Source organism: Aethalodelphis obliquidens, unplaced genomic scaffold, assembly GCF_003676395.1.
Source record: "Aethalodelphis obliquidens isolate GAN/ISIS:26980383/991018 unplaced genomic scaffold, ASM367639v1 scaffold31, whole genome shotgun sequence".
NCBI lineage: Eukaryota > Metazoa > Chordata > Mammalia > Artiodactyla > Delphinidae > Aethalodelphis > Aethalodelphis obliquidens.
In genome coordinates this window covers 11101903-11241636 of record NW_020837975.1, presented here as the reverse complement: position 1 = coordinate 11241636, position 139734 = coordinate 11101903, and the positions used below count along the sequence as shown (strand labels likewise).

At 52.9% G+C, this 139734-nt stretch overlaps 4 protein-coding genes and 2 long non-coding RNA genes across 9 annotated transcripts in view; all 6 read left to right on the top strand.

Moving 5' to 3' along the window:
• The window catches only part of KIF6 (kinesin family member 6), a 387990-nt gene extending 373366 nt beyond the window's left edge, over positions 1-14624 (top strand). Inside the window, exons 21-24 of the mRNA XM_027127150.1 lie at positions 6163-6189; positions 6543-6651; positions 8268-8374; positions 13705-14624. Of these exons, the coding sequence (XP_026982951.1) occupies positions 6163-6189; positions 6543-6651; positions 8268-8374; positions 13705-13715 (254 nt within the window). The 3' untranslated portion in view covers positions 13716-14624. The remainder of the gene's footprint in view (positions 1-6162; positions 6190-6542; positions 6652-8267; positions 8375-13704) is intronic.
• Positions 14625-22788: 8164 nt separating this feature from the next.
• On the top strand, positions 22789-29213 carry KCNK16 (potassium two pore domain channel subfamily K member 16). Its single transcript, XM_027126800.1, has 5 exons — positions 22789-23045; positions 26355-26469; positions 27490-27656; positions 28478-28643; positions 28955-29213. The coding sequence occupies exons 1-5, from the start codon at positions 22833-22835 to the stop codon at positions 29170-29172; spliced, it is 879 nt and encodes a 292-aa protein (XP_026982601.1). The 5' UTR covers positions 22789-22832; the 3' UTR covers positions 29173-29213.
• A 1783-nt stretch (positions 29214-30996) lies between these two features.
• Positions 30997-42900, top strand: KCNK17 (potassium two pore domain channel subfamily K member 17). Of its 2 annotated transcripts, XM_027127149.1 has the most exons (5): positions 30997-31273; positions 34179-34293; positions 36850-37010; positions 37480-37654; positions 42180-42900. In XM_027127149.1, exons 1-5 carry the CDS (start codon positions 31001-31003, stop codon positions 42485-42487), a joined length of 1032 nt encoding a protein of 343 aa, XP_026982950.1. In that variant the 5' UTR covers positions 30997-31000; the 3' UTR covers positions 42488-42900. The 2 variants fall into 2 exon arrangements, 1 of the variants encoding a protein (XP_026982950.1); XR_003437175.1 differs by lacking the exons at positions 30997-31273; positions 36850-37010; positions 37480-37654; positions 42180-42900 and adding an exon at positions 31968-33932 and having other exon boundaries at positions 34179-34297.
• A 21317-nt stretch (positions 42901-64217) lies between these two features.
• LOC113631071 (uncharacterized) lies at positions 64218-84363 on the top strand. The gene is made up of 3 exons (XR_003437173.1): positions 64218-64228; positions 69616-69621; positions 84240-84363. It is a non-coding gene; the product is annotated as an uncharacterized LOC113631071 (long non-coding RNA).
• Positions 78985-84189, top strand: LOC113631072 (uncharacterized). The gene is made up of 3 exons (XR_003437174.1): positions 78985-79446; positions 82414-82545; positions 83353-84189. It is a non-coding gene; the product is annotated as an uncharacterized LOC113631072 (long non-coding RNA).
• An 8438-nt stretch (positions 84364-92801) lies between the features above and the next one.
• Positions 92802-129317, top strand: KCNK5 (potassium two pore domain channel subfamily K member 5). 3 transcript variants are annotated; one of them, XM_027127147.1, is made up of 6 exons: positions 93208-93316; positions 122192-122364; positions 122618-122729; positions 123913-124079; positions 124391-124559; positions 126747-129317. In XM_027127147.1, the coding sequence occupies exons 3-6, from the start codon at positions 122696-122698 to the stop codon at positions 127610-127612; spliced, it is 1236 nt and encodes a 411-aa protein (XP_026982948.1). In that variant the 5' UTR covers positions 93208-93316; positions 122192-122364; positions 122618-122695; the 3' UTR covers positions 127613-129317. The 3 variants fall into 3 exon arrangements, with proteins under 3 accessions (XP_026982947.1, XP_026982948.1, XP_026982949.1); XM_027127146.1 differs by lacking the exon at positions 122192-122364 and having other exon boundaries at positions 92802-93316; XM_027127148.1 differs by lacking the exons at positions 93208-93316; positions 122192-122364 and adding an exon at positions 102424-119937.
• Positions 129318-139734: the final 10417 nt, after the last annotated feature.

The following is a 139734-nucleotide window of genomic DNA, read 5'->3' as shown; positions in this document are numbered from 1 at the left end:
AGGAGGGTCTTTGGGGAGTGGACTCTCAGGCAGGCTCGGGGCACTGTTCAGTCTCTGTCATCTGTGGTGGCAGCCGGTGCTCGGGTGGGATCTCTAACCTTCGGCAGAGATAACCAAGTGTCCTGAGAAGTGTCTGTTAAGATGTCTCGGCTATGAGAGGTCGGCACCCCTAAATTCCTTCGCACAGAGTAGTTCAGATACCGTTCATTGTGGGCGGAAAGGTTACAGTGGACAGGTGAGAGGAGAAGGGTCCTGCTAGAGACTGGCAAGGGCAAGGTCTTGGGCTCCTCCTCTGATAAAGAAGTCACCTGCCACTGCTTTAAAAAGCTGGCAGAGAAGAGCTCACAGAGCTCTACCAGGGGTGAGGCAGGGAGGAGACCCTGCCCCTGGTCATTGTGGCTTCGCAGACATTCTCTGTGAACAGCCAACTGTGGAGGATTAGTTGTTGGCGTCCATAAATTCTCCAAGGAGGCTTCTCCAAGGCTCTCCTCTCTTACGGTAATCACATCTCCTGTGAGGGCTCTAAGGGCCAGGAACTGAACACGTGTGTGACGTATGTGCTATCATTGCGCCCATTTTACAGATGCGAACACTCTGGCTCCGAGAGATCAACTAACTTGCTAGGGTCACCCAGCTAATGAGAGGTGAGACCAGGGCTGGAACCCAGGCCTGTCAGCATCCGGCCCCCCCTCTCCCCTCACTCCTCACATCAGTTTCCTTTAACCTTAATGACCATGACCATCCTTTAGGGACACGTGCGTATCCTGTTGTTTAGTAGAAGGTGACATTTTCCCACTCATATTCTGCACTATTTTGTACAAATGTGTTTTCCTCATATTCATCCAAGCACCAGGTCCTCCTGCTTGGGGTCCCCACTCTTTCCATGTGTCCACGATCTGATTTTCCCAAGAGACCAAGATTTTCAAAGAGCAAAATTATGGCTCCTAAGAAGGCCAACCTCTGACTGGAAAACCAGAGCTCCCTTGGATCGGGAACTCCAATCCAAGGATGGGATGATTGGCCCCATCGTTTCAGTTGAGAAACCCTGAAATCAATCCTATTTCACTAATGAGAAAACTGAGGCCCAGGAAGGGAACGTGATGCTCTGAACTCTGTGGTTAACAATGGGACGAGCTGCAGCTTCAGCCTGAACTCCAGGCTCCATGTCGAGCCACGGTTTTTCCTTCCTTCCTTGCCCCCCGGCCCCCCATGCTCCCCTGCCTCCCCTCTCTCCCCCTCTCTCCTCCTCACTCCTTCATGCCCTTCTTCCCCTCCCTTTCCCCCACTTTCTTTCTTTTTTTTTTTTTTCGGTACACGGGCCTCTCACTGTTGTGGCCTCTCCTGTTGCGGAGCACAGGCTCCGGACGTGCAGGCTCAGGGGCCATGGCTCACAGGCCCAGCCGCTCCACAGCATGTGGGATCTTCCTGGAGCGGGGCACAAACCCGTGTCCCCTGCATCGGCAGGCGGACTCTCAACCACTGCACAACCAGGGAAGCCCTCCCCCACTTTCTTGCTCTACCTAACCCTTCCCACCCTACATTCTTTCTCCCCCTTTTCTCCTCCTCCTCCCGATGCTTCTCCCCCCTCCTCCCACGCTCCCTCTAGGCCAAGGCCACTCTCTATTGTTTGTCCATTTGTCCATCCCTCTGCCAGCTTCTCTGAGAGAGTGTCCACCCTGGAATGGGTCTAAGAACTGGCAACTGGGCAGGCCTCCTAGGATCTCCTCGGGAAACACCGTTAGAATCCTCCCCCAGCATCTACCTTGTCTGAGAGGCAGGGCCTATCCTGGCCTGGCCTTCCTAGATATTCCTTAGGTATCCCAAGTTAAGGTGATCCCTGGATGTGCTTGCCAAGAGATCCTTAACCTTGACGTTCAGAACCTTGGATCTCAAAGGTGCCCATCAGCTCACCATGGGTTACCTGCAAGGAGTCCCCTCAGTTTAGACTTTCACAAAGGGTGCTCTTCTGGGTGCTGGCCCTCGGGCAAGCCAGCTCCCCCTTTGGGATCTCCTCGTCTCATCTGTAAGATGCGTCGAGGTCCCTCTGACACTATTCTTCCACGAGCAGGCGAGTGTCCCGGGGCCACTGCAGAGCTGCTGGAACAGGAGAGTGAGAGTCCAGCTGCCTGTCTCCCCTGAGCTCCAGAGACGCTGCTCCTGATGGGACCACTGCAGCCCGGGGGCTGGTCCTCTTGCTCCTCGGGTTCTGACAGAAACCTGATTTCATCCCTTCCCCAGGGATGCTCTGGGCCTGTGGGCTGATCACACTAAATTCACAACACTCTGATGGGCAACCATCATTAGGAGGCCTAATTACTATTAATATTACTTACTAATCCTTGTGAAGGAAGAGATGATTAATTCTAATGGCCGTTGTGCGCTCTCTCCAGAAGGAATGCCAGCGTGAGAAGTGAATTCACCGTCAAAGGCTCGTGGGTCAGGAGAGAGGACAAAAGTCATGGTATGACCCTGAGGGTTCAGAGGCCGAGCTATGGCATCCAGGGATGCTCCTGCGGCCTCGGGGCTGGAGGAGCCCCAAGCCATCACACTGCGCCATCCTCCTGCGGGAGCTGCTCAAGGCAACGGGATGGGCAGCTGGGCCTCTGCACAGGGTGCTGGATGCCCCCATCTGTCCTGTCACCTCCATCTCTGCCCTTTTCCACCCACTCCCAGCCCTCAACAGTTAGCACCTGCGAGCACTCCCTGGAATCTTAGAAAAGGCTCGGCCGGGAAACCATTGAGTTCATGAGCCATTTGTGTGCCAGTGGCTTGATCTTGTGAGACTTGCTGCAGCTTCCAAACTGACCGTGACCTGGTGTCATTGCAGCACCTGCGGAATGGAAAGCCCTTTCTCCTTCCCTAGTTGAGGCCTGCACCAGGAACCATTCGGAAGGAACCCTAGGAACTTGCCTCTGTTCTCCAAAGAAAGGCATGCAGAGCCTGCCACCTTGTGACTGCCTCTGGTCCTACAGTGACCCTCAGCACAGATGCTCAGCTCACCCGAAGACTCAGTGCAGAGTCTCTGGGATACTGGGAAATAGACATCTGAGGGGGGAAAAAAAAAAATCCCAGGCTCTGATTTCCTTTCCCGTTTGTAGGACCCACATTCCTGAGACGGTGGAGGCAGGCCCAGGGTAAGAGGCCCTGCCCTGGCTGAGACAGGAGAGGGCAGCAGACAGGAGCTGGAGAGGAAGCAGTGCTCACGGCTGGTTATTGGGCCTGTGGAGAGCCTGGGGCTGCTGACGCGTGCTGAGCAAAGCCAGAGCACCTGTCTCTAACCCTGCCTGCCAGTCACCCCCAGAGTCCCCACCTGTGAAATGAGGGCTCTTAGGTGACTTCGGAGGCCTCTTTCTGCTCCAATATTGTGTCTAGGCAGGACATTGCAAAGCAAGGGAGTGGATCCCTTCATGGCACTGACATCCCAGGATAGCTTGCCTCTCCACCTCCCAAGGGGTGCTGTTGGGCTCCACCGTTTCCCAACTGAGAATCCAAGGCAAGGAGCGCACATCAATTAAATGGGCAAAACTGCATCTGCATGAGCTGTTGGGTCTAACTCCTCACTCAGGGAGCACAGAGCCGGTCAGCCAGGGCCACCCAGGCTCAGTCCATGTGGCCAGGGATAAGCCATGTGTCTCCAGCATGTGTTTCCTCAGAATGCCAGAGCTGAGTCCGGTTAATAAAGCACAAGTTCTGAAGCCTCACAGAGCTGTGATTAGATCCAGATACTGCCACTTACGACTGGGCAACTTGTAGAATTTCTTTAACCTCTCTAAGCCTCTGCTTTCTCGTCCATATAACGGGGATGGTGAGGCTATTGAGAGGATTAAATAGCGTAATGTTTGCAGAGCACCCTCCCAGGACCTGGTGTGCAGAGAGTGTCTATAAAGGACGGTTGTGATCATTGTTGTTTTTGTTCCACGACCACAGCTGGTACATGCAATGCTCTAGCAATGAAAATTAGTGTATAAACCATCTGTTATAGACTGAATGTGTCCCCAAAATTCATATGTTGAACTCTAATCCCCAGTGTGAGGGTATTAAGAGAAGGGGCCTTTGGGACCTAATTTGGTCATGAGGGTGGGGCCCTCGAGAATGGAAATAGTGACCTTATAAAAAGAGGCCAGAGTCCTAGCTTACTCTACCATGTGAGAACACAGCAAGAAGTCGGCAGTCTGCAACCCAGAAGAAGGCTCTCACCAGAACACAACCACGCTAGCACCCTGATCTCAGACTTGCAGCCTCCAGAACTGTGAGAAATGAATTTCCATTGTTTATACGCCACTCAGCCTGCGGTATTTCGTTATAGCAGCCCAAAGAGACTCAGTCAGAAATTAGTACCAGAAGTGGGGTGTTACTATAACAGATACTTAAAAATGTAGGAGCAGTTTTGGAACCAGGTAATGGGTAGAGGCTGTCAGAGTTTTGAAGCACGTGCTAGAAGATGCTGAGGTTGTCACGAATGGACTTTTAAAGGCAGTTCTGGTGAGGGCTCAGAAAGGAAAGAGGAGAGCTGTAGAGAAAGCTGCTATCTTCTTAGAGAATACGGAAATAATCACGTAGAGAATGTTGGTAGAAATATGGATGGTAAAGGCCATTCTGGTGAGGTCTCAGACAGAAATGAGGAACATGTTATTGGACAGTGAAGAAAAGGTGATCTTGTTATAAAGTGGCAAAGAACTTGGCTGAATTGTGTTCATGTTCTAGTGTTTTGTGGAAAGAAGAACTTGCGAGGGATACAATGGACATTTAGCTGAGGAGATTTCTAAGCAAAGTGCTGAGGGAGAGGCTTGGCTCCTCCTGACTGCTTACAGCAAAATACAAGAAGAGAGGAAAGATTTGAAGATGGAATTATTAAGCAAAAAGGAACTAGAACTTAAAGATTTGGAAAACTCTCAGCCTATCCATACAGCAAAAAATGAGAAAACATCTTCAGAAGAGAACGCTAGGAGATTAGTGTGGGTGTGAATCCCAGACTTCATCAGCCTCCCAGCAGAAAAACTGCCAGACTGAACTGAAGCAGAAGGAGATGGGAGGAAGAAAGGAAGGCTGGTGGACTTCTCGGACCTCACGGGACAGGACCATAGAACTATTCTGTTGTGAATGGGCACTATCCTTCAAGACAAGGGAAGAATTACCCCAAAGGCAATTCAGAGATCATCACAGCTGCCTCCTCCATTTCAAAAAGGGAGACGATAGCCTTGCTTTCAACAATCCAGACAGCCTCTGCCCAAGGCTGTGGGGGTGGAGCCGATCAGCAGAACTATGAGGGCACGACCCCTGCCCAGCAGAGCTCAGCAGCAACTCCACCCATGGGTCCAGAAGACAGGACCCTCACCCCAGTGGGTCCGGAGGGTAGAGTGTCAAGCCAAAGAGGATTGTTCTCAAGCCCTAGGAGCTCATGAAGTTTGCATTGCTAAGTTTTGGACCTGCTTGGGACCTGTCACTCCCTCCTTCTTTCCTGTTTCTCCCTTTTGGAATGGAAATGTCTATCCTATGCTTGTCCCATCATTGCATTTTGGAAGCACATAACTTGTCTGGTTTTACAGGTCCACAGCTGGCAAGGCATTTTTGCCTTAGGATGAAGCATACCTTGAGTGTCACCCATATCTAATTTAGATGATATTTCAATGGATGAGATTTTGGACTTTAGAGTTGATGCTGGCATAAGTCGGGGGCTGGTGGAATGGAATGAATGTATTTTACATGAGAAGGACTTGAATGGGGGGAGGGGCAGGGGCAGAATGTTATAAACTGAACGTGTCCTCCAAAAATTCATATGTTGAAGTCTAACCTCCAAAGTGATAGTCTTTGGAGGTGGGCATTTAGGTCATGAGGGTGGGGCCCTCGTGAATGGGATTAGTGCCCTGATGAGAAGAGGCCAGAGACCTAGCTCACTCTCTTTCTACCATGTGAGAACACAACGAGAAGTCGTCAGTCTTGACCATGCTGACACCCTGATCTCAGACTTGCAGCCTCCAGAGAGAAATAAATTCATGTTGTTTAAGCCATCCAGTCTGTGGTGTTCTGGTATAACTGACTAATCATCATCCACAACAGAGGATTCTTGGCTTCTGCCATAGTCTGCTTGGGCTGCCGTAGCAGAATGCCATAGACTAAGCAGCTTAAACAACAGGGACTTATTTATTTCTCACAATTCTGGAGGCTGGGAAGTCCCAGATCAAAGTCCACAGGATCCACTTCTGGTAAGAACCCTCTCCCTGGTTTGCAGATGACGGCCTCCTCCCTGTGCCCTCACCTGGTAGAGAGACGGCTCTGATCTCTCCTCCTCTTCTTATAAGGGCATCGATCCTATAATGGGGGCTCCACCCTCATGACCTCATCCAAACTAATTACCTTCCCTCCAATTACCTTCCCTCCAGATACCTTCCCTCCAGATACCATTACCACCTCCAGATACCATCACACTGGGGATTCGATTTCAACGTATGAATTTTGGGGAGACAAACTTTCAGTCCATACAGCTCCTAGATATAAACTCTAAATTTCTCTTCTGTAAACCTCCTCCCATACCTTTTTCTTTTGTCGATTTGTCTCTTGCAGTGACTTATATGCCAGGAAAATCCTGCCCTCGCCTGGCTCCCTCCTGCACAGCCAGGAGCAGAGCAGCCCCAGCAGCCCCCTGGAGGACAGGTCTGTGGTCTTCCCACTCTGACACCTGTGACAGCCACTGCTGTGGGTGCAGCAGGCTGAAATCGCCAATCTGCTTCCCTCACAACCCAAGGAGCCCCTTGTGCAGTGGCTTCACAGACAGAGCCCAGGGCAGGCCTCCGCCGTGGTACCCCAGGAATTCCCTGGGATCTCTCACAGATGCCAACTCCCAGAGCCAAGGAATTTTCCCCAGGGTCGCTGGGGCCCCATGCAGGCAGAGTGGCTTCATGTATCCTTGTAAATGATGTACCTGGGGCCATTCAAGGAACAGGAGCCAGCCTAGGGGCAGTTCCACGTGGCCCACCAGCCCTGTGCAGAGTCCCCAGGCAGGGAAGGGCATGGAGTTGAGAAGCCTGGCCTCAGGCCTGTGAGCCATTCACTCCAGGATGAATAAAGCCGGCGAGGCCCCTCCCCAGCACGTGTCTCCACGCCCTGTGACTAGAATACCTGCATGCCCTTCTTCCCGTGGCAGGCAGGCCGTCCAAGGGTGAACTCCACCCACCGTCCCTCCCAGCCCTGGACAGAGCACACAGCTCCAGAGCTGTCCCAGTCTCCCTGCCGCAACTCTGCTTTAGCACTTCTCACTGACTTGCAGCTGGAACGCCAAAAATTACATGTGATAACGAGCAACCCTTTGCTCTGTATAATCCTCGCTGCCTTCTAAGAGAGTGGATACTGTCACCTGCTGTGTGGAGTGACAGGTGTGAGGATGGACGCTTGGCAGAGCCGGGAGAGTACCTTGCTTTGAATTTTCTCAAGGGGGATTTTATGTATAGGAGGTGGATGGAAAAGGAGGAGGGAAAAGGTGACATGCATCCCTCCCTTTTTAAGGGGATTTCACTTCTTACAAATCTCATTGGCCAGAACCCGGTCACCTGACCACACATAGCTGCAAAGAAGGCTGGGAAATGCCGTTTTTTAATGCGGCAACTTGCTGGGCTAAATATTATGGTTCTGTTTTTAAGGAGAGAAGGGAGAAGACTTATCTCTGTCTCAGGAGCAACTAGCTAAGCCATGGTAGGGGATGGGGATGCAGTGGGGACACATCCTAAAGGATACGACATCTAAGTTGGGTGCTAAAGGGATCTGGCCCCAGGTAGAATGGGCTTGGTTTGGGTAAGTTAGGGGCAGGGTGGGGGGAGGGTGTGGGTGCAGGGAGAGGAAGGTGGGGTGAGGGGGATGGAGAAGATGCTGAGAGAAAGTCTGTGCTGCTGTGTAAGGCTCTGAGGGGAGAGCAGCCCAGGAAGAGGAGACAGCGAGGCAAAGGGCCTGAGGCCAGAAGGAACATGGTGTAACAGAGTAGCAGGGTGGCCGGAGCACAGTGAATGGGCCCACATCACACAGAGATGGAGTTTGAATTTCATTCCAAGAGTGATGAGAAGCCACTAAGGGTTTGAGCCAAAGGGCTGGGGGACACGTGCCTCGTCTGGGTGCAGAAGGATTGCTGTGGGGGCTGCAGAGAAGGAGGGGGGCGAGGAGGCAGGAGCCCGCAGCCCCTGGGTGAGATCCAGTCAGGGAACGTGGGAAAGCACTATGGAAAGGTGAGCACTGGGGCCAAACATAAGGCGTGGTAAAGCGTGACCTGTGCTCGTCCCTAGGATCCCGGAGAGGCCAGTGTCGTCGGTCCCGCTCACGGGGGACAGCCAGACAGATTCCGACATCCTGGCGTTCGTCAAGGCCAGACAGAGCATCCTGCAGAGGACAGGTCAGTGCACCTTCCCTGGCAGCTCCTCCAGGGCCATGGTCAAGGGGCGGCGAGGGGGGGAGGCTAGAGCCGAGGAAGCTGGAAGCTTCCCGAATGTTCCTAAAGCCTCGGGCCTGGCCTTGCAGTCACTTCACGTGTGCCTGCCTCGGCCTCCCCCTGGAGAAAGCCCCAGAAGGCAGCACTGGACACACCGAGACAGGCCAAGGGGGTGGCTGGCCCAGGTGCCCCGGCCCTGCTTGGCAAAGCTGCTCTCCCTCCTCCAGATCTTCAGCGTCTCTTGTTGCCTGTCCCCAGAGCCCACTGCCCTCTGCACAGCCCTCTCCAAACAGGAAGGGCTGAGTGATGGTTTGGTAACTTGTTTAACCCCTGGCTCCAAATTTCACTCTCCTTTTGGAGCGTGGTCCTTGCCAGCGAGTTGGAGATGTAAACACCACTTAAAAGCTCAGGCCTGAGGACATGGTAACAGTTACAGAAGAAATATGTGGTGTGTCAGAAACAGGATGAGAAAGAGAAGACCCTTCCTGGCCTCCATCACTGACCTCTCCCCTTCGTCTTGGCACCGGCCCAGCCACCGTGGACAGGCCTTCTCTTCTCCTTCCTTCTCCCTGGAGACCCACAGGGACTAGACTCCATCCGGGGCCCCCTACCCCAGCCCCGCTTTTAGTTTTAGCCTCATCCCAGCACTGTAATCCAAAGGCTACTCGTCAGGCTTGGCATTGCTTTCACATGGCAGCAAGGCACCCTGATGGGTGAAACGGCCGACCTGGATCCTATGATGTCCGACTCCTGCCCCGAGAGGCCTACACGCAGCTTCACCGCCAACTCCCTGCAGTTTAGATAGTAGGAGGTTTGCACGTGGACAGAGCACCGCCAGGAAAGGGTGGCCTTTGTCATATCGTCCTCACCCTCGCTGGGATGCCGGCCCGCTGACTGTTCTTTCTTCTTCACCACTAGCACCAGCAGCATCAGCGCCATTGTCAGGTCTTTTCTGAGACCTGGGACCCGCCATCTCTGCCACCAACCTGCCGTGACGCCCTGACCACATGACTTGCCTTCTCTCATCCTCAGGTTCCTTGTCTAAAAAAGAAAAACAATTGAATTCAGATTCAGTGCTCTCCAAGGCCCCATCTCTCCCCCAAATACTCTAATGATATGTATCAGACACAGAACGATACTGAACAGCCAATCAGTGAATGAACACTGCATTTATTAGGCACCATCTGTATGTCAGGCCCTGTACCAGTGCTGGGGCCATATCAGTGAACAGGACAGACTCAAGCCCTTTACATTCTGGAAGGAAGAAAACAGACAATGACCACATCGACAAAGACATAAGGTCATCCGAGGTGCCAACGAGTGCTTTAAAGTAGCTGCAATATGTAATGTGTAGAGATCCCCAGGGACACGGCGGTGGGGGGAGAGCTTGAAACTGATGGCTGAAGAGTGAGGATGGCGTAGCCATGCGGTTCTGGAAGGGAACCTTCCACTCAGTCTGGGAAGAGCAGAACGTGACCAGCCCTGGAGGGGAAGGAGCTTGGCCTGGTTACAGGCGGGGGGAGCCGAGCCAGGGAGCAGGGCCAGATCACATGGACCTTGTAGGTGAGGGTAAGGGCCTTGGCTTCCATTCCAGGAGTGGTGGGAGCTCTGTGAAGAATTTGAACCATAGCGTGATGTGATCTGATCAGTGCTTTCGAAAGCTCGCTCTGGCTGCTGTATGTAGTGTAGGCTGTGGAGGGCCGGAAGTGGCTCACTTCTCAGGAAAGCACCTTCCCAGGAAGGTCCAGGGGGAGGGTGGCCGGGACTTACCCACCGCCTGAATGGGACACGTGAGGGTCATGAAGACTCACTTATATACTGAAAGGGAAGGCCCAGTACTGGGTGTGGGGCGGGGGGAGGGAATTTATGATTTGGGAAAGAGGACCAAAACTGCAGGAGAAAGTTCTTTGAGGAATTGGAGGGGATGATGTCCAGGACATAAGTGGAGGGAGGGTTGGCTTTTGGGGCTGGGAGACACACCCCTCCGTGAACAAATTCATAAAAACCAACCGTTATTTGTCCTGTCAAGAAGTCTACAAATAAGCAATACTTTAACGTTATGTTTACTTAGCTTTTGTACACATAATAGAGATGAGATCATCCAACCTTCTCTGAAGAGAAGAGGCAGACACCCAAGGTCTATGTCAGGATGGCGTCTTCCTGCTGACACCAGGCCCAGCTGGTGCAGAAAGCTGGGCCGAAGACTGGGGCGCTTCTACCACAATGCGTATGGCAGGTTACCAGTTATGCGTTTCTTTCGCATATATCACTCCCTCAACACTCCTGTAAATTACCCAGAGCCAAGAGTGCGATCCCCCTTTTGACAGGAGAGGAAACTGCTCACAAACGGCAGAGCCAGGAGGACCCTGGCCTCCCGTGCTCGCTCCACCAGGCCGTGCTGTCTGGAAAGCCACCCTGCTGGCGGGGGTTTTCTCTTGGCCTCCACCCTCCCTGCAGCTGGAGAGCTTTGTTCTCCAAACAAACAGCAGCCTGGAAGTAATTCATCAAAACAAACAGAAGTTCGAGGGTTCCATTTTTATTCTCAAGGGAAGGAAAATAATTCCAGGTTCTTAGTGACCATGGGGCCACAAGGAAGCTGAAAACAGGGTGACAAAGGGTCCCTCTCCGGCCAGGTCGGGGCTGAGAGGCAGCAGGTGCAGCCTCTCCCGATGCACAGATGGCCCAGGTCCCACCGCGCAGCGCTTTCTACGCAGCCCACTTATCAGGCCTCCCTGGCAGGCAAACACACAGGCCGGGGCCCAGGCACTTCCCCAGCCAAAGCAAACACTCCCTCTCCCCCGGCCTGGGCCCCTCTGCTCTTAATTTAGCGGCGCTGTCTGCCTGGGCTCCTTCAGAAGTGCTCATTACGGGGAATTTGTGACCGTCAGCCTGGGAGCAGCAGCCCAGGAAGAGTGATTTAACACAAGCCTTGCCCGACTTGTCCAGCTCTTGGACTTCACCAAGGGCCAGCATGAATCTACTTGACTTAGGATGCGTGGGAAAGCTGTGGAGCGTTTAAATCCCTGCCAGGGGCGCACGTGGACAGGTGTATCTCCCCCCGTAAGGGGCGTTAGTCATCCATGGTTTCAAATGTGCTGTTTCTAACTGCCAAGGATGGCTTTAAGAGATTAACCCCTTTCTAGAGTGCCTTCTGTTTTGTTTTGTTTTTAATCTTCCTTAATCCCTGAGTTTGGAAGTATTTCTGTCTGGACGGGAACCTTGGTGTGACCCCAGTGACCACGACGCCCTCTTCCCCAGCTGGTGCCAGGAGGAGGCTCCAAAGCCCCCCGAGCTCCCAACCCCACCACCTGTGTTCTGAAAAAACCCCGGCTCTCCTTCAGTCAGGAGCCCTCCCAGCGAAGCGGAAAGAACACAGATCCGAGAGGGAAGAGACCCAAACACAAGGGCTGTCTCCGCCATGGGAGACCGTGGGCAGGTCACCTCCTCCAGCCTCCCTGTCACATCTGTCGAGTTCAGATTCCACCTTTGCCTGGGTGGTCAGCCTCTCCTGAGATAATGTCCATAAAAGTCCCCTGTAAACTGCTGAGCGCCAGGGAGCCATCATCGGGGAAGCTGGCCTCTGTGCTGAGGACTGGTCCAACACAGACCAGTGATTGTTTTGTAAAGGGTGCAGCAGTACCCTCCATTCTGGGAATCTACAGGCACAAAATCCCAATATAGACTGAGAGCTCCAGCAATTAAATAAGGTTCATAAAGAAAAGAGTGCACTGGAAATGGCACATCTGTCGTGGGCTGAGGTCCGTCTGTGTGAGGAGCTGTGTCCTGGTGACGTGCGCACTCTGAGCCCAGCCCAGCGCCCCAGCCCTGCCCCCAGTCATCACCGCGGGCAACTGTCTGCGGGGAAGGTGACAGTCCGGGGGTGGGGGCTGGCTCAGACTCCTTCCCACTCCTTCCCACTCATCCTGGCCCTGGGTGCTTGTCCGTGGGGCAGAGGAAGCATCAGAGCCGTGACTTACTCAGCAGCCACATGCCTGCTGGTCCCCGGTACCTGCCCTCGCCAGTCCTTGGAACAGAGAGATGCAAGCAATGGGTTTCAGCCTGGCTGTTCCTCAGAATCGCCCGGACCCACCCCAGAGATTCTGATTTAACCCATCCTGGGAGTGGCCTGGGTAGGAGGATTCCAAAGGGCTCCCCGGGGGTTTCCAGTCTGTAGCAGAGCTGGGAACCATGGGTCCGGGGTGACTAGAGCACATTACCTTCCCACGGTCTGGTGTGTCTGACATTCTCCCTTCCTGTCCTGGGATTCAATCAGGACAGCTAAGAACATCTTAAAACTAAGGACCATCTCCATTTAATTAAACAGTGAGGCCTGCCTGGGGTCTTGCACACAGAACTAGGTCTGCAGGACCAATGGCTCACAGCCTTGAATTGTTTTCACTCTCTTCCTCCCCATTATCTCCCACATTCGATGTGTCGCAGAGATTCTCCCCCAGCAACAGCAAGCGGACCACGCCCACACTCTCCCACTGCCGGGTCCCCACGGCCACACCCAGCTGCCCGTGCTGCCTCACCCCTCAACCTCTCTGCCTGCTGCAATTTTTTTTTAACACTGTGTTCTTTACCTGAGAATCTTCAGAAATTCCCTTTTGCTCTTACTAGGACAGCCAAACTTTAAGCAAATTAACTGCACGTCACTCACACTAGCTCTCACACTTTTCTGGTCTGGTGAGTCTGGGTGGGCCCAAGATTCTGCATTTCTTAACAAGCTCCTGGAGATGCCAAGGCTGCTGGTCCGTGGACCACTCTTTGTGAAGCAAGGAGCTATGCTAGCTACGTTGCTTTTGCCAGGTACCTTGTCTGCTCCAGCGATTTGGAAATGAGGAAGTGAGGCCCAGAGAACAAACACGTTTTGCCCAAAGTCACACCACAGGTTGGGGACCATCCTGGCTAGAACTCAGGGGTCCTGCTTCTTAGTCCAGAGAACCCGTCTCCATATCCGGCTATGGGAGGCTACAGGATGGAGCCACGTGGTCAGGAGGGGCCATCGTGCAATACAATGAACATCTGGGGCAAAAAGCAAGGACAGAATCTCTGCGAGAATTAAGTAGGAGGGTCAGTGAAAATCGTGGGATAGGAGAAGGAGGGTGGATGCTGACTCAGAGAGATGAAACCTTTGCAAAGGGGAGTAAATGCAGCCCTGAGAGGTTAGGCCCTGAGAGGTGCCTTGCCCGACACCCAGAGTGGTGACCTGCAGCCTCCTCCCCTTGCCTTTCCATCCAGGAGGGGTCCGTGCTCCACGCACAGCCTAACCAAGAACATTTGTCTCCTTTCAGGTTTCCAATAAGCGTCCACCATGCATTGCGGCAGCAAGAACGGAGTACAGATGAAGGCCCTGTCTTCAGCAGTGATCTGTGGGCTGCTGGGGGCAACCGGTGACTTTGATTCTGGTGGAAGGGCTACTTCTTTAAGGATGATATCTTGGAGGCTGCCAGTGAGGCTGGGGCCAGGCTTACGGTGCCATCCTTGCTGTGGGTGCTGGAGCTGCTGGCAGTCAGGCAATGCCAGGGTGCTGGGGTGGGATGAGGGCTTTAGCTCACTCTTGTGGTGGTGTTTCACGCAGACGATCAGAAACTTTGAGATTATGAAATAGTACCATCCTAGTGTAGTGGCAGGGGAAGCTCATACTGGTAGAATGAGGGGGAAACAATAATGGGTTATTTTTAGCTACGTACCCACCCGCTCCCCTGCCCCAGCCCCTGGTTGAGAAGCCCAGGAATGGCTGGGGCAGGCTACACAGCAGGTCAGAGCCAAAGACAAGGCAGTGGAATCCAGGGCATCTGGATGGCCAGTCCTGACCTCCCAGGCCGGACCCTCCGCCATGGCCTGGACGACCCAGGCCGAAATCAGCTGTATCTCCAGGGAGCCACCCCCGCTGCCCCACTGCAAGGTCTAAGGACATGGCAGCACCCAGAGAGCAGCGGATGGCTCCAGGAGCTCTGCAGAGAGCTGAGAGGGGCAGTGTGGGTGCCCTGGGCCTCGCCTTCACCCCGCCTCTTAGGGCTCTGCAGGATTTGGGCCGATTCTCCCCGCTCCCACGGGGGGAGCGTCTGGAGGGGGGGGGGGAGCCTCGTCTCAGGAGCCCTTTCAGCATTCCAGACACAGAGCCAGCGGCCCGGTGGGTGGGCCGCCCCATGCCCACCCCGGAGCCCCTAGGGGAACTGCTGCCTACCTCAGGGTCCTGGCAGCAGGGGTCCAAGCCGGCTGCAGTGGGGGAGAGGAGTAGAGGAGGGAGAGGGATGGCACCTGGAGATGAAGCCAACTGAATAAAAGTTCTTGTCCACTGCTCCCATCATTTCTGTCCCCTAAGTGCAGGCCTTCGCCACCCCAGAGAGAGAGCAGAGAGAGAACACGGCATAATCGGCTTCCCCCACCCCTTTTCAGGTCTGGGTAAAAGGATCATACAGGAGAAGCTAGATCATGACATTTCATGTCATGAAATATCATTAGAAAACTCATTTATATCATTAGAAAACTAATGCGAACGGGAGGACCTAGTTGTTGATATATAGCCAGTTAGTGGCAAATGTCCTCTCCTTGGGGGGCTTTCCCTGATCACCCCAACTAGAGTGACCCCCTGGTCCTCACTCTGTTATATTTTCATCATTACTACCTGACATCTTTCTTTATTTGCTTTTTTTTTTCCTCTTGTGGCCGTGCTGCGTGGCTTGTGGGATCTTAGTTCCCCAACCAGGGATTGAACCTGGGTCCATGGCAGCAAAAATGAGGAGTCCTAACCACTGGACCGCCAGGGAATTCCCTATTTGCTTATTTTTTAATGGTCCGCAAACCCCACCACCACCGCCAAGACTAAAAGCTCCATGACAACAGGGACCTGTCTGTCCTGCTCATCACTGTGTCCCCTGCACGAGCGGGTACTCAATTCATAAGTATCAGAGTCAGAACCAGCTCTCCTGTTTCTCAGGCCCCCACGACCTCCCTCGGGCTCTGTGACTGAGGCCCACTGGGCATTGTGGCCCTCACAGTTCTCTGGCACGTGATAAGTCCTCAGGAAAGTCCATAGAACCGGGGGAGGCCAAACAGCCCTTACAGCCTGATTCGAAAAACCTCCCCAGAAGTCCACAGGGCACACACATAAATACACGCACACTCTTTCTCTCTCAAGAGCCCTGAGGATGGTGTGGAGTGGGCCAGAGTCCGTCAGAAACAGCCTCAGTGTACCTGGCACACCTTAGTGCCCCAGCCTCTGGAACTGCTTACAGTGTGTGGACCGTAGCTCCCCTGCCAAGAAGTTATCTCCTGGATCCAAAGGCCTTATTGACAGGGACATGTGGTGTGGCCCCACGCAGGGTGCAGATCCACCTCCTAGAACAATCACTAAGGCAGGAGAGGAAATGAAGAAGAGAGGAACACAGATAGCTCCCAAAGTCCCTCCCAAGGGAAGCTGGCCTCTGACGTGGACACCTGCTCCACCACGGTGCATCTGCCCCAAAGCTCTTTGGCCCCTGCAAACGGGAGAAATGGATGAAATGTTCTGAATAGACTCTCCAGCAATGCACCCAGGCTCAGTGGAGCCATGAAGAGGTCCAGAGTATCTGAGTTCACTCCAGGCCGAAATGTGGAGCTTTCCAAAATGTCTTCCAGAAAGCGGCCTGGCCAGTGACCCAGCCCAGTTCCTACTAGAACGGAACTGGCTCTGCCATTCCCTTGGCAGGAAGTGTTAGGAAGAGGGAGGTGTGGAATGTGACTTTCTCGGACCTTGAAAAGAGGGAGTTTCAGAAAGCAGATAGAGAAACTGTGGTAGATTGAATACCTAGCCTTAATTCTTCACCCCCTGTAATAATAGAATAATAATATACATCCAAAGCTTTGCCATGGCCTCATGGGAGCAAAGTACACTTCCCTACCCCTTAAATTTGGGCTTGGCCCTGTGACTTGCTTTGGTCAGTGGGATATTGGCAGATATGATACAAGCAGAGGCGTGAAATGTGCTTGCATGGTTGGGCCTGCCTCTTGCACGCCAGTGATCTGCTTGGGAAGATCATGGTCTGGGCAGGTGCCGCCCCCTGAGCCTACATCCCAGAACATGCAGTGAGCAGACCTGAGCCCAGCCTGCGGCGCTGGAGCCTGGAGCAGAGTTTCCCCATCAAGCCCAGCCCAGGTCAGCTGCGCCCTGGCTGACCCAAAGACCCATTCTCCTGAAAGTAAATGGCTGGTTATCATTAGACACTGAGACTTGGGGTGGTTAGTTATGAAGCATTAATTGTAAGAACAGCTACAGAAATTGAAACCCAGAGACAGTCCCTGACTAGACCCGGAATTTCTCAGAGTTCATTCCGTCCCTCCGTGCTGCCTATCGAAAGGCACTTGAGAGCACGCTGTACATGAAAAAGTGGGACTGCCACTTATGGCCATGATAGAGCAACAGGGACCTGAGTTAGCCTCCTTCTTTAAGCAACTGAAGACCAGACAAAACTGTAAAACAATGGTTTTCAGACATGGGAGCAAAGGCAGTACAGGACATTGATCCCCAAGAGAAGAGAAACAGGTGAGGTGAGCCTTCCGATCACCTGTGTGCAGGGCAAAACGGCAGTGCAGGAGGTAACCTGCCCTGGAGCAATCCTCAACTGACAGGGACAGGAGCTGGCGGATAAACACCCCAGCCTCCTTCCGCCCTGGGGGACAACTCTGAAGTGAGCCCTCCACGGTGTCCCCGAGAGCCCAGCAAGGTGGAGCCCCCCGATGCCCACAGGAGTCACCTGCTCCGTCACACACGCTGCGTTGGCCGCCTTCCTCCCTGTCTCTCTTGCCCTCTTTCTTGGGATCATTCCCTGGGATCACTTCCCACATGAACTACTGACACCCACATTCGGCCTCAGAGTCTGCTCCGAGGACAGTCCAGCTCAGGCAAGGACATCTATTTCAGCATCATGGGGTGGGGAGGGGGCTCTTGCATCCAGCTCTCTGGGCTCCAACTTCAACCAGAGCCCCGCTCTCCACTGCGCTACACCCCGAGGCTCAGGAAAAGACTTCTCGTGAGAAAGGGATCCTGCTGCTCCAATACACACTTGAAATTTCTGAACAAGGTCAATAACCGGTATGTTTGTTTGATTGTGTGTTGGTCTTGAGCCTTTCCCTCGAATCTCCCCTCCGCTTTCCCCTCCCTCTGTTGGTCACCCCGTCCGGCTGGACCTCCCCTGACGTCTTACTCTCTGGCCAGGAGGGCCGACAAAGCCCCACACACACCTGCGCCCCCTGCCTCCACACAGGAGGCTCGCCCACACCCTTCACTGCGGGGACACCGCCAGGAGCCCAGACAACCACACACAGAGCTTGTTACTCTGGCCCCGTGTGCCACCAGCAGGGTCTGACACCAGAGCTCCTTCTCTCCACCTGCCCTTTCCCCTGCAGGGGATGTCCCTGGGCCAGGGGGGCCTTAGCCCCTCCCCTTACTTCCGGTCCAGAACGTGCCTTTTTCACTTGTGCGGATACGTGCCTATTAAGTGGCTCCTCGAGAGAATACCGATGTCGGACGGCGTGTGGGCGGGCTGGCCTTCCCCCCATCTCCAGGCTCATTCAGACGGAAAGAGGCCCATGTCCAGCTGCTCTGTTTGCTCTGCATCCTCTGCCCACTGTACGTGAAATTGATCTGGGGGGGGGGGGCGGTGTTTTTCTTCTTTTTCCTCCAATCTCCCTTATCACTGCCGGATGTCAGGCCGCACTCTGCCATCAGGCCTGGCCATGTTCGACTCTCCATTAATTGATTTTGCCCTCCCCGCTTGGGAAGCGCAAATTGGCTCAGCCCATTAGCAGCAGTCATTCCCTGAGAGGGATTATAAATCATGCCCTACGGCCGCCCGCTGCTCACGGCGGAGTGGTGCCCACGTGGGGAGGTGTCGGGCGCGGAGGTGCAACGTCTGATGAGCAGCAGAGGTCCCTGCAGGCCTGCGGGTTCCCTCCTAAACCTACCCAAGCCAGGCCACAGCCAGGCAGGGGAGTAGCCAAAGCAGGTGGCAGCACACAGAGGGCAGCGACTAGCGTGTACTGAACGAGTGAAGGGAGGGAGGGGCGGGGGCTCGCTCTGGGGCGCGGAGGGCTCTGAGGACCTCTCGAGCTGACCTCCCATCAAGTCCACCACTATGGCTCCATTCTTTAGCTCTGTGGCCCCCTTAAGCCAGAAGAGCTCCTGGGAAAGACTGTCTTAAACTCCAGTCAGGTAATGCCCTGCTGGAAGGGAAGCAGCAGCGGCAGGGGACAGGTGGGAGGAGGCCCTCGACAGGGGGTCCATAGAGGAGTGGAGGGCTTGGCCCACAGTCACCCTGGCACCCCTTCCTGCCCAGGCCCTCAGGGAGGGAGGGCTCCACGCCGGCTGTGCCAGCCCCCCTACCCTACCTGTCACAGACAGCCCTCCCCCGCTGCACTCGCCCCTCTCTCCCTCCCTTTCCTTCCACCTGACAACAGCCACCACCTACCTGTGGACCATGTCCAGACCCAGCGAGGATACTCGGGCTAAAGAGGTTGCTAAGACGTAGAGAATGGACGTGAGGACACGGGGAGGGGGAAGGGTAAGCTGGGACGAATTGAGAGAGTGGCATGGACATATATACACTACCAAACGTAAAATAGATAGCTAGTGGGAAGCAGCCACATAGCACAGGGAGATCAGCTCAGTGCTTTGTGACCACCTAGAGGCGTGGGATAGGGAGGGTGGGAGGGAGACGCAAGAGGGAGGGGACATGGGGATATATGTATATGTATATGTATAGCTGATTCACTTTGTTATACAGCAGAAACTAACACAACATTGTAAAGCAATTATACTCCAATAAAGATGTTTAAAAATAAATAAATAAAGAGGTTATTAAGACCTGCCCAAGTCCTCCAGACAGCAGCTGATAGCTTTCCATACAGTAAAGAGAGAACTCTTCACATATGGAACTTCTCCAGGGCAATAAAATGGGACCTGATTGTCACACGGCCTGGCAGGTATAAGTACAACCCTAGCTTAGAGCCAGGACGTAGCGAGTTTGCAGTGACGAGATGACGGCCAGCTCTCTCTCCCAGTCTCTCCAAAACACGAGGAGGAAACAGTCAAGGGGGAGATTTGTGACTCCAGACGCTTCCTTCTGCCCCAAGACAAGCCCGCTTCCCAGTGTGGTGCTGTCTGGGAAAGCTCTGGGTTCAACGAAGGCCTTCCGGAAGATGGTTCTAGACCCCCAGGTGGCTTCAGGGACCCAGAACCAGCAGGACTACAGAGAAGGCGCCCGCAATCCCCAGACAGGGCCCCACCTAAACCGCAGGAGGATGAGGTGCTGCAGGGACACCTGGGCCTGCCTTCCACACACTTACAGCGTCGGGATGTTCCTATAACATGCAGCCTCCACGTCGCCGCTTGCACCTCCACCCACTGTGTGTGTGTTGTGTTTTGGCCTTAGAGCAGATGAGGACCCCCGTGTCCTCACTACCACTCCCTTGATCATTCATACACTTGAAAATAGTAACATTCTCCCCCTTGCTTTCGTTTCCTACGAGACTTCTCTCCCTCCCCGCCCGCCCCCCATCTCTCATTACACAAACCATGGTTGCTTGCCCTGGACATAACGCCCGTGGTGTCTGCCTCTGCACCGTCCCTTCCAAGTGACACCTGTACGTGTGACGCCGCCACCCCTGGCTGGGGCCCATCAGCTGAGGGTCGTGCATGACCCAAGGACGGCCAGACACCTGTGAAGTGGCTCACATGCAAAGGTGCTCTTGGACCCCCAGCCTTTGAGAGGATTTGAACCAAGCAATACCAAAAGAGAGAAGCATGGGGCAACGGGAGCTGGTGCCGACCGGATGCCGGGGTCAGCCTGGAGCGGAACTCAGCAGAGGGAGGGAATCACTGCTGGGACAGGATGAGGGGAGGGGGCACCCCGAGGGGGTGGGCAGGGCACGTTAATGGGGGAGAGTTCGGAGTGAGGTCATGGCCCAGTTCTTCCAGAACCCTGGCTGCTCCCGGCTTCCTACCACGAATTATTTCAATTACTTGAGATAACCAGAGTGTGTTCCTATTCCTTCCAACTCAAATAAGCCTTGAACAATTAAAAGAAAAGAAAACTTATGTAACCATTGGGAAGTAACACTGGCTTAAACAAATAGGACTTATGTGTCAAACTTTCTTAAATCTCAAGGGACTTCCCTGGTGGTGCAGTGGTTAAGACTCTGCACTCCCAATGCAGGGGGCCTGGGTTTGATCCCTGGGCAGGACACTAGAACCCACACACTGCAACTAAGAGTTTGCATGCCGCAACTAAGGAGCCCGCCTGCCACAACTAAGATCCAGCACAAATAAGTAAATAAAATATTCTTTTAAAAAAAGACTTTTTAAAATCTTGAGGTAGGCGAGGAAACCAGCGGAGCGTCTTTGCGACGCTCTTGACCTTCCCTCAAGGACACGAGGTGGCTGAACAGGTGCCGTCATCTGTGCACTCAGGGCAGATGGGCAGAAGGTGGGGCCGGCTGCAGCCAAACCCTTGGTCTGGATGGAACACCTTTGCCCCGCACCTCCGCAGCTGCCTCTGCCCACATCTAATTGGCCAGAACTGGCTCACAGGTGGCCCCAGCTGCAAGGGAGCTTGGAAAGTGGCTGCAAGGGGCGGTCCATCCCCTGGCCCCCTCCCCATTTCTGGGCTCCTCTCCTCTGCTTTAACGTGAGTTTGCTTCCAATGGCCTGGCCGCACCTGGGGCTCCTCAGTAGGCTATCCACCGGCTCCTGGAGCTGTTTTGCCTGTAGGTGCAGAGCCAGGGACGCCTGGATGACTGCCTGGGCCGGGAATATGAAAGCGCAGCCTCCCTGCCTGCAGGGAACCAACGGGGTGTGCTTCACCGGCCAGGGCTCCCCGGGAACCAGGAGGAGGCCAGGACTACGGTGCCTTGTTTGGCTTCACTTGCCCCACACCCCTATGCACCTTCACTGACTCCACTGCCCGTACACAAAGCCCCCTCTCAGGGCTGTTCCTGAGACAGCGAGGAGCGGGACTGTCATGATGGGTGAGACCAGTCATGCTCCACTGCCTGGGGCTGACGTGTACAAACGTGGGATTCTGTTAGCCGGGAAGGAGGGAAAGGCTATCAGGCTGGCAACTCACGGTGTCTGCCGGCGCAGCGCATTACAGGAAACACCAGAAAACACAAGCGGAGAACTGGCAACCCTCACACGCTGCTGGTGGGGATATAAAATGGTACAGCCACTTTGGAAAACAGTCTGGTGGTTCCTCAAAAAGTTAAACGTAGAGTGGCCATGTCACCCAGCAATTCCACTCTTAAGTACATACAGGGGAAAAATGAAAACATACAGCCCCGCAAAAAAAAAAAAAAAAAAAAACTTGTACACGAACATTCATAGCAGTATTATTCATAGGAGCCAAATATCTATCACCTGATAAATGGATATGTGAAATGTTGGTCCATCTGTGCAATGAAATATTATTCAGCCATAAAGAATGAAGTACTGACACTTGCTACACTATGCATGAACTTTAAAAACATTATGCTAATTGAAGAAGCCAGACACCAAAGGTCACGTATTGTATGATTGAATCTATATGAAATGTCCAGACTAGGGAAATCCAGAGACAGCAAGTTAAAGGTTGCCAGAGGTCAAGGGGGCAGGATGGGCAAATACAGGTGACAGGTAAAGGGTACAAGGTTTCTCTCTGAGGTGATAAAAATGTTCCAACATTGATTGTGGAGATGGTTGCAGGACTCTGAATATACTTGAACTCCCAAGCTAACCCGCTAAAGGTTTCAAGCAAGGAAACTTTTCAGCAAAAGCTCTAAAGCAACTGCAACCAATTGATTAGGAGCATCGACCCTCAGACTGTTCCTGATCCGTCACTTGTATGTTCGCTTTGCCCCAATTTGCTACCCAGTTCCCTCATCCCCAGGCTCCCCCAGTAGGCGGGTCCATCCTTCTAGCTCCACTTCATAGGCAAGGCAACTGAGTACAAGGTTTATTCACACTCATTCTGATGTCTCCCCAGCACCTAAGCTTGGGGGCTTGAAGCTATCATGGGTAAGAAGCTGGGGGCTGCCAAGGGGCCCTGGGCAGAGTGAAGGGGAGCATCTGGTTTGGCCCCAAAGCGCCCATCCAACTTGGAGGCAGAAGGTGAGACACGATGGCCTCAGGAGGACCATTAGGTCTCTGAGGGGGTCCCTGCCCCTGACTTGCTGCTCTCCATGGAAAAAAAAAAAAAAAGGCTGGGCGGGGGGTGGCAGGACTGTTTGCACTCACGGTACTTAGTGCAGCCAAGCTGAGCCGCACTGTTCAAACAGACTCCCCAGCCTCTGGACACCTGTGCCGAGGAGGGCGAGGCAGGCAGGAGGCTGGGCACAGGTCCCCGGGCGCTTCCCGCCTCCGAACCCACAGCCAGCCCCACGGCCCTGGCAGAGTCCTGGGCACGCCATGCCCCGCACCAGGCTCTGCGGCTGCTGGGGCGGCCAGGTGCTGCCCCTGCTGCTGGCCTATGTCTGCTACCTGCTGCTTGGCGCCACCATCTTCCAGCTGCTGGAGAAACAGGCGGAGGCTCAGTCCAGGGACCAGTTTCAGTTTGAGAAGCTGCGCTTCTTGGAGAACTACACCTGCCTGGACCAGCAGGCCGTGGAGCAGTTTGTGCAGGTGAAGGGAAGATGCTGGTGTGGGCCGGTGGGCAGAAGAGGGGTCTCGTTTCAGGTCCAGAGCCATCACTTATGGCTGAGGCCCTATTTGGAAGCAGAGTGTGGTGGGAACAGAGAGCCAGATGAGACCTAGTGCCGGATTCTGGCCCTAGGTCTACAACCGGATTGCTGTGTGACACTGGGCAAGTCACTTAACCTCTCTGATCCTCTTCTAGGAGAGAAGAATAACCTTATATGCTGCAGACATTTGACAGCTGATTAAAAGTGCTTTCTAAGCTGCCACTTGCTGCATAAATGTGAAACGTGTGTCAGTGCTATCAACGCTGCACACATTTCTGCCCCATACACTCCTACAGCTTCCCCTTCCCCGACTCCGGGGCTGCTGCACCCTCTGCCCTCTCCCCAGATCACACCCCTGTGCTGACCACACTTGAGTTGGAGACACAGATAAAGGTCAGGAGCAGCCAGGCTTGATGAGCAGCAACTGGGGTGACTGAGCTACGGTGCCCCCCGGGCCTCTCTCTGGTGGCAGAGCGGGTCACCCCTGCTCGGGCCCCTCTGTACAAAGTCTGGGGCCCCAGCACCCTCTCTCCCAGAAACCAGGCAAAACCAGGGTGTTGTGAGGGGAAGGTGAATGCACTGGAGACCGGGGGTTGAGTGTTCCCACCTGCTGCAAAGGAACTAGCCAGCTGCGGAATCATCACAATAGCTGTCACGTATTGAGTGTTCACGACGTGCCCAAAACAGCAGGGAGCAGGGTCATCACGTTGGGGTCAGACCAGTCCTGATCCATCACCTGGGGCCCAGTGTTTTACATGTGTTTCCTCATAATTATAGTACCTATCTCTACCACTGTCTCCAGTTTGCAGGTGGGAACTGGGGAACAGAGAGGTCGAGTACGTTGGCCAAAGCTACATAGTTAGTGGTAAAGGCAGAATTCGCACCCAAGCCTGGCTGCTCTTCAACACAAAAATTAGCATAAGTGCAGGGGGCAGGATACCACCTAGAGCAGCAGTTCTCAAAGTGTGGTCCCAGGTGTGGACCACCTGGGAACTGGTTACAAATGCCACCAGTCACTCCCCACCGCAGACCTACTGAATCAGGAACTCAGGGGTGGGGGCAACAGGCTGTGTGTTAACAAGCCCTTCAGGTCACACTGATGCCCCCTGAAGATGGAGAACAGCTGGCCTAGGAGACGAGAAGTGGGTTGGCCTAGGAGATGAGAGAACGCTCCGGAGCTGTGAGAGGCCTGTCCAGGCGCTTTCTCCCAGGAAATGAGGCTTCCGGCCTCTGGCTGCACTTCCTTGCTCCCCAGCAGCACAGGGCTGGGACCACAGCACCCCTATCGGGGCTGGGAAGGATTCAGGAGCCTCCCAAGACCCAGGGGGTAAAAGGCAGAGGCCCTGGAGGCCCTGGACCCACCTCCACACTCAGCCCCAGGTTAGAGGCGAAACCCAGGAGCCAGAGAGCGGCGGAAGGATTCATAGCTGGGGCCTAATTAGAGACACAGGCTGGACTGCAGCCCCGAGGGAGGCGCCACAGATTAACACCCCCCAGGCCTCCCCAGAGGTCCTCAGCCCCCTTGGGAGGGACCCTCACTTGCCAGGGTATGTCTAGCTGAGAGGCAGAAGAACGCTAGGCTAAGATTCCCTAGGGGAATTCCCTGTCGGTCCAGTGGTTAGGACATGCACTTCCACTTCAGCGAGCATGGGTTCCATCCTGGACCAGGGAACCAACTGAGATCCAAAAAAAGGAAAAAACAGAAAGATTCCCAAAGAACACAGATTACAGTTGCCCCTCGGTATCTGCACGGGACTGCTTCCTGGAGCCCCGTGGACTCAAGTACCTGACAGCCAGCCCGCTGTATCCACGGATGTGAACCTCACAGGTGTGGACCCCATGGATATGGAGGGTCAGCTGTACTGTTCAGATGACAAGGAAAAAAGCTATAAACAGTAGTAACAACAGTATTGAAGACCGACACCATGAGGAAAGAAGGCCTTGCCCAAGGTCCCGGGACTCGCGTCTGCCTTTCTAACCACGCGCGGATTCTTAGAGAAGAACGGATGGTCCACGTTGGGCGCCCCACGCCCAGTGCCCTCGCCGACATCACAGCCCCTCCTGGGCAGGATGGAGACCCTCAGGCTGGAGTATGGGACAGCTGGGTCTAGGGCAAGTGCTTCTCCCACGTGCGAGGGTCTCTGGGGAACGGGTGTGTTCTGGAATGTTCAGTCCTGGCCTCTCTGGGTGTGTGGGAAAGAGGGGAGGCCAAAGTTCACATGGGAAGAGGCCAGTTCTGCCAAATTGACGAGAAGCAGACAGCCTGTGTCAGGACACCCAGACTGGCCTGGCCCTCAGGGGCCATCCCAGCCCGGCAGAGCACACTCACCCAGCCAGCGGGGAAACGGTTCCCACAGGAACTGGAGGCTAGAGCTTTCCCTCCCCCACTGCCTCCTTCCTGCCTTTAGGGATCTACCAGGTGGTGAGGCTGCACTGCTGCCCTGGGACAATTCACAGCGACAGGGGAGGAGGATGGAGAGCAGATGGGCGAGGGAGTCCTGCCCACCTCCGAGAGGGCTGGGCCCGGGGACAGAGGGGCTCAGGCTTGAGCCTGTGGGGTTCTGTTTCCGTAAACAGCAGCGTGCACACACATGCAACATACGGCACCCATGCACACGCCACATGTATACAACACACCATACATGTACACCACCAACACACACACACCCCCAGAGGACCTTTGCCCTGGCCTCTGATGGAATTTCTCGGGCAGGCCTGGGCTGGGACTCACTAGGGGGCAGCAAAGAGCAAGGCTGCCAGCTCACCTGGAAGCTCAGAGAGCGCCAGGTTCTCTGTCCCGAATCATCCAGCCCCATGGGAGGGCAGCCCCATGGCTTCCCCGTGGTCCTGAACCTCAAGTTCCCAAGTAAGCCCTTCCAGGGCTTACCTGAAATTTTCCCATTGTTCTGACCACCCATGGAGTCTCACCCTCTTGGCTGTAGGTGGCATCTCCCACCTGCACCCCAGTCCGTAAGCGCCCTCCGCCTCCTTAGGCCCCTTCCCTTCCACCAGCCACACTGACAGCGCATCTCACTCGGCCCTGGCCAGTGGAGCAGGCAGTGAATTTGGACCTCAATGACCTTGGGCAAGTCAGCCACTCTGAGCCTTAGTTTCCTCTTACGTGAAATGGGAATGTGAGTAAGAATATCACCAGGTGAGACAACACGGAAGCACCCTGCAGAGAGCCTGGCCACCAGCCAGTGCCGTGAGCTCCCCTCGTCCTCCCACCCCATGCCAACCCCCCCAACAGGTCATCATGGAAGCCTGGGTGAAGGGCGTGAACCCCAAAGGCAACTCCACCAACCCCAGCAACTGGGACTTCGGGAGCAGTTTCTTCTTTGCGGGCACGGTCGTCACCACCATAGGTAAAGGGTCAGGGTGGAGAAGGGCACCCCCAATGCCCCTGCTGAAGTTTGGGCTCCCCAAAAGCAGGTGCTGAGACTAGGATGTGGTTTATCTAGGAGACGATTCCGGGAAGCAGGACAAGTGGGAAATTGAGACAGGAAAAGGCAACGAAGTTTGCAGTAATGAGCAGGGGACTGGTTAGGGCGACTGGGTTCACCAGTGCTGGAGACCCTCTGAGAAGCTAAGGAGAGCCCTGCCAGAGGAGAGGAAGCAGGCATATTCATCTACCAACTCCTGCCCCTGCTGGCTGAGGGCTGATCCCGGATGTATTAATTTTCTGGTATTTTGGACCTGCCCAAAGGTCTCTCAGGTAGAGAGAAGCAGGGACTTGGGGTAGGGAGTCCTCTGCGTGTACTGTCCACCCAGCTGCAGGTGCTATCTCGGTGTTCCAAGGGGACAGGGCATATGGTCAAGCATCTGCTCTACCCCCTCAGCCAGAAAACCCACACCACCTCCCACAAGGAAACCCCAGACCCCACTAACCCCGGTCGCCACATCCATTCAATTAAGTCCAGTTCCACACACCTTCCTTGAACTCAAGTGACATTCAAAGAAGATAGAGTGGAGGTAGGAGAGTATGAACTTGGATCAGACCCAAGCTTGGCTCTCAAGGAGCTTCTGAACCAATAAAGAAGGATAAGATAAGCCAAAAACAAGAGCACAGGGCAAAGTAGAATATAGATAGGAATGACACAAAGCACTGTGGGAGATCACACCTAGTAGAGAGGAAGAGAGTGGCAGTCAGGAGGGCTTCCTAGAGGCAGTGTTTTTGGAGATGGACCTTCAAAGACAAGCAGGATTCTTACAAATAGAGATCATTCTAGAAGAGGTTGAGAGGGTGTTCACGGGAGCAGAGGGGTTTCCCCTCACCACGCCCCGACCCCCAGTGGTGGTGGGAAACCAACCTCTGCCAGAGTCTGTCGGGGAGGCAGTTCTGAACTCTTCTTTCCCCATATTTGCACACCCTCCTCCCACTGCAGGATACGGGAACCTGGCGCCCAGCACGGAGGCAGGCCAGGTCTTCTGTGTCTTCTACGCTCTGGTGGGCATCCCGCTTAACGTGCTCTTCCTCAACCACCTGGGCACAGGGCTGCATGCCCACCTGACCACACTGGAGAGGTGGGAGGACCAGCCCAGGCGCTCCCAGGTAGGGCCCCTCCCTCCCCACAGCCCCGCTGGGACAGAGTCTGTTGCAGGTGGAGTCCTCCAGAAGCTGACACTGAGACAAGAGTTTGGCTAGCATGGTATTAGGAGTCAACACCTATGGAAGAAAAGGACTGGGCAGAAGGAGAAATTAAATTGTGTTGCAGGCTGGACAAAGCCTTGGTCCACCCCTCGAGGAGCTCGGCAGGTGCCGGCCGCCCCAGCTGTCCCGCAGTGGGCGCTGACGTGGCCAGGACTCTGCCCTGGGCTCAGTCAGGCCCTGGGAAGGTGTGCCCTTGGGCCAGGCTGAAATACACCCTGAGGGAGCTGCCGGCTGGAGGACACCTGCCAGTGGCTTGGCAAGGTTTTCTTTGAAGGGGGATCTATCTGGGCGGCACAGAACTCCAAAAGCAAACTCCACGCCACCCTGAACACCACCAGTGCCCACCTGTTATCGGCCCCTTGCAAAGCTAGGCACGCTAAGAAAGCAGGGGTGCAGAGGAATCTGGGACAGTTCAATGCCCATCCTCCGTCCCAGATCTGAGTTCCCTGGGGGCCTGTACATGTGGACCCCACACCTGAAGGAGTCTCCAACTTGACCCACCAACACAATCCCTCTGACCAAATCTTTCCCTGGCCTGGGCAAGGTAACACACACACAGATACAACCCCCATCCCAGAGGTCTGCAGGGCAGGACGGGGCAGGGACCTGGCTACGGTCCAGCCCACTTCCTAATTTGCCCCAGAACCCCATCCCCCCACCCCCCACAATTTACAATCCTGGGTCTTCCAAGTGGACTCAGAGACAGACTCCTCCCCTTCCAGCTACTGCAGACCCTCGGCCTGGCCTTGTTCCTGGCCCTGGGGACGCTGCTCGTTCTCATCTTCCCGCCCATGGTCTTCAGCCACGTGGAGGGCTGGAGCTTCAGCGAGGGCTTCTACTTCGCCTTCATCACCCTCAGCACCATCGGCTTCGGGGACTACGTCGTCGGTGAGAAAGAGGCATCCCAGATCTCGGGGTGGGGCCCGCTGGGATTCAGGGGATGGGGAGATGTCCGCAGGGGGTAATTACTGAGGACCAGAGAGCCCCTGGGTATTCAGGGGAGACAAATACTTTGTGAGGCTGCTGTGAATTCTCACAACATCCTCAGAAATTGCTGGTCTAGGACCCATCACCCTTTCCCCCAGGGACCTCCACTGCCGATCCTTGTTATTGGGAGGCTGGTGGGAGCCCTTATGGAACCTGGGGGGTGGCTGTGCCCTCGGACCTCTAGCATTTATCATGTCCCCCTTCCCGGCCAGGCACGGACCCCAGCAAGCATTACATCTCTGTGTACCGGAGCCTGGCAGCCATCTGGATCCTCCTGGGCCTGGCGTGGCTGGCACTGGTCCTCCCACTGGGCCCCCTGCTTCTGCACAGGTGCTCCCAGCTCTGGCTGCTCAGCAGAGGCCTCAAGGAAAGGGGAGCCCCCGAGACTAACGGGCTCCCTAGACCTCAGAAGATTCCCATCTCTGCATGAGGCCCCCCAGTGGCCACAGAAGCCCCCCCCCCCAGCATCCCGTCACCCCACATGCCCCCTTCTTGCCACACCTCCTCCTCTGCCAACCCACTCCCTTCCCAGCCAGAGCTGGTCTCGGGGGCTCTCCGGACAGAGAAAGGAGACAGGAGCATCCAAGAAAGTAGCAGAAAGGAGAGGTAGAGACAGGATGGGAGACAGATGCGTGTGGCGCAGGACGTGCACAGGGGTCCCAGAGCCCCTCCCTCCAAAGTGACGCGAGAAAGTTGAATCTAGACATGGATCATTGTGGCCAAATCTCCATCGCCCTCCCTGCGTCCCCCGCCCAGGAGACCTCGTTCAGGACAGCAGACACGGGGCAACTTTGTTTGGGCCTCATTTGATACATGCACAGCGTGCTGTCAGGCCCCCACTGTGTGTCAGGCACTGGGCCAGGCTCTGGGGCCCTCCAGATGGAAGGACTAGACAAGCAGAGAGGCAACCCTGACCCAGTGGCCAAAACCCCACGATGCGGGGCAGACCTGGGTATGACGAGCGCCCATGGGACCAGCTGGCAGGGTGGGTCGAGGACGGGAGAGGGCCAGGCGGGGACTTGGGAGCCATCTTCATGCAAATAGGACGTCTGCCCTCGGGAAGCTGCCCGCCGGAGGGGTAGGCAAGCTGCCTCGAGGCCTGCCAGTCCCCCTTGCCTACAGGTCTAGAGCTGTCCGTGAACAAGGCTTGGGCACGCTTGGGTGTCCCGCCCACTTTCCTGGGCAAGGCCTCCATTGAACCCCTCAGGGCACCCCTTGACCTCATCACCCCTTCTGGGCTCTTAAGAGCCTTTCCAAACACTCCCTGGGAACACACCAGCCCGCTGATCCCAGGAGATTTCCAGGAAATGACCTGCGCGGAGGCCCAGCATCCCTTGGGAATACGCTGTGCAGCCTCGTCTCCCTCCTGCCAGACTGTGACATCTCTGGCCAGGAGGAAAGGAGACATTTACACCAGTCCGTCTCAAGGCCCAACGTCACCAAGGACTGCAAACCTCTCTCAGCAAGACAGACCCATAAGTGGCTGGGGACCTCTGGACAGGACTGAGGCAAGGCTGTGAAGCAGAGGAGGCTCGGATGGGACACCTAGGGAAGGATCTACAGCAGCAAGAGACCCGGGTTCCACCCAGGACTTCCTAAGACAGAGGAGAGGCCTGAGAAACTGAGGACCCCCAGGACTCGTCACATACCCTGGACCCTTCCTCCATCCTGGGTGGAGGAGGGAGTGAGGGGGCCTCTTCAGAAGCAGGGAATGGACAAGCCCACTGGTCAAGGCCCCTCTTGCCTCCCAAGTTCATGGGCAGGTGGTGATTGGCTGGAGCCCCTCATCTTCGGGCACATAAAGGAAAGGATGGTGATGGGAGAGACCCAGAGAGGACCCGACAGGCAGCAAGTCCGTGGCAATAGTCCCAGTGCCCCAGGACAATAAACTTCGTTCGCACTTTCTCTTCACCCTGCGTGCGGTCTGCAAGAGTCCCTCCCACTGTTCGCTATAGGACGCTGGGAGGCTCTGGGCCCCTTCTCTCCCAGCGCCGGCGGTCACCCAGCAGCCCTCCCCTTCTCCCAGAGCTAGGCCTGCCTGGGGGTGGGCACTCCACACACATTCGAGGCGGGGCCAGATGCCCACAGCTGGGCCTCTTTTTGTCCCTGGGATTGGATCCCGGTGGGGGTGGGGCAGGGCTGTCCCATTCCCCAGCACGCCTCCTCTGCTGAGAAAACTGGGCACAGGCAGGCGTTGGCTAGAGAACGGACCAGCCCAGTTCCTTCCTAGCCCTTCCTTTCCGCTTCAGTCCTGGTCCATGGCTCCTGGCTCCGGCCTCCCTGCCTTTCCCGCTGAGTGCAGGCGGAGAGCACGGGAGGCGCCCGAGGGCAGGGTCTGGGGCTGCGCGATGCCGAGCACATGGCTCCTGCTGCTTGCCTACCTGACTTACCTGGCACTGGGCACCGGCGTGTTCTGGCTGCTGGAGAGCCCCGCGGCGCACGATTCCAGCGAGAGATTCCAGCGCGACAAGTGGGCGCTGCTGCGGAACTTCACCTGTCTGGATGGCCCGGCGCTGGACTCGCTGATCCGGGTCAGGGGCGAGCGGGGCGGCCCGGGCGCGTGGTGGGGCGTAGTGGGGTGGCTGGCGCAGCGGAGCGCGGGGTGCACAGGCATGCGGCGAGAGGGCACGCACCGGCTCGGGTCAGGGCAAAGCCGGGAGCACTTCTCCAAAAGAAAGTGGAGGGCACAGACGCGGGGACGAACGGAGGCGCGCGTTGCCGAGTAGGGACCCCAGAACTGGGCTGGACCCCGATGGAAAGAGCCCAGCTCCGGCGAGAGCAATGCGCAGCGCGGCGCCATGAGTCCCCGGTTCGGGGCGAGAGGGCGTGACCCTCCCTGTCCAGAGAGTTGCGTGGCGCACACACCCGAATCTGGGGACGAGGACGACAAGGGGCGCGCTAACGGGGTCCAGAGCTGGCTGGCGGGGCCGACCGGGTACGGGCGGCGTAGGGACAGAGCGCGCTGGCCGGCTTGGGAGGTGGCAGGAGGGGTCGACCTGGGACCGCGCGGCGCTCTGTCGATGTCGGACCGCGGGCCAAGGGCGAAAGGGCACCCTTGGCCCCTTCCACCGGAGACCCAGGTGCAAATTTGAGAATTGGGGGCAAGGACGGCAGAGAGCGCTGGGCGGAGGCCTGGAGGGGCTGAAGAGGGCGGTGGGTGGGAGGATGCAGAGGTCACGGAGGACAGAGACTGCTGAGGGGGTGGGGGAGACCCATCGGGGCCTGGGGAGGAGGGCAGGCAGGCGAGGGTTCTTCCGGGCAGGGCCTCACAGATGGACGGAGGTCTCCTTCAACTCTGGGCAGGCGACGAGGGACCCGGCGCTGCTTGGATTTGGCGGAAGCATCAACGTCCTGGACCGTGGCTTGGTCAGTGGGTGCAGACAGTTGCGCCCCTAGACCACCATCCCCACCCTGCAGTCCCCGTGCCTCCTCTGGCGAGGAGGGCAAGGCCTGTGTGCCAGAGTCACCAGCCCAAAGCTAGTCCCCAGAAGGTAGCAGGGAAGTGTGCCGGGTGGGAAGGGACCGGAGCAGTGGATTGGAGGTAGAGTCCTGAGCCCTTGAGACTGGGCCACTGTGGCTGGGCCTGGAGCTGGACAGGGAAAGGACTATCTCTGTTAAGAATCTGATGTGACACCTCCACCCCCTACATCTCAACTTCTACAAATACAGCCCGACTGCCTAGTCCTGGGGGCTGTGTGACACGCCGCTTGAAAAGGTGGTGAACTTCAATTACCAGCAGCCTGGGCCCAAGGAACGTGACAATGATGGCAACGGGAATGATAGTAAATGCTTCTGTGTAGCACTTACTGTGTGTCAGGCACTGTTCCTACTGTATTAACTTGCTTCATCCCCACCTACCTCACAGGTAGGTGCCATTATTATCATCCCCATTTTAGAGATGGATAAGATGAGGCTCAGAGAGGTTAAATAAAAATGCACAGGTTCATAGCCAGTGCACTGGAGTTGTCAACCATGAGCACCGGCTCAGTACAGATCTGTGCATGTGGGTGTTTCCCAAGGATCCCTGGGGGGCTCTCATCTCTTCCTCTCCACGCCCTCCTGCTCCACCCCCACTTCTCCTCCTTCCTCAACCCCCTGTGGATTCAACCATCCCCAAGAATAGGGATGTGGTATCTCCAACCCAGATCAACCCCCTGAGTGCAGACATGTAAGCGCAACTTCCCGTGGCCCTCAAACTCCCACAGGGTCAAGAGCAAGCGGTTCTCCTCCTCCCAGCCCTGTTCCTCCACCTGTTCTAAATCTCTGTCCTTGGCCTCACCTCCACACACCTTCACAGAGTTCTTAGATGCTTCTCTCACTACCCACACCAAATAAGGCCAGAGCCCTGGGCTTCTGAATATCTTCTCTCTGTGCCTCCCGGGCCACTCTGTGCCAGGATGCAGCCCAGGCCCTCTCCATCACTCACCCCCGCAGGACTCTCTCCCCTTCCCATCTGCCAGCATCTTCTATGCTGCCAGTTGCCACAGAGCACACGTACCTGAGCTTGCCTCCCCTTTGCTCGGTGACCTTGGGAGATGCCTGCCACTCCATCCCTGGCATGGCAGAGTCAAGCATGGCCTGGCTGCCAACTACCTTGCAGTCTCCCTATTCTACACCCCAGACCCAGTCCTCCCTCCCAGCCTTTGCTCCTGCGGCCCCATTTACCTAAACGTCCTTCCACCAGGAACAGTCCTATCCGACCCTCAAGGAAGGCCCAACTAAAACATCACCCCCTCCATGAAGCCTTCTGCCTCTACTGCCATCAGAATGCACACTTTCCCTATCTGTATTCCAACAGCATTATATTTGCAGTAATGACGATGATAGCAACTGCTAACCTTTCCCATGTTCCACGTTCCAGACTGTTCTAAGTCTTTACACCTAATACCTCATTTAACCCTCAACGACTCGATGAAGTGGGTGCGATTAGTACTCCCATTTTACAGAGAAGGGGACTGAGGAGCAGAGAAGTTGGATATCTTACCCGCGATCACGCAGCTGCACTGCCTGTGTGCCTAGAGCTGCATGGACTGCGCTGTATCAAAGCTAGTTAAGTTTTTGGCTCTGTCCTGCTGAAGACTGAGGTCATGTCTCCTTTATCTTCAGCTCCCCTAATACACCACATGTACCAGGGCTTGTTGCAAGAACAGGAGTGAGCAGGGGAGAGAACAAATGGAGTTCTTCCAGCCAGTGAGATATCCTGGGCTGACCTGGGTTCTGGGGTGAAGAGAGGGGAAGGAGCTATCCCCATGGTCCCTGCCCGTGGGGAGCCCCTGGTTGGAGGGAAAGAGCCTCCTAGCCCCAGACAGGCTGGGATCATTGTCACGAGTATGTGTGTGTGTGTGTGTGTGTGTGTGTGTGTGTGTGTGTGTGTGTTTGGGTGCAGGGGCCCCATCGCCCCACAGAGCCTGGTGGTCACTACAGCCTCTCCCCCAGGGCGTCATCCAAGCCTACCAAAATGGGGACATCGTCCTCGACAACACCACCAGCATGGGGCGCTGGGAGTTTGTGGGCTCCTTCTTCTTCTCCGTGTCCACCATCACCACCATCGGTAAGAGCAGGATGGGGCCAGGGAGGGGGCGCTGGGGAGGGCGGCCTCCCCTGAGGGACAGGGCACCAGTTACTTTCGGAGGGGTTACTAGGGCCTCCTGGCTCTGAGCGTAAACAGACGCAGCAGCGTGGGCGCCGCCTGGGAGCAGAACCTTGGGCTCACTGAAGATGTGCTGAATCGGCTTCTGCATTGCACCCAGGTCCCCAGGAGGTTTGTGAAATGCTGCTCTGGGGACTTCTGCCTCACACAGCCTTTCAGGCAGCTGAGGGCCCCCCGGGTAGCAATAAAGATGCTGCTGGGCACAGTAAGTGTCCTGGTCTGCTCGGCCAAGCCCACCCAGCACTCAGCCTGGGTTAGGGGGTGGTGAGGGCAGAGGGGAGGTAAGGGAAGGTTGGGGAGGAAGGAGGGGCAGAAATCCAAAAAGAGCCTTTTGACCCCCTGTTCGCAGCCTTGGGGAAGGTGGCCCTTCCCACCTCTCCACAGCTCACTAAGGCACCCCCTCACCCCATCACCATCCTCTCCAACGCCTTTCCTCCCTCACACACCTGGACCCCTGGGCTAGACCTCCCTCCCCCATCTCTAGGCCTGTCCTCAGGAGAGCAGAGGTGGAACTTGTCCTGGGTGGGTGCCTGGGGACTGTTGTTTGGGGAAGAAGAGTGGCCTAGATCCCTCCGGCTCTGACACCCAGGAAATAACTCCAGAGGGGCTGCCTCATCACCCTGCCTGGGCACTCTGCCTGGGCGCCCAGCCCGAGCGCCTGCATGACACCAGACTCACCACCAGGTGGCGGGCGGACACCACTGGTGGCTACCACCTCCAGCCAGCTCCACTCCCCAGGAAACTCGCAGTCACTCTCCTCCCCAGAGTGGAGCCAGGCAGACGCACCCAGAGGACTCTCCCTGTGGCTTTAAATAATACTTCTTGGAAGCAGATCTCAGGCTGCCCGGGGACTTGGGCAGTCCTCCACCTTGAAGCAAGCATGCTTGGGAGGCCCCTCGACTCCATGGGCCCTGCGCCCCGGAAGGCTGGGGCAGGATGGTGTCTATTCACCCTTACACCCCCGGGTCTAGTACAAGGCCCGGCATACAGTGGGTGCTCAACTAATGCTGACATAACGAATTCCAAATATACCCACTCTACCACCATTTATTGAGCTCCAGAGCAGGAGGGGATGTTGATGCAGTCACTGTAGGCCATGTCTCCCAGATGTGCGGGGGTTTCTCATCTCTGAACCCCACACCTCCTACACTCTCTACCCTGGGCCCATGACCGGCCCGCCTAATTCAGAATTTCGCAGCCTCTCTCTTCCCAACTCTACCATTCCTGATGTGGACTTTGTCCCCGTCTCTTCTCTCCACTCAGTGCCGCCCTAAAGCTGTCTGGGCCGGCTCTGAGCGGGGAGGAGGGCCGGGGAAGGGGTCTCCACCCTACCCCACACGCCTGGTCTGCGTACCAGGCACCGTAGGAGCACTTTTATACTCGAGATCTCATTTTGTCCATATGGTCCAACCTCCAAGGATAAGGCTTCTTCTCACGGATGAGGACGCTGAGGCAAAGAAGTTGCACAACTTCCTCAGGATCATGTAGCTAGTAAGCCACAGGGTTGGAGTTCAAAACCCAGCTGGGGGCCACCCTTGCCCTTTCCAACAGCACCTACCCTTAGGGTGGGAATTCTAAACGGCAGGAAAAAAGAGACAGCCATTCAGAGGTGGACAATAGGGAAGTTCATGATTCTGATTCCAACCACACACACACATGCACACGGAGAAAATGCAGAGAAAGGAGGGGGAGCAGGGAGATGGGAGACCGGGTACATGTGGGACAGTTCACGACAGAAGGAAGGGGTCCTGAGAGGCGCAGCAGCGGGCTGCCTCCTTGGCACCCCTGTTACCCTAGGACCAGCACCCTGGGAGGGCTGTACTTTCCAAGCCCTAGAATGAAACAGGGTCTGACCGGCACACAGATACTTCTGGGCCAGCAGGATGGGCCTGAGCCCTGAAATCATTTATCATCTATAAAACCCATCACCAACTTGCTCTTTTATTCACTCAGCTACCCATCCATTCATTCAACAAAAAGACTGAGTACCTAGTATGGTCCAGATAGTTCTAGGTGCTGGAGATACAATGATGAGCAAAGCTGGTGAGTCCCTGCTGCCCATGGGGGGCTGATATCCCATTGTGAGGGAACTCATGAGAAACTAACACCTATCCTGAAGGAAGTGGCTGGAGGCTCTGCAGGCTCCCACACCCCTCTCCCACATCCCTCTGCCCACCCAGGGAGGGAGGAAACGAAGTGAGGACAGAAGGGATTCTCACACTTCGTGGTGTGTACCCATGCGCACAGCACCCCCTAGAGATTCGGTTTTCCAATCCGTCAATCTGGGCATAATCTGCATTGGGAAGGGTGGCTGAGGCTGGACTGAGGGAGCAAGTACAGCGCCCTGCATGGGAAGGGAAGGCCATGGCACATACCAGCTGCCATGTCCGTAGCGGGTCAGGAACGGGGGCCCCTGAAGATGGAAAGGCCTCCTGAAGTGTCTCCCTCTGGCCTCAGGCTATGGCAACCTGAGCCCCCGCACGATGGGCGCCCGCCTCTTCTGCATCTTCTTTGCTCTCGTGGGGATTCCGCTCAACCTCGTGGTGCTCAACCGACTGGGGCATCTCATGCAGCAGGGGGTGCACAGCTGCGCCCGCATGCTGGGGGTCACCTGGAAGGTGAGGGGGCTGCAGGAACGGGGGCGAAGGACGGGTCACTTCTAGAATGGGGGGCTGTGGTGGGAATCGGGGCCGTGGATGGCCAGGTTGTCACTACCCGGAGGGAGAGTCTCTGGTAGAAAATGATGGCCGTGGTGGGTAAAAGGGTTCACTGGTGGGAACAAGGGATCCTTCTGGGAACCGGGGTTACTGGTGGGAGTGTGGTGGGGTTGGGGTCACTGCCCAGAACGGGGGTCTTCAGTGATAAAGGGACATCAGTGGGGAGACACAGTGGGACCTGGAGCTAGCCAAGGCCTTGTCCAGGAGCCTGGAGAACTCACACCAGGGGCAGAGGCACCAAAGGCGGCCCCCTTCCTACGAGGGTAGCGCTCACCCTGCCGTCGGCTCGGTGCGCCCCCAGGCTGTCTGCCCCCGGCCCCGTGCACTGAGCAGAGGCCTCATGGGGGCTGGGCGCTACGTGCACCCTCAGGACCCGGCCAAGGCCCGGTGGCTGGTGGGCTCCAGCGCCCTCCTGTCCGGCCTCCTGCTTTTCCTGCTGCTGCCCCCGCTTCTCTTCTCCCACGTGGAGGGCTGGAGCTACGTGGAGGGCTTCTACTTCTCCTTCGTCACCCTCAGCACCGTGGGCTTCGGCGACTACGTGATTGGTGAGAACCCCCAGCGGGAGGCGGGAGGGGCGCCCTCCACACATCAGCCCATCGTCCGTGTCCCCGGGCACCTGCTGCGTGCCAGGCCCTGTAAGGGTTTGGGGCCCAAAGTCCAGAGGACACGGGCTTTGGCAGGTTCAGCTTGCCTTTGTGGTGTGATAGGGCTAAGGTCACCCAGCTAAAAAGTGACAAGTGGAGTTTGAACCCTGCGCCTCATGCTGTAAGCCACACTTCTGGCCATCCTGAAAAGCCTGAGAATTCCCCAGGCTCACCTATTATTCTTAAGCTCATCAGATAAAGGGCGGCCCTGAGTTCTCTCCCCCGTCCATCGTTGTCCCAGGGTCTCTCCTCCCCACGTCACCCCGCCCCACAAAATGCCCCTGGGTTCAGGGCCGCGAAGCCCACATCACAGCCCAGGGGGTCTGGCGGGAGAGTCTGGGAGAATCAGAAAATCCCAGCCTCCCCTAACCCCCAAACAATTGGTCTCCAAACTTGGTCAGTAAGAAAGGGCTGTGTGGCCCATAGGGTCCAAGGTGGGGTTTAATCAGCGGTCGTCACGCATCGTGGTCAAGTCAAGGGCCCCCGGAAGCGACTGTCCTTGTATTAAAAAGCTGTGGCAGTTGCCCAGCAGGTGGCAACAGAGGGACATTCTGCGGGGCGCAGGGGTGGCTGGACCCCCAGCCCAGCCCCATCCCCCTTTACTCCCCCCGCAAAAGGGTCACCAAGTGAGCAGTGGCCATGGCCTCAAAGGGCTGTGTGCCCTCCTTCAGGTCTCTGGCCCTAAAGTGAGTTGGAGGCGCTGCCCTTCTGCTCTCCTGCAGAAGCAATGTGAACCCAGCCTGGAATATTGAAATGAGGTCCCACCAAAGTAACAAACAGCTAGAGCCCATTAAGCAGCCAAGAGCGATGACTGTCACCACATTTACTGAGGAGAAGGACGAAGCTCACAGAGGCCAAGACGTTTGCCTGAGGTTTTGCACAGCTAGTGGGGTATGACTTCTGACCTGACTCCAAAACTCTTAGCCCTTTCCAGACGGCCTCACATATCCCCTGTCTGGGCCTCAGTGTTCCTGTCTATAAAATGAGGGGCCGGTCTAGGTGATGGCTAAGACTCCTCAGTGCTTTCTCGCCTGTGTGCAAAATCCCCTTCCCTAAACCTCTCCTTCCCCAGGAAGCAAGGTCTGGTGTCAGGGGCGTCATGCTGCCCCTTCCTGATATCCTCTGTCTTGGAAGGGAGGCCGTTGCTCTGGAAGAGAAGCTTTGGGACAGTTTCCTCCAAGTGCGTCATGCTATCACTCCTACCCTCAGAGAGGAGAGATGTATCTGAGGAGAGCTGAGCCCACCGTCCCCACATCTGCCCACCTCAGAGCTCAGAGAATGAGTTTTGGGTATGCCCTCTCCTCTCTGTTCCCACTGCCGTTTCCCTAGTCTAGGCAGGGCTGTTGCACATGGCTGGTTGTACAGGTTGGGCACTGCACAACCCTAATGGAGTTAGTCACCTGCCCAGCTCCTCTGAAAACCTTCAGTGCTTTCCTGCAACAGCTGGCCCCCTCCACTGACTGCCCCTCACCTTACCCCAGGGCTCAAAGGATGAAACTCAGGATGTGTCCCCAGTGATAGTCCTAAACCCACAAGTCCTTGTTCTCTGAGGGTGCCCATGCAAGGAGGGGGGAGGAGAAGAGGGAATGGGACCCCCAACTGCAATCTCTTTGTGCCCATGGATTACTAGGGCTTCTAAAGTTTGGTCCTAGATGGGAATAGCTGACAGCAGGCTCCCCTAGAAGCTTACCTGGAGGAACCTGTATGGGGTTACTGAGGACACACTCTGTGAGTATGTCCAGAGGCCCCACAGCCCCCTGAGGGAAGGCAGGGCAGGGGGAGGAGGGGGCAGGCCTCTCTAGACATGGGCAACCTGGAAATGTGAAGCAAGGCCTCTGCCACCACCGGGGGGGTGGGGGGATGGGGCGGCAGAGACATCCACACAGCTGCAGCAGTGAGGAGGGCCTGGCAGGGCAGGGAAGCTGGTGTATTAGGCGCAGGGCCCCCAGAGTCCCCTTCAACCAAAAGCTCTGACTGAGAAGGCCTGGTATGAACCTACGAGGGCCCTTTAAGTCCAGAGGGACTGCCGGGCAGCCCACTCCCACCGAGTGGCAACAGGCAGAACTGTCCCCTTCACCACATCTCCAGAGATGTGCTACTCACACTTTTCCCTCTGCACCCATCTCAGTGTCTCGTGACAAGTGACCACACGTACCCTCACTTGCCCTCTGTAGATCACACAGCCCTGGGTTGAGGCTGTTATGGCCGGGCTGGTCAGAAGAGTATTTCATGGTCACCCACGTCCAGCGTAGAAGCGGAGAGCTCAGAGTGGAGAGGGAAGCAGGGCCCGGTCACATAGAGGGCCTCACAGGCCGAGTCACGGATTTTGGACTCTGTCCTAAGACTAAAGGAAGGCACTTATGGTTTTCAGGCGACATGATAATACTTGTCATTTTTAAAGGTCATAAGAGTCAAGGGGGGACAAGGACAGAAGCTGGAACAGTCCATGGGTGCCGTGCTCATCATGCTCTGTGTGAATGGCAACCGTTTAGGGTTGTGCAGTGCCCAACCTGTCCAACCAGCCCCCGACTGCCTCATCTACAGACCCAGAGAGGGGAAGGAAGTTGATTAAGGTCATAGAGCAGGCAAGCCAAGGACAGGTCTAGGATAGACTCCCAAGCCAGGGGTCCTCATACACATATGTTCTAAGATCTTCCATAGCTCAGCGGGGACAACCCACCCTCACTTCTTCCCCATGTCTCTCAGCCTTCCTCGTCCTCCAGGGATAGGATGAAACCCCTTTCTCGGATGGGAGTGCTGAGGTCCACCACCTGGACTCTGTGTGTCCACTGTCCTGTGTCAGCAGCCACAGGGTGTGTTGTCTTCCCAGTCGCTCCTCTTGGCCCCAGTGCCGTGGCCGGGACAGCCCCCAGGTCCCAGCCGCCTGCTTCTCCCTAGCTCACAGCCTCCGCTTCCCCCAAATACATTTGCAATTCCGTTGAGCGCCTTGCCAGCTGCCAGGTCTCCTGCCACTTATGATTTCGGCTAAAAAAACAATGAAATAAGAGGGGAGAAGAACACCTCCTCCCCTCCGTTGCCAGAAGCAAGTCGAGCTGACGGGCAGAGAGCTGGCTCACGGCTGATCTCATTTGGGACCGCCAGCGGAACGGTGGCCCTGTAACCCAATCAGCCTAATCCAATCCCAGCTTCCGCCAGGCAGTGACGTCGGCCCGGGGCTGTGGGCTCATCCCCGAGCTGGGGCCCAGGAGAGGGGCTCGGGCTGGGGAAGACAGGGAAAAGAGGTTGTGTTGGGGCCAGCAGGACAGGGTAGGGGGTGGACAGAGGGGTGGGCGGTACAGAGAGTTGAGACAGAAGACGATGTCAAAGAAATAAGAGGCCAGATCTCTGCCCTTTGAACAATCCTGATCTGATAAGATAGACCCTCCAGCGCAGAGGGAAGAGCTAAGTGATGGAGTAGGCTCTTGACACAGCTTATCTAAGCCTCCATCCGTCCCCTCCCTCACTCATTCCTTATCCAGTCCTGACTGTGCTGGGGCACAGTGTGGGGATCCAAAGGCGAGGAAAGCAACCGCCTGACTATAGGTCTTACATGCCAGGCACCATCCTGAGCACTTTATGACGTGAACCCATATGATGGTCGCGACAGTCCTAGAAGGTGGACGCTCTTGTTGTCTCCATTTTATAGATGAGGAAGCTGAGGCCCAGAGAGGGTAAGTAACATACAGACTGCGGGAGACAGGGGCCCAGTCTAGTCTCTGGGGAGTAAAGTCTGAGCTGAGATCTGAAGGGTGAGGAAATGAAGAGCGTTCTGAGCTGAGAGGACAGCAAGTACAAAGGCCCAGGGGCAGGAAAGAGGATGGATGGAGAAATGGGGGAAAGACCAGAATGACTAGAGCACAGCACTCAAGGGGGAGAGGCAGGCAAAGCGGGGCTGGAGAAGCAGCTGGAGGGCATTGGGATGAGGATGTAGGATGAGAATGTTCTTCCTAAAGCTCCTGGAAAGCTCCCTTCCTTCAGACATGAGAAAACCAAACACAAAAACAGGCCAACCACAGAGCAGGCATTAGAATCTCTTGGAGGGTTTGTCAAAACACAGATTGCTGGGCCCACCCCCAGAGTTTGTGATTCAGTAGGTCTGGAGTGGAATCCAGTCATTCACATTTTTCACAAACTCTCAGGGGATGCTGATGCTACTGGTCCAGGGACCCCACTTTGAGGACCACTGGGACAGAGCACAGAGCCCTTCAGAAAGACAAAGAAGAATTTTAGCTTCTAAACCCTAGGAGTTAATCCAGGGGGGCTTCCTAGAATCCAAGGGAGGTGACCACAAGACCAGCAATCCCAACCCGGTCTGGACTTCCCACATTCTACTCAGACACATCAAGCCATGTATGTCTGTTTCTGTTTTGGGAGCGTGGCCCTGACTTTCCCAGGTCTCTGTCCTCTGACCTTGCTTCTCCCCCAGGGATGAACCCCTCCCGGAATTACCCTCTGTGGTACAAGAACACAGTGTCTCTGTGGATCCTCTTTGGGATGGCGTGGCTGGCCTTGATCATCAAACTGATCCTCTCCCTGCTGGAGGCTCCACGAGGATCGTATCCCTGCTACTGCCACAGCTCTGAGGGGAACTTCAAGCCCCGAAGCTGGAGACAGAGCCTGGATGGAGAGGCAGAGCCCCACTCCCCACAGCCAGGCTGCTCTCTGGAGGGACCTGTAATCATGAATTGCCCAGAACCCTCTGTTCAAGTCTCACACTGTGGAAAGGACAGCTAGCTATATTCTATTTGTTCCACCTTCTTCTTCAGCAGCAAGATCCCTGATTTTAAGCTTGGCATAAGACCACCCAGACTAAAGTCTACATTTTTTGGTCTTCCCTTAAAGCTAGGTGCAGCTATATGATTAAATGTTGCCCAACAGGCTACACAGAGAAGTATTCTGTGTGACTTATTATGGATGTGACTTCCAGTGTGTGTGGGATGCTCCTCTTTACCACGTCCTTCTTCTAGCTGGCTGCAATGCTGATACGGTGGCTGGAGCTCTGGCAGCTATGTTGCACCATGAGGTAGAGGCCATGTTTGAGATTGGCGACACAATAAGATAGAAAGAGCCTGGATTCCTGACGTTTGCAGAGCCACCATAACAAACCTAGACTGAATACCACCAGACTTCATTTATGTAAGAGAGAAATAAATGTTGATCTTATTTAAAACGCTATTAATTGGGTTTTTCTGTCACTCATAACCAAATCTAATTCCAGTTCCAGATGACACACGCACCAGAGACAAAGGCAGCTTCTGAGACTGGAGTATACATAAAGAGAAATCACTCCCTCCCCAGGTGAGTTTGCCCAGGACTGGTGGAGGGAACGGATTGAGGGCCGCACTGCAGGCCCCCACAACCCCAGAGACCTTCCAGGTAAACTCACTAAAGATTTGCTGATAACTGTCAAGGTTGATACAGCCAGCAGGCAGCTGGTCCCAGTTTGGCTGCTAAATTCTTGCTCTATCACTCACTCATACCACAGAAAAGCCCAGGACAGGCCAGTGGGCTCCTCCTGCCTCAGCATGCTACACTGCATTTGAAGACTCCAGCCACAGTCTGCAAAGCCAGGTAGGATTTGCAGAGGTCACTTCTGTTTGCAGAGCATCTCACCCTAAGCATTTCTGTCTCTCACTCAGGGTTGCCACTGAAGCAGCACACAGCTGTGTGGTCCCCACCTCACCCGGGAACCCAAGCCCAGCCAGGAGCCCCCGGCAGCACCAACCAGCACCTACAGATCACCTGGGGCAGTTGGGTTCTTGGCCTCAGTGGGTATCTGCAACTCTGCTCCCCTCTACCATCCTATAGGTAGCATCACAGGGACCTGGGGTGTGGGGCTCCATGTGGCCCCTCCCTGTGACGAACCCCTCAGCCTCAGGGCCCTCCTGGAACTGGGTCTGGGGCAGCCTCCTGGCCAAGGAAGAAGGAAGGGCTGTTACACCAACCAGCTTGTGCCAACTGGCCTGGGCCAAAGTGGACCAAGGCCAGACCCAGGAGCAAACACCAGCGAGTAAACAGCAGGGTCCGTGCCCACTTCTTAAGGCCCACAGGCTGGGCAGAGGAAAGTGGAGGTGAGGAAGAGATTGCTGGAGGTCTGGAAGTAGCATCCCTTGTGTTGATACTTAGCACACTCCAGAAGGAGGACCTAGCAATTCAAAACTGGGAGAGAGGGAGAGACTGGAGTGCTGGGTTGGCCTCTGTGGCCCCAACTCTGTCTTGCCTTGAACCCCTTTCTCCTCACGCCTAGCCTCTCTAGACAGAGCCCCTCTCTCCCCACCAAGCCCTTCACCCGTGCGCACTCCTGCCCCTGCTCACAATGCCCGCCCCAGAGGGAACTTACAACCTGTGGTGCTGGGGGTGGAGCAGAATAAGGCTTCTTGATTGGCCAGTTCCTTACAGACGTCTGCTCCACAGCCAATGAGAAGAGTCACTGGAACTCTAAGTACAGATCCGGAAGTGGGGAGGGGACACAGGTGAAGAGTGAGGGGTTGTAGAGCGGCGGGAGAAATAGAGTAACGAAGTCGGGATCTGGGAAAGGCACGAGAACAGAAAAGCCGACCTTAGGACGGAAATCATAGAGCAGAACGGGCGGCGAGGTCTTTCCCACGTGGAGCGATGATGCCGCAATAGGGTCAGCCAGAGAGCTGTGCACAGTGTGCGGGTAAGGAACCAAGTCATTCATTCGCTCACACAGCCTGGGCCACCAAGTCCTGGAGGAGGAAGGAAAGGGGCCCCTCAGAGCAGTATACGGTGGTTGTGAAGGGCGTGAGTTTAGAGCCAGCCTGCCTGGCTCACCCACCAGCCCTGTGGTCCCGGACAAACCACTTAAAGTTTCTTTGCATCAGTTTTCTCCTCTGAAAAATGGAGATAAGAGCAGAGCTGATCTCCCGGGATTAAACGAGTGACTGTGCAAAGTACCAGAAGAATGTGCGTCAGCCCAGAGGAAGAATGATGTGCATGTCAGCTGCTGGCGGTCCACGGCAGGCCCAGTGGCCGGGGCAGGAGGCGGACACTGTGCAGGCCGGCAGCCAGGTGACAGGCAGCGCCTCTGATGACCCCTCTCGGGGCTGGGGGCTGGCCAGGCAGGCTGGAGCCCTGCCCTTGGGCGCTCCCAGGCTGATGCCATGGTGCTGCTGGCCGGGATGAGGGGCCTGGACCCACATGAGTCACAGGGGAACCTCCTAGCAGAGGCCAGGAAGTGTGTGCTGAGTGTGCAAGTGCAGGGCCAGGGGACCACGATGCGGAGGGACAGGCAGACCCCTCACACCAGCCAGCTGCTGCCTCTGCCTCCCCTCCTGGATGGGCTGCCCAGCTCTGTGGCTCCAGCACAGCCGGGACAAGATCAGACCCAATGTCAAGCAGCGGTTCCCTTTGAAACAGTGGCATCTTTTACGATCATCGTGGTCGTCATCACTATCATTTCCTAACATTTATTCTGTGCTTAGTAAGCATCAGATGCTATTCCAAGCTCTGGGTCGTTTTCTTCTCCCATCAACTCTGTGAGAAAGGAGCTATTTATTTAACGCTGTTTTAACATGGGGAAAATGAGATTTTCGATGGATGTTAAGACCAGAGGCAGCCACGGATCCCCGTGGGTGGGTAATCTTTTTTTTTTTTTTGCGGTACGCGGGCCTCTCACTGTTGTGGCCTCTCCCGTTGCGGAGCACAGGCTCCAGACGCGCAGGCTCAGCGGCCACGGCTCACGGGCCCAGCCGCTCCGCGGCATGCAGGATCCCCCCGGACCGGGGCACAAACCCGCGCCCCCCCACATCGGCAGGCGGACTCTCAACCACTGCGCCACCAGGGAAGCCCTGGGTAACCTTAACTGTTGCTGCCAGTCCTCTGGGATGTAATGAGGGCCTGGCCTGGGGGGCAGGGAGACTTCCTTTAAGCCCATTGAGTTCGTAACCAGCCTCTCTGCTTTCTACGCCTCATTTTCCTCATCTGTAGAAGAGGCTGGCTTCCGGGAGTCTGAGCCTTACTACTTCTACACCCTCAGCTTTCGTCTGGATTTTCTAATTAACCACATTTCAGGGAGGGCAGTTCCTCCTGGCCCGACCCGACTCCTGGGGCTGTCTTAAGAGTTTGGATCCAAGAGATCTCTCTCCTCTCTCTCTCTTTCAAACACACACACACACGCACACGCACACACACACACACAAGTTCACCAGGCCCTTGCCCCTACCCTCATGGCCCATCCGTTGCTGAAGGTCCGGCTTGGGGAGGGATGTCCATTCATTTTAGGAGCCAGGACAGAGAAGGATTGACTCAGAGGGAGCTGGAGGAAGCCTCGGTCTGGGGCAAGAGCTATGCTGAGACTCCCTCATTCCCAATTCCCCTCGGACCTTACCACACCAGGTTCCACCCCAGGCTCCAGGCCTGGAGAGCACTGAGCTGAAGTCGGCCCCACAGACTGCCCCTCCCACCCTCCCCAAACCCCCCACACTGCTGGCCCCAAGACCTCCCAGCCCACAGATCCACCCACCCACCCACAGGGCTGGTCCTGGGCCTCCCGCCCCAGTCCATCCCACCCCCCATGTACATACGGTGCTGGTCCCTGGGCCTCTGACCTCACTGACCTTCCTCCCTCCCCTCAATACACAGTGCAGGACTCCCTTATCTCCTGTCTCTCCTTTGCCCTTTGCTGGGAGAAACTCATCTCACTTAAAATTGTTCTTTGGAGCCAAGGAGACAGCCACCCTTCCCTCCCCCGAGGCCTTCTCAGCTCATCCCTAGGGTCTTTGCCCAAGATTACCAGCCCCGACTTCCACTCCAATCAAAAAATCTCTCCCAAGCCTTCCGGGACCCCTTGTAGCTCACAGCCTGCAGGCAGGAAGAGCAGCTGGAGCTGGACATGGCTCTTGTAGGGCACCAGGGATGCTCCCCTCACCCCGCCCACCCCCCCACCCCCGGAACATTCTCCAGAAATACGAAAGCAAAACTGTGCGAACTGGCTCCCCTCCAGCCACTGACCCAGGCTCCTGCCCTCTGTCTGGCCCTGGGGGTAGGATCCTGTTCAGCCTTTGCCCACATTCCAACCTTCTCACATCTTTTCAGACCAACTTTTATTATACCTCATTTAATTCTTCCCTGGCCTCGGGCAGACGTGAGTCTATATCCTGACTCTATCGCTTGCTATACAATGCTTGAGAAGTCACATAACCTCTCTGAGCCTCAGTCTTCCCATCCTTAAAATGGAAACCCTGATACCAACCTCAGGAATGTTTTGAGGAATGTGAGGAAATGAGTAACGGATAAGAAAGCGCCCATGTTGTATCTAGCACAGTATAGGGCTCAGAAATATTTGTTTCCCCTGCTTTCTCTTCTTCTTGGACTGAAGCTTCTCCCCCTCCACCCTCTTTCATCTAGCAGTTCATGAAGCCCTTCTGCGCACCTTCTTCCCAGAGGACCTCCTGGACCTGCCTGCCCTTTGGCCCCTCCAGTGGACTTGGGAGGGGCAGGAAATAAGGAGGGGATGGAGGGAATAAATTTGCCAAAGTTCTGGGAAGCAAGGAGACAGATTGTAAAATGAGAGGGTTAGTGTGAGTCTTGGAGGGGCAACTCCCCGATCCGCCCACCAGCCAGGGCCTCTCGGGTCAGGAGGGGTGAGGTGGGGTGAGGGGCAGCGGAGAGGGGTGGACGGGAGCCGCCAGCAGCGCTCTGGCTGTGCATCTCTCTCAGCTCCCCTCCCCATCTACCCTCTGCCTGTCTCTGAGCCCCTGAACCTTCCAGGGTGCGGGACAGGGGCTGACCCCTAAGGACTGTGTCACCCAGGCCCATTCAATCTTTGACTTCAGACTTGATTAAGCCTGAGAAGGAAAGTGATGGGAGGAGGTGGCGGGGAAAAGTCAGGGTATTTGCTCCCCTCTCCCTCTGGGTCCGGCAGTGGCTGTGTTCCTCACCTAAGGGCACAGTGTCTGGTGGCCCCTTTCCCAGGGTAGCAGCGTTGGCTCGGTTCTCGTAAGACCTCCCTTCCTTGCCCCGTCAGGCCTGGGGGGATAACGACTCCGCCCTATTGCTAGTCCCTGGGAGCCGCACCATCGCTTAGACCTGCCCACACCGTACACGCTTCCTTCGTGACATTCTTTGCCGTGAACTCTTGGAAAGTGCCGTCTGCTCCCTGCGAGGGCTTGATTGATCCAAGCACCCAATTCATCAATTTCTCACCTTCTCCTTGAGCCAAACCGGAGCCAGATGGTGGGGACAGAGGCTCAAAGCACTGAATTAATGCTCGGAGGAATCAGTCCAGCTGCCCTGGTGCAGGATCCAGCTCGTGCTCTGGGTAGCAAGAGTGGAGGCCCAGACTGGGTGCCAGGGCAACCTCGTCACTCTTGCCTGCCTCAGCCTGGCTGCGGACAGCAGCACGAGGGAAGGGGAAAAGCCTCCCGGAAACCCTGGTCTGGGCCCTGCAGAGAAGTCAGGGAGGAAAGGACAGACCCTGACCCCAACAGGAAACCCCTTCATCAGACTGGGGACTCCATGACCTGAGAAACCAGGTCTCCCCTATCTGACTAGATGCTCCCTTAGTGCAGGGGCTGCATCTCACTCATTTGTTTTTGTTTTGGGGGGTTTTTATGTTATTATTTTTTTGTGTGTGGTACGTGGGCCTCTCACTGTTGTGGCCTCTCCCGTTGCGGCGCACAGGCTCCGGACGCGCAGGCTCAGCGGCCATGGCTCACGGGCCCAGCCGCTCCGCGGCATGTGGGATCTTCCCGGACCGGGGCACGAACCCGTGCCCCCTGCATCGGCAGGCGGACTCTCAACCACTGCGCCACCAGGGAAGCCCTCACTCATTTGTTTTTGTTTTTAAATTATCTCCAACATCTAGCTCAGTCACCAACAAACATCTCCTCGGTGCAAAACTTAGAGACAGAAATGTACAAAACGTGACCCCACCATCTTGCGGGGAAGCAGGCCCGTCTAACAGGCAGTGCAGCTCGTGCTGTGTGGGAGGTCCAGAGCGAGACCCTGGAGCTCCTGCCTGGCTCCAATCCCATCTTCCCACTCACTCTTGTGTGACCTTGGGCAAGTGACTTCACCTTGGAGTGACCGCCTAGTCCCGATTTTCCCAACACTGTCCTGGGATAGTCTCACATCTAAGGACACCCCTCAGTCCCCAGAACAGTGGGACCGTCTCCACTCTACTCTACCTCCCTGGGCCTCAGTGCCCTCATATGTGAAATGGAAATGATAATAGCAAGATCTGCCTCACGAGGAAGGCTGTCACATAGATGAAGTGAGTTCATGTGAATCGAGCACTTTGAAAAAGTCTTATGATTTGAACAGAGTAAGTTCTATATGATTTGCCTTCTTTGAGTTTCCTAGAAGCAGATCATGGGACAAGATTTGCCTGCAAGTAGTTCATTTGGTAAGTGGGGCCAAGAAGCACCGTTAAGGAAGTAAAGCAAGGGAAGAAAAGGAAACCAAGGCAGAGAGTGTTCACGAGCAGGTGACTGCTGTGGGGAGCTGGGGCTCCACCCGAAGCAGAACCCTGGAAGCCTGGGTGGAGCATGCCTCAGAGTTGCCCCCTGGAGGGGCAAGGAAGCTGAGGTATGTAATCCCCAAATCCCATTCTTACTGCTTGAGGGCTGCTCCCTGAGTCTGGAGGTGCTAGCTCCCCAGCACGCATGGTGCAGAAGCCTGCAGAGAACACTGGGATATGAGGGCAGGGCGGATAGGGCACTGCCAGCATCTGACCCGTGTACCTTAACCACACTTATGATGTGCAGGAGAGAGGACCCTGCCCAGCTGTGGGAAAGGGGATCCAGACAGAAGGAGACAATGTCTGGGAGAGCTTTGAAGCATGAGTAGGAGTTTTCCAGGCAAAGGACGAGGCAGGCTTTGTACATGGTGCATGCACAATAAATGTTTAAATGATGCCAAATAAGTCGAGAGTGATTCAAATGCTTGAACTCGTAGGGCTGACTAGATGTTGGAGAGCTGTGGGCAGACAGAGGAGGAGGTGATGCAGTCAGGCCTGTGGGCATCAGGAAAGGCTGGATCAAGGCATGAGGCTCTGAGCTAGTCCCTGGTTGACAGGTGAAGAGGAGGGAGAGTAGTCCAGGTAGAAGAACTTTGAGATAGCTAAAGCAGAAAAGCAGGAACGGTCAAGGGTAGAAAAGAGTGTTTTAAAAAGGGAGGGCAGTAGAGAGGAGGGGAGGGAAAGAATAGAGAAGGGAAGGAGAGGGAAGGCAAGGAAAGGAAAATAGCAGAAAGAGAAGGGACCAGTCAAACTTGGGAGGGGAGGAAAACAGACGTAGAAAGTCCGAACACAGGAGTAGTGGGAGAACCACAGAGGCTTGCATCACAGAGGTCAATGGAAGAGAGAGATAACATGGGAGCATCCAGTTCTGAACAGCTGAGTCCAACCCAGAGTGAAGGCATGAGCCATCCCGGAAGACTTCCTGGAGGAGGTGAGTCCTGAACCAGCCAGAAGCTGCTGTCAGCCCAAGAACAGGAGCTTTGTGGAAAGAAAGCTGCAGGGGCCCTGAGAGTGAGAGTGAGCTGAGAGCAAGGCGCTGCCAGCAAGCCAGGAGGGAGGGTGGTTCCAGCGGTTATTACCGGAGCTGCACAAATATTGTTGTTTTGACTGGTAGCGGGGATTGGTTTATTTTTCCCCAGGAACCACAGTGTGATGTGCAGGTTCATTTTAGAACATGACACCATGGGAAGAGCAACAATCTCTGGCCTCACCTTTCCCACTTTTCCTGGTGAGACACACGCATGCACACACACAGACACACAGACACACACACACAAAGTCTTGAAAAATAACCCAAACCACAAATGTCTAATCCACCAACACCAAGGGTCTGCTGGAAATATCTCACTTGACGCAACGGTAAGAACATTGCACTTTTTAAAATACGTAAATCACTTACAACAGTGCCTGGACTATAAAAAAGTCCATAAATGTCTTTACTATTATTTGGAGGCTGAATAGCTCAACAGCTAAGAGCATGGGCACTGCAGCCGCATCATCTGTGTTCAGAGGTCAGCTACACTGCTTTCTGGCTTTGTGACAGTGGGCAACATGCTTAAGCGCTCTGTGCTTCAGTTTCTCCTTCCAACAGAGGTACTAATAACAGTACCTCCCTCACATGGTTGTGAGGATTAAATGAGTTCATGCATAGGAAGAGCTTAGAAAACAGCCTGGCTCAGAGTAGATGCTACAGATGTGATCATCATCATCATCATCACCTCCTGCCCTGGAAGGAACCAGAAATGACCAAATCCCTGAAGCTTGTGCCATAGACTCCCATCCCCCTCCTTCCCACTGAAAACCAAGCATACCTTGCACAATAGTGCCCTGGGACTCTGAGGGAGAAAGAGAGAGAGAGGGAACGTGTGATCTCCTGCATTTAACAGGAGACTTCAGATGCCCAGAGGCTTGATTCCAAGATGGTGTGAACCTCCCCTTTTCACCTCGAAACTACATCCAGGGGCCGAGCCACAGCTACCTCCCTCTCTACCACCCCTTTTAGGAGTCTCCTGAGGAGAAGACAAAGCCACCTCCCCACCCCGAGCTGACGCTGCCGGCACCAATTGAGCCAAGTTCCAGGGCCGGGGCTGGTAGGCGAACTGAAGCTTAGATCTGGTCAGGGTTAAATCTCTCTCAGTGGTTGGGTTTGCCTGGAGAGAGAGGAGGTGAGAGCCCCTGTGCGCCATTCTCAGGTTTGCCTTGGAGCGATCCAAAACCTGAAACCTGGAAACCTCTCAGTCTTGAGTGTACATCCTTATCCCCTAGAGGGCTTGTTCAAACACAGGTTGTTGTCCCCACCCCCCAAGTGTGTGACTTCTAAGACAATTTGCTTTTCCAGCCAGTTCTTATGCTGAGGCTGCCGGTCCAGGAAGCACCCTTTAAGGACCAGGTATAGGTTTAGGAGCTTGAGCCTAGACAGACTTTTATCTGAATCCCAGTTCCACTCCGAGGAGCTGTGTGACCTTGGCCAGGTCACAACCTCTTGGGCCACAGCCTCCCCACTTCTAAAACTGGGACTCTAATACCTGCTCTCAGGATGGCCCTGAGGGTTCCATGAGGACAGGACGTGGAGGCAAAGCCACCAGCACAACGTCCGTCTGGCCCCACGAAATATACCCTGTGTCTATTGATATTGATATTATTCCCCCAGTGGCTGGGATGGGTGAGTTGCCTCCAGGATCTTCTCTTCCTCAGCGATGCACCCCCAATCATTAGATGGGCACAAGGTTGAGCAGAATAAAGACCACAGGCTTTCCCAGGCTCCTTTGAGACAGGTTCCTTTGAGACAGTGTAGCCTTATGATAAGTACTGACTAATGGGTTGTGCATTAAAAGGGATATTGGTTTGCGACTGAAACAAGAGATGCAAAATAGTAGTGACCCAAGTAATGGAGAAATGTATTTATTTCTCATGTAAATGCCTGATAGGTGGTCTATGGCCCTTCTATCTTGTTGCTCTCTCATTCTCAATAGAAGACCTTTATCTCATCATATAGGATGGCTGCTCCAGCTCCTCCCATCACATCCACATCCCAGAGAGTGGGAAGGGGAGAAAAGGGAAAGGAAGATCAAACTTCTTCCCTTTAAGGTCACAATTAGTGGCTGTAAGTATCATTTCTACTCACAGTTTATTAGCCAGATTGTTAGTCACATGACCACATCTACCTGCATGGGAGGCTAGGAAATGTAGTCTTTAGAGGAGCAGCTACGGGACCAGTCAAACATGCTATTACTATGTAAGAAGGGGAGAATGGCTACAGTGCTTGCAACAGGATAGAGTCAGAAGTTGTGTGTACAACCTCTGGGAATTGTCCTTGAAGAAAGGGAGTATTCCCTTTTTCAGCCTTCCTTCTTCCTGTTTTGGAAGGTAGGTGTAATGGTTGAAGCTTAAACAGCCCTCTTGGACTGTGAGATAAAAGCTGTGTTAAGGTAGGAAATCGATTACGTAGGAGGGCCTGTGTCCCCATCAATCGTGGCGCTGCCGTACCAGCCCTGAGCTGCTTCCGCTGGATTTTGTTTACATGAGAGAGAAGTATTTACCTCATTTAGCACACCGTTACTTGGGATTTTCTGTCAATGGCAGCTTAACCTAATCTGAACCGATAACCTTCTTCCCAGCTAACTGAACTACTCCTCTCTCTAGCTCAGAGTCCTCAAATGATCAGTTGTCACATGTTCTGGGAAATGGGAGGGAAGGGGGGAACTCATGGGAAGTTCTAATATTTTACTGAGCTTTCAATTGTGTACCCCGGCCCTGTGTTGCTTGTTGTGTAGCCTGAAGAACATAGTCCCAATCCTTCATGCCTCCCTGGATCCCTGCCCTTTGTCGTATGACTTTGCAATGACATCTATGGACCATGAACAACAAAATGGAGTCACTTATGTCACAGAGTCTATTTTTGTATTTTCTTTTTCTTTTCTTTTCTTTCTTTTTTTTTTTTTTTTTGCCACACTGCTCTGCTTACAGGATCTTATTTTCCCGACCAGGGATTGAACCCAGGGCCACGACAGTGAAAGCCCTGAGTCGTAACCACTGGACCACCAGGGAATTCCCTCACAGGGTCTAAAATGGAGCTGGGAGGCCATTAAGGAGGTGGACCTTCCACACATCCTTCCACACATGCATATTAATGTGCATTAATAACAATGCACATGATTTTGCATTTTGAATGCAAAATAAACTTTTGACCCTGTTACCCTGAGACCACCTGGAACTTTTCTTCTTTACTCCCTAGAGGCAGCGGCTTAGCAAAGAATCTGCTGCCCACAGGCGACTGAATGCCTGCGGGCACCACCCATAGTTCTGTAAAGATAACGTGTATAACTTCTTCCGGAATGTCTTTGTCTATTGCCTTTATAAACCCCTGCCATTTTCTATTTCCCTCGGGGCACATTTGAGTTGCTCCTTGAATCAATGCCTCCCAAACTGCAATTCTTAAGACCCCAAATCAACTCTTTTTCTTGCTGTCTTCTGCATTTCTTGGTCCACACTTGTCAGGCTGACTATACAGGCTTGGTCATGTGGCTTGCTTTGGCCAATGGGACGTTAGCAAATGAGATGCCAACCAAGGCTCAAAAGGCGCTTGTGAGTCTGTTTGCTTTCTATTTCTCTACCATTAGCCATGACAACATTTCTGGCCTAACCTGCTGGAGGAAGAGAGGCACACGTGGAGCCAGGCATTTCATTTCAGAAACAATAACCAAGGCTCAGAGGCCATGAACTGCCCAGGGGCACCCTTAGTAGAAAATGGGAAAAGAAATGAAACTACAACTTCCTCAATACTTCCTACGTGCCTGACGTATTCATTCATTTTAGTGAGGTGGTAATGCTGGGGCCAGGGTTCAAACCAGCCTCCAGCCTGACTTCAAAGCCCTGGTGTGCACACCACCCCACCGTGCCTCGAAAGACAAACCCTGACCCAGCTTCCTCACCTGGCCACACCCCTCCCCCAACTCCAGGGAGGAATCAGACACCAAAGTGTCTTTCTCTGAGGACAGACCTCCATGTTGCTAAGTCCAGGTGTCTTAGCTCTGGCAGCTACAAAAAATGCCATAGACTGGATGACATATAAACAACAGAAATTCATTTCTCACAGTTCTGGAGGCTGGGAAGTCTGAGATCAAGGGGCCTGTGTCTGGTGGGTGCCCACTTCCTGGTTCTTATAGAACCAGCTTCTCACTGTATCCTCACAGGGTGGAAGGGGAGAGGGAGCTTTCCCCTTGATAAGGGCACTAATCCCATTCATGTGGGCTCCACCCTCATGACTAAGTACATCCCAAAGCCCTCACCACCTAATCCCATCACCTTGGGGGTTAGGATTTCAACAAATGAATTTTGAGGGGACACAGACATTCAGACCACAGCACCAGCTACACTTTCCAGCCTCATCTTACTTGCTCCTCTCAGCAGCTCAGCATCTGTGTGCCTGCACTCTCCTGGATTTCCTCCTGCCCACCTGGCCACACCTTTCAGGTGTAGCAGGAGAGTCTGTATTTTTTTCCTTCTTTTATTCTTTCCTTCCTTCTTTCCTTTCTTCCTTCTTTTCTGAAATGGAGGACAACTGACCTTCTTTGTGAGACAAAGGGTCACTTCTGGAGAACATATAGTTACTCAAAAGTACGGGCTTCCCTGGGGGCGCAGTGGTTAAGAATCTGCCTGCCAACGCAGGGGACACAGGTTCGAGCCCTGGTCCGTGAAGATTCCACATGCCAAGGAGCAACTAAGCCCGTGCACCACAACTACTGAGCCCACGTGCCACAACTACTGAGCCTGTGCTCTAGAGCCTGTGAGCCACAACTACTGAGCCCATGTGCAGCAACTACCAGGCACCAAGAGCCTGTGCTCCCCAACAAGAGGAGCTATCGCAATGAGAAGCCCGTGCACCGCAAAGAAGAATAGCCCCCTTCTCGCTGCAACTAGAGAAAGCCCGCAGGCAGCAGCAAAAGACCCAATGCAGCCAAAAATAAATAAATAAAGTTTAAGAGAAAAAAAAAAAGTAGAGCAACTGGGCATCCACTGTTCTGAATTTAGGAGAGGAGGTGGGTCAATTTGTGTAAATTCTTAGAGATATTTAGGGAGAGGAATGTATTGTACCAGTTTACAATAGTGATCTGTGGCCGTGAGATTTGTGGACAGATTGGACAAAAAGGCTACAGTTCTCTCCTCTGCAATGCTTTAACCTCAGGACTTAGCCCTTTGGGACCTAGTAAACCCCTGAGAGTATTGTCGGCTGTAGATAAGGGTGTTCCAGATGGAGATAATAGAGTTCCTGTTGTAGGGCCAGTGGAGACTGAAGGCTTTAATTGGAGTCTGATCTGCCAGCCCATGACTATCTGTAAATCTGAAACTTTATATCCATTAAACAATAACTCTCTATTTTCTCCTCCCTGGAAGCCCCTGGAAACCACCATTCTCCTTTCTGTCTCCATGATTTGACTACTCTAACTGCTTCATGTAAGTGGAGTTATACAGTACTTGTCTTTTTATGACTGGCTTATTTCACTTAGCGTAATGTCCTCAAGTTCCGTCCATGTTGTAGCATATTGCAGAATCTCCTTCCTTTTGAAAGCTGAATGAGATTCCATGGCGTGTATATACGACATTTTGCTTATCCATTCATCCGTCAATCGATGCTTGCGTTGCTTCCACATGTTGGATATTGTGAATAATGCTGTTATGAACACGGATGTACACCTATATCTTTGAGACCCTGCTTTCAATTATCTTGGGTATGTATCCAGAATTGGAATTGCTAGATCCCATGGTAATTCGATGTTTAGTTTTTGTGTTTTTTTGCGGTACGCGGGCCTCTCACTGTTGTGGCCTCTCCCGTTGCGGAGCACAGGCTCCGGACGCGCAGGCTCAGCGGCCATGGCTCACGGGCCCAGCCGCTCTGCGGCATGTGGGATCCTCCCGGACCGGGGCACAAACCCGCGTCCCCTGCATCGGCAGGCGGACTCTCAACCACTGCGCCACCAGGGAAGCCCCCGATGTTTAGTTTTTAAAGAGACCATTATACTGTTTTTCACAGTGACTGTATCATTTTATATTCCCACCAACAGGGCACAAGGGTTCCAATTTCTCCACATCCTCATCAACATGGTTGTTTTCTGGGTTCCTAATGGGTATGAGGTGGTACCTCATTGTTGTTTTGATTTGCAATTCCCTAATGACTAGTGACGTTGAGCATCTTTCATGTACCTGTTGGCCTACCTGGAAAATTGTCTATTCAGGTCCTTTGCCCATTTTTATGGGGTTATTTGTTTCTCTGTTATTGAGTTGTATGAGTAGATCCTAAGAGTTCTCATCACAAGGAATGAGAACTTTTTTTGTTGGCGGGGGGAGTATCTATATAAGATGCTGGATGTTAACTAAACATATCGTGATAATCATTTCACAGTATACGTAAAGTCAAGTCATTATGCTGTAAACCTCAAACTTACCCCATGCTGTATGTCCATTATACCTCAAAACTGGGGAAAAAAAAACAAAGTGAAATGGGTTTTGAGAAGCATCTGGGAGACAGGAATAGTGGGTCCTGGGGCTGCTTGGGCATAGGGGAGCGGGAAGCAGCAGCTCCCTGGCTCTCACAGCACCTCCTCCTTGGGGTTTCCCCAGATTCTGGCAGGCAGCACCCCACAGCCTCTGCTAGGAGCTACTGTGTCCCATGTGCATGCCTGTCAAGTGGCCGGGCCCATGGGCAGGACATGGCCTCCTGGAACCAGATGTGGTGGACACCCCCGACGGTCCATGGATGCATCAACGGCCTTAATCCACACGTGCAATCCCTCTTTGGTCTCTCCGGGAGGGAGAACTGCAGTGCCTTGTACCCAGGGCAGCAGATCCCCGACCCTTCACCCACCTGCCTGCACCCTCGGTGGCCGAGAGACCACTGACCTCCAACTGGAACACCTGGGTAAGAGAGAACGGGAGGGACGGAGAGCCTTCTTGCACATCTGCGGCTGGGTGGTGGGTCTGCAGTAGGACTAAGCCTGAGGCCACCTGGGCCCCTGTGCCACTCGCTCTGGGCTCCCACCACTGACACCACTGGGTGCAGGACCGCAAAGCCAAAGGATAAATGTGCCCCATCTTCTTGCAACATCCATTAGACTTCAAAGAATGTGAGGAAGATAAGAACGTTGTTGTATTAAACCCAGATACGATGGAATAGAACGAAGCATTTATATGTGGGTTTTAGATAGAAGGCTTGAGGTCCTACTAGGGCATCGGGTAGGCTATTTTGAGCCAAGGCCCTGGGGGGAAGGTGATCTGGCCCCTTTGGGTGCCACCTTGGTGGGAAATTTTGAGAAAGATCAACGTTATCTAACACCCACGGTCCCGAGGACAGTCTCCGCCAACAGTAGATGCCAGGTGCCGCCTGGATGAGCTTCCTTCAGGGCCGACCATGTCAGGGACCGTGGAAATGTTGGCTGACGTTCGCCGTCCCAGCACCGGCCGGTGACCAGCAAACCATCCCCGTTAGGTCTCCCTCTGGACGAAGCGCCAGCCAGTTCTCTCTGGCCTCAGGCTCCCACTGAGGGCGGAGCCAGAGGAGCCCCGGGGAGCTTCTCTCAGTCGTCAGCAGCAGGGGTGGGAGGGCGGTTGGCCAGACCTCGCCCCATGGGTTTGGACTCTGGTTTCACCGAGGTGCCCGATTCTGCCACCTTTGCTCCCTGGTCAATGAGTAGCAGAGTGGTTCTCGGATGGAACCGGGGACCAAAGGGCAGGGCAGGAATGGAAATGTTGTGGGATGACTGGGGGAGACAGACGAGGAAAGGGTTGCAGGCGTTGGTGGTCTGACTGGGAGAGGGGAAAGGAAAGAGGAGGAAGGAATACAGGAGAGAGATGAGAGACTTCATGTCTGAGTATCTTCCTCTGATGTGAGAGGAACCCCAAGAGGGGACACCAGGCACCTAGTCTGTTCCCGACAGTGGGTCCAACTGTACCTCTGAAGAGGCACGCAGTGACCTGCGGCTACAGGGGACAGAAAATGAGAGCCGGTCACTCCTCCCAGGAGGCCCCTGATAGGAGGGGGAGACACAGCCCTGCCCTCAGGGAGCCCCAGTCTGAGGGGAGATGGACCCGTGTCCCCAGGAAGCCTGGGTCTGACAGGGAGACCCTGGCTGTGTCCTCAGAGAGCCCGCAGTCTGAGAGGGGTCCCTCCATAGGGCCCTTGCCCATCCCACCACAGGTATTTCTGTGGCATTCCCCTGAACTCCTGTAAACAGAATTGGGAAATCCCAGGAACTGCAACGCGTTTAATCACCCTCGTTTACTGTCCTTCCCTGGGTGACTCAGCGGTAGGAAAATCACTGCTGAGTGAACCCGGAATGAAATCTGAAAGGGAGAGTGATGAGAGAGACTGCTATTGGCACAGCTCCTGCAGCTGCCTGCCGCCTCCATGCCAGGGACTGCTCTCAGCCGGTCACCGGCAGCCACTGAAGCCGCTAACGGGGCCAATTGTGTGGGGTGGGGGCAGGAGGACGTCCAGCCCCTGGGGACTAGGGCTAGGCCTCAAATCCAGGCAGGGACCAGTGCACAGCAGTGGAAGTCTGGGGGGTCTGAGGGGAATCACTCACTGCCTAGGGCTTCTGACTTCTGTCCTTTCAGACAGACACCAAGTCCCCTCAGCGGGAAGAGCCTCCCTTTCCCTCCAGGGTGCCACATCCTGCTCTCCTTCAGCCTCATCTGACTCCTCAGAGCTGCCACCACGCCCGCTGTCTGGGCCCCCTTGCTATCCCCTGACTGATTTGGCGTAGGTGGGAGTTTGTGTCTTTTTTTCTTATCTTAGACCCTCAAGCCTCGAGATTAGGTGTTTTAACTGCAGCAGGATGGGCTCAGTCCTTAGGAAAACATGAATGAATGAATGAACAAATGAAACTAGAACCCAGCCTGTTTTCTTGGTAGAAGCAAGAGGTCAGGGAGCGCCCAGCCCTACTGCCTTTCCCTGGGAAGGGGGAGGGAGACCTCCCTGAGCTGAAGGGGCCTTAGAAATTTCCTGAAACTGAGGTCCTGAAAGGGGAAAGGCCCTGCACCAGGGTCCACTGTCTCCGTCCCTCTGCCTGACTCTTCAGCCCTGTCCCTGGACCCTGGGCTCTGGACCAGGCTGACACCCAGAGAGAGACATGCTGTTCTGTTCTCACTCCCCCAGTTAGGGCGGTGTGGCCGCGGCAGTGGCTGACCGGCTCCACCCAGTGTAGGCACATTTCATCACCTAGAAAGCCTGGCCAAAGCTTGCAGCTTCTGAGGCCCAGTGAAAGCTGTGCTTTGCACATACCAAGGCACCCGGTCCCCATTCCAAATTTTCTGCAAGCCCCCAGGACATTCCAGCCCTAGCCGGCAGCGAGGGCAGGGCTGCCTGGTTACCCTTCACCTGCCAAGGCAGCTCCTGGAGTCACTGCAGCCTGGGGGTTCTGGCATAGACTACTCTGGAGGAGTCCTGCCCAGTTTTCGTCTGCCCTCCAACGGTAACAGTGTTTGGAGATGATCATAAAAATTACTATTCTAATACCGAATCACCGTGTTGTGTAACAGGAATTAACATAGTGTTGTAGGTTTAATTAGCCTTCAAAAACAAACTCATAGAGGGACTTCCCTGGCAGTCCAGTGGTTAGGACCCTGTGCTTCCACTGCAAGGGGCACAGGTTGTTTCTTTTTTTTTAATAAATTTATTTATTTATTTATTTTTGGCTGTGTTGCGTCTTCGTTACTGCGCGCAGGCTTTTCTCTAGTTGCGGCGAGCGAGGGCTACTCTTCTTTGCGGTGCGCGGGCTTCTCATTGCAGTGGCTTCTCTTGTTGCAGAGCACGGGCTCTAGGCACGCGGGCTTCAGTAGATGTGGCACGCGGGCTCAGTGGTTGTGATGCATGGGTTTAGTTGCTCCGCGGCATGTGGGATCTTCCCGGACCAGGGCACGAACCCGTGTCCCCTGCATTGGCAGGCGGATTCTTAACCACTGAGCCACCAGGGAAGTCCGGGGCCACAGGTTTGATCCCTGGTCGGAGAACAAAGATCCCACAAGCCTCACGGTGTGGAAAAAAAAAAAAAAAAAAAAACCTCATAGAATAAGAGATCAAATTTGTGGTTACCAGAGGTGGGAGGTTGGGGGAGGGGGAATTGGATGAGTCAAAAGGTACAAACTTCCAGTTATAAGATAAATAAGTACTAGGGATGTGATGTACACCATGAGGAATATACTGAACACTGCTGTCTGTTACATATGGAAGTTAAGAGAGTAAATCCTAAGAGTTCTCATCACAAGGAAAAAAATTTTTTTCTATTTCTTTTATTTTGTATCTATGTGACATGATGGATTTTCACTAAACTTACTGTGATAAGTATGTAAGTCGAGTCAGTATGCTGCACACCTTAAACTTACACAACGCTGTATGTCAGTTATAACTCAATAAAACTGGAAGAAGAAAAAAATTGCTTTTCTAATTTACTCTGCCCATCACTACACATATATTTCCTCACCTAAGTCTCTTAACAGTTCAGTGAGGTCGTAGTGTTACTATGTTATCACCCCCATTTTACAGGATGAGGACATTGGGGTGCTAAGAGGCACAGTGGCTTGTCCAGGTGGCATAGCTGGTAAGTGGTGGAGCTGGGACTGCCCTGCTCCAAACCCTAGCTTTATATCACCGTACTGCCAGTGACCCAGCTTCCGCAGCACCCCTCCCAACCTCCCAAACTCCTTCCTAGGAGAAGGGCACCCAGAACCCTGAGAGCAGGAAACAATGGCTGCAGGTGCAGGGGGAGTGGGCGGTGGTGGGGCCCCTCTGCTTCACAGAAGTGTATACTGGAAACCCATTTGGACTGTCCCCTTTGCCCACCTTCACCTTCTGGGAAGGGGAGGGGGCAGGAATTAGCATTTGACATCAGGGAAGCACCTACTGCCAGCCCTGGGTTGGGCACTTGTAAGATGATATTTGACCCAGGGCAGGGCAGGTAATTTCAAAGTTCTTTGGTGTTTGAACCAGCTGTATTTGTAGGACTGGTGCCCTGAATGTGACAGCCTCTATAGAGGGGGTCCAGGACTCTGCCCTTAAATCTTTCCTGCTTGGTACTGTCATTAGAGCCCACCCACCACCCACCTACTGAGTTTCTAGAAAGGATCATGGAGGAGGAGGCTAATGAACACTGTGGAAGACAGAATCCAGAGGGCAGTCTCCCCCGTGAATGATGAGTCGGTGTCATTCAATGTTTATAGAACAGCCACTGAAGCCCTACTGTGTGCCAGGCCCTAGGGAACAAAAGGGACAATGAGGGGTCACTCCCCTTGATGCAGGTGGGGGGTCGAGTGGAGCTGCAGGAACCATTGCCAGATTCAGAGGGCTGCCCAGCCCCCAGGATGGAATGGTTAGCCTGGGGGTGGGGGGGTGGGGAAAGGGTTTCCTGGAGAAAGGCTTATCTGAACTAAGCTTTGAAAGGCAAATCAGAATAATAGGCCTTCCTGCCCAGATAACCACAGGATTAGTGTGAAAATCAAATGAGACAATGGAGAGAGAAAGTATCTTGTGACCTGATTTTTAAAAAGATGAGACAGTTTCAAGGTCCCTGTTATGCTTCCACAAGTGAGGAAACGGGCTTCTGATTCTAGCACTAGGTTTTGGACCCTCTACACTGACTTCTCCAGAGAGTGAATTCCATTGTAAAACTGGTTTTCTTAGTATCCTGTTTTATGAATGGTAATACAGAGTGGGAGTCTTTTACACTATAGTATAAATTAGCGGTCAGCCTGCTTTGCAAAGAGACAGCAAAGAACAGGGCTGTGAGGGAAATGTAAAGTGGAGAGGGAGGTCGGGTATGAAAAGGGACAATTTGGGAATATGTAAGGCTTGAGTGGAGGAGGACTATTAAAAAACCCAGATGATGAGGGACAAGAAGCGAAGAGATAGCTCAGGAAAGAGAGTGAGAGTGCCAAACACAAACTTTACTAGATTATCAAAGGGCTCCGTGTCCAGACTCTTCTTCTTCAGGATGAGAAGCTGAGCCTGGTATTAAATTGTATACCCTCTCTGAGCTTCCAGCTCATCCGAGCACTGCCCTGGGAGCAAACCAGTCCTCTATCTCCATTTGCCTTCCTTGTGTAGAAGGGAAGAATAAGTGAGAATCTGAGACGATCATTCAGGCTTCCTGGGCCACCCTTATTCCCATCCTGAATGGGGTTTAAAGAGCCTTGCTGGATTTCTTTCACCTGTTGGCTAGACACCATATGCTCCAGTGGATTCTCATTCATTATGTGAAAATGCTGAGTCTAGAACCTCACCTTCAAGTTAAATGGATAATACATTTTTTTAAATATATGATGACTTCCTTCACTCCACCCTCCATCCACCTACATCGTCAAGCCATGGACAACAAACTCAGAGAAAACAAAAAAAGTATAAAGAAGAAAATTAAAAGTACCCATTATCCCACTCCCTAAGTGAAAAAAAGATGGTTCACACTTTGATGTATTTCCTTCCAGTCTTTATTCCATATGTACACGTGTGTATTCCACAGAGCACCAGACCACGTAAAGGCTTTCTTTACGTGCAAACTCCTGCCTCCTAGGAGGAGAAGGGAACAGTCTCCTTTCTGAAAAGCCCCAGGTCACCCACAGAAAGGCAGGTCTCCGGATCTTTGTGGTGGATCCCAGGTACCGAATCATTTGCATATATTGATCCTTCAGGCTGATTTACATGAACATCCCTGGGACGTTGACCAAACCCTAATCCTGTAACTACAGAGGCCGTTCCACTTCCCACACTCCCCACCAAGCTCTGCCTGGGGCTGGAAACTTGAGGATTCTTGTTGTACTTCACTCTTGCAGCTTGTCCCTGGCTCCCAGGGAGCTTAGCCTTGGTTCCCAGGGAGCTTGGCCCAGCTCGTGCCAGTGTTTGCTGTGGCCTCGGAGTTGGGGTCCTCTCTTATTCTCAAAATGAATGGTCTCTGTCCCGACCTGGTCCATGCAAAGCAGTTAGGCCAGTCACCTCCAGTCATCCCTTATGGCACTCGTGCCCATCAATTCCATCTTTTAAAAGGTTATGATGGGCAAACTATGGGCGTTAGTTGTTGATACTAGTAGCTGCCACTCTACTCAGGGCTAAACACTGTAGTGAGCTCTTTACATCGTGGTCTCATCTAAACCTCACAGCCCCTATAACAAGACATTCCTAGATCCCACTATACAGATGGGGGAACTGAGGCTCAGCTATTTGCCTGAGGATACCTGGTACAACAGTCCAAAGCCATTGAGCTTCCCACTGCTCTCCTCTGCCCCAGTTATGCCCAGTGAAAAACATGTACCGATGGAAATTATTGCTTATCCAAGATAAGACTGGGTTGCCACACCACTCTGATATCATTCCCACCAAAAGCAAAAGATCGGGCCTTTTCATGAACTCGAGTGACCTTATCTCATCTAACAGCATAAATTCCATGAGACCATTTAAACCGTGGAAACAGCTCTGTCGCCTCCATTACTGCCTACAAGTGTGCCTTGGGAACCTCAGTTTGGAGACATCTAGCAAGGTCAGCATATCTAGTCACTGATTCCTCCGGGTGTTCAGACCCTTGGGGATCTCTTGGCCATTCGGTCAGTCCTTAGTGATTTATTGAGCATCTCTGTATGCCAGGCATTACGTCCAGGACTGGGCATGAGGTACTCCCAGGGGCATGTGTGCTTTACTTTGTAATCACCAGGAAGCAGCTGCTGAGATGAAGCTACACATGGGAAAGGGTCCCTGGGGAGTCACTTCAGTGAAAGGAAACAGGATTGGGCAGATCTGACAGTTCTCTACCAGAGCAAAGTTTCTCTTGAGCAAAGATTGCCCAGGGGAGGAGCACGGCCTGAGCTGGGCAGAAATGACCAGGCCCTAGAACCACTGCTATGCTCAGACCCGGCCGGCCCTCAAAGGCCAAGACTAGAGACAGGTGAGTGAGATGTCTCAGGCAAAAAGTAAAAGGTGTTTGCATGGTCCTGAGAGCCAGTACCTCCTTACATTTTGTGTCCTAGATGCCTTGCTCTCCTCACCCTAGGCCCCGCACTGGGCACCAGGGAGAGGCTAAGAACTGAACTTGTCAGCTCACTACAATCCTTGCAACAGGCAGCAAGTCCTTTCTTGAAGGGAGGTCTGCAGGCACGTCTCTGTGTCTGCCGCTTTCTTCCTCTCAACAAATGTTTACTGAGCACCTCCTGGGTGCCAGGCTCTGCCCTGGGGACCTTCCAGTCCAGCACATCTCCCTGCACGAACCTGGTTATGTGCCCAGATTCCTTATTCTGGGGTCAGGGAGGCCACCTGTCAGGATCAGAGCCGACCTATAGCTCAGCACACGAGAGGTACGTGCACGCACGCAGAATCAAGGGGCTCTAGAAGGGTTGGGAAGATTTTCAAAGAAGCTGCAGCTTCAGGAGAAAGATGAGAGAAGCAGAGAGGAAGGAAGGGGCTTCAGGGCAAGTGGCCCAACAGGTAAGCAGAAAACCCTGGTGGGAGAAAGGGAAATTGAGTTGAAGGCCGAGCCTGTGTCTGGTGGGGCATGTCCCTGCAGGAGTGAGTAAGGAGCAGGTGACAGGGAGGGAACTCATGCAATGAGGCTGACAGCTGGGCTGAGGGCCAGGAAGGAAAAATTTTTTGCTTCCTTAGGAGCTAGGGGGTGGAGGGAGGAGAAAGAAGCCTGAAGCAAATCCACAGACCAAGAACGCTGGCTGGGAGAGTCTTTCAAAAGGAAGGAGCAGGCTGGCAAGGGGAGGGCAAGGGCCTGGGAGCCAGCTGAGCCCGGGGCAGGGCACCTGCCACTTCTATCAGTCATCACTGACTGGGAGCCACATGCAAACAATGCATTTGAATAAGAAGAAGAAGTAGCAGTAACATTTGTGTAGCTTCATAATATCCCCAGGGCCCTCCACCCATATTGAGTCTGTTTTCCAGGCCAGAAACCTGGGAGGCATGCTAAGCTCTTCTCTCTCCTTCACCCACTCAGTCCTTGGCCCCCAAGACCAGTCTACCTTTAGAAGACTCTGTGATTCCTGTCCTTTCCTATCCCCTTGGCCTCTGCCCTTGCCCGGACCACCCTCCCCTCCATCCCCTGGTGTTAACAGTCTCACCTGCCTGGCTCCCATCTCCCTGCCCCCTCACGTCTATTCCGTTTGCTATGAAATTTATCACAGCACTCTCTTGCCTAAACCCCATTGTCCTCAAGACAAAGCCCCGTATTCTTCCTTTGGCCTTCAAGTACCACCCCTACTCTGCTTTGCAGCCACCTCTGCTCCCCTTCTGCAACTCTACCCTGCAGCTGTCATCCTCAAACTCACCCCCATGCCCCAGCCACACACATATACACACCAGTGCTCTCTTGCCTCTGGGTCTCCCTTTTTTCTAGTTGTGGCAAGCAGGGGCTACTCTTCGTTGCGGTTCCCGGGCTTCTCATTGGGTGGCTTCTCTTGCTGCAGAGCACAGGCTCTAGGCGTGCTTCAGTAGTTGTGGCACTCAGGCTCAGCAGTTGTGGTTCACGAGCTCTAGAGCATAGACTCAGTAGTTGTGGTGCATGGGCTTAGTTCCTCCGCGGCATGTGGGATCTGCCCGGATCAGGGCTCGAACCTGTGTCCCCTGCACTGGCAGGCGGATTCTTAACCACTGAGCCACCAGGGAAGTCCCGGGTGTATTGGTTTTATAAAGGGAAAAGAAAAAGTGAAAAAATGAAAGAAGGAAGGGAGAGAGGGAGAGAGAGAGACAGAGACAGGGAGAAGGAAAGAAAGAAAGGAAGAGAGAGAGAGAGAGAAAGATAGAAAGAAAGAAGGAAGGAAGGAAGGAAGGAAAGGAAGGAAGGAAGGAAAGAAAGAAAGAAAGGAAGAAAGAAAGAAAGAAAGAAGGAAGGAAGGAAAGAAAGAAGGAAAGAAAGAGAGAGAGAGAAAGAAAGAAAGGAAGGAAGGAAGGAAGAAAGAAATGAGGGAGGGAGGGAGGGAGGGAAAGGTTGACTCCTGTCCAAACTGTAAATCAAGATCTTCACAATTCGGGGCCCTGCCCTGCCCAAGTTTCTTGCCTCACTTCTCTTCACTTCCCTGCACAAACTTTCTGCTCCAGAGAAAATGCAGTTCCCCAAAGCACATGCTTTTTCCCACCCTTGAGCCTCTGACCCTGCTGGCCCTGCCTGGACCACCTCTGCTGGCCCTGGGGGTCCTGTTCCCTTCAGCACTCAGCTCTCCTGTGTCGGCTCCCCAGCCCCGAGAGATGCTTCCTCCTCAGGGCTCCCGTGACATGGGCACACACCTCCCTGGTGGCACTCACCATGTTGCATGTTAGCTGTTCACACAGATGCCGCATCTTCCTCCCACCAGACTGCGAGCCCCATGAGAGCTGAGACCAGGTCTTACTCCTCTTGGATCCTAGAGAACCGAGGCTGTGTCTGGCACGGAGCAGGTACTTGGGTGTCTGTTGAACTGAACAGAAAGGCTTTTGACTCAAATCCTGCGCTTTATTCACCAGTGCACCATTCTTCCCAGCCCTGCTGCAGCCAACGTGCTGCTCAGGCGAAGTTGGGGGCTGATCGTCCAGCCCACATAGCCCCCGTGGGGCTCCCCACGCTTCTCAGACACAATGACTTCCCTCTGCCATGATGTCCCCCATCCCATTTTCTTTTGGGTCCTCAACCCTAGTTCACTGTACACCCTGGACAGGCACAGGAGATTCAGGGTCCGAGCCGAGAAGGGCACACACAACACCAGAAACCCCTCTCCTGGCTGCCCCCATTTCCACCCTCTCTCCCCGCAGATGTCACCACAACCTGACACCTAAGACAGTAGATTCATCATTGCTGCGCTAAATCTTTGCATAAACAGTTACATACGCCCCTTGTGAATCTGGCTTTGTCAGCACGTTTGTGGGACACGCCCAGCTGTGCTATCATTTTTATCACTGTTTGCTGTCCCATTAGAAGGATATCTTGGAACTCATTTATCCTTTCTGCCTTCCATGGATTGTTGGTTGTTTCCAATGATTGACTCTTAGGCATGATGCTGTCATGAACATTTTGGAACAGTCTTGTGGTGAGCAGACATGTGCATCTCTGTTGGAAAGAAACCTAGAAAAGAAATTGTGTGGTCATAGGATAGGCGGTGGTCAGCTTTAAAGAGATCGCCAAGAGTTTTCCGAAGTGGTTGCACACCATTGATTTTTTTAAATACCAGGGAAAGTCTAAGCTTATATAACCCTCTGCATTCTCCCCCCGCCCATTTCATATACACTGTGTGTAGTTGTGCAGGGGCAATAGTGTTTGAGGGGAAGGAGGGGAACTGGGGGTTTAGAGGACGGGGCTGGAGGAGACAGATGTCCCTCAGCACTCTTTATTTACGCCTTTGGAATTTTGAAGCATGTTGAAGTGTAACCTAGTAACGACCTCTTTAATTAACAAAGAAGAAAGGGGGAAGCCCATGTGCAATTCAGACACCTTCTTGGGGTCTTTGTAACAGCCCCTTGTTTCCACTCAACCCCAGATCCCCGTCTGAGAGCGACACTCCCCACACGACACTCCACCCTTAACTTTTACCTAAATGCCAACGGTTATCAGGGAACAGAGAGCCCCTAGTCTGAGGGGGGAGGCACCGTCCCCATCAGGAAGGAGCCCCCAGCACGACATGGGGAGCAGGGATTACAGAGCCTTGGAGGGAACAGAGGAGACAGAACAATGGGTGTGAAGAAACACACAGATTTAATCACGTTCCAGATTTGTTGGAGATAATCGGGAAAGGCTTGTTAGTTAGGAAGGGTTGGAAGGGCAGGATGACAGAAGGTAAGGGAAGAAGGGAAATACCACCCAAAAGCCCATGGAGGGAGGCGGTGGTGAGTATACGTGGACAGTGGGGTGCTGCCCCCCATCTCCTTCCCTCTCAGAAACTTCCACCACCCATCACCTCCCCGCCACAGGACCCCCCTGGATGTCTCATTCAAGGACATCTCCCACGACCTACTCACTCAGGCCCGGGGGAATAAAGAGAGGGTCCCAACCCACCCAGCCCAGCCCCCGGGACCAGGGGGGCGCCTGCACCTCTACCTGCAGCCAAGGGGAAGTGGCTGCTGAGCTGGGCCTGGAGGAAGGAACCAGCACCTTCTGGCTGCATCTCCTCCTCTCCACCCTGCATCCTCGGAGAGGGGCTGAGAGAGGAGAAGCAGCGGGTGGAGTGTTGCTGTGACACCTGGCGGAGTTGGGGGCTGTCACTCACGCACTCACTCATCCATTCACCCCGTCAGTAAAGTCCTGCTGTGGGCCAGGCTCGGTGTAAGGAGCTGCTGGCAACAGGCTGACGTTGCTCTGCTGAGCTTGTGACTAAGACGGTTCCCTGGCTTGATGTGAAGTTAGAGACGGCAGGAAGATCCCCTCCCACACGGGGCTTTCCCTCTAGCTGGCCTGAAATCCCACCATTATTGCTGCTTAACTATAGATCGGCAGTGGATTGAGGGGCTGAAAGCCCCAGTTGGGGAGGGAGCACTCTTAGAAAAATAATTCAAAACGGCAATTTTTACAAAAATATATGACCCTGGGAGCACATTGCTGGGGTCCATCACAGCCTGGGGAGGACCCGCATAAGCAAGGCAGATGCTGGAGCTTCTTGAGCTCTGAGGTAAACGCAGTTCACTGCTTCCTAGAAATGCAGAGATGAATGAAAGGAACCCATCCTCAGGATAAGGCTCTTGGAAAGGTGCTGGGCACTAAGGAATGGCATTCGGACAGGTCAGGAGGGGCTCCAGGAGGGGCGAGGCCCAGAGAAGATGGTGGACCGGGAGGTGCCGAGGCTCCTCCCACACCTGGCTGACCTCCTCTCACCTGCATAGGCTCTGAGCACAGTCTCAGCTCCCCACGGAGAATCTGCCTCCCTGTTGCAGCCAATGGGAGCCTCTCTTCCCCTTCCCAGCAGAGTCGGGGAGAGTGTGCTGTAAGCAGAAATGTGGCCCAGTTTGAGTTCCCCTCACTTGGGGGTTCCTTGAGAAGAGAAAGCAATGCCCCCCCTGCGGGAAGCTGGGTGGGCCGGATCTACACCAACCCTGGGTGGACTTTCTGTCTCTGGGTATCAGTCTTCACTCTGGTTCAGTGCAGAGGTTGGGATAAATCAGCTTATACCAGCCAAAGGCTTGTGAAAGTGCAAGGTCTCCCAAAATCTTCCTAGCCCGGGACTTTTAAAGGAAATGATGGTGTCTATTCCATCTCCAACTCTTATTATTTTAATACATTAAATAATCATTCTTCTCACCCTGAAGGCCTAACTATCATAAACAAACCCGGAGGACAAACAACAAACTTGGAATAGTATTCGTGGTTAATGTCATAAACATACAGCTGATTTCTTCATATACAAGAAGCTCCTATAAATTAATTAAAAAAAAAAAACTTACAATCCTCAATAGAAAAAAGTGAGCAAAGGACATCAACGATCTACAGGGGAAAAAAAATTCAAATGACCCTTAAACATTTGAAAAGATGCCAACCTCATCTGCAAAAAGAGAATTGCATATTTAAACTAGCACTAACATACCACTTCCACGTATCAGATTGGCCAAGATCAAACATTCGTCAGCACCCTGAGTTGGCAAAGATGTGTAGAAACAGCACTCAGATCTTTCTGCTGAGCAAGTAAATTGGAACAAACCCTTTGGAGAAACAGTCTGGCAACAGCTATTGAAATTATAAATGCGTGTTGAATTTAACCCAGCAATTCCACTTTGCTGTGGTAGTTTTGGCATTTAAAACCACCTAACCATATTAGCTACTTAAAAATAAATTAAAACAAATTAAAAAGCTTCCCGCTAGAGTGAAGGGAGTGCTTACTGAGTGAGCAAACAGTTCTTGTGACTTGTCTCTCTGGGGCACATCTTCTTACTCAACTGCACATGATAGTCGATGTGTACTTTTTGACCATTAAACAACTTTAAATAGTTTTTCAATGCTGTCATTTATCGTTTTATGTCTATCCACAATGGCTGGTTGGTTAGTAAGGGGAAAGAGAAAAAAATACTAACGCTGAAGCAGAGCAACTTCACAAGGAAGGAGTCTTGCAATTTGCCTCCACGTATTATCGCCAGGTTACAGTTTGCATTCATCTGATTGAAATTATTTTAAAATACAACAAGACGTCTTGGGTTCTTCCAAAATAATATTAAAACAAAACCAGAAAACAAGCTGATTCCTTCCAATTCGGCTTTGCTTCGATTGGAAATGGAGACTGTATAGTGTTAAGAGTGGAGACGTGCTTAGAAAAACCAGCCTGAAACCTTCCTCCCACCTAGTAGAAACCAGGCTTGAAAGGTATGGGAGGGGACCGGTTGCTTTTTCATGATGGAAAGTGCAAGAATTCCACACACCACGTCCTGAAGTTGTTGATGTTCTAACATATAGAATAGTATCAACCCACTTTTAAATACATTCAATCCCTAATCTAAACATGACATAACTTGTCATTTTGAAGTTGTCCAACAAATCATGCTTTTCCTTAGATAGTAAGTGGCAGTTCCATTGGAAAAACTCAAAGTTAGTCTTTATACATTATGTTTAATTAAAATGAACTCTATAATATAATCTTGAATAATACATTTCTAAGATATATATTTTTTTACTGAAAAACACTTAAATAAAAAAAGTGCAGAAATGCCCTTTTAACAAAACGTTGGCAGCTCTCAATACTACATATCAGTGTTGAAAGTGTCAGAAACTTCTGAATAATTGAGAAATGCTATCGAAGCTATGACATTCTTGGCTTATAAGACTTATAAGACAGCCGGACATGTGTTCCCTCAGCATCTGGCACCACAGCTACACAAATGCTGATAAAAGAAACCAGGTGAGAGTTAAACATTTGCTTGTAGATAGTCCCTATTTTCAGCAATTTAAAAGTACTCATGATCTTCCTTGAGGCTTGCAAAACTTCTAGTATCTATCTATCTACCTATCCATCCACCTACCTATCTGGTTATTCCCATTTTATAGATGAGGACGTGGGGGCCCAGAGAGGTTTACAGCACTTGTCTAAGGCCACATGGATGTGAAAGCCAGGTCTCCAGCTCCCTGACCTGTCACTCAGAATGGCTGTGGCTATAACAACCACCAGCCTCCCCCATCTACCCCTCCCCATTCCCCTTGTATTCTGGGGACAAACCTGGTGCTTTTGTGGTAAAGTAACTCAGAGCAATGGCTCTTGGGAGTCTGGGAGGTAGGCCAAGGCTGAAGGGTTGTCTAGTGGTGTGGACCTTAGTGGGGGCCTTTGTAGGGGGCCGGGGGCAGAGGGCATTGAAGTCAGCGTCAGCAATTCTGCTCCGTGGACCGCTGAATGACGCTCAGCGCTCATCAGTGCCTGACGGGGCCAAAGCTCCTGGAAAACCGCCTGACTAGGCTTTGGTAAATGTTTAAGCACTGGGGGTGGTGGTAAGGAGCAAATCTTGGGGTTGGGGGGCAGGGAGGGCTCAGGGGCAAGAAGCACGGAAACAGAGACTTGTGGGTAGTTGCTCCCACCTCCACTGTGTCCTCGGAGGCCAAGAAGGGGCTGCCGGTCAGGCTGGCAAGGCCCCATCTCAGGAGTCCTGCTCTAAGCCATTCCAAGCAAGGAACCCCTTTCCCCACCAGCAGTCCTACTCAGTCAGTTAAGCTGGGACTGGCCACTGAATTGGGGTTTGGCTGCTTTCTTTTCGGGGTCAGACTCTTCGGGGTACGCAGCTGTCTGGGCTCTCTACCCCCATCCCTTTGCCATCTCCTGACAGGGCCAGTCCACAGGCCTCTGCTTTCCCGCTCCACCTCAGATTCCTCCCGGGTATGAAGCCACTGATCCCTGAAAGTCCCCTGGCCCAGGCAAGTGGAAAATAGTAAGAGTTCGTGTGGCTGAGTCATGGAAAAGAGAACGCAAGCCGGACCCATGAACGAGGCCTGCTCTCCCCTTGACGGAGGCCATTCACTGGGCTTCCCCAGTGGCCTTGCCGCCGGCTTGGAGCCCTGGCCTTAAACAGCCAGCACCCCTTCCTCACCATCAGTTTCATCACCACCACCATCTGATGGCTGGGCAGGGTATTGTTGCACAGCTGGGGCTTCCTTCCACAGATTGTCTGCCCTGGATTTGAACCAGTTACGTTGGGGCCAGGAGATCTCTTAGCCCTCTGTTAAGGCTATTGGTTGCCACTTTCCCTCAGCGGCCCAATGTTCGCTAATCTGGTGTTTGCAGCGACTTTATAAAACCTTATAACCACTGCAAATAATGAAAAGTGTATACAAACGTGTCCTAGCTCTGTCTTTTCAGGGGGCCGAGAAGTAACGATACCCCAGTAACAGCAGCCCAGTAAGCACCCAGATCTCAGTATCTAAATGCTATCCTTCACTAAAAGAAACCGGGGCTCCTTGAGGCAATGGCTGATTCCAGGGCTGGAGCAGGGAAAGTACAGATGAGGCTGGAATATTTTCTTGTGCCAGAAAGTAAGGAAATGCTCAAAGAATGATGAGGACATGTCAAAGGACACAGGAGCCAGCTTGAAAGGGGTCTGTCTGGCCCAATCTGGGACAATTTGATAACCAGAATAAACATAATATTAATGCATTTCCACCAAATAAGTAAAATAAGAATAAACGAGTCCATGCAGATATCAACAAACAAATGGAGAAAGGAAGGTTTTCCTTGTAGTAGAATGCTAACTAAAAATTGGTAGAAGGAATGCTGGATATAGAAAAATTCCCATTTGGTAACCACCAAAGTGGTGTCTAATTCAGACAGGGTGGTCAACAGATGCTAAAGCTGGTGGGGAAAGAGTCAGTAAGGATCAGGATATTGGCGTAATTCCATAATATCTCCCTACAAAGTATAAATTAATTACAAAGGGGAGATGTTGACTTTGTGATGTAGGAGCCTGGAGGCCAGCAACTTGACCAAATGATGAAGACACAGAACCATTTCTGTGGTAGTCCTGTCAAGAATGTTTGCATGGTCTGGGCTGGTCGGAAGAAAACATCAGATGATCCCAAGTTGAAGGTCATCCTGCAGAATACAAAGTCTGATTTCTTTTTTTCTTTTTCTTTTTAATTTTTTTTAATTTTATTTTTTGGCTGCATTGGGCTTTTGTTGCTGCGTGCAGGCTTTCTCTGGTTGCAGCAAACAGGGGCTACTACTGTTCATTGCGGTGTGCAGGCTTCTCATTGCGGTGGCTTCTCTTGCTGCGGAGCATGGGCTCTAGGCACCTGGGCTTCAGTAGTTGTGGCTCACGGGCTCTAGAGCACAGGCTCAGTAGTTGTGGTGCACGGGCTTAGCTGCTCTACGGCATGTGGGACTTTCCCGGATCAGGAATCGAACCCATGTCCCCTGCATTGGCAGGCGGATTCTTAACCGCTGCGCCACCAGGGAAGTCCTGAATTCTTTTTTTTTTTTTAATTGATATAATGTATCTTATTTTATTTTCAAGTTTTATTGAGATATAGTTGAAATATAATGTTATATTAATTTAAGGTGTACAGCATAATGACTTGATATATGTATATATTATGAAATGATCACCACAGTAAGTTTAGTTAACATCTATCCCCTCACATAGTTACAATTTTTTTCTTGTAATGAAAGCTTAAGATCTACTTTCTTAGCAACTTTCAAAAATACAATGTGGGGCTTCCCTGGTGGCGCAGTGGTTGAGAGTCCGCCTGCCGATGCAGGGGATGCGGGTTCGTGCCCCGGTCTGAGAAGATCCCACATGCCACGGAGCGGCTGGGCCCGTGAGCCATGGCCGCTGAACCTGCGCGTCTGGAGCCTGTGCTCCGCAACGGGAGAGGCCACAACAGTGAGAGGCCCGCGTACCGCAAAACAAATAAAAAAAAAAAAAATGCGGTATTGGTAACTATAGTCACCATGCTGTACATTATGTCCCTAGAACTTATTTCTCTTATAACTGGAAGTTTGTACCTGAACTCTTTAGGACTGCTAAGGATGCAAAAGTCAGAGAAAGATGAAGAAACTTAGATTAAAAAAGATGGATGAGGGGAACTCCTTGGCGGTCCAGTGGTTAGGACTCTGCGCTTTCACTGCTGAGGGCCAGGGTTTGATCCCTGGTCGGGAAACTAAGATCCCGCAAGCTGCGCTATGGCCAAAAAAAAAAAAAAGATGGCTGAGCCATGACAACATTTAGCATTGCATGGTCCTGGATTCCATCCTGAACCAGAAGAGGAAAAAGACATCATTGGGACAGTGGACATCTGAACAGAGTCTGTGGGTTGAACGGTAGGGTCTTACCAATGTCAATTCCCTACACTGGAGAGCCCTAGAGTGACTCATCCAGGAGATTATTCTTGTATTTTCGGGCAATCATTTCTGCAACTTGCTCTGAAATTCAGAAAAAGATGAATGGGTGTATATTAAAAGAGAGAAGGTGACAAAGCAAATGTGGAGAAATGTTAAACAATCTGGGTGAAAGAGACAGGGGGGTTCTTAGTACTGTTCTTGCAGTGTTTCTTTAAAGTTGAAATGATCTCAAAATGAAGTATTTAAAATTTTTAAAAAAGAAGTGTACCCGAGTGCTTTGCAAACGACACAGAAGGTAAGGGGGGACTGCTGTTATATGAGGTGTTCGAATGTGGGATTATTCCCGGAGGGTATGCAATGTGTGTGTTTGTGGGGGGAGGGGGTGGCAGTGCTGCCATGGAGTGTGTGCTTATTTATTTTCCATCCCCCCAGATTAACCCCTTCTTCCCCAGGGCAACAGGTGATGCAATCCGTGCTGTGGCCAGGGAAGGGTCACATCTGAGCAAACACCAAGCCCGGGCTCAGCTGGGATGAAGACTGTGCCAGAGTGTTTGTGACTCTTCATGACTTATCCTCCCTTCCTGTCACAACTGAGTGTTTCCCTGCCATCTGTTTATACAGACACTTATAAAACAACACAGCCTCATGCCTGGCTTGCTCAAACCTTGGGAATATCAATATAGTGATGCTGGCTGAAACAACTTGCATCCTGTTTCCCTGGCTGAGTTTTCCCACCCCGTGTGGTCCTCTGTCTTGGATCGGAGAGGGGACTCAGAACAGAGAGTAGGGAACCTCCAACTTAAAGTCACCCAGCAAGGTCATGGCAGCGTGGGGTTGACTGCAATTCCATGCTGTAGGTATTCACTATGGGCCTAAAACGGGCAAGGTCTGACACCAGGCAATGAACAGGAATTTCTTTATACTGTTCAATCAGGCATAGAGAGGCAAGAGAAAGGAAGGACACCATCTCCATCATCATTATCACTGTTATGGGTTGTGTCTCTCCAAAAATGTTGAAGTCTTAACTCCTAGTACCCAGAATGTGACCTTATTTGGAAATAGCCTCTTTACAGATGATCAAAGAAGATGAGATCATTAAGATGGGACCTAGGGCTTCCCTGGTGGTGCAGTGGTTGAGAGTCCGCCTGCCGATGCAGGGGACGCAGGTTCGTGCCCTGGTCCGGGAAGATCCCACATGCCGCGGAGCAGCTGGGCCCGTGAGCCATGGCCGCTGAGCCTGCGTGTCCGGAGCCTGTGCTCCGCAACGGGAGAGGCCACAACAGTGAGAGGCCTCTGTACCGCAAAAAAAAAAAAAAAAGATGGGTCCTAATCCAATATGACTGGTGTCCTTATAAAAAGGGGGAATTTGGACAGAGACACACAGACTGGGAGAACACCATGTGAAAGTAGAGCTTGGGATAATGGATCTACAAGCCAAAGAATGTCAAAGCTTGCATCCAACCTAAGAGAGAGGCAGATTCTCCCTCACACTCTCAGAAGGAACTAATCTTGCCAACACCTTGACCTCAGACTTACAGGTACTATGAGACAATAAAGAACAGTGAGACAGGGAATTCCCTGGTGGTTCAGTGGTTAGGACTCTGCGCTTCCACTGCAGCGGGCACAGGTTCAATCCCTGGTCGGGGAACTAAGATCCCACAAGCCATGCAGCACAGCCAAAAAAAAAAAAAAAAGAACAGTGAGACAATAAATTTCTGTTGTTTAAGTCACCCAGTTGTGGTACTTTGTTAAAGCAGCTCTTGGAAACTATTACGATCTCCATCACCATCAGCAGTGGCATCACCACCACCACTACCATCATCTGCACCAACATCTTCACCACCATCACCACCACCATCACCATCACCATCACCATCACTGTCATTTCCTTTGTCACTTAACTGTCCTAGATGGAGCTCAGCATACACCATCGCTGTTCTGAGCACTTTATTTATCTGAGCTCATCTAATCCTTATCATAACACTATGAGGTAGGTCCTATTACTATCCCCACTTTCCATAGAATATGAAACTGAAACTCAGAAAGGTTAAGTCATCTTCCCAAGGCCATACAGCCAGAAAGTGTCTGTGCATTCGCCCCCAGGACTGCTCCTTTCCTCTTACCTCAACTGCCATCTTTCTCCCAAGCCATCAGCTGGTGTGTCTATGTCCCGGGCCCGTCATCTCCTGCCACAAGCCTGCTTTAATCAAGCAAACACTTCGGCCTCATTCCCATGCTTCTCTGACCCTTAGGGTCACATAGGAACACGTGGGGATCATGTATTGGGGTGGTGTCATGCACGGAGTCCTGCCCCCAGTCCTGGTCTACTCTTTGCCCTTAGAGTACCTGTGTCCCCACAGACAAGACTGTCCCAGCCCTGATGCCATCAGCCATCAGCAGGGGTGTCAACCTCCTTTGGATGCAGTATTCAAGTGGATTGTAATATGCTTTTTTTTTTTTTTTTTTAACATCTTTATTGGAGTATAATTGCTTTACAATGGTATGTTAGTTTCAACCTAGGGGTGAAACAGGAATAAAGACACAGACTTACTAGAGTAATATGCTTTTATTGCTCCAGTTGATAAACAGGGGCATTAGCCAGGTACACAGTAATCATGACTCAGAAGGAAATCAATCTGTGCTGTGTGCAGGTATTCCCAAGGGCTATCAGAAAGGCCCCAGGGGGAGTTTGACTTTCCATGATCAGTGAGAACACAGAGTTCCCCACACTTCTCATTGTCCCTCACACCATTCTCAGCACATCAAAATGCCCCCATCAATGTTTGTTGAATTATTTTTGACACATTTTCAACCCATCCAGAGCCCCTAACCTTTATTTATCAAATTTACTTGCCCTTCTCCCATCCCTTCCTATCTTTATCTTAATATGTATTCCTCGTGGAAAGGGTAAGTGGTGACCAGTTTCAAAAGCTCTAATAGAGTTCTCAGCCTTGGGTCTGTAGTTGATACTTTTAGCCTATTGTCCAACTGTTTGCAGAACCTGTAGCTGTTTGCAGAGCCTGCAAGAACTTGCAGATTGCAGTTGTTCACAGAGCTTGCCTCCTTTTGCAAAGCCTATAGCTGTTCACATATCCCATAGCTGTTTGCAGAGCCTACACCTATTTGCAGAGCCTCTGGTCTGTAAATGTATTTAAATTTTTAAATCACAATTTAAATTTTTAATTGTGTTAAAATATACAGCTGTTTGCAGAGCCTAGAGCTGTTTGTGGAGACTGTAGCTGTTTGTGGAGCTCTGTGTTATTTGCAGATGCTGTTGTGTGCAAAACTTGTTGAAGTTATCACTATGCTTGCTGGATTCTTGGTTTCTGGCTGGGCTTTTCTCCTCAAGCTAACAATGAGCATGTCTTATAAAGCAGAGACTGTGTGTCCAGTGTGATGTCAAGAGATTCAAAGTTTACTGAAGTAGGGACTCCCCTGGTGGTGCAGTGGTTAAGAATCTGCCTGCCAATGCTGGGGACACGGATTCGATTCCTGGTCCGGGAAGTTCCCACATGCCGTGGAGCAACTAACCCCGTGCGCCACAACTACTGAGCCTGCACTCTAGAGCCCACGAGCCACAGCTACTGAGCCCATGAGCCACAACTACTGAAGCCTGTGCACCTAGAGCCCGTGCTCCGCAACAAGAGAAGCCACCGCAATGAGAAGCCTGAGCACCGCAACGAAGAATAGCCCCCACTCACCACAGCTAGAGAAAGCCCGCACACAGCAATGAAAACCCAATCCAGCCAGAAATAAATACAATAAAATAAATAAATGTATTTAAAAAAAAAAGGTTACTGAAATATAAGGAAAGGCCCTGGAAGAAGACGTTTTCTATACAGTTGGGGAAAAAATCACGGAACATACATGGACCACTCAGAACAATTCACAAAGCACACGGAGGATGTGAGCTACTTGTAGGATCAGCTCAACTGGTCCCCACATGCGTCTGGAACAGCTACACTTCATGCAGACCCCTCCCATGCTATACCCCACCCCCACCTCATGCCCACAGCTTTCAAGCTGCACCTCCCAGCCCCCTCCCTCCCCCTGCATCCGACCAAATTACACAACTACCTCTGTCCTTTCCTTCCCTCATTAAAACTCCTCTCTACTCTCAGGGCACTGATCCTAGCAAACCCTCAAGGAGAAAAGAGAACTGAAAAGCAAATTTGCAACAAGTTCTTAGCTACTGGGATGTGCTACCCTGATGGAATATTTACATTTTGAAATAAGATTCTTGGAGGCTGCCATGCCTTCCCCCAATGGTACACCCCCTGATGGTGAGATCTGGGGCACAATGACAGGCAGCAGGCGTGAACAGGGTGCATGGCAACCTGGCTGCCCAAGGGGAAGGCTTGCCCTGCAGGCACACCCCACTTTTTGGCCACAGCTGTAGTCAAATTGAATCTTTGTTAATCGAATCCTCTTTTCCCAGTGACTCATATGCCCATTTCAGAGCAAGGACACACTAGGAATGAGAAGTGGTTCCAGTCTAGGCATGAGCTGAAGGATGATTCAGTTGGTCCGAGGCAGTGATTGTTACTGAATAGAAATATCTGCCTCTCTATGTTCCTATGTGCTTGTTTTCTTAAACTTCGACTTGGACTCTGACTCAGTACATGTAACTGATGGCTGTTTTGCTTCTAGTCCTGAGTTCAGAGGCTAGATCAGTTCTCCCCAGTTTCTGCCTCACCCCGTGGGATCGGTTTGCATCCTTGTCTCAGCAAAGCTTCCTCTTCCTCTCCAAGAGCTCTGAAGCAAGCCACAGCTGGCAACATCTTGGTGTTCCAGCCTGGGAACAGGAACAGGGCAATTTGATCCACTTGGGAGAAGACAGCTGCCAACAAACGCCACCTGGGCGCTGTGGCCCCCGAGTATGGCTCTTCAGTGTCCTGAGCTCCCAGTCCTTCATCCTCACTGCCCTCCTGGCCTTTTCATCCCGGTGTACCAAGAGCATCTTACATGTAAAAAGCCCAAGGTGAGCTCATTATCTCTCCCCCTCCGCTGCACTCTCTGCCTTAATCCCTACTTCACAATCCACCCAGTTGTCTACGCAAAATGAATTCTTTCTCTCTGTATCCTGCTAATCATACCTCTGAAAGGTCCCGTACTCTCCACCTTCTGCTGATCGTGCAGCACCCCCATCTCATCCTTATCGGGGCAAAACAGCAGCCTCCTTCCTGCTGTCACCAGCTCCCATCTCTAATCCAGACCCCAAGGATCAGCATTTGGTCAGTCAACAGTAATGACCGAGCACGTATAATGTGCCCATCACGAGGGACACCACAGAGAACAAGATAGACACAGCCATGCTTCAAGGAGTTTGTAGGCAGTAGAGTTTTTCTTTTAGTACTTGTCTGGAAAGAATGCTTCTCTGCTGTTTGGTTTTAATATTTTTAAGACACAAGCAACAGGTGGTCATTGAGAAAGAACTTGAAAATGCACTTAAGTATAACCAAGAAGATAAAAATCACTCTCTTTTTTTATTGAGACATAATTGTCATATAACGCTGAGCAAGTGTAAGGTATACAACCTGTTGATTTGATACATTTATATATTGCAATATGATGACCGCCATAGCATCAGCTAACACCTCCATCACATCACACAATTATCATTACTTTTTTGTGGTGAGGACATTTAAGATCTAGTCTCTTAGCAACTTTGTAAAACTCACTCTTAAACCCACCACTCTTTCTAACTCCTACTACCTCCCCCCAACCCTCTCCCCCACAAAAATAAACATTGTTAACCTTTTGGTGTATTTCTTTCCGGACATTTTTGTTTTTCCTATTTGAATGTTTTAGAATACCACTGATGTCCCTTCCCACCTCAAATGTATTTATTTCTTCAGCAAATATTTATTATTAAGCACCCGGCACTGGCCTGGGTGCTGGGATTACAGAGATGGACAACCTAGCAGGGGAGACAGCAAAGGATCACACACATTAATACATGATTCTCAACTGTGATGCTTCTCATGAAGCCAGGGTGTAGGGAAGCATGAGTGCACATGAGGGGGCCACGAGCTCACCGTGGGGACTTGGGAAAGTTAGAGAAGGCTTCTCCAAGGAAGAGCAGGGCTCGCCAGGATGGAGGTGGAGGAGAGGGGAGGTGGAGACTGAATTCGTGACCAGGCTGATTTCTCCGTTAGCTGTCGCCAGTACAGTGTCAGGGGCCCACAACACTAAAAGGAGCCCATGCAAATATTTTAATTTCTTTTAAAACCAGAAGAAAAAAATGGACTTTGGGTTGAAGAAAATGTTTTAAATATAATATTCATGCATTGGTCTTTATATTAATACATTTGTAAAATATAATTTATGAAAGAAGGAAACTCACAAAGGCAAAAGTGCCCTTGAAAGTCACCATGTGGTCCTGGCATGAAGACCATGTGGCTGAAGCAGAGAGAGTGGCCTGAGAAGGTGGTGGGAGATGTGACTAGAAGGGCAGGTAGGGGCTGGATCCAGAGGCCACATTAGGAATGTAGGACATTATCCTCTAGCGATAGGAAAGCAGAGAGGTGACAAGATTCTTTGAACATTTTATTTAATCTCTAAAAAGGAAATGTCTTTTAGACATAATGCCACATTATACCTTAAAATTATGCCACAATGCCATATTATACCTTAAAAATATGAATATCTGGGAATGAATACAGTGATGGTGGCATGACACTGTGTATGTAATACCACTGAATTGTATGCTTAAAAGTGGTTAAAGTGGTAAACTTTATGTTATGTATATTTTACCATAATAAAAAAAATAGAGGCAGCAGATAGCCAATGGTCAGGCAAGAAATTAACAAAAACTCCTTAAAAACATTAAATGTCCATTTGGTGTTCACATTTTCAATTGTCTCTTTTTAAAAACATTTTTTTAAATGGTAGTTGATGTACAATATTATATAGGTTACAGGTGTACAGTATAGTGACTCACAATTTTGAAGGTTATGCTCCATTTACACTTATTATAAAATTTTGGCTATATTCCCTGTGTTGCACAATATACCCTCGCCGCTTATTTTATACAGAATAGTTTGTACTACAATTGTCTCTTAAATGTTACAAATAGTTAAGCTGTTTTGTTTTTGTTTATTACTGTTTCAGTCAAGAACCAAATGTAGTCTATACACGTAATTGATTGCTCTCTTCAAAGTCCCTTGCAATCCATAGGTCTCTGTTCAATCTTCCTCCCTCCCATCTTTTTTCTTTCTTTCTTTTCTTTTCTTGTGACTTATTTGTTAAAGAAACCAAGTCATTTGACCTGGATTCTGTCAATTATACCCCTGTGGTGTAGTTTAACGTGTTCCTCTGTCCCCTGTATTTCCTAGGAATGGTAGTAGTATCTAGAGACTTGATCAGATTCAAGCTCAGTTTGGCACCAGTCTATTTCAGGGTGGTGTTGGCTACTTCCCACGGGGGCACTGCTTTGTCTCTCTTCCGGGGAGGTTGACGGCCACTGACAGTCATTGCCTAGGACATGAGTCCATCAGGGGGTCATGGCCCTGTGGCACCAGATGAAGAGGGGAGAATAGGATGAAGGCTGGGGTGGTCCCAGTGTCTCCCTGTCCATCAGGGAAGGACTTCCTGGTGAAGGAAGGGGCAGCTATGGTCCCTGGGCCTTTTTCTCTCCACTACCTCTGAGCACCAATAGTCCTAACCCTTGGTAGGGAAGCTTTCCTGTATAGGAATCTGCTCCTGACAAATGAAGACAATTTCAGATGGGCTTTCCTTGTGCCTAAGGTTTACAGGTTTTTTGTTTTTTTGTTTTTTTCTTTTTTCCCCAGGGTGCTTGAATTTTTTATTATGGAAATATTCAAAATATTCAAAAATAGAGAAAATAGTGTAATGAACCACCAGGTACCCCTTAACCAACTTCAACAATTTTCAACATTTTGTTAATCTTTTTCACTTATCTGTTCCTCTCCTTTTCTTGCACTAGAGCTGGGATTGGCCAAAACGATGGGCCAAATCCAACTTGCCTCCTCTGTTCGTAAAAAAGTTTTATTGGAACACAGCCATGCCCATTCGTTTCTGTATTGTCTATACCTGCTTTTGCATCATACCAGCAAGGGTGAGTAGTCGTGACAGAAATCATGAGGGCCACATGCTTAAAATATTTGCTATCTGGCCTTTGACAGAAAAAATTTGCTGACTCTACAGTAAAGTATTTTAAAGCAAATACTAGTCAGCATATCATTTCATCTGTAGATGCTTCAATATGAAACTCTAACAGATAAGAGCTTTTTTAAAGCCATATCTGTAGGTTTTCAGTTTTAAAGTAGGCAGCAGAGCCAGCACTGCTGTGGCCCAGCAGGAAAAGCCTGGTTTTGGAGGTACATGGGACTGGATGCTGGAGGAGCTAAGCTCACTTGGGTCCCACCCTGTTTAAGTACTCAGAGGCCTTTGCCATCAGACGCCCCTGGGTCTCAATCCTGGCTTCCCCACTTACTGGACTGGGCAAGTTACTTCCCCTCCCTGAGCAGCAGTTTTCTCGCAGGTAAAATGGGAAAAATTGCCAGGCTTACCTTAGAGGGTCCTTGAAAGGTTAAATGCAGTGACGTGTTTAAGTGCTGAGTTCAGAGCCTGGCACATGAGAAGCACACGGTGCCTGTGACTCACATCATGACATCACTTAGACTAGTCCCCTCCTTGCCCTGACAGTAAGGTGGTAAGAGGAGAGGGGCTAGATTGTTCACCCCAATATGTTCACCTTAAGTAAGGTCCCAATCAATGGCTTTTCCAGACCATGCCAGCTTGGGTCGCTGACACAAGAATAGGAAGATTTCGGTGGCTGGTGTGAGGACTGGGGTGTTTTATGACCAGGACAGGGATTCCGGTCTCTTACAATATTAAATGAATAGTTGCTTACGTGTTGCAGGTCCCGTAATAAGGTTCGGGCTCCAGCGCCTGGTGAGCCATCGCCCGGAAACACATCTCAGGACTCCAAGGCTGAAGTCCGGTGTGCGCCCGAGTTCTGCTTATTGCCCGGCTCGCTCTTGGCACTGGCTCAGGAGGCAGAAATTCCAGGAATCCTGGTTCCTCCTTCCCCTTGGCATCCTCCTCATCCTCCTCCCTGCCCCGCCCCCTTCTCCACCAATCCTCAGGCCCCTCTCCCATCTGGTGGACAAGTGGCCGGTTGTCACTGGGATCTTTATGTCTCTCTCGGGGGCAGCCACGTTGGGACCGGATGGGGCTGTCGTGGGCATGACACAGTGGTTTTGAGCGAAGCCTTCTGGGGTTACTTAGAGCAGCCAGGGGTGAGGGACGTTGGGGAGGCAGGCTAGGGGAGAGGCTCCCATGCAAGCCAAGGACTCAGGCAGTGGGGGATGAGAGGCAGAGTATCCTGGGTGCCAAACTCCGGGGTGCTGCAGGTCTCGCCTACAGCAGCGTAAAGTAGGGGAGCTCCGAAAACAGTGATGAGACCCCAGAGCTTCTTAGCATCTCCTGAAGCATCCCTGCCTCCCACTGCCCCTGTTCCTACCTTCCTTCTGGGGCCCACAGTCTCACGTATGCACTGGTGCCATTGCCTCCTAAAGGGCACAGATGCCTGGGTGAGCTCTTGAAAATGCTGCAGTGATCAGGACACTTGCCTGGCTGAAGCCCTTCCAGGCAGAGTGCTTCAACTGCTTTTTGTTTCACACACTCCTCTAGCTGTCTGGTGAGGCCTGTGGACTTCATCTTAGTAAAATGTTTTTAAATGCCTGAAATAAAATGTGCCGTGTTCCAAAGGCAACCAATTATATCAAAACACGATTGTCAAAATAGTTCTTAAAAATGACATCTGTGTAGGGGCTTCCCTGGGGGCGCAGTGGTTGAGAGTCCGCCTGCCGATGCAGGGGACACGGGTTCGTGCCCCGGTCCGAGAAGATCCCACATGCCGCGGAGCGGCTGGGCCCATGAGCCATAGCCGCTGAGCCTGTGTGTCCGGAGCCTGTGCTCCTCAACGGGAGAGGCCACAACAGTGAGAGGCCCGTGTACCGCCAAAAAAAAAAAAAGAAAAAGACATCTGTGTATAGCAATATATGTGGTTTTAATTAACGTGTTGTATTGCAAGTTATAGCAGTGGGTCTAATAACAGACATACTTTGTTTTTGTAACAATATTTGAGGTATCTGCCACGATTTTCTTGTGATGCCAAAGAACCACGATATCTGTGGGTGACCGAGTCTCAGAGGCTGTTAATGCTACTGCGATTTGTTATTGAAGTGGAAGCTGAGTTTCAGATAGAGGAGAGTGCAAGTAAAGATGGAAAATATTGCTGCGTTCAAGTTCATGGAGTCCAACTCACGTCCTTGCCTTCTGCCTTCATGATTTATTTCACACTGCCGCCCTCACCCAGTGCATCTGGTGAAGCTTACCTAGCTTCCAAAATGAATGTCAAGGTCAGCCTCTCTTTGAAGTTACTTGACTCTACCAGATACAGTCCACCACCTTTGTGCTCCCTGCCCCCAACCCTGGATAGACTTTTACTGCTGTTTTGTCTCCTGGTCATTCAAAGGACCTTTGGGACAAGGACAGTGCCCAGTGCTGGGCACGGAGTCTGGCATATAGCAGTTGCTTAAAAAAAAAAAAAAAATTGAAGGAATGAATGAGTCAATACCCAAATGTATGAATATGAGGCGTTGTAAACAGTCACCCAAAGACACCGGCAGGGTCAGTATGGTACCATCATCCTACACACAAAGAGCAATTCTTCCACTGACCATCCATACTTCTTATCTCTAAAATTCCTATCTGTGTTAAGGGTGACCAGCAAAGGGAGCAGGCTGGAAGAGAACAGCGGGGACAGGCCACCATCTCCAAAATAGGCACAACAGGCTACAGAGGAAGTTGCTCACTGATGGATAGAAGGGCAACAGAGATATCCCCACAGGGCTGACAGGCACACCCAGTCACCCCAACAATGCGTAGGGGAAGACCTGAGCCAGCAGGGCAAGGATTCTCAGCACAGAAGGAAACCAGGAGGCTGCAGGAGAGTTGGAGGAGGCCATGGGAAAGGGGGTGGTGATGACACGTGCCCAGGTCAACGAGGAGAGCCACACTCTCTGGGCTCAGGTCACCCTGAGCAAGTTACCTTGAGCAAGGTTACTTCACCTCCCTGAACCTCAGCTTCCGTATGTGTAAAATGGGCTAATAATCCCCCATGGTGTCATTGCAACCATGAAATGAGAAAAGAATAATGACTAAACGCTTTATTTACCTGCATTATCTCATTTAGTGTTTATTAAATTTCTAGCACAGAGTGAACACTTAAAAGCTACCTAATTGTTATTGCTACAGGCAAATTTGAAAATACAAATTAGCTCCCTGGGCCCCCCACACTCTCCACTCACCTTTTCCTCTTCTATTCTCCTTCTCAACTAGCTCCACTCAATCACCCCGAACCTCCCTGCCCAAGGTGCTTACAGAGTCACCCAGCCAGGAACAACTTTGGTGGGCGGTAAGGGTGGTGTGTTCCTGTGAACCATCAGAACTTGTAAGAAATTTTTTTGGTTTGTGCATGAGTGCGTTTTTCTGAGAAAATGTCGCATAAATACTCAAAGTTGTGACCAAAACAAACAAAAGAAAAAGGTTAAGATCCACAGAAGTAAAGTGATAGGGTCAATGCCCTACTCCTTCCCTGAGTTTGAAAAGAGATCTTAGTGGGTAGGACAATGTTTAACGCAAAGGAATGACTCTCAAATGGTAGAATTTCAAGGTCAATGATAGTTGGAGAGAAAGGTTTGGGGATAGGTCCCATAACTGACGCCCTGCTATGTTACTCTAAAAATGACCCTGTCTAAGGAATAGCTTCGGGTGACCTCTGAACTGGTCAGAGTGGGAGTCTCTCTTGTTACTAAGTTGTTTTGGGGACAGTAGAAATTTTAGATGTTGCCACAGAGCAATGAAATTTTAATATTATCATGTTCCACTTTTAAAGGCAAAGACATTGAAATGGCAATAGAGACCTATCTGAAATCTTCAAAAACAAGTAATTCAGAGTCAGTGCTCAAGCTCTACCCTTAACTCATAAGGACACGTTTCTCCACAGCTTAATTGGCTCTCAGAGTGAAGGACATGTAGCTTCGGTATTAAGAGTAACGGAAATCCTGCCAGGGAAACCCTTATCTGACTTCATTATTGTCACTTAGCCATGTCTCTCTCTTCAATACCTGGCTAATTTTTGTCCCTTCAAATATCTAACATTGGATTTACAAGTTCAACTTTCACTACTTGTTTTTATTGTGTTTTTCCCATAAACCTTATACATAACATTTACCATCTTAACCACGTTGAGGGGGACAGCGCAGTAGAGTTAACTATGTGTTTGTTATGTGTATCTTGTTGGGCACCAGATTCCTAGGGCTTTTTTTTCTTTTTTTTTTTGGCTGCATTGGGTCTTCGTTGCTGCTCACAGGCTTTCTCTAGTTGTGGCGAGCTGGGGCTACTCTTCGTTGCAGTGCGCAGTCTTCTCATTGCGGTGGGTTCTCTTGTTGTGGAGCACGGGCTCTAGGCATGTGGGCTTAAGTAGTTATAGCTTGTGGGCTCAGTAGTTGTAGCTCTCGGGCTCTAGAGCTCAGGCTCAGTAGTTGTGGCGCACAGGCTTAGTTGCTCCATGGCATATGGGATCTTCCCGGACCAAGGATTGAACTCGTGTCCCCTGCATTGGCAGGCGGATTCTCAGCCGCTGCGCCACCAGGGAAGTCCCCTAGAACTTTTTTGTCTCACAAAATTGAAGCCCAGTGAATAATTCTTTATTCCCCTCACCCCAGCCTTGGCAATTACTATTCCACTTTCTTTGTCCAAGAGTTTGACCACTTTAGATACCTCATATAAGTGGAAGCATGCAGTATTTGTCTTTTTTGTAACTAGATTATTTCATTTAGTGTTATGTCCTCAAGGTTCATCCATGTTGTAGCATATGACAGGCTTTCCTTCTCTTTTAAGGCTGAATAATATTCCATTATATGTGTATACCATTTTCATTACTTTTTTTTTTTTACTGCAACTATATGGCTCTGAGATTTCATTTTGCACAGTGATTTTATTTTATTTTATTTTTCCTGGTATAAAACATGAAGGTAACCTTATCACATACCTTGAATTTACTGCTCAGAAACCTTTCTAATTGAATTAGCAGAGGATTTGTAGACATGAAAATTTAACAGATACTTTCCCCAGGTTTCCAAATGATCCATTAGAAACAAAGCAAGTTTATAAATTAACTGATAATCTTTCATAATGCAAGCTATTTTATAAGGCATTTAAAACTGTCTCTCTTCCAAGCAATATGAAAAGAACAAAAATGAAAATATAATCTTTTGACCTTTTGAGTTGAGAGCTATAAAGATTTCTTTTTCATTTTTTAAATTATTTTTTTAAGGAAACAAGGTTTTCAGGTGATGTTGAACCACTTTATGCTTTTAATGGCTTTTTATATGCCTCCTTAGATCAGCCATGAATTTCAGAAGGGGATTATTCCCTTTGAAATTCCTGAACAGAATACAACAGAAATAATCTTAAACAGAAGTAAAACAGTAAATGTCTCAACATTATGAAAGGATCATCAAGCCATTCATTCACCAAGAGGATAAACCCTTCACCTAATTGAACCGAGGAAGAAATGACGAAAGTGGGTAAGGATCCTTTTGCGGCCAGAGCTTGGGAGCACGGCCTTGGAGAAAATAACTCATCTGCTGTGCCAGTTTCTCACCTGGGAACCAGCTGAGTCTAGTGACGTGTTGCTACCAAGGTGAAACTCAATCATTCTTAAAGCTGATTGCCTTTCAAAAGATGGCGCTCCGGAGTGATTGCCATCCATAAGCATAATAATAAAGCCATTGGAATGTATTTATTAGCCGTTTAAGAGAATACACCCCCTCCCCCAATACACCTTTTTTCTCTTCTGTCCCTGAGGCTCAAATTGTCCAGACGTTCATTTGTTTCGGTACAATTTATATTTCCCAAAGCCCCCACTGGCTGCTGTGCAGAGAATGGGCACATCTCCTGATCTCCATCGGAAACTGTTGATCCAAAAGTGTGGATAGGGCCAGGGAGTGAGGGAAAGGGCGGAGGAGGGGAGGAGAACATTCAACGCAGAAGGAGCCAAAGGAAAGCAAGGGAGGCAGGAGCAGGGAGAACGGAGAGCTGGGTTAAGGGGGTTGGGAAAATGTGGGAAGGGAAGGAATGGGGCCACAGAAGGAGAGGGTGAGGAGAATGAACGTGACATTGAGGGGGCAAAAAGAGGAAGGGGTCAGGGAATGGAGAAGTAGGCAATGTGGAAAGATAAAGCTGAAATTATAAAAACTTCAAATAAAACCCAATTCATCCCAAAGTCTCCTGCAGTGTTTCTGTGAGACAGTGAGACTGAAATAGGAAGAGGCCCTTTATTTTCTTAGGAAGAGAACGCAGACTGGAGGTAGGAGAGGAATGGGAGAGAACTTTGCAAACAAAGAGAGCCTGTGGCCTCTCAAACTGCCCCCACCCCATGCTGGATGAACTGTTCACACCACAGTCCCTGACTTTATCCAGAGAGGGGTGTCTGGGACAGAAGCCTGGTCTCCCTACAGGCTGAGGACTGGAGAGTCACAGTGCAGAGTTGTAGGAGGTGGGCAGGGGTTAAGGAAGAGGGCCCTGAAGTCTTCAGGAATGCAGAATTAGGAAACCTGGGGCTTCCCAGCTTCCTGCCCCAGGCTCCAGGGGACACACGTGGTGCCACAAAGGAGAGACAGAAACATCTACAAACCCAGATCATTCCTTCAAACCTGCATCCCTAGTCCCTGGGCTCCAGCCTGATTTGGAGATACCACAGATACCATCCCCCAGCCCCCAAGGAAGACTCCCCATCCCGCAATGGGAAAAAAAAAAGAAAAGGCCTTGGCCAGGGGTCAGTGCACAGCTCGCTGCTCTACCTGCCCACACAGAGGCACCAGGGTCAGGGCCAGCCTTTGATACGAGTGCTGGAGGGAGTGTGCCCCCTCCCCAACTTCTGGCTGTTGCTGGTTGAGAGACTTTGAACAAACTAACTCACCCAAGCTTCAGTTTCCTCACTGCAAAGTGGATGGAATGACAGGCCCTGCTTAAGATGCATGGAAAGGATGTATTGTGGCCTCAGGTTTACGAACCCTTGGTAGCAAGGTGAGTGAGAAATATCCCAGGTGAGTGTTTTTTGTTTTGTTTTATTGTTGTGTTTTTAAGAGATAAATTTGGTTAATTTTTTAAATTCAGATATAATTGACATATAACATATTCATTTCAGGTGTACAACATAATGATTTGATATTTGTATGTGTTGCAAAACGATCACCATAATAAGTCCAGTTGACATATGTCATACACAGTTACAAAAATTTTTTTCTTCTTGTGATGAAGACTTTTAAGATTTCCTCTCTTAGCAACTTTCAAATATGCAGTACAGTATTATTTAATTATAGTCACCATGCTGTCTGTACATTACATCCCCAGAACTTATTTATTTTATAGTTGAAAGTTTGTACTTTCTAACCCCCTACACCCAACCCTCAACCCCCATCCCTGGCAACCCCCAATCTGTTCTCTGTATTTATGAGTTTATTAGGTTTGTTTTTTTTTTAATTTTACATATAAGTGAGATCATATGGTATTTGTCTTCTCTGTCTGACTTATTTCACTTAGCATAATGCCCTCAAAGTCCATCCATATTGTCGCAAATGGCAAGATTTCTTTCTTTCTTTTGTATTTCTTCCTCTTTTATGTATTCAATTTTAGTATTCCATTGTATATATATACCACAATTTTTTTATCCATTCGTTCATCAGTGGACACTTTGGCTGTTTCCATGTCTTGGCTATTGTAAGCCGCAATGAACATGGAGATGCATGTATGTTTTCGAGTTATTGTTTTCATTTTCTTTGGATAAATACTCAGAAATTGAATTGCTAGATCATATGGTAATTCTATTTTTAACTTTTTGAGGAGCAGCCATACTGTCTTCCACAGTGGCTGGATCAATTTACATTCCTATCAACAGTGCACAGGGTTCCCTTTTATCCACATACTGGCCAACATTTGTTATTTGTTGTCTTCTTGATGATAGCCACTCTGACAGGAGTGAGGTGATATCTCACTGTGGTTTTGATTTGCATTTCTCTAATGATTAGTGATGTTAAGCATCTTTTCATGTACCTGTTGGCCACCTGTATGTCTTCTTTGGAACAATGTCTATTCAGATGCTCTGTCCACTTTTTAATTGAATTGTTTGTTCTTGTTGATATTGAATTGTATGAGTTCTTTATATATTTTGGATATATAAAATATCTGCAAATATCTGCAAATCAGATACATGATTTGCAAACATTTTCTTGATTCAAAAGGTTGCCTTTTCATTGTTGATGATCTCCTTTGCTGTGCAGAAACATTTTAGTTTGATGTAGTCCCACCAGTTTATTTTTGCTTTTGCTGCCTCGGCTTTTGGAGTCAGATCCAAAAAATTATGACCTGATGTCAAGGAGCTTACCACCTATGTTTTCTTCTAGGAGTTTTATGGTTTCAGGTCTTATATTCAAATCTTTAATCCATTTTGAGTTAATCTTTGTGTATGGTATAAGATAGTAGTCTCGTTTCATTCTTTTGCATGTGGCTGTCCAGTTTCCCCAACACCATTTATTGAAGAGACTATCCTTTCCCCATTGTATATCCTTGACTCCTTTATTGTAAATTAATTGACCATGTTAATTTTGTGGGTTTATTTCTGGGCTCTCTTTTCTGTTCCATTGATTCATAAGTTGCTTGTAATGCCAATACTTTACTGTTTTGATTACTATAGCTTTGTAATACTGTTTGAAATCAGGAAGTGTGTTGCTTCCAGCTTTGTTCTTCTTTCTTAAGATTGTTTTGCCTATTCTGGGTCTTTTGTGGTTACATACAAATTTTAGGATTGTTCTATTTCTGTGGAAAATGCCATTGGAATTTCAGTAAGGATTGCATTGAATCTGGAGATTGCTTTCAGTACTACGGAAATTTTAATAATATTAATTGTTCCAATCCATAAGCACAGGATATCTTTCCATTTAATTGTGTTTTCTTCAGTTTCTTTCATCAATGTCTTACAGTTTTCAGTGTACATGTCTTTCACCCTATTGGTTAAGTTTATTCCTAGGTATTTTATTCTTTTTGATGCAATAAATAGAATTGTTTTCTTTATTTCCTTTTCTGATAGTTCATTATTAGTGTATGGGAACACAACATATTTTGTATATTGACTTTGTATCCTGAAACCTTACTAAATTTGTTAATTAGTTCTAGCAGTTTTTTGATGGAATCTTTAGGGTTTTTTATATATAAATAATATCATGTCATCTGCAAATAGTGACAATTTTACTTCTTTTTTTTCCAGCTTGGATGTCTTTTATTTCTTTTTCTTGCCTAAGCGCTCTGGCTAGGACTTCCATTGGGTGTGTGCTTTTGACAAATATGTCTTTGACAAATTCATGAATTTATTCACTCCACTGCACAGATATTTGAGTGTTTGCTATATAACAAGCACTGGGGATATGTCATCAAACAATCCAGACTCCACCCCCGAGCTGTCATCATTTTAGTGTTTTATATTAGAGGGAATTTATTGCCAGGAGGAAAATAAGACCAACAAGGGGGATAAGGAGTGTGTGTGTATGTGAGTGTGTGTGTTTATGTGTCTGGGGCAGGGTGTTTGCAATTTTAAATATGCTTGGGAGTATGAAAGACATCAAGTGTTTCTTGTAGAATTGCAGTGCGTTTGTGGGGAGGGATATGAACAGTGCTGCCTCTGACTGCTCTTTCTCAGATGTTCACCAGGGCAGGTGAGGCTGGGGTGAGAGGAAGGAGTCACACCTTTGTGACTGGTTTAGTTCCTAATATCCTCTGACTTTCTCCGGTCCCTTTCTAATGTCCTTTCCCCAGTCTTACAGGAAGGTGTGTGAGGCAGAAAGACCGAGAATCAAGCTTTCTTGGCAGAAACATCAATAAATGAAAACTGGCTTATAATGAAAATAACAATAGCAATAACTTCCTGACCCCAGTCATTAGGTACACATTCATTTTAGTTAATACACCATCACTAGTAAGAAACGTGAGTCAAGAGACCACAACGCCTCCGAGCATGCGGGGCGCGTAGCCTACCCTGGCGGCGGCCCTGGGGGAGCGAACATGGTCCGCAACTGCTTCCAGCGCGCACCTAGCGGTAACTCTGGAACCAGCCGCGGGGCCTGCACGGGGCGGGGCCTGCACGGGGGCGGGCCCTCATCGGGCCCCTCCTCCACGGGCAGAGCGCAACAGGCCCGGGTTAAAGAGGCGCGCGGAGGCGGGCGCGGCGCACACTGTTGTGGCGCGCGGAGAAGCGGCGCACGTGTCTCCGGGAGTTCGGCCTTGGGTTCACCCAGCTGCTTTAGCTCCCGCGGTCCAGGGTGCCCCCTCGGCCCCCTTGGTGTCCGCCCACCTCTGGCCCGCGTGAGGAGGTCCCGCACAGTTCCCTGCGCTCAGTGGGCCAACTTGCAGGGGCAACTGTGTCGGTGGAGCGGCGCCGGGTTGAACGGGGCACTGCGCATGCGGAGCTCCAAATTCAAACAGCTGTTTCCAGAGGCTGGAGGGCGGGTGAGACCGGGAGCCGCTGGGGTTAGCTGAGGCATTCTCATTCTCCAGGAGGTGGCCTCTCGGGAGCCATGGTGGACCGGGGCCCTCTGCTCACCTCGGCCATCATCTTCTACCTGGCCATCGGGGCGGCGATCTTCGAGGTGCTGGAGGAACCGCATTGGAAAGAGGCCAAGAAAAACTACTATACGCAGAAACTGCATCTGCTCAAGGAGTTCCCGTGCCTGGGCCAGGAGGGCCTGGACAAGATTCTGCAGGTGAGCTGGAGGTTTAGAAGTGCTGAAGGGGAGCGCCTCGCAGCTTTGGATAACCCTCACTCCCTGTGGGTGGTCCCGGGGTGACCGGAGAGGATGTCTCCCCATGAGTCTGACTGCTGGAATCTGTCGTTCACCCGTGGGCGCAGGAGTCTCCCACGAGCGCGGAGACTTTGGAACCCAGTTTGTCCGGAGGGAAGAACTTAGGCTTGACCCCCGGGTGAACCAGGGCCCGCAGTGGCTCGGTGTGGGCGTGCGGGTACCTCCCTGGTTGGAGGAGGCTGTGGGGCGGATAAAGGCGTTTGTCTTTCCTTGGAGACGCTCCCAGAGTTCGGGAGACCCGCCGGGTGCCGCCTCCTCGCGTCTCTACCTCCCAGCTCCGGGGCCAAGTGCGGCACCCGGCCGGCTTTTTTCGGCGTTTCTTCACCAGCCCGGCGGAGTGGCGCGAGGCTCCCCCGCCCCCGCAGGGCTCGGGAGCGGGGGGGTCCGGGGCTCTGTCGGGCCTGAGCCCCCGGGATGCGGGCTGGTGGCTAGAATGCTGGGGACGCGCGCAGGCTTCCGGGAAAGCTTATCTCGCGGAGACATCCCCGAAGGGCTCGGAGTTCAACTTTGTGAAAGTAACAGGTTGAACAAAAGAACAACACCCGGAGAGCCCCTTTTCGGGGGACGGGGCGGGATGGGGGTGGGGCGGCGGGCAGAGAGGTTGTATAGAATGGGAGGTTGTGGGAGAGTTTCTCCTCCATGTTGGCATTGGTTCATATGCCCTATGGATGGCATTGATCTCACGTGGATAAAACTGTGGGGCTTGTTTGGGGATCGAAGACTTCTACCCCAGTTTCTCGAAGGTTCTTGGCCTCAACCATTCACGCTTCTTGGCCTGCAGGGATGGCCTCCCTCCAGTGGAACGACCAGACCTGGGTAAGAGCCCGTGAAGGCTCTAGGTTGTGAGGTGGAGTAGAGATATTGTCCAAGGTGTTACATTTCTCTTGGGGTACAAGATGCCAGAAAGGAAGTTTGATGAGAAACAATCTTTAAACTGCTGCGGCTCCCCAGTCCTTTATGGCTGTGTAGTTGTCTCTCATTTTTCTGGCCTCAACAGCCCGTATGCAAAATGGGAAGAAATGTGTAGGTATCTCGCCTGTGGTACCCCCTTTTTGTCCCCACATCGACGGACATTCCCACAGGTGAGCATATAGGTGCCTGCTAGCAGCCGGGCAAATAAAGACGTGTCCTCTTAGGAGCCAGTAGAAGGGGAGGTTTAGGCCAGAAGGTTGGGTGTTGGATTTTAGTGGGGACCCTCCTGTCCGGGAGCAGTTCCCAGGGCGGGGGCCGTTGGTAGGTGAGGCTGGTGGGAGTATGAGCTTCGGAAGGGAGTAGGGTGTCTTAGCTCCTGATAGCAGGAGTTCTGGGCAGCTCTGCCTTCCTTGAGATGGGTGTCTGCCCTGTGTGTGTGTGTTGGGGAGGGAGGGTCACTTTATAATTTCCCTTGAGGAAACAATTCCTCTGGAGAACGCATTGCTGTTTACTTGGCTCCAGGGCTTTGTTTAGAGGGGGAAGAAGGCAGGCGGGGATGATAAAGAATCGAAGTGTTTGCCTCTTCTCCGCTACTGCAGGGGAAGGAAGGAAAGAATTCAAGGCTGAATGTGGGAAAATAAAGTTCAAAACATGAGGAGAAGGGAAAAGGAGCGGGGGGGTCGGGGTGAGGCAGCCGGGTGCAGCTGGTGGTTATAGCTTTGGAGGTTAGGCAGCTTTCTTAAGGTGTCTTAAGCTTTCTTAAGGAGCAAGCAAGATGCCTGGTATTTTGAGGTCCTTTTAAACCCGCCAGCGATTACCCCCCAAAAGCCGGCAGGTAGCTTTAGGAAAAGGATTTGGGTATCAGGCCAGTCTGATTTGGAGGTGATTATGGACAGGCCTGTCCCCATCCCCAGCCAACCTCTCAAGCCATCTGCAACTTGGCGAATCCCCTCCCTTCACAGGAAGAACCCCAGAAATGAGAATGAACCAGTGGAAGCATTTCGCTAAAATCACTTTCAGTCTGCAGAAACCTGCCTGGCTTCGCTTGCTGATCTGGGACTTGGGGCACTGCTGCAGGCCACAGGAAATTGGTTTAAGGAAAAATGAAACTCAAAAATCTTCTTTCCCATCTGGCTGCTCCTGCATTTTCCACTGAGTTCTGTGTTTTATCAGGTTCTGAATAATCACCTTTGTAATCCTAAAGAAAGTCCCTCAGTTGGGAATTCCTGGGGTAGGGGCCCACCCCCCCCAAAGGCTGTTGGAAGGGGGTGGGGTGCAGCCTGGGTTGGGGTTTTTCTTAGAGTGGAAATTGTGTGTGTACTTTCAAAGGCGTGAGAAAGGGAGTTAAGGCACCTTTCTTTAGATCTTTGGAAATAGTCCCTGAGTTGTCAGGTGCTTCCTCCCTGTTCATGCTGTGGTTGAACTGAGGCGGAGGCTGACTTTCAAAGGCTCAGCGCCCCATTGGCCTCGGACCACGTGGCCGCCCCTCCTTCCTGCCTTCAGAACCATCCTGAACCCTTTTGCTCTCAAGCCTGCTCCTGCAGGTGCTGGTGACCGACTCCCCAGCCTCCTCCTAAATTGCAGAGGCTCCCACAAGGGGATTTGGCGTTGACCGAGCGCCCAGCGTGTTGGGCGCTGTAGGCGGTCATCGGCATTTTATGAGAGGGCGCAGGCTGGTTTTGCCATCCAGCTTGGCCATTTACCCATAAGACCATTTAACTTTGCGTCTCTTTCCTCATATGCAAAATGGGGGTCTGGTGAGGGTCAAGTGAAGTGGAAGCGTTAGGCGTTGGGTGTGTATAGGTGAAACTGAGGAGTGCCAGCCTCCCTCTGCTCGCACATTGAGGACACGTTGACTAGGGCAACTTGCTAGGTGCTTTATTAGTCGGGTGCTCTTTACAGCACCCTTACGTGTTCAGATAAGGAAACTGAAGCCCAGGGGAGTTACCAGGAGGGCACAGGCTGGGGTGGGACCCAGGCAGTCCGCCTCCAGAGCCTGCTTCTCGTACACCCTTGCCCTCCCCCTTAGGCATGTGAAGCTATTGAATGGTGCGTCTGTCAGTGAGCTTAGTAAATTGGTTCAGCTGGACTCTCTGGTCTGCTGGGAAATTCTATTTTCTCTTTCCCCTAGAACAGGCATGGGCACGCAGGTGTCTCCTGTGTTGTGCCTGGCTGAGCCGCACCTCCTCCCTTACCGAAATAAGCAGCAGTCCACCCCGCCCCACTTCTCCTTTGGGGGTGCGGTAGGGGTCGCCCCAAGCCCTGCCTTTCGCTGGCACACCCCATCCCTCATTGGGTTTTCTTAAACTGCGCATGTAGCTGACCTGTTCCCAGAAGCCTCTTTGATCCTGCTGGCCTCTAACCTGCATTGTCCTATTCTGAGGTTTTCCGTGTGTGCCAGACCTCTCTCCTTTTATTTTCTGGGCCCTTCGTACTCCCCTACACATGTTCCAGTCCCTAGTAATAAGGCTAATTCCAATTTTGAGGTTCTGACATCCTGTTATTAACGCCAATCCTCCTCCTAAAACTTAAAGAAATATAACTATGGATCATGTAGTTAAATTACATCTGACCAAAATGCTCATACGGGGCACATGACTTGAATTTTGGGGGGAACCGAGGGTTAACGTGAAAACCTCTTTTGTTTCAAACCTTGCTGGAAATTGGAAAGCGCGCTGGTTCACTTAACTGCCTTTGTATGTAAAGGGAACACAATAGATCTTTTGATTATCCAGAATCACGGAGGCCTCTGGGTCATTCATTCAAAATTGAACTCTCACTGTCTAAGACTGCAGAAATGGAAAGTGGAGAAGTTGGGTTTTTGAAAGGAAATAGAAGAAAGAGGTTCCTTCCTAAAGGCTCATTTTCTTATTTATGTTCCGCTCAAAGTTGAGGGCAGTCAAAACAAAACGATTCTCAAATCGATAAATCTGCTTTAGTTAACTACTCTGGTTAGTTTTAACAGCTAAGGTGAATTTTTATTGAATCGTTTTGAGAGTTTTACTAGAGCCCTTAGGATGATTACAGATGGCACAGTAATAGAGGCTTATTGAGGGCAGAGATTAGCAAGTGTTGAAATGTTCTAGTGGGGGCGGGGGGAGTCCTATAGGAGGGGGTGTAGGGGAGGTGATGACTGCTGCTTCTAAGTATTTTCCTCAGGTTTTGCTCTATTTATAGTCTGGCATTTAAAAGAAACACAATCCTCTGGTTTTGGATGCCATGCTTGGCTGGCTGTGACCCCAGGTCAAGAGCTTTCATCTTGAACTTGGTTGTTTGCTGTTAGGTTGGCCTCAGCCTCTGAACTCTTTATGTCTGTGGGGTGGGGGGAGTGGGGGGGCAGGGAAGTACCAGGCTTTGGGGAACAGCCGGGCTGCTGAGACAGAACCCCCAAGAGAGTCTTTGTACAAATTGAGATGCTAGATCTTAGTGGTACCTCAGGAACCACTTGACTGGCCTGAACTGGGGTGATAGAGAGAGGTCAGATGAGGTAGGCGTGGGCAATAGGTTCACCTTCTGGTGTTCCTTTTGGGGAGCGGAGAAGGTAGAGGGGAATCCCCTTGGGGATTTTGCTGAGAGTCCCTCTGAACCCCTGGAATAAGTGGAGGAGCCCTGACCTGTCGATCCTCCCCACAAGGGTGGGTTGACACGGATAAAAGGACACGCTGCCCTCCGCAGGGATCTTTGTTCATGTGCCACTCACCTCGCCACTGCAGGCCCCTTTCTGTTGCTGAAAGAGTCACCCTCCAGGCACTGGGTCATGCCGTCATATCACCCTCACAGGTTGCTCAGAACAGTGCTTGGCACACAGCAAGGCTCATCACGCGTTAGCTGCTGCTGCCACTCACCTCCCAGATGCCCCTACTGTGTGATGGGGCCATCCACGCACAAGTGTGGTGAGCATAGAGTCAGGAAGACCTTAGTGCAGGAGAAAGGTCAACTGACTTTTTTTTTTAATTATAGTGAAAAATACATAACAAAGTTTACCTCCTTCACCTTTTTTGAGTGCTGTTCAGTAGTGTTACGTATGTTCACATTATTGTGAAGCAGATCTCCACGATTTTTTCAACTTGCAAAACTGAAACTCTAGACCTGTTAAACAACTCCCCTCTCCCCCTCTCCCCAGGCCCTGGTAACTACCATTCTACTTTCTGTTTCTGTGAAGTTGACTACTTCAGGTATCTTATAAGTGGAATCGTACAGTATCTGTCTTTTTGTGTAAAATGGTGCGTCCACTAAGGAAGACCATGTTCCTTAAAAAAATTAAAAATAGAACTACCATATGATCCAGCAGTTCCACGTCTAGGTGTATATCAACCACCTTTTTAAAAAGCTGGAGAGAGAAGGGAGGATAGGATGGTGGCCCTTTCTTCACTGCAGCCCTCAGGGAGGTGTAAAACTGCACGATGGTCCTGTATTGCAGCCAGGGGGCAGAGGGGTGAGGGCCAGATGACGAAGCTCTCTGGGTTTAGCCAAAGAATTTGAACTCACCAAATTTTTGCAATTTTCAAGTAGGGGAGTGAACAGCATTTCAGAAAGTTTCCTCTTCCTTCACAGCTGTTTGCAACTTAAAAGAAGTAAAGTATTCTACTCTAAATTATCGGCTGTTTCTGTGGGCTGATCGTTTCACCCTATGGGTGTTCTGATAAGGATGCCTCCTCCCTTTCTCCTTCCAATGTGTTGGAGTGTGGGTCTTTCCCCAAAAGCCCACAGAGCTCACAGCACCTCCCCCAAAAGAGCCCACCCGCACTCCCTCACACCCAGCTTGCTGTTAGGGTACCTCTGTCTTCCTTCCATGAACCCCTTGGGAGGTCCAGGTCTGGGTCCCCTCCATTTGATGACCTTCCCAGATTGTACCTTCTTTGCTTCTGTAGGTAACAGTGCGGTAGTGTGCTCCAGCTCTGTACAGCTCTGCCTGAGGCATCTCGGCTTTTTGTGAGCAGTTAATCTGGCCCCCAAACCTCAGAGACCTGGGCAAAGTTAGGGGATCACAGAGGGGTCCCTCCCTGCCAGCTGTCCCTTCTGTGTGCACTGAAGCCTCAGAAACCAGGTGGGGCTTTAGCCCTCGGGAGCTCAGTCTAGTTGGGGAGAGAAACAGGGCCACAGTGGTGAAATGAGGAAAAATGTAGTCCTGGTGCCCAGTGATGGGTTGCATATGGTGAGGCTGGAGAGATGGACGAGGGTCAGAGGGCCTCAGAGGATTCGATTCCTGTTTCCTGAGACCTGTAGAACCCTGTGGCCTGTGGGGCATCTGGCTCTGAACAAAACATAGCCCCTGCCCTCAGAGAGCCCCTACTCTAGAGAAAGCAGGTGAGGAGCTTGTTACCTGACATTGGTAGGTACACCTGGAGCTTCCAAGCATGTACTGTTGAGAGATTAATTTCTGCTCTCGAGCTTAAAGAAGGGGGAATTTGAGGCAGCCAGGAGGGATGGGTGGTGTGAGCTGCAGCCCCTGGGAGCTCTCTGCTGCGTACCTCCCATGTGCCAGGCTGGTTCTTTACCTGTTGAACCTGTCCTGTGGGTGAGGTGTTACTTCTCTGCCCATTGTCTAGGAAACCGAGGCCAAGGGGTTTGCCCAGGGCTACATGGCTAGCCAGAGGCTAAAATTCACCCTTCCTTGCTGACTGCAGAGCCTTGGGGCCTGACCAGGAGTGGAGGTAGAGCCAGGAGGTAGAAGTGATGGGAGTGGGCAGGGATTGGGGGCCGGAGGTGGGGGTGATTCCAGCTAACGGTTACTGAGCACTTGCTTCACCACAGGCAGTGGGAACTGTTTATGTGCATCGTCTCATAATCCTCACAGCAACCCTTTGCTGGAGGTACTCTTACCAGCACCACCTCAGGGCAGGAGCAACAGAATGGATAGTTCTAGTTCACTCATTTGCCCGAGGCTGTACAGCTAGGAAGTGGAAGAATGTGGATTTGAACCCAGAGCCCACACTCTGAACCATTCTGCTCGATGTGAGCCAGAAAGGTGGCGAAAACAAGCAGCAAAGGCCTAGAGGTGGGAAAATGGTGTCTTCAGAGCCTTAGGGTGCATCGGGTGGTTCTCTGTGTGGCTGGCTGATTACTTAGCCTTGGGGCCTGGAGCAAGTCAGTCTCCTAGTCTGTGAAATGGGACAATAGTTCAGTATTGCCCTCATGCCTGCAGAATCCACATTTGACTGAGTGCCTGACACGTGCAACTGGTGATTTGCTATGTGTTAGCTGTTCTCTGACACCCCGTCTCTCTAGGGTCGGGGGTGGGGTGGTGCTGTTCCTGACGCCCAGTTCAAGCCCCACATGGAGACACAGATAGAGACACAGATGATAAAACCCACCAAAACTCCTGGTGGAGTCCCCACCATTTTCCATTTCCTGCACATTCACCCAGCCCCTCCCTCAGTGGAAGGTGTATTTCCTCTTCCCTTCCAGCAGAGCCCAGCTCCCTCCTCTGCAGAAAGGGGACCAGGCTTTCTCTGCTCAGTCCTGGCTTATCCCAGGCGTTTGTTAAAACTCTTCCCTTCCAGAGGATTCCTGGGTCCAGGTGGCCTCATGGGTACCATCCCCGGAGGGTGGTCACACAGGATGTGGGGTTAGAGTTGTGCTCTCCCTGGGGCCAGACACCACCCATCTCCCCTCTCAATAGGCCCTTGCTGGCCAGGTCCCTTGGATTGCCTTTGAAGTGTCCATTCTGTTTTTCCCCTCCTAGCTAAATATTTGGGTTTCCTGCCGAACTATTTAGGCAGTATTGTGTACTTCTGGCTGTTGTCACCTCCCATGGCCACTGTAATCTGGCTAAGGTTGCCTAGCTGACACCTCCCATTAGGGAGAGCCTTGCCCCCAGGCTAGGCTAGAAGCTGTGTGGGGAGGGGCTTACCCGGGGGACAGGGCCAGCTTGTCTGTTCCTGTAGACTGGTGGCGGGCCCTGTGGGCTGCCAGGGGTATTGTAGGCCACAGCAGCTGAGGAGGACACAGCGGAGCCCCTCCCTTTGTCTGTGTGACCAGTGCTTGGGGCTGGAGCTGGGGCCGGGAAACCCTTATCTGAACCACTGTGCAGGGAAAAGCTGATTCTAACGTGGATTCTGATTCTCCCCCCAGTACTGGTTTGTGCTGTGTGACCCTGGTCAGACTTCACCTCTCTGGACTCTGCTTCTTGGGAGTAAGTTCAGCCTTTCATTCAAGAAGGCTTGGAGAGCCTGTTAAATTACGCCCAGCTAGACTGCAGGAGCCCTGTGTGGGCAGCGCCATGTCTCCCTACCCAGTTCCTAGCTCAGTAAGTGACTGGCTCAGAATGTGTCTGTTGGGCCCCCGGGTGCCCAGTGGTGCGCCTGGCTCGGACGGGGAGGCCAAGATTCATGTGGACCTTTGGGTTGGAGTCTAGTCATGAGGGGCCCAGCCTCCTGCCAGGTCAAGGTGGTTACCTGGGTGAATTGAGCCAGGCCGGGCTCTGGCCCCAGAGAACAGAAGGGGAGCGGGTTTATCAAAATTTACGCCCATTTCCTCCTTCTAGCCTTCCAGCCTCACGAGGCGGTGCCAAGTTGCCTGGTGGTCAGCCACAGGCTTTAAACTCACATCGCCTTTGCAAGCTGCGCCCCGAGCCCTTGGCTTCATCAGAAAGTAGGAGTGATGGTATCTGTCTCTCGGGGCGTGAAGACCACAGGAGAACACAAGAGGAAGGCGTGCTACGAGTTCACCTTTAAGACCAGCTCAAGGTTATCTTCTCCCTTTTGAGGGACTTTACAGAGCAAACAGCTCTGTGTCTCTGGGTCTGTTCATCTCCAGGAGTCCCCTTACGCCTTTCCCGTGGGATGAACAAGGCCTGTCTGCGTGAGCACGCCTAGCAGGCCTGTCCTCCCCAGGGTAGGTGGTTTCTGCTTTCAAGGAACTTGAGAAAGAGCAGAGACCCAGTCCTTTGTGCAGATATTTACCAGGCACATACCATGTGCCCAGGCCTGTTTTGAGACCAGCTGTGAAGGGGATGAGCCGTCCCTGCCTGTCAGGGAATGTCCTCAGACCACGTACCACAGAAACCACGAGGGCACGAGGGGTGGGGGGTGGGGGGGCGGAGCAGGGGGAAGGCCAGGCTGTTTGTAGGGGAGAAGGGTGTGTTCCTATAGCCCTTGGGCATGACTGCAGCCTACAGGCATTAGGCCTTTTCTACCCCATGGCGCACCCCTTGGGGCAGAGCTGACTAGGGACGTTGGCACCAGGGGATGGAGCAGAAGTGTTGCCTGCAGCACCTGGGTGACCTCTAAGGGGCATGCAGATACCCAGGCTTTGCACCCTCCTCACATCCCCACCCTTGGCCTTACCATGGGGCTCTGCAGACCTACTCACCTAAAGTGCCTTCCTGTGCCCTCTGTGAGGTCTGGCAGTGAAATGTCATCCCTTTCGCTATATGGGAAAGCTGAGTCCTGGTGAGAAGCTGGGACAGACCGTCTCTAGAACCAACCTTGGGTTAATCTAGCTGTGCCTGCCTAGGTCCAGAGCCTTTCTTCGCCAAGCCAAGTTTGTTACCCCACCTCGAATCCCCTTTTGAACAGCCTTTAAATCAAAATCTTGATGTGTGTTAGGGTGCAGAGCGCTTACTTCACGTACACTAAACTGGCCTGATTTCCTAAACTGCCCCAGCACACCCTTTCCTTGAGTGCCAGCTTTCCTACGCACTAGTGAGTTTTTCTGAAATAAGAGGCAAAGGTTGAAGTTGTCGTCAACCATAAGCTCAGAAAAAAGGATTTCTTCTAGGCCCTTCAGAGCCTGGGGCAGAAGTAGTCTGATGTCTCCCCGGGGAGTTTCCCCATCACAGGACCCTGCTCCCCAAGTGTCTGAGCCCAAGGAGCTGTTGTTGGCTGGTTTCTTGGAGGCTGGCAGGGATGGGGGAGGAGGGTCAGGCTCTGGGTGCCGCTCCTGGCAGCACATCATAAAATGGGAGGCTGAAGGGAGCTTAGTGGTTAGCTAACTAGCCTCCCTTTAGAGCCCTGAAGCCAAGGCCTAGACCTCGGGAGGTTATGTAACTTTTCCAAGGTAACTGTGCTCACCAGGGCGGGGAAAGTACAATAAAGGAGTAGGTAGAGCTAAGTGGGGCAGTTAGGGAAGGCTTCCTGGAAGCAGAGGCCACAGGAGGTGAAAGGTAGTCAATTACTGCCACGGCAGTCAGGGATCCTGATAGAGTGAGATTGGAACGCTTGACTCAGAAAACCCTCCGTGGCTTCTCCCCCAGACTCAGAGCCAAAGTCCTTGCAGCAGCCCAAGTGATTTGGACTCTGTTCCCTGTGTGGTCTTGCCTCTGTCTGGTGCCCTACCCTTGATCCCAGCTACAGACAGGAGGCCATGCCCTGAGGGTGGGGAGGCATTCTGAAACCCTGCACACTCCCAGCACGTTTCAACTTTTACCAAGAACTCAGGTCTATGTCCACTGATAACATAAGTCACCCTGCAGGTGGAGCGGAGGGAGGTGTTCCAGCAGTCAGACCACAGCAGTGACTGCAGCTGGCACCTGGTGAAGGAAAGGCAGGTGGGGGCCATCCCACACCCTGGGGACTCCCAGCAGCGGGACCATAGACAACGTGGAAACTCATTTCGCAGATAAGGCAACTGAGGCGAATAAGTTATTCAAGGTCACACAGCTAGTTAGTGGCCTGGACCCAGGCCTTCTGGGTCCAGAGCCAGAGCCCTGCCCCACTTAGACCCCGTGGTGTCCTAAATCAGCTTTCCCCTGTGCTGGGCCACCAGCCCCTCCTAGAGACTGAGTTTTCTCCTTGGGCCCTGTTGGCTCCAGCTCCCCGGAAGCGGGCTGTGCATGCTTACTGACCCCTCGCTGAGAACTGCTCTCTTCAGCCTTTGTGGGTTCTGACACTGGTCACTGTTCTGACCGCATTGACCATATATAGGTTTGTTTGCTCTTCTCAGTGTGAAAAGTTTTAAAGCGGGACAAACCTGCGTTAGCGAAGTAGGTGCCGCAGCTCAGGGCGGAGGCCATCAGCTCCATCCCTGCCCTCCAGCCTGTTCCCCTGGCATCCTTACGGACCTGTCAGGCTCTGACCCTTCACTGCAAGGTTTGTGGGTCAGGGGACCCGGAGACCGAGCTCTCGAGAAAGAATCAAAGACCTGGAGTCGTGAGGTGCGGTTTAGTCTGCCTCTCGGCTATAGGGTTCCTGTCTGAGTCCACACATTACCTGCTACCGCCCCAGCAGCTAAACCCACACTTGCGACACGTCCCTGACTTGGCTTCCCCAGGGCTAAGCCCTAGCAGCGCTGCGGTCTGCACCTTGGGAGGAAACAGCTTTCGTCTTGCCTTTCTCCTGGGGTGTAAGCGCTGCTCAGATCTGCCTGCGTGACTGGGGACAGACTGGCCATTTTGCAGCCTGCTGAGGACCCCGGGGCAGGCCCTTCACGGACTTGAATGTTGATTTTTGGCTTGGGTGCTCCTCGAGTCTGATGCAAGGTTCTTGCTCCTCCCATGCCCCCGGGTACAGGATGGTACCTGTTCAGACCCACTGGAGGAGAAAGAGCGGCAGCCCCATCCCCTCCCCATAGCTCCTGTTCAAATAAAACTCTTGCCTCCCGGGTCGAGGAATGCATCCTGACAGTGTTGGCTTTGGAAGGGTGCCCTCCCCTCCTCAGCATCCCGCCCCCTTTGGAGCAGCGGGTGGAAGGGCTGCCTCTGGCTGAGGGATAGTGCTGAGTGGGCTGAGCAGAGCGTGCTGATGCGGTAATGTCTTGTCAGCACCCCCCGGGGAGCAGGAAAAGGGAGGGTGTCCTGACTATCAGCTTTTCAACACCCCATCCCCCAGACTCCAGCCGCAGCCCTGAGATCTACTGATGAGTGGCCCAGGGACTGGGGATTGCAAGACAGAGCCAGGTCCTGGGCCTGGCTCAGCTGACTTGCTGTGTGACTGGGCCAGGTCACTGCCCCTCTCTGCGCCAGGGACTTGTTCACTAAGGCCAATTAGACTCTTAGCGCCAGCTGTATGCCCAGTGCTGGTTCAAGGTTGTGGGAATTATGAGACATTATCCCTATCTTTGAGGTTGGGGCCGGGCCCTGCGGTGTATATGAAGGATTATTAAATAGGGGTGCAGCATGTTGTAGGGGACTCGTGTGCTCCAAGGTAGAAACGTTGCCACAGGCTGGGGCCGCCAGGGAAGGCTCCCCTGACCCTGGAGTTGGCCTTCTTTTGAGCCCCATCATTCTCTGGGCACCTCCTTCTCCCCCACGTCAGAGCACATTGCACTGGGGGTTGTGCCTTGTCTGCACTCCTTCCCCCTCCCATGAGGCCCTCGACTGCCCCATTGGATCCCAAACCTCACACTGTGTACGAGGGTAATGATTAATGAACATCCCAACCGTGAAGCTGTGTCTCTCTCTCCTTTGGCCTCTGTCCCACCAGCCCCCAAAACCCAAAGGCAGGACTACCAGCGCCCACCTCCAATCTGGAAAACTCCTGCCCCGGGCCCTTCCCATGGGGACCATGCCTGGCCAGATTCTACCCCAACCCAGCAAGCACTCTGGGACGGCCCCCCACCCTGCTGCCCGTCACGTGCACAGGGCACATGAGTGGGGACGCTCTGCCCTCTGTTGGGACAGGTCGATAGGTTGCCTGGGGAGGTGCGTCAGCATCCCCCCTACCCTCCCACACCCCTGCCCCGGGCGTGCACCTGTCTGGACCCAGGACTGGCTCCCCAGGGCTGGGGCAAGGCAACTTCTGAGTCATGAGGGGACACTTTTGAGTCCTGCTCTAGGAAGTTTCTGTCTCCACGATGCCAGGGCTTCAGAGTTCGTAGGTCTCAGTCTTGGCACGCCCTCTCTCTTTGGAATGCCCCAGGGCTGAGGGCTGCCTGTGGCCAGACCCCCCGTCTCTTCCACCAGCTCTGTGTTGGGGTCACTGTGTACGTGTCTTAAAATTTTCGCTTGCCAAAGCCGGTTTCCATCTGTGTACACACTCCACTCCCAGCCACCACTGCACTGCACACAGGTTGATCCCTGCTTATTGAGTGACCTGGTAGGCTCTGGCCTGTGGAATAGGAGACCCTCAGACAGACCAGCAGGGGCACCTGCTGGGGCCCTGGGGCAGGGGTGGGTTCCCAGGGCTTCGATTTGGTGTTCTCAGGGGGGGCTGAGCTATGAGCCAGACTTCAAGTGAGACAAAAAGAAGACGGGGGTGAGGGCAGCGGGGGACTCTAGTTTCATGCATGGCGCTGCGTTAGCGTTGAATAATTGAAACTCGACGTGAAAACAGAAGGCGGGAAGCAGGGTTATCTATGCCTTTTCTTTCTCTGCTTCCCTAGTTTTCCGAAATGCTGTTGTATTGCTTTTAGAGCAAAGAAATCGAATTTTCTGAAAGGGTAAGATGCATGCATATAGCGTCAGCCACTTCTACACTGGCTATTTTTTTTTCTTTTTTTTTTTACACTGGCTATTTTTAATGTGCGAGTACACAAAGCACAAATAAACATGGTTCTAACGGCGCATACTCCGAAAACTAGTGTCGCTTCTGAAACTGCTAAACAACATGTTATTTTTCAGTTTAGCTGCCAGAGGGGTGGCTTCCTGGGCAGCAGTGCTGTTGAACACTTTTGAGGGGAAGGGTCTCAAAGACTGGGGAAACCAGGTGGGCTTTCGGTCTGCAGACCAAGAAGTTTGAGATTGGACATGATCTGATGGTCACCAAGGAGAGAGTGTGGTTCCCCAGGAGAGGCCTGGCAGAGCTGGGGGAGTCCCAGGGGCTGTCCCCAGTGTTGGGCTCAGGGTCCCCTACAAGGGAGGGGATCCTCCAGAGACCCACGGACAAGTATTGTCTTAGCCTCTGTGTCTATCCAGCTCTTCCGACTCCTGTGGGGGCCCAAGAAGACTTTGCCCTCCTTGCCTTTTAGACTGACAAAAGACACAAGCACAGGAAAGATTTGGGACAGCCCAGGACCGTGCGTGTAATTCAGAGCCCAGAGCATGTTGCAGACCACGGCCAAGGCTTGGGTGAATCCAGGGGTCCAGGGTAAGGCAGACCCTGCCTAGGTAGGATGTGTTGTGTTTGACTGCATCAGTATGGTAATTACCACCCACAGGTCCCTAATTAATTTAATTTTAACATGATATTACTAACTATTGTGGCTGTTTAATTTTTAATTAAAATTCATAAAGTTTGAATTTAGTTCCTCCATCACACTGGCCACAGTCCAGGGGCTCAGTAGCCACATGGGACTGCTCAGATAGTGTCCCAGCAGCACAGAGAGTTCTCTTGGGCAGTGCTAGAGTGCTGATGGAACCTGTTGAGGTTCCTGAGGGCACATGGCTTCTCTTGGTACCTAGTTAAATTCCATCCTGCTCTGGGGCGGATGAGGTCAGAGCTGGCCGGCAGCCTTGGAGTGGGGAGGGTGATGTGCCGAGAACCTGAAGGGGGGGTTGCCCCGTCCCACCCCCCGGGAAACTTGCAGGCTCCTCTGAGGTGAGCATCCCCACCGGTCTGGTTCACAGAAAGCGCGGGTTGGCCAGGGTCTGCTGACTGCGCTGCCCGCTGTGTCCCGTCAGGCTCAGATGAGTGTGTATTGAGCAAGGACAGTCCTGGCCTTCCTTGCCTTGTCTGCTGTTTCTTGTGCTGTCTTCCTCTGTCGTTGTAACTCCTCCCATCTGCCTGTCTGTCTCTTGTTAGACCCAGGGCCCTCCTGGGCAGGGCCTGTGTCTTGCTCTTCCCTTATTTTGCCCACATCGGGGCACAGGGCCGGTGCTCGGCAAATTCTTAAGGAAGCACTCGACCTGACTTCGAGCTGCGTAACGTGAGAAAAGCTTGCCCAGGACCCTGGTCGCATCTTTCCTTGGGTTAACTTAGGTTGGTAGATCTGTACAGGGGTGTTGGGGGCTGGTATCTGGCCTGATGTGGCATGTGTATCAGGCAGGAATGGCTCCAAAGAGGGGAATGCCCAGAGCCTCGACGTGGGAGGGAAGGTGAAGGGAACCCTGTTCCCATCTTGTCCTCTTGTCCCCCTGCTCTTCCTGGGAGGTAACCCATGGGGCAGAGGGCAGGCCATATCCTGGAAGCCCACTGCTCGATCTTTGGTTTAGCCCACAGTAGCCCAGGCCAGGTGGCCATCTTCAGCAGACGCGAGGGCAAATGGACCTCCCTAGACAAGCCTGAGAAGTGGCCACTCCAGCTGCCGCTCAAAGTGTTTCGTGGGAATCTGGGTTCTGCAGGGGGGCAGGATGCAGCCACTTGAGGAGCGGGTCTCGCTCCCCTGCTGACCCTTGCGTGACTTAGAAATCTGGTGGCATTTGCTTTCCTGTCTCTGAGCCTCCGCCGTCCATGCACAATGCACCGGGAGGCTGGGGGAAAGCCTACCCCCAACGGCAGTGGGTGTTTAGAAACTAGAAGTTCAAAGTCAGGGGCATCTCTAGCTCTGCTGGTGCACCTACTTCACGCTCTTCACGTTCACATCTGCTGAGCCTTCGGACCCATGGCCCTGTGAATTGGTGGGGAGACAGCATTACTCCCGTTTGATCAGTAATGAAACTGAGGTCATGACTTGCAGGGCTGAGGAATAGCTAACGCTGTGCAGGCGTGGGTGTCAAATGTTGCTGCGCGCTCCTAGGAAGGTTGAGGGCTGCCAGAGCCTGGGTGGGTGTTAGGGGACTAAGCAGCTTTAGAAAATGCTCTTGTGTAAAGTTGCAGCCCGGCTGAAGGGGAGCGAGAGAATGTGTGTGTTGAAGGCCTGGTCCCGGTCCTTTCTGCCTCCCGTGTTTCACAACGGGGCTGCCTCAGAGTTAGGACTTTCCTGACGCGCCATCGGGAGAGTTTCCATTTCCTGTGGCCCAGCCTGTCCCTGGTCCTGGGCCCCAGGTGGGAGGATGGGAGGTTTTCCTAACCACCCCCCACCCCAGCTCCCCTCACCTCAGCCCAGCCTCTCTGTGCGAGGAGGGCTCGCTGTACTTTTCCATACCTTCAGCACAAAACAGCTCTCTGTTGCTTCACCCTGGTTATGCCCCAGTCAGCCGGGGATGGGAGGCGGGTGGGGGACTGTCCCCGCAGGGTGGAAAAGCTGAGGCGGCTGTGCCTTTGTGCTTTTGTGGCAGCGAAGGCAGGGGAGGCGGGTGGGGGGCACCGGTTGCATGGATCAGGCTCTGTTCCTTTCCCACTGTATTTGGGGATCCCCTTTGTATCTCATCCCTGTGATCTCCAGGTGGGGGCCTTGGTGGCCGGAGCCCCTGGTGCAGCTGGTGTGGTGAGAGATCTGTGTCCGGCTGTCTGGGGCTTGGGGAGTCTGCACTTTAGGGCACAACCCCCCTTGCCTCCGGCCTCGCGATGTTCAAAGTTGTCAGCATCGTGGTCTGTCTTTGCTCTTGTCTCTAGTTGTGACTCAGTCTTCCAGCGGTGAGATTTGATCTGGGATTTGATCTGCCATTGAGGCAGAAGGCTCCCCACCCTGCAAAGAGTACCATCCACCCCAAAATGCCTGTGCCGTTTCGCTGGTCGTTTCTTGTACAATTTATTCCAGAGACGACGGAGACCAGCTGTTGTCCGTCTCCAGCTGGAGACTGAACCAAAGGAAATGGGCTTGGACTGCAGCCGGGGGGATTTAGGTTAGAGGCAGACAATAAGGAAGGGTTTTGTGACAGGTGGTTGGCCCTCAGGAGGGTCTGCAGGGGGCTTCGTGGAGAGGCATGGGGGTTGGGTCATGCTTGGAGGCAGCAGGGCCAGGTTTGGGGGGGAAGCGGTGGTTTGTAATAAACAGGCCTGGAGGGTTACTTCATAGGCATGACGAGACTCCGCTGCCACCTCTCATGCGGGATTAACGCCAGCGCCTAGTATCCCCCGGCCTGTTTTCTTTTCTTTTTTTTCTTTCTTTCTTTTTTTTTTTCCCCCATTAGTGAAGAGATTTACAGTTTAACCATCTGGTCGTCTTAAACAAATTATAATAAATGGGTAGACTTAATAATCCCTTATCATCAGAACCCTAGCCTTCAAGGATGGGCAGTTACTTATTACCCGGAGCTGCCAGCCGCAGGTGAAGGGAGAGGGGAAGGAGCAGATGGAGGGGTCCCTCTTTTGGGCCCCTGGGTGGAGACAGTTTGACGGTGGTCTGGGGTGCTGTCCTCTGCTGGGTAAGAGGTGAGGGTGTTGGCCACATCCTTCTCCCAAGGGCGTGGGTGTACCCGGATGGGATGAATGTGGTGAGGCTGCGGGCAGCTTTCATCCCGTGGAGGGGGAATCTGGGGGTGTCAGTTGCTGGAGAGCCTTGTCCTCAGGAACCCAGCAAGAGGGCCCAGGGGAGGCGTCTGTGTCCAGAGGAACAGGGCTGGCAGCTCCCAGGGCTCAGGAGAGCTTTATGGAACAGAGCATCATTTTCCCCCTCTGCTGGAGAAGCCACGAAGCAGCGGCATGCATGGGGCCCGGGGTGTGGCCCTCAACCCTGACACCCATCCTGGGCACCCCCTCTCACCGCCTGCCGGCCTCCTTCCTCAGGAATCCTGATGGTTCCAAAGTCTGCCGTGCAGCTGACTCACCAGGGCTAGGACCTCTGGGGGCTCTGGCCTGGCAGACAGGTAGGGTGGGGTGAGGTGAGGAAAAGGCACTGGGCAGAGAAACACAAAGCCATCACCCCGGGTGGCCACACCTGCCAGGACTGCCCACCTCATCCAGCCAGAACCCATGTTAAATACAGCACCAGCACCCATCTCCGCCCATCTTCATGCCCTGGAAGTGTGGTTGTGGAAGGCGTACATCTCGGAGACTGAGTCGTCATTTGGCAAATATCGAGTACCTACTGGTGCCAGGTTCTGTTCTGGGAATGAGGGATGAGTGAAATCTCTGTCTTCAGAGCCCGTAGTCTCTAGGCCAGATAGCAGATACCTGATAGAATGTCATGGGGCGATAAGTACCGTCCCAAGCCCTGATCTTCCAGGTGGTGGTCGCCAGGACCACCATTGCAGGTGACAACTGGCCAGCTCTGTGTTCACAGCTCTGGAGGTGTGTGCCCGGGCACAAACCCTCGGAATGGAGGTGGCCTCCCCACCGCCCTGTTCTTCCCAGTTTACTTTTCCACCCATCCTGTATGCCCAGCCCCAAGCTGTGCATTTTCACATAATCTGCACCCCAACCCAAGGAAGTCTCGGTCCCCCCGCTTTCCCGAGACGGAAGGAGAAGCTCAGATGGTGAGAGGACGTGCCCCAGGGGACCTGCTGGTGGGCGATGGAGCCAGGAGTTGAACCCACGTGTGTCTGCTCCAAAGGCCAGGCCTTTCCCCGCTCTGCCCCCGTGCTGCCTGCAGAGGGTCCCCAACTTGACGTGTGTGATTTTGCAGCGGATCAGCAGCTTGTGTCATCCAGGCTACTGTGTGGGCGGGGGCTCTGGAGAACGGGAAGCATAAGGTGGCACAGACGGGGTGGGGCTGCTGAGCTGTTGATGAATCTCCTTCGGGTCATCAGCCCAGGACGGGGAGACGGCAGGTCAGCAGTTCCTGCGACCTCTTTTGTGGCCTGCTTGAGGGCTGTTTTTGGAAACCTTGAGGGGCTGGTGCCTTCCTGTGTTTGCTCCTTCCACCCTACTGTCAGGTTGGGGTGAACCTAAGGCATCTCTGGGTGAGGGGGGAGCAAAGCATACACTCATCCCAAATCATCTCAGGATTAGGTCCACGGGTGTGACTGCACACCCTTTTATAACTCTCCATCACCTGTCGCCCGTGTCTGCCTGTCTCCCGTCACTCACCTTCCCTGATCCACTTTGGTTGTCATTTCTGAGCCCCCCCCCAGGAAGGGGGATGGGTGGCTTGCTTGTTTGGTGCAAAGGGCCCTCAACTGAGAGTCAGAGGGCTTCTGGCTGGTTCTTCTCTGTGCTTTGTCATCAGCTTGCTGTGTGAGCTCTTCTGTGTCACTAGCCCTCTCTGATCAGTTTCCTCAGTTACAAAATGGGAATAACAATATCCATTTTGCTTGCCTTGCCTACAGGGTCTTGAGTCTCAGATGAAATTAGGGCCAGAGGAGTGGTAGGTATGAAAGGTGCCTGATGAATGGGGTTTTGGCCAGGAGGAGGGAGATGCTGGCTTCGCCCTCCTCAGCCTTGTTACAGAGGAGTTGAACAGGACCCAGAGAGGTTTGCCGGCTTGCCTGGAAAGGGCAAGCCAGGAGCCGAATCCTCTGCATGGATCTCTCACTCCCTAGTGACCCATACCCCTATGGGGAAGGACGGGGGTAATCTGCACACCTGGCATGTTTGAGGTGTCCTGGCTGAGTAATTTCCTGCCCTCGAGTTGTTGACCCACTCGTAGGAAGATGTCTGTTGTCATCAGTCAAAGTAGAAAGATGTCAGATACTCCCAGGATCTGGATTCTGGGGGCGGAGGTGGGGCCAGGTCATGAATCCAGGCCCAGCATCCCAGAGAGGGAAGAGATACTAGCACAAGGCCATGGGCCGGGCCACAACCACCCAGAGCAGGGCAGCGGTTGTGAATTGGGGGTAGGGAAGCTGCAGGTGGATGAAAGGTGCCCCTCTTGTCATTTAAGCCTCACTGCACGTTCCCCCTGCCCCAAGTGCTTCAGAAGATGAGGCAGGGGGTGGAGTTTCAGAACCTGGCTCCAGGGGGTTATCTGGTGTGTGTGTTTGGGTGGGAGGGGGCTCTTTCCTATTCCCCAGGGCCAGCTCTCAGGCAGGACTGTGGAACCGGGACTGGGTCCTTGAGGTCCCCTGGGTCTGCACACACAGGGATTTCCAGTCTCACTCATCAGCTTAGCCCTCCAGGTGCCTGAGAACGCTTGCTGGCGTCCCATCCTGAGCTCAGGCCCCACCAGCCCTTGTCTGTTTGTTTTAGCCAAACCCCCGCAGCCCACCCGCGGGGGCAGCCAGTCCCTGCACTGCTCTGCGCTGGCCTCAGCTCTCATGGGAGGGGCGCCCAGCTGCCCCGGGGGAGGGGGGGGTGTTACCGTCCCAGCCTGAGAACAATGGGGGCAGGGTCACCTGCCTTGTTTTCATTGTCCCTCCTGAGTGCAAGCAGGGCTCCCGGGCCTGAGAAAGTCGGAAACCCAGAGGTTTCTGCTGAAAACGCGCTCACCTCTGGCACGGGCTTTCCCCGTGAGCGTGAGAGCTTGCAGCACCTCTGAGCTCTGCAAAGGCTGCTGAGAGATGGCCCAGGAGGGGAAGCCCAAGGGTGGATGGGAGGACAGTCATCCATCCATGGCTGCTGTGCTGACCCCTGGGGCGGGGCTGGACTAGGCCTTCCCCCTAACAAGGAGTGAAGGTAGTTTGGGTCTGGGGCAGTGGTTTTGAAATCGGCTGTACATAATATTAGAGTCACCTGGGGCAGCTTTTAAGCATCCTAGTTCCCAGTCCACACCCCAGGCCATTTCTGTCTGAATCGCTGCGGGTAGGACCCAGGCATGAGTATTTCCCCAGGCTCCCCCTGGGTGATCTCCACGTGCAACCAAGTTAAGAAGCAGTACTGTAGGGACCCCTCGAGCGTGCGTTGAGGGGGAGGGTGGGATACCACTTTCCACCTTGCCTGATGAGGGTGTGTGGGTTTCTGGGGTTGGGGGGATTGTATTTTGTACACCAGGCACGTCCTCCGGCTGGCTGCTTCCTCCCTGGGCTGAGGGAGGGCAGCCTGGCCAGCACCAGGCAGGTTACTTTAGGGACCAAGGCGAAGTGAGGCGCCTTCCTCATCCTGCAGTGGGATCTGGGAGGGAATGAGGAATAGGGCTCGCTTCCGACTCAGGCAGCCCGGCTTGCCGGGGGCTCAGGAAGAGCTGGAGCTGGTGGCCAGTGAGCTGAGTCCTGAGAATGAAAATGTATTTTCTCGAATGTGCTGTGGATTTTCCTGGAGCTTGGGAGGTGCTGAACTGGGCCCTGAAGTCGTGGTTCTAGGCAGAGGAAAATGTGAATTGTCCCCAGACAGGGGGACCCCTGTAGTCATAGGCCAACCTCCTCATTTTACAGAGAAGTCACGTTGGCGGAAGTCAAGGGTTCCTGGAGGGTCTCGGTAAGCAACGTGAGCCGCACCGGGGGTCTTCCTGGCTGTACATTGACTTCCTAGTGTACCAGCCGGGGCTCCAACAAGTTGTCTTTCCTTCATTCAGCTAAAAACATTATAAATATCCGGGTAGGCATTGGAGCAAAACTGAAAATGCAGATAAGGAAATCAGAAGTCTACCAAGTCCACATTACAAGAGCCCAGGTCTGGTCGTAACTGCGGTGAGGTGCGGCCCTGCCCCCAGGTCCCTGCACCTGACCCGCAGACACCTGCTCCCCTCCTGGGAGAGACAGGGCCCGGGTGAGCCAGGCCTGCAGCTGGTGTAGGTGTCAGGGTGGCACCACTGGGCCCTCGCCAGTGCCCCGCTCATAAACTGGGCCCGCCCTCCGAGCCACACCTGGGCTGCAGGGAGAGGGCGGGAGGAATACCGAGGATGCCTTCTCCCTGCCCGCGCATCCTCCCTCCTGGATGGGGAGCTGGAAGGCTGAGCCCGGCACCCACACCCATCACCCCCACTTAGGCAGCGGTGAGGGGATGAATCACCTGTGGAGCTTGTTAGCCACTCGGCGCCCAGGTCCACTGCACAGAGTAGCTGCGAGCGAGGCCCAGGCATGGTATTTATTTAAACTCCCAGGTGGTTCCATTGGGCAGCTGGGAATGAGAGCGGCTGCCTCAGGGACCCGGTGGTATCCGAGGTCTCTGAGCCTCAGTTTAGCATCTGGAAACGATTCCGATGCCCCTCCCCCGCCCCCACTTTAGGAAGGTTTGAGAAGCTGAGTCAGCGCGAGAGAGGGAGAGTGAGAGGAGTGAAGGTAATTGAGGGCTCTGATAATAGTCTTCAGTCCTCTAATTCGTCTTGGGGATAAGAGAGGTAACAGGTGCTCCCCTTCTTGCCAAGGTACTTTGGGTCTGCCAACAGTCCCCGAAAGACGGTCAGAGGGAGGGCTGGCCAAATAGCTGGACGAGTGAGCTCTACCCCCAGCCCCCTGCCTGCCCATTCCCCCTCCTTACACTGCGGCAGGGAGCCCCAGTACATGGGATCTGGGGCCCTCCCCTGCCCCCTTTATCTGTTCATCAGTTCGTGGTGTTAAAGGTCAAAAACATTGTTCTGAACGAGCCCAAACTCTAAATATATTTGCTGAAAAGTGCCTGCATTAGGTCTACTAATCTCCACTTCGGTCTGTTCTGTTCAGAAGCGCCCCCAGCTCCCTTGGCCCCCTACCCTGAGGAGGTTCTTTGTTAGATAACAGATGGACGTGCAGACAGATGTGGACACACAGGAAGGAAGAGCCCAGCCCAGAGCAGGGGGCGGATGGGCATTCGGCTGCCTTGTGAAGCTGGGGGCAGCTTGGCGGGGGCTTCAGGACTGGGGTTCAGAGAAGCCACCACGCCTGGCCTCGGCCTCACCTGGGGAACGCAGCGTGAGGACCAGCGTGTGGCCTTGCTCCCTCCGCAGCCGGCCTGCCTTGCTTGGCTGTGCGGGAAACCGGCCAGGGTGGCGGGGAGCCTCTGGCGGGCAGAGGTCCGGAGAGATGGGCCTTCTGACGGATGGGGTGGCACATCCTGGGTGTGCCTCTGCCAACTCAGGGGGAGCCTTAACACACACACCCCACCCCCCAGGTCCCCGACTCGCTGTCCGGGGGCCCAGGGCACCTACCTGCTAGCCTCGGTGTCCCTGTTCTCACCCAGGCTTGTCCTGCAGGTGCAGAGAAGTAAACCCCTCGACCTTTGATTTACCTTTGGGGACAAGCGGTCTTCCCCCCGGGGTGTCGGGTCACCACTGGGTCTGGTTTCGTCATGACACTGACTGCAGGTGCGTTCATTCAGCGCTTCCAGTGTCCTAGGTGCTTTTCGTGTTTGGGGAAGGTGCTCTTTTTGGCAGATGGAGGAACTAAGGCTGATAGGCCGTCATTTACCCAGAGGCTCGGTGCCAGCATTTGAGAGAGGACTGCCGCCCGCCCAGGTCACGCCCAGGGCAGCCCCACGTTTCCATTATCTTCTCCCAGGACAGGGCCAGGTCTGGTTCGAGAGAGAGGCCTGTCGCCCCCCTTTTGTTCCTTTCCCTGTTCTCCACACGTCCACAGCCCCCTAGGAGAGTTTCCGGAGGGGGCAGGCCTCCCCTTCCTGCAGGAAGGACAGTCCCTCCAGTCACCCCAGGGACTCTCCCAGCCCCACTGCCAGCCGCTCTGCCCTCTTGGATGGGGGGCTTTTGTTTGCCTCCCTCACCTCACCCCTTCCCAGCCCCCGACCCCCAGGACCTTCAGCCCCCCTGCCCTCTGTTCTTGCAGCCTGCTGACCCCACCCTTCCCTCCCCCCCCCGACACGTTGGATGCCCTGCATTCACCCCCTGACCCCGCCAGCCACACTCTTACAGGGGTCTGACTGTGCTTCCCGCCCTCTTGCTGGATAAAGCCCTGCCCCTTGTTGCTGATTAATTTATTAAATCCACCTGCAGAATAATGCTAGGAAGGTGTTGAAGGAAGGACGTGAGAGGGTGAGTCAGTCGAGGTCAGAGAAGGTATCCTCATTCATTCAAGTTTGTTTACTCCTTTAACAAATGTTTGTTGAGCACCTACTATGTGCCAGGCAGTGTCCTCGGCTCTGGGGATACCGCAGATAAAAGTCCTGCCCTCATGGAGCTTACCTTCTGGGGGGTGGTCTCTGCATTCCCATGGATGTTTCCCTTGCGTTTGCCTGGTTGTGTTCTAGAGACCCGGCTTCACTTCTGTAGCTGAGAAACCCACCCTGCACCCCCTGTCCCCTCTCCCCAGCTGTGGACAGCACAGGGGTTACGAGCCAGACTGCCTGGGTTCACGCTCCGGCTCCACCACTGCCTAGCAAGTTACTTAGTTAGCCTCTGTGCCTCATTTTCCTCAGCTGTAAATGGAGGTGAGAGTACCTACATTACAAGATTATAAAGACTCAACAAGCCGAGTGATTTAAAGTGCTGTGATTGTGCCTGTCATAAAATAGTGCTCAGATATCAGCTGCTATTCAAATAGGAGCTCTCATCTATGAAAGGAGGAGGAATCCACCATGCCCTGCCCACCTCCCAAGGTGGCTGGGAGGGCCAGGTGAGAGGGACATTAAAGGTTCTTCCTACTCCGCCAGGCACCGTGCACACATGACATTAGTCTCATTCCCCTTCCAGGCCGGAGGGACCAAGTGAGCGGAGGCGGAATGGATTAGGGATGGATGCAGCCCAGGATGGTGAGGGGCGTCCGCTTGTACCTTGACGCAGCGCAGATCCAGTGCAGGCTGGCATCCAGGGCATCCTGGAGGCCGATCCCACAGGGCAGGAAGGGGCCCCTGCGACCTGAGCGTGAGGTCTGCCGCGGGAGCTGGAGGCAGGCAGGGCGGCGGCCCTGTGGGTGCCCCTAGCTGCTGTCCGCAGGCAGGCTACCACCTGGACTTGTTTTCCCCACTGGCCTGATGAAGGCAAAGGCCCGACCTCAGCCCCGCTGCCCGTGTCTGCAGGTGGGCACCAGGTACGGGATGTGCCCTCCCTGCAACTCTGCAGAATGAATCTCCAGGATGGGGAGGCCTGGCACTGCCTCTGCACAGGAAACCCCGGACCCCTGGGGGATGAGGCGCCGTGGGGAACCCAGATTGCATGGACAGCGAGATTCTGGGAGGGTGGCGTCTGGGGCAGCACGTTGCCTGAGCCACAGGCAGGGGCGGGAATGTCTCCTCCCGGAGGGCTCAGGTCTGAGTGGATGGGCTGGTTTTAGGGCACTGTTCTTCCAGGTGGTGCGAAGGGGTGGAGGTATGCACTGGCCTCCTTCCTGTGGCCTGTGTGGGACAAGGGTCGGGTACCAGCGGCCAGGGCCCAGATGAGGCAGGCTCTACTCCTGGCTTCCTTGCTTCTAGCATCCCGACCTTAGGCTACTTTCTTAACTTCTCAGCCTTAAGTCCTCGTTTGCAAAATGGAGAAGATGATGGTGTCTTCCCAGCAGGATTCTTTCCTCCTTAAAGATGAGCTGAAGGCACCTAAAGTGCTTCACCTCTCAGTAAATCACAGCCGCTTTATTACGAGGGTGACGGGCGGGGAGGAGAGCTCTATTCCATCCTCAAACCAGAGCCGGGCCTGGGCTGTGTGCGGCATCCCCCTCTCCCATCACTCTCTAGGGATATGTGGAAAATGAAGATATTGTCTTGTGTGAATTTGGAAGCCAAGTTAAAGAATCCTGTGAGTGAACAGGGGCCGTCTCCTGAGAAAGCTGTTTCCCTAACCCCGGGGGACGGGATGCTGTGTCCAGTGGCTCCCCCTCACCCAGGGATGGCCTCAGTCCTGGGTCGAGCCCCTCTCTTCTGGGGGACCTCTCCACCGGCCAGTGGGACCCTGACCGTAACCAGTGAGCTGTTCCGACTGAAGCCACAGCAACACGCGGTGGGAGCAGGGAGCAGGCAGCCCAAGTTCACATCCGGACCTCTGCTCCCCAAGCCTAGCTTTCCTCCTCTGTCAAGTGATGCCTGGCAGAATCGCAGGAAGAGCCCGTCAGGGAACATATAGAAAAGCCCCAACAAGAGGCGTCTGACGCACAGCGGCACTGAAATCCTGCCTGTCTCCCCAGCATTGGGATGGAGCCAGGCTGATTCCCAGGCCAGCTGCTTGGGACCCGTGGGCAGAGAGAAGGCAACAACGGGGGTGCTGGGGGCGTCCAGGGACAGGGAGAGCAGCGAAGGGAGAGAGGTGGGGAGCCGGGCTGACTTGCAAGAGACAGTCTAGAACCTGGCCCAGTTCTGCCAGTTAACCTCTCAGCCACAGTCGCCTGACCTGACCAGTGGACATAACTTCCGCCACTGGCCTGTTGTCAGGGTGAGTGGTGCTTCTGGCCTTGGGGGGCTTAGGGCCCTTCAGAATGTCCCCTTTGTCTGCCCCCCCCGGGTGACCATGGAGAGATAATGGAGGTCAGGGGACAGCACATGGGGCTGTGGCTCCCTGATAACCCAGGGCAGAGGCTGGGTCTGAGGGCTGTGCCCCAAAGGACACACCACTGGTGGGGTGAAGAGCAGGAAGCCAGCTTTTCTACTGCAAAGCTCCCAGCCATAATGCCCTCTTCAGTTACCCTGTCTTGCCAGCTCTTACGTTTGTTGTCTCCTTCGCCCTTACTAAGCGACCCCCAAGTCGCAGATCACCTTTGGCAATCCATCCAGTGTTATCTCAGTGGGGGCAGCGTGGACGTGGCGTGTGGGGCTGTCCTGTGGGTGGCAGGGCATCTCACCTCTCTGGTCCCTGCTCGCCTCATGTCAGGAGCACCCCCAGCATCCACTAGAGTAGATGTGTGGGAGGACAGGGATTTCGTCCCTTCACTGCTCTCCCCCTGGTGCCCGGACCAGTGCCCGGCACATACAAGGCACATACTCAGGCAGCATTTCCAAATACTTCCAGAGGGTGCTACCACCCCAGTTGAGAACCCCTGTTCCAGTCACACCTTCACCATCGCTGATGTGTGCTGGTCTCCCTGGGTCTAAACACTTTCCATGATCGGAAATGGATGACTGCCAAGGGCAATCCGTTCTGAGGTAGCTCGTTATCCAAAACAGCCACCCCCGTTCCCTCTGGCACCTTGGCCCACTGGTTAACATATCATGAAGTCCGACACCCAAGAATGGAACAGAGTGCCGCCCCATGTGGCCTCACCTGCAGAGGACAATGGGCTCGTTGCCTCCCAGCCCTGAAGAGATAAGGTATTGACACTGCCTGAGATTGTATTTGCTTTTCTTTTGGCAGCCATACCAGTATTTGTTGGTTTGTGGTCAGCTGAAACCCAAGGACTTTCCCTTTCAACCCTGTATGGGTCCGTGCCTTCTAACCCAAAGTGTAAGACATGAAAAATTTAAAAGACAGCCATATCTTGTTAGTTTGGGCCCATTTTTCCAGTCCAGATGATTTTGGGCCCATTTTTCCAGTCCAGATGATTTTGGGCCCATTTTTCCAGTCCAGATGATTTTGGGCCCATTTTTCCAGTCCAGATGATTTTGAGTCCCAAACTGCCATTGCAGTGTGCTATCTTCCCATGCCAGCCTTGTCCCAGTGTTGCATCCTTTGCAGATTAAGCTGGTCAGCCATCTTTGTCCTTACTGTGTTGTAGATTGAAAGACTGAAGAGGCCTGGCCTTTGGCTTAATGGAGACCTCAGGCCAGGCAGATAATGATCAGTACTTCTTGGGGTTGTTTATCTGCCTTTACGTGGACCCGGATTAACCCCAGTTCCTCCCTACATTTCTCTGTCTTGTCCACGTGAATATCTTTAAGCCCATCTGTTCAGTTGCCTTGTTGCTATCCAGACTGACTGCATTCCACTGAACTTCAAGGCTTTGCAGCCTCTCTGGAGTGGGAGATGCACTTAGCTGAGCATGACTTGCTCTGGTGAACCTGTGCTAGTAGCTTCCAGTGCCCACCACTTCCTCTGTGAATATGCCAAACGTTCTGCTGTCTCCAAAGAAGAGTCAGCAAGAGTTCAGGTTTGAGTTTCTAGAATCCACCCTTTTCGTTCGTATGAGAAGGCGGGGGTAGGGTGGCGGGGGGCAACTTGCCTTCTGACATCTTTCCTGTTCCTCCGGGATTCCATGGGGATGACCAGGGGTGGTGCCCCAGGCCCATGATTTCCTGGTCAGTTGTCATCCGTCTTGGGCTGTGCTTCCTGACAATGCTGCACTCACCGCCCCCCATGCACCCCCCCCCCGAAGATGGATATCTGAGATAACAAAGGCTGCGGCCAAAGGGAGCCGAGTAGTTCTGCTTTCCCTGCCATCTGTTTAACATTAACATCCAGGGCCCTGGGACTTTTCATTCTCCTGTTTCGAACGTGGATTTCATGGTTTGGAAAACCTTTTGGGTGGACCTCCAACAGGATAGACCTGTTGGCCTCTTCGTATCTGAACGTCCTGGTGCTTTTGCGTGGAAGTGGCCTGGCCGGCTTGGTGGCCGCTCTCTGAGGGCAGGTGAAGGCAGCCGTCCCCACTTCCCACTTTGCAGAGAGATGCTCAGGAAATAGCAGGGGGAGGCAGGGCGGTGAGCCCTGTGGTTTGACGGCCTGTCAGATGAGCACGTCATCATGGAAAATTCCTTACAAAGTCTGCAGATCCGTTTACACAGGCCTGCTGCTGCAAACTGCACATTCCTTCAGGACAACCCACCCTTCCCTCTTTTCTCACCAAACTTCAGTCGTGCTGCAGGGAGAACTCCGGTTTTTCCATCTCCCTCCTGCTTCCATCCTTCACTCCTCTGTCTTTTCTCGGTCCTAGGCTTGATTTTTAGAGGCAATTTGGCGAGTTTCTGGTTTCTTAGCTGGTCCATCCTGGGGCTCTCCTAGGGGGCAGGGGCAGGACCCCAAATTGAGAGTGGATCCTGGCCCCTCCTCGGGAGCCGCCTTCTGAGGTCCGGGTCCTGCCAGTGGTGGGTGTGGGTGAAGGGAGGTAGCACAGGAGGATGGGGTACAGGCAGGGCCTGGGCGGTGAGCAGGTTTGGCAGCTGCCTGTGTTCCTGGAACAGATAAGGAAGGCCTCTCTGGGGGCCTCCCAGTGCACTTCCCCAGGTGACCTCTCACCTGCTGCCACCCATAGTTGCCGGGAGCTCCGTGGGGACTCATAGCATGAATTTGTCACCCTGAAAAGTACATACCACCTTCTGATGACGTGTCCTGGCCCAAACCTTGAAGTTGCTCAGGGCAGAGAGAAAGGGATCCAGAGAAGGGAGGGAAGGGGGAGCTTGTAGGGGGGAGAGGACAGAGTCCCAGGCATGGGAGAAAGGAGGCCAGCTGATATGTCCGCCCTTGGAGGACAGACCCAAGAGCTTACCGAGCTGACCTTAGCAGGTGTCCTGACAGTGGGGGTGAAAGGCATGTCGGGTGTGGGGGGCGGTCCCTCCCAGGCCAACCCTGCAGTAGAATGCTTTTCCGGAGGTCCTCTTGTTTGTCTGCATCACATCTGCCTTCTTTCAGAGGCAGAAGAGTCTGCTGCAGTTCTCAAACTGTGGTCCCGGGACCACAACATCAGCATCACCTGGAACCTTGTTAGAAATGCACATTCTCTGACTCCCTCCCAGCCCTACTGAATCAACCTCTGGAGGTGGGGCCCAGCAGGCTGTACTTAAGAAGTCCTCCAGGTGATTCTAGTAAGTTTGAGAAGCACTGGCTCAGTGAGAGAAGGCACTTTGGAGCCGGATTGCCAGGGTTCATATTCTTACCAGCTGTGTGACCTTGGGCAAATCACTTAACCTCTCTGATCCTCTATAAAATGTTTCACCACCCCTAAATTGGAGACAGTAACTGTCACTTTGTTATTGTGATGATTAAATAAGAATGCTTATAAGGAAGTTTATAAAGTGCTGACCTCTTCTCTGACCTTCATTGTGTCTCTCTTTTTAGATAGTATCTGATGCTGCAGGACAGGGTGTGGCCATCACAGGGAACCAGACCTTCAACAACTGGAACTGGCCCAACGCAATGATTTTTGCAGCCACGGTCATTACCACCATCGGTAAGTCTTCTGGGACCTTCAGGATACCTACTTCCCCGTCCGAGCTCTCCAGGATCTTGTAAGAGTCCAGCTCTGGTCACATGGCCTTGTCAAGGTTAAGATCAGGCCAGCTGCACTTTGTCCTTCTGACACGTCCCTGGAGATTTAGTAAGTCCTTGGTGACTGGCCATGCTTAGGAGACTGTTTTCTAGAAGTCCTGACCTGGCCTTTGGAGTAGAAACAACACAGCTTGACAGCCAGAGTTCGAGCAGGTTGCTCACTGCACAAATGCACCCCGTGCTTATTCGCCAGTCTGGGTGTCTGTTCTGGTCATCTATGACTGCATCACCAACCACCTCAGAAGTTAGTGGCTTAAAACACAATTTATCATTATTGTCGGCCATTCTGTGAGTTGATGGGGTTTGGCTGGTTGGTTCTTGCTTGAGGTCTCTGATGCCGTGGTAGTTGGAGTGGCTGGGGCCGTGGTCATCCACAAAAGCCCAGTTGGCTGGAAGTCCAAGATGGCTTCTTCCTTCGCATGTTTGGTAGTTGATGCCGGCTGTTGCTGGGAGCTTAGCTGGGGATGATTGGGCATCTCACAGTATGGCAGCTGGGTTTCAAGAGGGAGACTCCCCAAAGTGAGCATTTCAGGAGATCAAGGGGAGAAGCAACAAGGCTTCTGATAAGGACTTAACTGACTCAGGGTCCCTTCTGCCACATGCCACGAACAGGTCACTAAAGCCCAGATTCAGAGGGAGGGGAATTAGAGGCCAGCTGGATGTGAGCAGAAGAAGGGACGGAATTAAGAATCGCCGTCTTTGGAGACCGTCTACCACAGTGCTTCTGGGGTGTCTACGCAGAGAAACTACTAACTTGTGCCTTGTAGCTCATGCAAGGGTGCCACACGGACTCGTGGAGGACTTGCTGATGGTGGAGGCTTAGTCCGCCTTCAGAGAGCTCCCAGTCTGACGGAGGAGACATAGCCCATACCGTCATAATTGCTATAAATGATCCTGATCCTAGCATGGTCAAGGGAAATTCCATTTCTGAAGCATTGATATTAATCAGTGTCAAGTGACCTTAGGGGATGGGCTTTCCTCGGGCTGGCTGTGTGGCGGGGGCAGCGGAGGCAGGTGCCACTCCGAGTCTGGGTCCATCACCCCCGCCGTGGCTCTGTCGGCCTCACTCTCTTCTTTTTCCTCAGGCTATGGCAACGTGGCCCCCAAGACCCCCGCCGGGCGCCTCTTCTGTGTCTTCTATGGTCTCTTTGGGGTGCCGCTCTGTCTGACATGGATCAGTGCCCTGGGCAAGTTCTTCGGGGGACGTGCCAAGAGGCTGGGCCAGTTCCTCACCAAGAGAGGCGTGAGCCTGGTATGTCCCCACCCCTAGGTCCTGGGCAGAGATGGGGGGGACCCTGGCAGGTGATGGGGGGGGTGGGAAGGATCTAAGAATTGGACAGAAGTGTCAGGACAGGTGGCAAGGGAGCAGTTTCAGAGCCCGCTGCCCTCCTGGGGGAGGCTGGGAGCATCAGCACCAGCCCCCGCCCCTGGGCAGTGAGCCTCCCAGGCCTGGTGCCCAACTGGCCTCACCTCTGGCTGCCTCCTCGGCCCTCTGGGTGCTCTGCTGGGCTCCCCCCGGTCTCCACCGCCGTCTGACTTGGTCTCCCTACCCGTCCCCCTCAGCGCAAGGCGCAGATCACGTGCACGGCCATCTTCATCCTGTGGGGCGTGCTGGTCCACCTGGTGATCCCACCCTTCGTGTTCATGGTGACAGAGGAGTGGGACTACATCGAGGGCCTCTACTACTCCTTCATCACCATCTCCACCATCGGTTTCGGCGACTTCGTGGCCGGTGAGTCCTGCCCCTTGCCTCTGCCTCCCCACCCTGTCTTTCTCTGCTTCTCCTCCAATTTCAATTCAGTTGACCTTTACTGGGGGCCCTGGTAGGCGTCCAGTGTCCTGGGCCTCCACCCAGTGGGATCCTGCCAGTTGCAAGAGGAAACCAAGGCACAGAGTAATTGCAGACGTTTTCTATTTCTCTTTCTTGGAACATGGCTTTTCCCTCCTTCTTCTCTGTTCGTGTTTGGCGTCTGGTCTCTTCCTCTCTTCTCCCCCGTCTCCTGAGCTTAGGTGCTTAGGTGCACTGGGGGCTGGAGGTAGAGCCTTCTGCCTGCAGGGTCCATGTCACAGCTGCCTCCTCCCATCCTTCCCAGGCGCTGAGGGGGCTGTGCTGGATGCTTGGCTCAGAGACCAGAAACTTTGCTCTTGCCACTGGCAGCTTAAAGACCAGAGAGGCCTTCCCCCAAGCTGCCCTGCTCCCTCGGCCCGGACCCTCCCTCCCTCCCACTCCTCCCCTACTTAATCCACACGGGCGGGCGATAAGATTCTTTGGCCCCTTTGTCTGTCGGCTCCAGCCACTCATGTCCTTGTGCCTGTGGCCTGCACAGCATCTTGGTTCTTAATCTTCCTGACACCCCGTTTGGCTGCACTGGCCCAGTGGCTGCTCCCTCAGTGCCTGCTGCCCTGCCCAGCTGACCTTCACCTCTGCCCCAGGACCTCTGATCTCTCCCCTCCCCCTTCCTAGGGCCAGGGACAGGTCACTACCCTCCTGCCCCATTGTAAGGGGAGACTCGGAATGCTGGGAGGGGGCAGCTGAGTGGGTGGGAGAAGCAGGAAAGAGAGGCCTGAACACTCCACTGACCCTGGCAGATCTGAGCCTGCTGTCTTGAGAGATAAATTTAGACGGAGGCATGACCCTGCCATTGTCTAGCTGTTGGGGCCCAGAGCAGGCTAAGGAGGACCCTTCGTATCAGGGAAGCACAGAAGGGTGTTTAATCATACTTTCTCAGCTCCAGCAAGACACCAAACCACTGCCTCAGTTTCCCCATCTGTAAAATTGGTTAAAAAAAAAAAGTAACGGTGCATAGCTCACAGGGTTCTGGACAATCAAATGAGTTGCTATTCACGAGTGCAGTGGGTAGGGCCCGGCTATATTAGTGTGCCCCGGTTGTCATCATAACCTGCGTATGACCGGAGTCCTGAGCAAGATGGACAGCACCTCCTGGCTGCAAGGGAGACAGCCCTGCCTTCAGACTCCCTCCAGTCTGATGAGGGGGTTATCGCCCTTGCTCTAAGGGAGCCCTACTCCGGAAGTGGCCCCCTTCCTCCAGTTCCTTTTCCAAGTTTCTCCCCAGTCTCAGGGCAGGAAGGGGGACACAGGATACGTAATAATATGGATCAACATGCCTGGAGGTGTAAAGTGAAATCTCCGTGATCCTGGAGGGTAGGGGAGTGACCAGAGCTGTGCAGGGTGACCTGGGAGGGCTCCCTGGAGCAGGTGTCTGGAGCCTGGCCATGGAAGTGGGGGTGTGGAGAGGGCAGAGCCCTCCAGGCCATAGGAGGAACCAGTAGGACGAGGGTAGATACAGGAAGTCAGGAGGCAGGCCAGACGTCACCAGAAGGAGAATCAACGCCGTCCGGGATATTTCCTGCTAGGACCCGTGCTCTTGGACATCCCAGGCCCAACTGTCAGCCTCACTTATATTAAATTAGTGAGTCCATCCCCAGCAGGAGGATGCCAACTGCCCTGTCACTTAATTTCTATCCAGGTTTTAACTGAACTGTAACACGTACACCCAAAAAGTACACAAAGCAGCCAAGTGTCAGTGTCGGTGAATCATTGAAAGGCCGACATTCATGGCTTAGCTCCTGACCCGAGTGCTGGCTCCATCCCCAGCTGCCCCAGAGCCCCTCCCCCTTGAAGCTCCCCCACCCCAGGGAGACACTCTCCTGACCTTCGGTAGTTGAGGAAGCTCAGGCAGGGGTCTGGGACAGGCACACGAGTGACCAAGCCGGGGTTCTCAGGACGATGGGGTGTCTGGCTTCTAGCACAGGCCTCCTTTCTTTCCTGGTGCATCCACGTCGGTGTTCTGTGTTCTTGCGGTGTCCACTTTCAGGTGACACGGCTTTTGGCCTTTGTGTGTTTCCGGGTCCCTGCTGGCCCTTTCCTGACCCTCTGGGCTTCCTGACCCGTCCTCAGGTGTGAACCCCAGCGCCAACTACCACGCCCTGTACCGCTACTTCGTGGAGCTCTGGATCTACCTGGGGCTGGCCTGGCTCTCCCTCTTTGTCAACTGGAAGGTGAGCATGTTTGTGGAGGTGCACAAGGCCATTAAGAAGCGGCGGCGGCGCCGGAAGGAGTCCTTCGAGAGCTCCCCACACTCCAAGAAGGCCCTGCAGGTGGCAGGGGGCGCGGCGTCCAAGGACATCAACATCTTCAGTTTTCTGTCGAAAAAGGAGGAGACTTACAATGATCTCATCAAGCAGATCGGGAAGAAGGCAATGAAGACGGGCGGGGGTGGGGAGCGGGTCCCAGGGCCGGGCCTGGGGCCCCAGGGGGATGGGCTGACAGCCCTGCCCACCTCCCTGGCCCCCTTGGTGGTCTACTCCAAGAACCGTGTGCCCAGCCTGGAAGAGGTGTCCCAGACGCTGAGGAGCAAAGGCCACGTGTCTCGGCCACCCGGCGAGGAGGCCGGGGCGGGGCCCCCCGAGGAGGGCTCCCCGACCTCTGAGGTGCTCATTAACCAGCTGGACCGCATTAGCGAGGAGGGCGAGCCGTGGGACGCCCAGGACTACCACCCGCTCATCTTCCAGAACGTCAGCATCACCTTTGTGAACGAGGAGGCCGGCCTCTCGGACGAGGACACCTCCAAGTCCTCACTGGAGGACAACCTGGTTGGGGAGGAGAGGCCCCAGGAGGGGGCCACGGCCGAGGTGCCCCTGAACCTGGGCGAGTTCCCCTCGTCGGATGAGTCCACCTTCACCAGCACTGAGTCAGAGCTCTCCGTGCCTTACGAACAGCTTATGAACGAGTACAACAAGGCAAACTGCCCCAAAGGCACGTGAGGTGGGGCCGGCTCCCCACCCCACCTTCCATGGCTTCTCTTCTCCTCAACCTGGGGTGTCCTACTATGGCTGGGACCCTGGCCCCTGGTGGGGTGTGGCCCTGGAACTGGGAGTAGGGGGCCAGGGGCCTTCCTCACCTTCATCCCCTGCAGCTAGATGCTACCGGTCAGACACGGTGCACCCAGGACAGGGCCTCTGTTCCTCAGCGGAACGGGCGCCCTGGCAGCGGGAGGCGTCTGTCCTGAGCACAGTTGGGGGATCTGGGGGTTCACGGACACGTGGGCTGGCAGGACTGATCCCAGGGAGGCCTGCACCTGCGTGGGTCGTTGCCCAGTCATTCGGTTAAGACTGTCTCACGGTTCTCTTAGGTTGGGGGCCTTGGCCGTTTGAGTTCACCAGTATTAACAGGTTCCTGTGCGCCCAGCACTGAGCCAGGCATTTCAGAGAGAGGGTGAGGGTGGTGTTAAGACCCTGGTGGGGTTGGGGGCTGGGCACTTCAGCACCTCAGCAGTAGTGGGGCCCCGCCTGGGGCACGTGTTTAACCGTCCCCCAGTCCCACCTCATCCGCCTGGCTGTCGCCCATACTGCAGACCTCAGTAGGGAGGAGGCCATCTGGGGAAGGGGAGCTAACAGGCAGGTGCTGAAACACTCCCGTTACGGGGGACTCAGAGTAAGTCCCAAGTGTGGCCCAGCATCTCAGCCCTCGTGTGGACTTACTGGGATGGAGCGCAGCCCAGAGTCCGGTTCCCCGTCCCAGACACCCTTTGGCCAAGCAATGGCAGGCGTGGGCTTCTGCCTCCCAGGAAGTGGTGGCAGAAAGAGAGGCTGGGGCTCCTGGAGCTGGCAGCGGGGGAGCTGCAGGAGTGGGCTCAGCTCCGGCTGAACCTGCCTCCACCCTTCCGTCCCGTGACCTCACCGCTCCCCAGATCACCCTTGGCTCACAAGTGGGGAATGTCCAAATATGTGAATCAGCCTCCTCCCTCCAGCTGCTGTTTGGTGTGTGTGTGTCTCTGTCCGTCTGTCTGTGTAAGAAAGAAAGGATTTGCCATGGGAGGAGCAAAAGATAATGTGAAACTGCAGACGGACTGTTTCTGGTGAGGGGCTGGCAGAGTTCTTGGGTTCTTCGTGAGGTGCACCCTCGGGCCAGCCCACTCTGCCCTGCATGTTGTGTTTTGTTAGTTTTTAAATGAATTGCTGTTTTTTTTTTTTTATCTCGTTGGCTTCAGAGCCAGAGGGGAGAAAAGGTGCAAGAGTGGGGTCCCAAGGATCGGGATGTCCAATGTTCACCCTCCTATCCCCCAACCCGGTTGGGCCTTTCTCGGTGACCTCAGCTAAGGTCATGGTGTCAGAGTTGGGGAGGGGCATTGGTCGCAGGCGACCGGATGCTGGGCAGGAGGTGCCATCCAGACACCCTCTCTGCCTCTCAACCCCCTCCCCAATGCTGCAGGACCAAAGAGGGCCAGAACCCCACCCATCCCCACTTAGCCTGTAACCCAGGGGTATGATGGCCCAGCATCAGGGTGGGAAGGAGCAGCCTTCTGTTTTTCTGTGAAATGTTTTAACGAGCTCGTCTTAGTTTTCCTGACCCCACTTGGCTGGGGTGTTGCTGGCTGTCCTGGAATCACACACACTGTATGTACATACTGGCAATGATGTCAAATGTAATTTATTTTAACATTTTTACAATAAAACATGAGATGGACAAGCCAGTCTGATGCGTGCTATTGCGGGGTGGGGGGAGAGGGGCTGGGGGCGAGATGGGGGGGGCAGTCTGGGAGGACTGAGGACAGCCTGAGAGTCAAGGGGAGAACTGGGGTGGTCTGGAAGGGACAAGAAAATGAAAGAGGTGGGGAGGTGCAGAAGGGGCAGGCTACGTAAGATGTGGTCAGGGCGGGCTTCCTGGAGGAGGTGACAGTTAACAGGTTGGAATGAGGACAGGGGAGAGAAGTGGGGGGACCGTGGCTAGCAGCTCATGTCGCCAGTCTGCCAGACCCCGTTCTACACGCTTTATGCTCAATAGTATGTGAAGGGACTCATTTGATCTTGCAATAGCCCTGTGAGGTGGGTATTACATCCCCATTTTATAGGCGAGGAAACGGGCACAGAAAGGTGACTTAGGCAAGATCTCCATAGATGGTGAGCCTGGGTTCAAACCCATGCAGCCCCCATGACCAGCTAACAATCACCTGCTCTGTTGTGGCACGTCTGGCGTCCCCTGAAAGGGCCTCTGTGTTCAGGAAGGTGGGCCAGGGAAGGACCCCGGAGATCAGGCCTTCTGAGCTCAAGGGGTGGGCACTGTGGGCTGGAAAGGACGTGAAAGAAGAGTGGACAGGCTCAGCTGGGCCCATATGCATCCATTTAACAGGAAGATTTGTCAGACTTTGTGGTCTCAACGGTTTAGAAATTGGCCTCTTCCACAGCAGTGTCAGGGTCCCCTTCCCACACCACACAGGACATTGGTTAAAATCTTCAGTCTGCTGGGAAAAGTTTACAGTTCTGTGATTTCAGGAATGAAGCACATTTTTCATGAGGGTGTGGCTGCGTTTATAAAGGATCATATGTGTTTAAAATATCAACGGGTTCTGTAATGACTTGATACCATCCATCCCTTTGCCAAAACATCTTTCCACTTTCCTCTCTCTCTCTCTCTCTCTCTCTCTCTCTCTCACACACACACACACACAGGTTCAAACTTATCTGGTTTTGCTTTAGCCCCTTCCAGCCTCAAGGTAACAATTCTATTTACTACCGTGGCACTTGGCCTTCTCACAAAGCCCTCTGACAGGGGGCTCGGAGCACCCCCCGGGGCACAGGGCTTTTGGCCCCCTTTGCTGTGAAGGAGATGAAAGCTCAGAGAGTACAACTTGACCAGGCACAGCTTCGCAGAGCTGCTCATAGATGATAGAAGCAGGGAAGGCTGGGGTTAAGGTGTGGTTTTGGTCCACTGCGGCTAAGGTAAGTGGTGAGCTTTCTGAATGAAAGGCCTGGAAACAAGGTGGGACAGCAGCTGGAGCAGAGGGTGGAGCCCAGGAGGGATTCCTGAGGGATCAAGAGCAGAGGAGGAGGGGTACCGTATGTGGAGGGGCGTGAACCCTCCTGTCACTGTCACTGTGCCCATGAGCTGTTGGGGGATGGCAGGTGGAGGAAGTGATTTAGAAGTCGAGGGAGAGGACCCTGGCAGGGAAATCCCACTGTTGACACCAGATTCATAACCTGGTCAGAACTACGGGGGTGTATTGTTGAACCCCCAGTGTTTCATGAGTTCTGAGGCAGACACGCCTACTCCCAGCAGCCCTCCAGGCCTGGGCCCTCCCCTGCCCCCTCCTGGAAGCCTTCTCGCCCTGGTGGTGAGTTGGCACCCTGCTCTCCACCATTGCCACCTGTACTCTCCATTCATTCCTTCAACTAACGTTCACCCAGCACCTACCATGGACCAGGCTCTGTCCCAGCCACCTGGAAAACTACGGCGTGTAACATGAACAGAGATCCTATTCATGGAGCCTACAGTTTGGTTCCCTTTGCTCTCATTTCCAGCTGTTTTTCATGGTCTGTGCTTGGTATTTCTGTCCTGCCCATACCCCCAAGGCTCTTTTAATGTCTCTTCTATCTTATGTCTTTTAATCCTCACAACAGGTAGTGTTATCATTAACCCCATTTTACAAATGAGGAGACTGAGGCAAATACAGGATTTTTCACAAATTCAAACAACTATTCAATGGCAGCAGAACAGCTTCCCTGACTTGCATTTCCGTTCCTCCTTCTACCCTCCGGAAAGCTCCTGATGTGTTGGGGGAGACACCCTCAGAAAACCCACAGTCAAATGGAGGAGACAGTTCCTACACCCAAAGAGCCTGCAATCTGAGAGGGAGAGGAGCACAGAAATAGGAAATAAGCACAAACTCTGGGTCCCAGCTGGGCCTCTGGCTCCTGTGTGATCCTGCAGGAGTCACTTAGGAAAAGAAACCGGGGTGTTTCACCCCCTTGCTGGAAAGGTTATCCTCAGCCACCATTGCGGGGAAGCTTTCTGGAGCCTGGGGCAAAGGCAGGGGGAGAAAGGAGGCAGGTGGGCTGTGCTGCTCTGGGTGGGTCTCCGGGAATGGCTGCCTCTCTGGGGGCCCCTGAGGCTTGGGCTCAGCCCTGCCAATCAGCTGTCCACCCCTGAAATAACAGGTCCCCAGTTTCCAAATTCATACACAGCTGGTCCAGGAACCAGATGCCAGTTTGGGAATTGCCAGGATGTGTTTGTGTAACACAGTGAGAGCGCCTCCCCAGAATCTCTGCCCCTTCTCTCCATCCTGGCCACCATCCAGGCCACTACAGCCCCTCACCTGGACACCCGCAGCAGCACAGGGCCTGATGCCTGGTTGAGCCCTTGTTGAATGAATGAATGAGCCCCTGAGCAGGTCTCCACCAGGCCATTACTGCAACCAGCAGGCTGGAGCCCATACTCAAATCTGACCCCCTTTATCTCCTGCTTTAAACTCCTCTGGGGCTCCCACTGCTCTCCTGGCGCTGTCTCCCTCTTCAACCTCATCTGCCCCCTACCCCTACTCCCCAACCTCTCTGGACTCCAGGCACAGTGAAGTTTCCCAAATGAGCCAGGCAGCCCATGCTGTTTCCTACGTCTGGGATGCCCTTCCCCTCTCCTAGCTGAGTTCTAAGACCTGTTGGGGTTAAAGGTAGACATCAGCTTCTCCGGGAAGAGTTCCACAGTTCCTGGCCCCCCCTCCCGGATTCTGAGTCAGATGTCCCTCACCAGGCCCAGAGCCCGTCCCTCAGCAAGCCGGCTGCTTCGCTGCTGTTCAAGCTGTCTCTGGGTCTGGAGCCAGGGAGTGGCTTGTTCACCTTGGATCCAGACCACAAGCTGGCCAGCGTGGAAAAGGGCTCAGCTTTTCAATGTTTACTGAATGGAGGGCAAGTGAACCAGAATCCTGGACCCTCCCATTGTAATTCAGTCCCTCTCCTCCCGGGAAGAGGCCGCATCAGGAGGTGAAGTTTATTCCAGGAGGGCAAGTCCCTGCAGAACGGGGTGGACGATCTTGAGGGACCTTGTCACAGGCCGCGCTGGCCCGGTGAGTCACCTGATTGTGCCGAGTCACCTGAATCTGGCAGGCAGGGCAGGGGCACAGCACTCCTAACTTCTGCACACTCCAGGAAGCCCCTGTGTCTGCACCCCCTTTCCCGTTTCCCCCCACCTCTCTGTCCTCACCTCTCATCGCCTCCAAGGCGGCAGTGTTCCTTCTGGTCACCACTACCTGATGACAGGGGCCTGGGTGTCCCACCCCTGCAGCCCCCAAGTCCCCGTGCTTCCCTCGGGAATACCTCTGCTCACAGTGACCACTCACCTCAGTTTCGGGGCCGCCCAGTTTACAAAGCCCTTTCACCTCCATTCCTGTGGGATTACTCATCGGCCCGGGAGCCAGGTGCAATCTTTTATAGCCTGATTTAAGGGTTTTTTTCCAAATGAGCAAACTGAGTGTTTTGGTTTGGTTGCCCAGGAGAGCAAGGCCTAAGCCCAGAACTGGGAGATGGCTGGAGGAAGTAGCAGAGAGGTAGAGGGAGATAAAGATGGGGAAAGAGCACAAGGCAATTAAGGGGGCATCGTTGAGCTGGTTCCACTGTGGGCAGTTGGGGCTCAATCCTGCTGGGACCCCTCTGAAGAGCCGGTCGAATACACCTCACAATTGTCCCTTTGAAGGACAGGCCTGCGTTTATCCACCAGTTCCCACCCTTGTTGGTTAAGGATGGCCCCACGGACATTAATCCCCACCTCCCTCCTATACAGGCTGGATGTGGCAGACTGTACTGTCCAAAGACACCACCGTCCCACACTCTCCTTGGCAAAGTGACCTTGCCACTCCCCGTACGAGAGGTGGAGTCCATTCCCTTGCACATGGGCTGGCCCTGGGCCTGTTTTGATCAATAGAATACCCTGGCAGTGACCTTCTGTGTTAAGAGGCCTGGCAGCTTCCTCTTCTGTGCTCTCGGGGAAGCCAGCTGCAAGGTAAGAAATCCAAGTACCTGGAGACCCATGACCTGGAGGGGATCTGCCCAGCCGAGGAGCCACCTGGGACATTCCAGCACCAGCTGAGGCCACGTGAAGAGCCCAGCCATCCCCCGAATCTCAGAATCGTGAGCACATACATGATTGGTGTTATTCTAAGCCTCTAAGTTTTGGGGTGGTTTGTTATGCAATGATAGCTGACGGGAACAACTGGCTGGGCTTGCCCTGGGGCTAAGAGACCTTCTTCCGGGTTTTGGAGAAAGTTCTGGGGTGCAAACGCAGAGGGGCACCCCTGGGGAGGGGCTTGTACAGGACTGTGCACTATAGCCGCACTAGCACCCAAAGCAGGCCAAGGGATTGGGTCGTGGACACAAACAGCACCTACTGCCCTGAGACTCAACCTCTTTGAAGGTGCAGAAACTCCTTACCAGGAGCTCCCTACCTTAAGCAAGATCAGAGATTTTTACCTTAAGATATCAAAGTCTCTTCTACTTTGGGGTCTCTGGTCCTCTCTGCTATGTCTGAACAGTACTGGTAGGCCTGGGGTCTGCTACCATCTAGCCCTGTGCCTTAAATAAGCCACCTCGGCCATTTACAGTATACCTACTGCCCATGACCTCAGATCTCATTTAATCCCCACCACACTGTGAAATCAGTATTATTATCGCCCTTTGGAAGCTGAGGCACAGAGTGGGTATGTTAACTTGCCCAAAGTCACACAGCTAGAAGCAGAGCCTGGGTTCAAACCTGAGACCCCGGAGCCTGTGCTAGTAACTACCACACAAGCCTGCCAGAGCAGGGCTTTCCTGCTCCAGGGCCAGGGGGCCCAAAGAGGGTGCCCTGGCTGCAGCTCCCAGCTACCTGTCCTCTGCAGGACCAGTGAGGTGAACCAATCAGCGGATCCCAGCCCTCTGGTGACTACCCAGCAGTAGCCAGGGGATTCCCGAGCGCTGTTCTCAAGAGATTCTGACTTAGCAGACCTGGGGTAAAAGCCAGAAATACCCAGGTTCTGGAAATGCCTGGCTGGAGATCTCAGAGGGCAGTTCTGTTCCGCGTTTCTGGCATCTCCTGCCGATCCCTCCCTGCCTGTGTTTATATTCTGCATTGAAATCTGTTTACCTCCAGTTATGGAAAACGTCCTTATTCTTAGATTCCTTCACCTGTGGCTCTGGCCAGCTGAGCCGCTCTGTCTGGGGTGGTGACATCATACTGTATTCAATTCAAACAACATGTACTTTTTTTTTTTTTTTTTAATGCCGCACCACGGGGCTTGCAGGATCTTAGTTCCCCAACCAGGTATTGAAACCACGCCCCCTGCAACGGAAGCATGGAGTCTTAACCACTGGACTGCCAGGGCAGTCCCCGACATGTACTTGTTGAGTCTCTTGTAGGCCTCCTAGAACAGCTGATGCTGGTGACTGAGGAGGAAGGGAAATGAGGAGCAGACAATTACCCACCAGGCAGTCAGGCAGTCAGGCCCTCCCTCTATCTCTCTACCCGCTCACATTCCCACCCTCAACAGTTCACTCCAGGGGAAAGGTTCTGACCCAGGAGTCTGGAGCCCGTTCGTCCCGCTCATGAGAGGCAGTGGTTAAAGTTTCAGAAATTTTACAAGCTGACTATATTAAAAGTTAAATTATATAACCATATGCTTAAATTGTATGAAGAGCGAAGGTAAAACATACTCAAAACTCATCATTTCCTAATTACTTTACATGTTACTACTCTTCAAGTTTTTGAGGTTACTGACATCCATTGGAGGTGCCCAGTGGAAATATTACATAATGGTATGCTACTACGTTTCTCGTCCCAACTTCATTTTTGTGACATCACGTTGTAGCTTAAAATAGCCATAGTGGAGGTATTTACACCACAGAAATGAGCAAACACTGTAAATCAGGGCTCTCCTCTCTGCAGAGAGCCAGATGGTAAACATTTACCAACACATCATCGCACTGATCTTCCGGATGCGCTGTGTGGACTGGGCGGGGGCGGGGTGGGAGGCAGTGAGTTTTTGCTCATCTTGGAAAGGAGCCAGCAATGTCTGGATTACAGGGGGAACATAATTCCTAAAGTGTCCCTTGCAATCCTGTGGGCCCCTCAGACCATTGCTGAGTAAGGGTGAAGATCCAAGGCCGTGGGAGCTGACTGTGAGGGTAGTGGGTGGGCAGATGACACAGGTACCTGCCCCATGTATGTACACAGAAGGGTACACCCAAGGGTCACACTCCAAACTGGAGGCAGAAAGGGGAACACAGGCCTTGTGTAGAAGGCATATCTGCCTTCAACTGGAGTTCTCCGACTGCCCAAAGCCTAGTCCAGGAGGTGCCTCACACTCTCCCAACCGCACTGTGGTTTCAGCAAAGTCCTCATCCCCTGGGTGTCCTTGTAATTAAAGGTGAGACCCTCCTGGCATACACTAGGTCTGGTAACTGGACCAGGGCTCTTGGGATCCAGACTAAGGCTGCAGGGATCGTATCGCCGAGCAAAAACACCATTGATACACAGGATGTGGGCCTGAGTCAAACCAACACAGGAAGGAGTCTAAGGCCTTCCAAAAATTCCCCGCCCCTAGTGCAGGGGAGGAGGTGACTCCACGCAGGATGTCCAGGGTCCCAGTCAAAAGTGGATGCTGAAGAGGTCCAGTGCCCCAGCCCCACCCCAGAATCCTCCCAGGCGCAGTCCTCAGTAAGTCAGCCGTGGTCTGGCCCCCTGGTGCGCCGCGTGTAGGGCTGTCCCTCTAATGACCACCACTTTTTAGTAACCACTTGCTTTGGGACAGGCTCTGTGCTGGGACTTGACAAGGGGACACAGGGAAAAGACTTCTCTTCCTTTGTTTGATTCCACACCCATCCTCGGTGTGTGTGTTGGTGACAGGAGGTGGAAGGAGAGTCAGTAGGGTTGGAGTGGGGGCTCCGTCATGACCCACCTGCAACTGCTGTGTGTTAATCCAGGTTCTCCAAGAAGCAGATGCCACGGCTGGATTAAGCTGGAAAGGACTATGTTAGGGGAAACACCTGTGAGAGGCTGGAAGCACCATCTGACCAAGAGGCAAGTCCATCCTGAGTGACCGAGAGGGAGGGGAGGTTGGGTGAAGCAAGACAGACTGCCCTGCAGGCTGTGGGAGGTTAGGCTAGGCTCGGGTGAGTCCCAGGTCTCCGCGAAATGGATACACCTTGGTACCCTGCTCTGCTCAGTCACTGGCTGGAGCAGCCCATGATCTGGGAACGAACTTGGTGATGGATTTCAGAGGCAGCAGCTGGGGTCATTGGCCAATTTCCTCCTTGTAGTTGGAGGTCCTCGGGGTGCACTTTCATGGCTGCCACCACAATTATGGGGGAGCAGAAAGTATGCTCACATAGAAGTCAGACAGTAGAGAGAGGAGAATGGAGCAGATGCACAGAGAAAGGCAGAGGAGCATGTATGTGGGGTGTGTGTGGTGTGGACATGCATAACATGAAGTCAGACAGACAGAGAAAGAGGGACTAAGGGACACAGAAAGACACAGACAGAAAGAGAGAAGAACGCACATTACAGAGAAGACAGCTTTCTAAGCCCCCAGCTCCAGACTCTCTATAAGGAAATACTGGTCCTACCTCTGGATCCCCTTGACATCACCTGCTGAATCCTGACCACAAACTTTTCTTTCCATGAGCTAGCTAAAGTGGGCTCTGGTTCTTACCATGTAACCCCCAGAAACCCTGACCTGCCATCCCAGGAGAAGCAGCCAAAGACGGTAGTTAATGAGAAGGCATTTCTTTATGCCCCTCCACCACTGGCTGGCCTGGTTCTACACTAACCTTCTAGAAAGATGCTCTTAGCAGTCTCTGCCTCTCCCAGGTTTTCTGCTCTGCTCTTCTCCACCTGGCAGGTAACTTCACATATGGGGCTGCTGGCTTGTTTTCTAGATGTTTCACAGGTGTCTGTCCCATCTTCCCAATGACAGGGCAGGATAGGGACTGCTCTTGGGCTGCCTCAAATTCCAAGCCCAGCCCTCTCCTAGCTGCCTGACCTCGGGCAAGTCACTTAACCTGTCTGGGCTTCTGTTATTTCTCAGGAAAACTGGGAACTATAACCTGCCTCAAAGGTTAGCATGTGAGGCCTGGGGCCTTCCTCCATGTTACTGTCCATAGGGGTGGCAGGTACATTATTGTCCTTCTGTTCACCCTAGGAAATGGCTTGACAGTGACGCGCTGAAGTTCCAGGGAGAATTTTGACTGGACAGCTGTCATTTTCCAGGTCAGAACCTGACAATCTGGTGCCCCCTCTCTACAGCTCCCTCTGGGTGATGTTAGGCAGTGATAACCTGAGATTTACCTGAGATTAAGCCTCCTGTGAATAATTGTTTACACGTCAATCCTTTGTCTCCCTTAATCCTCTCATCAGCCTAGTGAAGGAGAACTCTAAGTTCCTGTTTTGCATGGAAAATCTTGTGGTTCATTGACTTGCCCAAGGTCCTAGAGCTGGGCTGGCCTTCAGATTCCCCAAGATCTCATCCCCACCGCAGGCAGCCCTCCAGCCTCTGGGCCCCAACAGCAGCGGTAGGTACCAAGTGAGTCAGAGGATCCAGCTTGGTCTGTCTCCAAAGGATCACTCCTGAGATTCCTCCTTAACTGGCAGTGACCCTCCCTCCAGTGTCTTTCTGTCCCTTGTTCTGAGCAAACTCTTTGAGTCCCACTGGAGCCCCCCCCAGTACCCCCAAACCTACCTCTCAACTCAGAACAGAATGTTACAGCTGAAGGGAATTCATTCCTTCAGGGAGAATCTATTGAGCACTTATTGTAAGCCAAGTACCATTGTAGCCATTGACTATTAGTGATAATCTAATGATTAGGTTCTGATCCAGTGGCTCTCAACCCTGGTTGTGTATTAGAGTCACTGGGGCCCTTTCAAAAGTGTGTAACCCAGATCTTGCTCCAACCAATGAAATCAGAATATTTGTGGAGGGAGGGAAGTGAGGCCAGCTATCAGAGTTTTATTTAAAAACTCTCTAGGTGATTATGTTTTCCCAGGGTTGAGAACCTCTGATCTAGTTGAACCATAGCCCCCCTCATGTTAGGGGCTCAGGAGGGAACTGAGACCCATAGATGGGCAGTGCTTTGCCCAAAGTCACAGATCTGAGCCTGATTCCTCCGTCTTCAAACCCCCAGTGCTCTTTCTGAAGGTAATTGGTAAGAATTTGCTGAAGGCATCCTTGGATGAATGCAGGGTAGGGGGGAGAGAAAGGTGGTGAGTGTGGTGGATACATTTGAGATGCCTTCCCTACCCACTGTTCTTCCTGAAGATGGACAGACCAGGTAGCCATCTTTGAACCATGTGACTCACCTTGGTAAAGCTGATTGGGCTAGGAGAGGAAACCTGAACCAAGATGAACCAATGAGGACTTCCCCGGTGGCACAGTGGTTAAGAATCCGCCTGACAATGCAGGGGACATGGGTTTGATCCCTAGTCCGGGAAGATCCCACATGCTGTAGAGCTACTAAGCCCGTGCGCCACAACTACTAAGCCTGTGTGCCACAACTACGGAAGCCTGCATGCCTAGAGCCCGTGCTCTGCAACAAGAGAAGCCACTGCAATGAGAAGCCCATGCACCGCAACAAAGAGTAGCCCCCACTGGCCGCCACTAGAGAAAGCCCGCGCGTAGCAATGACGAGCCAACACAGCCAAGAAAATAAAAAATAAATAAAATCCTTAAAAAAAAAAAAAAGATGAATCAATGAGATGACCTGGCTAGGTATTTGAAATTAGTATATCAAAGGACTAAGACAGTGAGCTGTGGGGAGCTGAATCTGGAAGTCATGGAGGCTTGGGAGTGGTGGCAGGTATTGGGGTCATGTGTGAACCAGACAGTAGGCAGAGGAAGGAAGTATGCAGAGAGAAGTAGGGGGATAGAGCAGACATCTGGAGAGAGAGGCAGAGATGGGGACTGGGCAGGTTCTGTTTCCTCTGAGAGCTGTATCCTTTCATTGAACCTCACCTTTTAGAACTAGTGGGTTCTTTTACACTCAAAGGGCCTTGACCAATATAAGCATGAAGAATGGCTCATGCAAAAGCCTGTAGGCACCAAAGACCCTTATGTGCCCCTTTCTTTGCCCCCAACCCTTAAAAGTGTCCCTCT

Bases quoted from the DNA above. Each gene is read 5' to 3' on its own strand.
- KCNK17 (XM_027127149.1), top strand. From the start codon at position 31,001: ATGGCTCCTGGCTCCGGCCTCCCTGCCTTTCCCGCTGAGTGCAGGCGG. The intron at 31,274-34,178 runs GTCAGGGGCGAG...CCTCTCCCCCAG, and splicing joins CGCTGGACTCGCTGATCCGG to GGCGTCATCCAAGCCTACCA. The intron at 34,294-36,849 runs GTAAGAGCAGGA...CTCTGGCCTCAG, and splicing joins GTCCACCATCACCACCATCG to GCTATGGCAACCTGAGCCCC.
- KCNK5 (XM_027127146.1), top strand. From the start codon at position 93,131: ATGGTGGACCGGGGCCCTCTGCTCACCTCGGCCATCATCTTCTACCTG. The intron at 93,317-122,617 runs GTGAGCTGGAGG...CTCTCTTTTTAG, and splicing joins GCCTGGACAAGATTCTGCAG to ATAGTATCTGATGCTGCAGG. The intron at 124,080-124,390 runs GTATGTCCCCAC...CGTCCCCCTCAG, and splicing joins CCAAGAGAGGCGTGAGCCTG to CGCAAGGCGCAGATCACGTG.
- KCNK16 (XM_027126800.1), top strand. From the start codon at position 22,833: ATGCCCCGCACCAGGCTCTGCGGCTGCTGGGGCGGCCAGGTGCTGCCC. The intron at 23,046-26,354 runs GTGAAGGGAAGA...CCCCCCCAACAG, and splicing joins CCGTGGAGCAGTTTGTGCAG to GTCATCATGGAAGCCTGGGT. The intron at 26,470-27,489 runs GTAAAGGGTCAG...CTCCCACTGCAG, and splicing joins CACGGTCGTCACCACCATAG to GATACGGGAACCTGGCGCCC.